The sequence below is a fragment of the Canis lupus genome, chromosome 17, assembly GCF_011100685.1.
Source record: "Canis lupus familiaris isolate Mischka breed German Shepherd chromosome 17, alternate assembly UU_Cfam_GSD_1.0, whole genome shotgun sequence".
NCBI lineage: Eukaryota > Metazoa > Chordata > Mammalia > Carnivora > Canidae > Canis > Canis lupus.
Genome location: NC_049238.1, coordinates 51,770,019 through 51,914,197, shown reverse-complemented (window position 1 = coordinate 51,914,197; position 144,179 = coordinate 51,770,019). Strand labels below are relative to the sequence as shown.

Below are 144,179 nucleotides of genomic sequence, written 5' to 3'. Positions count from 1 at the left end.
TCCTGAAGACATAAATTTGTAAAGCTTTTTGTTGACTAGATCAGTGCAATGTCAAAAACTACTCTAGAGAATAGTCACCTAACAGTGGTACTAGCTTTTGTTGTTTTTCCTGAAAATAGGAGCACGGTAGCTCAGGTGCAGCATAGTAGCTGGCTAAGCAATCCTTTCATAGCCTGGGTAACCCAAGAGGCATAAATTTAGTGGCTAAGCCTTATGGCTCTAACTATCTGACTATCCCATTGTACTTTCTAATTCTCTTCATTTAGTAAGGAAACTTACAGAATGTCAACACTGAGGCCTAAAATCCTACCCTTTGAGAAATCCGGAAAAATCCTACACTTCTGAAAATGTTTAGGCAGTCAGCCAGATCCCATAAGCTTGCTGGTATTAGAGTGTTGAGAGTCATCATTTGGAAGTTTAGTCTTTAGAGGAAGAGGACAACCAGCTCCACAGTACTACACATTATACAAATAGTAGCTTCAAAATTTGCTATGGTCAAAAAAGTAAATTTTTTTCCTGACACTTTTGCTTAATTTTGTCTATAATGTTACTGTTTACAAGATGAAGTAGGTCATTTGCTGTTGTCAAGTAGCATTTTGCAATTGTTGAGGAAAGCTCCTTTAGCCATAAAACTAGGCTAACCTCTCCAGGACATTGACTCCTCAATTCTGCGGACAGTACACAAGTTATCATGTAGCTTGCATGGCAGTGTGAGGTACACTTCTATTTTCGGCTCACCCTCTGGCTTGCTCTATAACCTTGGGAAAATCACCTCTAGGCCCTCTGCCACAGACCTGCCATCTGTAAATTAGGCCTGGTTAGTAACCTGCCTCTGGCTAAGTCAGTGAAAGTCATGAATTGTGGAGTTAGCCAATTAAGAACCTCAACATGCATACTGAGAGTCATTTACACCTTAGTTCTTTTGAACTTTTTGCACAGACCAGCGTTCTTGAATATTTGATCCTATTTTTACTCTAATAACACTTTAATGCAGAACACATAAAACAATGTTTCTATAATGGGACAGCCTAACTACCCCCCTTCAGGCCTTCCTTACTGCTAAAGAGAAAGGGTATACATTTTTCCATCTTACACATTCATTTCCATTCCCCTAGCCATTATCCAGGGTTTACTTGAACATGTAAAATTTACACATGTAAAAAATCTTCCCCCAGATTTTTGCCACAGTAGAGGCTTAGCCAGGATCCATTCATTCTGTTTTAGTCTGTGGATAAGGATCAATATTTTTAGAACAAATGAGAATTAAAAAAAAAAATCATACACTTAAGCCTGCTATAAACTTAAAACACCTGCATTTACTTCATGTTACTTTCGTATCCTTTATGTAAGGCAAATGTCAGCCAGAGCCTCCCTTCCCTTTGTAATCTCAAGGAGAATGCCCCAAACATCCAATCTGGGTGTTCAGAGTCCTTCCCAAGATTACTGACATCTTTCTCCCAGGGACTCATTTTCTTGTCTTCTCTCCCCTGAGTCCCTATATCCATGGCTGCTGTCTTTTCACTGTTCCAACTGTCCCATCTTCAGGCTCTTCTTCAGTTTCTACAAAACCCCATTCACACACAGCATTAGTGAGATTTTAAGATTTGAGAAAACAATTTAAAATGTATATATTAGACATTCCTGTCTTTAGGGTCCATTTTGCTACCCTATCACCAGAGATTTCCCACTAGCAAATGTAAATGTAAGTTCCTCTAGTGTTTACAGAGAGAGCAGCTTTTCTTGTGTTGCTGGGGCTTTCAACTACTCCCATGTTTTTGTTTTGTTTTGTTTTGTTTTGGGGTTTGTTTTTTTTTTTTTAGTTTTTTAAAGATTTTATTTATTTATTCATGAGAGACACAGAGAGAGGCAGAGGGAAAAGTGGTCTCCCTGCAGGGAGCCTGATGCAGGACTTGATCCCAGGACCCCGGGATGAGCTGAGCCAAAGGCAGACACTCAACCACTGAGCCACCCAGGTGTCCCCATGTCTTTTTTGGAGTATCACCTTATACCAGAAAGAGCTTATCAGGTTATTTTTCCAAATGAATACAGTTTCTTTCTAAGAGGAATACTGGTGCCATTTAATACTATATTTCCTCTTCATTATACTCAACAATGTACATTTATTTATGTACACTTATCAGCATTCCCAAACTCATTTGAATTCTATTTTCTGCATTATTCTGGATATACTTTCCCATTTATGAATGCAGCCCAGGCTTCCCACTTTGATAAACATCCTCCGAATTATCAGGTTCTTGAGGTATTTCCAGTTTAGTTTCACATTATAAAGAGTGGTGCTATAAACATTTAGTGAAAATTGGTTTTCTCACTTGGGTTGTTTTGGGGGAATATATTCCCAAATGTAGATTATGGCACAAACATGAATAACCTCATAGATTTTCTGCTTCTTTCATCAACAGTTGTCCCAGTAAGTAATTGTATCAATTTATGAGTTTAGCCATTTTGCTTAGCTCTGCCAACATTCTCCTTTGTGACTTTCAATTAACCTCGCAGCAAGGCTAATCATTTCCCCAAACTTTACTTCTCTGAGTTTTCCCATTACGGAATATTTGATCATATACTTTGGCCTCATGTCCAGTAAAGTCTGGGTATTGATTTTAACATCTTTATTGAGATATAATTCACATACCATACAACTGACACACTGAAAGTGTATAACTCAGTGAATGTTAGTATATTCACAGAGCTATGCAATCATCTCCACAATAAATTTTAGAACATTTCATTACCCTAAAAAGAATCCCCATACCCCTAGCCTTTACTTACCCTACATCTCACCCCGGACCTAGATAACCATGAATCTTTCTGTTTCTATAGATTTGCCTATTCTGGACATTTCATATAAATGGAATCATATAATATGTGGTCCTTAATGACTGGCTTCTTTCACTTGGCATAGTGTTTTCAACGTTCATCCATCCTGTAGCATGTATCATCCCTTCACTGCTTTTTATTGCCAAATAATGTTCCACCATAGAGCTATATCACATTTACTTATTCATCAATTGACGGGCATGTGCGTTGCCTCCACTTTTTGCCTTGTGAATAATTTTGCTACGAACATTCATGTACAGGTTTTTGTGTGGACATATGTTTTGGGGTATATATATGTAGGAGTGTAATTCCTGGGTCATACAGTCAGTAACTCTATATTTAACATTCCCACCAGTAGTGTATGAGGATTCTGATTTCTTCACATTCTTGCTGCATTAGCTTTGTAGGGCTGCCAAAACAAAATACCACAGGCTGGGTGTCTTAAACAATAGAAATTAATTTTCTTAGAGTTCTGGAGACCAGAAGTTCCAGATCAAGATGTCAACAGGTTTCCTTTCTCCTGAGGTTTCTCTCCTTGGCTGGCAGATAGTAACATTTATTGTTGTGTGCTCACATAGTCTTTTCTATGTGTGTCCTTGCATATCTCTGGTATCTCTTTCCTTTTTTTTTTTAAGCATACCTGGCATATTAGATTAGGGTCCCCCTTATGACCTCATTTCACTTTGATTACCTCTCTAAACACCTTATCTCCAAATACAGTCACATTGGAAGTTAGGGTCTCAATGTATGAATTTGGAGGGACAGTTTGGCTTGTAACACTTGCCAGATGCTACAGACTGAAATGTTTACATTTCCCCAAAATTCATATGTTGAAACCTAATCCCCAACATGATAGTATTTGGAGGTGGGACCTTTGGGAGACGATGAGGTCACAAAGGTGGAACCTTCATACATGGTATTAGTGCCCTCTAAAAGAGACCCCAGAGAGTTGCCTCACCCCTTCTGCCATATAGAATAAGACAGGCTTTTTATTTTTTCATCAGAGATTTCTTTTTTTTATTAGTTCAATTTGCCAATATATAGCATAACACCCAATGCTCATTCCGCCAAGTGACCCCTCAGTGCCCATCACCCAGTCATCCCAACCCCCCACCCACCTCTCCTTCCACCACCCCTTGTTCATTTCCCAGAGCTAGATGTCTCTCATGTTTAAGACACGCATTTTTGAACCAGGAAGCAAATCCCCACAAGACACAGAATCTGCCCAGTGCCTTAAGTTTGGACTTCTCAGTCTTCAGAACTGTGAGAAATCAATGTTCATTGTTTCAGCTATCCAGGCTATGATATTTTTGTTACAGTGACTCAAAGAGACTAAGCATCAACATTTATTATCTGTCTTTTTGATTTTAGCCATTCTGGTGAGTGTGAAGTGGTATCTCATTGTGGTGTTGATTTTCATTTTGTTGATGGCTACTGACAATATAAGCATCTTTTTATTGCTTATTTGCCATTTGGATACCTTCTTTGGAGAGTTATCTGATCATATCCTTTGCTCTGATTTATTTCCTTATCATAACATATATTTTTTTTATTGTGGATTATCTGCATTATGGATTAATCATATAGATATCAAACATACCAAAGGAAACATGGAAGAATCTTAATTTGGGGGTAGTGACAACCAATCTTAGAATCTTTCTAAGATTAAAAAACCTAGAAACATAAATAAAAATCAATTAGTGTGACTATATGAAAATAAAAAATAATTCATTGCAAAAAATACAAAAAACAAAACCAAAAGACAAGGTGGAGGAAAGAGAAGCAATTTATTCACAATGGACTGATTTTATTTATATAGAGAGGGATAGATAAATATAGATATCTATATCTCCAATAATAAAGAAAAAAAGATCAATAGTTGAATAGAAAAATGGGCAAAGGATATGAATAGCCAATCCACAGAATGGCAATTCAAAGAACTTAAGTTTGATAACACACTGTATGGAGAGCAGTGTGGCAACATTTACCAGAATTTTTAAAGCCCATACCCTGGGATCCAGCATTCAACACCTAGCTATTTGGCCTAGACAGACATTTGTTCACATGCCAAGTGGCTATAAATAGGAGTATAACTACTGACTGCAGCCCTGTTTGGAAAAGCAAAAGAATGGAAAAAAACTTGAAATGATAATTTGGTAAAATACTATGCAATCATCACAAACAATAAAAGTTGTCCAAAATACAGTGTTAAGTGAAGAAAACCAAGGTGGTAAAACTCCATAGAATACTAGGTGTGAGAGAGAGGGAGAGAGAGGGAGGGAGGGAGATTGAGGGAAGACTATATATATATATATATATATATATACACGGCATATAATATATATTTACTGCACAGAGTGTCTTTGAAAGGACATAAAACAAATTAGTTAACAGGAAAGAAAACTGAGGGAGTGGGAGGGAGCAATGGCTAATGGAAACTTTTTTTCATTGCACATCACTGTATTTTGATGCTACTGAAATTTTTAACTGTCGCGCATATTATCAGGTCACCATTAGGAAAAAAGAAAATGAAAAAGATGTGTGCACTGTCCTCCACTGTGAATCATGGCTACAAGTACTGCCGGGTAACCAGTCTTCCAGTTCTCTCCTGGGAGAACCCACCCCCCCACCTTCACATACCACCCCCCCACCCCACCCCCCCGCATTGCAAAACAGGACTTTTGATTTGGGAATGCACCTCCTGAGGTGCTCTCCTAGTCACCTGTTTCCTTATCTGCTCCCCCACCCGACTGACCGGGAGATCTTTCAAGTAGGGACTGTTTATGGTTCCCGCGCATCCCCAGACACTGTGGCTGGTGCCCGCGCATCCCCAGACACTGTGGCTGGTGCCCGCGCATCCCCAGACACTGTGGCTGGTGCTCGGTCATCAGCGGACCAAGAAGTCTGAAAAGAAAGGGGATCTCTGGGTGGCGCAGCGGTTTGGCGCCTGCCTTTGGCCCAGGGCGCGATCCTGGAGACCCGGGATCGAGTCCCACGTAATTTGCGGACTGTGCGTTCCTGCCCCCTCCACACTCACCCGACACACACGATTACAAGCAGGTGGGGGGCGGGGGAGTCCTCCGAAACTCTGCAGGCCCCGGGCGGGCGGCTCGGACCTCGGAGCGCACGGCGTCGTGGGCCTACCCGCCGCTCGCGCCCCGCCCCGGGCTTCCCGCGCTCCGCGCCCATTGGCCCTCCTCGGGAGTGGGCGGGGCCGCGCCGGGGTGCCCTGCGCCCTACGGCCCAAGAGGCGGCGTGCGCCCAGCGCTGGGGGCTGCGCGCGGGTGCCGTGGAGGCCGCCGGCGATGCCCCGGGAGCCGGTTCCTGCCCGGGCTACCCCCCGGGCCGCAGCCGGGGCCTCGGCGCCGAGTTTGGTCTCCGCGACCACCGCAGCTGGGCGGGCTTCGGACCATCTGAAGCGGTGAGCGCTGCCTTCGCCCCCGGGCGCCCGGCCCTGCTGCGTCCTCTGGGGCTCTCGGCAGTGGGTGGGATGGCGAAGGCGGGTGGGCGGGCCCTGGCCGTGCCAAGGCATCCTCGCGTCACGGGGTTCGGGTCCAGAGTCCGCTTCCCTCCTCGCCCCTCCTCGCCCTCCGCGTGACTGTCACTCCCCAGCAGGCCGGTCTTCAGCGCTGCGCAAGTTTGTGTGCGGAGGCGCCAGACGGCCAGCAAGCAGCCCTGGGACGCCTCGCCGGCCCCTGTCGCTTGGCTTCGCGGTCCCAGCGCTCTTCCCCGGGTCGGGACGGGCGCCGTGCGGGCGGTCTAGGGGGTCCGCGACGAAGTTAACGACCCTTTACACGGCAGCGACACGGCGCCGTGGGGACGAGGAGTCTTCGAATAGCGTGGTGCTCGCTTCTCAAGAGAAACATCCGACGAGCTCGAGCTCTTTTTAAAGATTGCTCTTTAAAAAAAAAAAAAAAAAGTACTTTGTGGAGTTGCCTAATACGCTGCATCTCATCCAAAAACAGTTTTTGATCTCACGGGAGTAGTCATTTGAATGCAACGCTGACCCTTTTGTTCCTTAAATAATAAGTTGGAGCTTTCTTATTTCAGAGCAATAGATTTCTTCATGAAAGGAGTTTCTCGTAGTACAGAAAGATAAAAGAAAGACCATGGATAGTGTTTTGAGTCATCTATCTCTGTATATTTTTTCTTTCTTTCTCTCTCTTTCTCTCTCTTCTTTCTTTCTTTTCTTTCTTCTTTCTTTCTTTCTTTCTTTCTTTCTTTTTTCTTTCTTTCTTTCTTTCTTCTTTCTTTCTTTCTTTCTTTCTTTCTTTCTTTCTTTCTTTCTTTCTTTTCTTTCTTTCTTTCTTTCTTTCTTCTTCTTTCTTTCTTTCTTCTTTTCTTTCTTTCTTTCTTTCTTTCTTTCTTTCTTTCTTTCTTTCTTTCTTTTCTTTCTTTCTTTCTTTCTTTTCTTTCTTTTCTTTCTTTTCTTTCTTCCTTTCTTTTCTTTCGCTTAGGTTTGCTTTCCCCCACAACCGCAAACTAGGTTCCAGACTTCGGAATACTGTGCAAACAGCGCGTGCGGCCCGACCCCCCAGCCCGCCCGACCGAGGCGGGGAATCCGCCCACCCGGGAGCCCCCCTCTGCCTGCGGACTCCAGGCTGTCCCCGCGCGGGGAGGCTGCCGCGCCGCTCCGGGAGGGCAAGAGGACGCCCGCCCGGCCCGGCTGTTGATGGCAGCGATTTGTACCTTCCAAGAGTCCCCAGAAAGGCGAGCTGCGCGTCTGTTAGGACACCGGTCACGTCCCAGCCGGGAGGGCGGGGTGGGGTGGCTCTCGGTAGCAGCATCAGCTCTTCTCCCCCGGTGGCCGGAGTCTGCGTCCGGTCGTCTTGCTGGACCGGGCTGAGCCCACGCTTGGCTTAGTTGCTCTGCCAACCCTGTACGCACTGCAAGGCCCTCTCCCAATCTCGGTGGCGTTTGTGCGCGTCGGTGGGAGTCGGGAGAGGAGAACCCTAGATATTTTGCAGAACGGAACGTCCAGTGTTCCGTTTTTAGATCTGAGTTCTCCGTGGCATTGTTTCAGCTTGCTTTGCTCTTTCCTGGGAGCCCGTTGGTTACTTTGAGTTGAGGAGTGTCTTTTTTATTATTCCGTAAGGATTCCCTTATTCCATCAGGGAAAGGAATTCCTGGCTTCAGAAAAAGGTGCCGGAATTTAGTCCGCTGCCTTCCAACTGTGGATGTCGCTGTGAATGGTCTTGTAAAATCAAAAAGCACCCTTAATTCATCTTTTCTGTATATCCTTTTTTTTTTTTTTTTTTCATATGCTTTAAAGGACTTGGGGAGTGTTTTGCTGTCCCTAGTCGTCAGGATTCGTAGTAACTTATTTGAACTTTAAGTATTTATCTTTTTTTTTTTTTTAACAAGGGTGCTTTTTAATTGCAATCAATCAAATTTTTTCCTTGAACTGTAAATGTATTTTAGAGAAGGGAGGTGAGTGAGCTATCACATGCAGTAATTCTTTACCTTTTGCCGCTGGGGACATTTTGTGGTGGTGAGGGAGACTTATTCAGTTTTCATCTATGAGAATAATCTGGTTTAAAGAATTTGTTGGGATCGCTCTTTTTAAAGAAAGTTACATTATGTTTCTTATGATTTCTAGAATTGTATAATAGGCTGTATATCATCCAAAAATGGTTTTTGATATCAGGGTAATCACTTTGAATGCAACACCCATAGTTTTGTTTCCTAAATAATAAGTTTGAGCTTTCTTAATTTATGTTTATGCACTTTTTTTATTAAGGAAATTTTGAAAAATGCAGAAAAATAAAAGAAAAACTCATGCATAGTGTTTTGAGTCATCAGTTTTGAAAGATTTTTTTTTTTCCCAGTTTACTTAAGGCCTGCTTTTACCTACAACTACATATTCAGGCTCCAAATTTTGAATGGTATTAAATTGCGGTGTTGAATATGCAACTTCAGAGAATGTTGGTCTTATTCATTGTATTAAAAGTTTTATTTTTCTTCATCGAAATGTCAGCACCAGCAAAATCTTTTTTGACATTTCTCCTTTAATATATGGCTGTGATGACAAAATACTTTAATAATTTTGAATATTATAATTACTAACAGGAAATACTTCTTCAAATGACATTAAACTAGAAGGCTTTTGAGAACTTGAGTCTGCTATTTTTCAGTGATGTATCACTGCCAAGAGATCTTTTTCCTCTTTCTCTGATGCTTCTACATTTCTTGCAACATTCATGTAAGAGGTATGGTTTTAACATCAAGGTTCATTACCCTCTTTTTTTGACTTTTTGACATGTTACATGTGGAACATTTTGCAGTTTGAGATTTGGGGATTCACTGTGGTACCTGAAGACTCACAGATCGACTCAGTAAAGCATCCTGTCATTTCCCTTAATTACCTTATGTTTAGGTTTCCATTAACAGTTAAGTAGGTTTTTGGAGAGCATTTTGTTCATAGTTGTTAAAATTCTTGTGCTCATTTCGGCAGCACATATACTAAAATTGGAACCGTAGTTGTTAAAATTCTTGAATTTTTAGATACATTTTTTTTTAAGATACATTTTGACCCAGCAATTCTACCTCTAAGGAAATATTAATGGAGATGTATATAGGGTTAGTTACTTGGTTGTTTGTTGTGATGTTGCCTATGATGGTGAAACTTTGAAAACACTCAATGTCCCAAAATACGGAAATAGTAAAATAATTTAAGCTAGAAAATATCTATACAATGTAGTAATATTACAGTATATTAATTAACAGTAATAAAATATAATATTAATATTATATTGATCAATATAATATATTGATTAATATGTTGCATTAATATATTAATATCACATAAACTAATGCAGCCATTACTAATCATGTTGTAGAAAAAATTGACAAAAAATCAAAAGATGGTCATAATATGATATCAGGGTAAAAAAAGAATACTAAAAAAGTATGAATATTTTTCTTTTTTTTTTTGAATATTTTTCTATTTTGGTTAAAAGAAGTGTAAGAAGATTCTGAAGTGTAGTAAAGATTATGCATGATTTAATATTTAGTCTTCTCACTTTGAGAGAAATTCTTCTGCATGGTAAAGTTTAAAAACCCTTGAGCTAGGTTTAAAGAAGTAAAAAAAAGCAAAGACTATATTTTCATATGTAGGCATTGAAACCATTCTGTCTTTGAAATAATCATCAAATCCCTAGAGATAAATGAGGATAATCCATATGTCTCTGCTTATCCCCAAGATTTACTCTATTTTATCTGAACCTTTGTAATTTTAATATGAGTTAATAGATTTATTTGTGTAATGATTAAAAGCCTGGTAATTAAGTTCTCAAGTTGGATGTAATTGTGCAAGATAAAGGGGTAGTACTTAAATTTTTTTAAATATATTTTTTGAGTAGGCAATGGTTTTATAGGGTTGAAGATCAAAACATAAAAAAAAAAAAGAAGTTATACAATGAAAAGTCTGCCTCTTTCCCAAGCTCCTCATCTCCTCAATTCCCATTTCTCCAATTCACTATCCTGGGTAAGCGTTATTATTCGTTTACTGCTTATCATTCCAGAGATATTTTATGTGTATCTAAGCCAAAACATATTGACATTTTTCCCTTCTCGGATATATATGCCATTTTTTCCTTTGCTTTTTCCATTCAACCGTGCGTCATGAAGATTTTTTCATAGTACATAGAGCATCCTCAAAGATTTTTTCAAAAAAAGTGGTTAGAACATAGAGTATGAAGAAAGGAGATGGATCTTAAAACAATTAGAGGAAGAATTTTCTTCATGGTTGGGGTGTTGAGTGCAAGTACTGTCTTGCTGAGTGAAGAGGAAACAATATATTGAGTGTACTTGAACGTGGCGTACGGAATTGTAAAAGCTTCCAGTTTAAATATCATTAAGTTATTTTTTAAAAGACATTATCTATTTGAGAGAGAGAGAGAGAGCACGCAAGTGAGGTGAAGGAGAGGGACAAGTACACCCCGCACTGAGCTTGGAGCCCAACTTGAGGTTCGGTCTCACCACCCTGATATCATGACCTGAGGGAAATGAAATCCAGAGTCTGTTGCTTAACCAACTGAGCTACCCAGATGCCTCCAATTTAAAAAAAAAATTACTTAAAAAAATATATTTATATAATTTAATATATAATATATTGATTATAATCAGGGTAATGAAGCAGCTCTTAAAAATTTGCCACAAAAATATGAGACACTTCATTCGTCTTCAGTCCTTATTTCTCTCCTCTGAGGCAACTACTTTCAACTCTTTATTTTTTTCTTTTTTTTTTTAGAGAGTTTATTTATTTATTCATGAGAGACCCACAGAGAGAGGCAGAGACACAGGCAGAGGGAGAAGTAGGCTCCCTGCAAAGAGCCCGATGTGGAACTCTATCCCAGATCCTGGGATCACACCCTGAGCCGAAGGCAGATGCTCAACCTGCTGAGCCACTTAGGCATCCCAAATTTTTTCTTCTAGTATTTACCTCCTAAGGTTTTAAAGTATACTGTAACTATTTCTTGACTTAAATGAGTTGGATATTATTTATTTTATTTTCTTTATAAATTGAGAATTGATACTTTATGGTGAGGATGTAACTCCTTTACTCTCTCTTCTACTTCTACTTCCACTTCCTCTATCCTCTCAGTTGACATTTATCTCAATATTTAGTTGAATTAATAGTTAGGTTTTATATGATTATGATTAAGTAAATATGACTAGCCTGTGAGCCAAAAGATAAAGATTGTTTTTTCATTTACCTAATTTTCTATCTATGAGCTTTTTCCAAGTATTCAAATGCTGTCAAATGCTCAATTACAAGAATCTATCAACTTAATTTTTTTCCTTAAGTCTTCTTCCTGTAGGTCTCATTCTTCACATACATCTGGTTTGTTTCTAGGTTTGCAACCACCCTAAAGATTAGTATCTTTAAGGAGTTAAGAAAAGAGATTGTACCCATGAAATAGGAATTGGATGCTATAGGAAGAAACAATCAGAGCACAAAGTCCTCTATGAAATTAAAAAAATGATAGCCAAAATGGAATTCTGAATAGGAGCAGAAGATAAATTTCTCTAGGTTTGGTGCATAACTATAGTCCTAATTCACCTCTCTCCTAGATCCTGATCTGGTTGACTCAGTCATTTTGCTCAAGCACTTAGTCCCATTACTGTCTAAGAAAAGATAAATTTTCAAAGTCCTTGTATGTCTTAAAATGTTTTTCTTCATGGCTGGGATATTGACTTGCAGTTTGAGTATGAAATTCTAGGTTTTTCCTCAAAATGATTAAGAGTTAATTTTGGAATGTCTGTTGTCAGTATTACTGTGAAGAAATCTGATATCATTAAGTTTTGTATGCCAGTATGGATTGTTTTTCCTTTCTGAAACTTTTGAGAATCTTCTCTTTGGTATCCTGAAATGTGATGATTTGGTGACCTTGATGTGATTCTTTTTTTCACTCATTGTGCTGTACACTTGGTGTGCTCTTTCAACCTGATGCCTCTCGTTTGTTTTTTGTAGTGTGGTGAAATTTGCCTTAATAATTTCTTCCTTTCCATTTTATGCTGTTCTCTTTTTTTCTTAGTTGGAATTTTGGACCTCCTGGATTGATCCTTCAGTTTTCTTATCTTTTCTCTATTGTTTTTCATCTGTTTCTCTCTTTTTTTACCCTCCAACTTCTCTGGGCAAGTTGTCAATACTATCTTCTAGCCATTTGATTCAGAATTTCATTTTATTACATTTTCAATTTCATATTGCTCTTTCTTGTTCTGATTGCTTCTTTTTTATAGCATTCTACTTTTTATAAATGCAGTATATTTTCTTACCTTTTTAAAGACATTAATTGTAGTTTTATTTGGAGACTTTCTTTTGCCTTTTGCAATGTTTCTGCCCTTTGCAGTCCTTTTTTCTCTTCGTTTTTCAGTTTCTTCAGAGAGAAGTCTCTAGTCCTCTGCAGTGTGGGATATAATCCTGGGTGTTGACATTCTGGGAGCAGGGGCCAATGAAAGGGACTGTGTCAAGAGTCCCCCAAATCATCTCCAGGTTCAGTGATTCACTAGGAAGATTCACAGGACTCAACATATGGTTATACTCACGGTTATGATTTATTTTCGAGAAAGGCTTCAAAGCAAAATCAGAAAAAAGAAAAGGAACGTGGAGTGAAGTCCAGAGGAAACAAGGCAGAGACTTCCCAGAATCCTCTTCTAGTGAAGTCACCAGGATGTGCTTAATTTTTTTGTAACTGAATTGTGACTGCATATGTGAAGTGTTGTCTAACATGGGAGCTCATTAGAGACTCCGCATCCAAGGTTTTTACTGGGGACTGTTCACCTAGGCACCCTCTGCCTAGCACTATCAAAATTCCAGACTCTCAGGGAAAGCAGGTGTTCAGCATAAACGACATTGTTTGTGCAAACTCTGATTAGGCATACTAAACAACTCTTATCAGTTAGGGAATGGTGGGATCCTTTCTGAAATCAAAGTTCCCAGATTCCAGCCAAGGGTTAACCTTGCAAGCAGGCCTTTCAAAGGATAGATATCTCAGGCATGCTAAGAGAATTCTTTTCTGCACAGGGACTGAGGGTCCCACACTTTACTCTGTAGGCTTTCACTTATCCTCCTTATCTTCTGCCTCCTGCTGTATCCTTGCCCTCTGGTGGTAACCTGGAGGCCAAAGCCTCTCACCTGCTCTGGGGCTGAGGAAGTCACCTGTCTGCCACAGGGCTGGAGAGTGGCCCCAGGGAAGGGAGTAGCTAACCATTTTGTATCAGTAAACCATTGCTGTTACTTATCCTACAGCTAGATCTGTGACCCTTTCCATAATAATATTGACTTGATATTTGCACTTTTCTTACGAATGTACAATGGAGTTTTCCAATAGATTAAATGCAGAAATATAAAGCAATGCCACTCTTCTCACTAGTTTATTTTTTGTTTTGGAAAATCTAGTTATTTTTCCGTAACATAATGGGTTTATTATTATTTCTAAATGGACTAAGAAAGATTTTTAAATTTCTATTTTTGTTAGATAATAATTAATGGTAGATATAATCTACATAAATAAAAGTTCTTTGGAGTCTCCATGGTTTTTATTTTTGCATTACTTAGTGTGTGTGATTGCAATTTTTTAATATTGAAATATAATTGACACAATATTATATTAGTTTCAGGTGTACAACATATTGATTCAACAATTCTATACAATACTCCTTGCTCATCATGATATATGGTCACCATCTATCACCATACAATATCTTACAATATTATTGACTATATTCCCTGTGATGTATTTTTCATCTCTGACTTATTTATTCTATTACTAGAATAATCAGTACCTCTTAATACCCTTTATCTGTTTCACCCATCCCCCAATGCAGCATTACTTACAATAGCCATGATATGAAAGCAACCCAAGTGTTCATTGATAGATGAATGGATAAAGAAGTGGTAGTAGAGTATTACTCAGCCATCAAAAAGAATAAGATCTTGTCAGTGCTTTTTAAGCATATAGGTCCTTTCGCCAAAAAGCTCGAGAAGCCTATATCTCCCATTTTTCTGAGTCTAGAAATTTGTCTTTCTGCTAGTATCAATACCTATATTGTCCGACATAGTAGCCACTAGCCACACGTACTTAAATATAAGTTAATTAAATTAAAATTAAAAATTCAATTCCTCAGTCACACTAGTGACATTTCAAGTGCTCAATACCATGTGTGGGTAGTAGTGGCTACTGTATTGAACAGCACAGATCTAGAACATTTCCATTATTACAAAACATTCTGTTGGGGATGCCTGAATGGCTCAGTGGTTGAGCGCCTGCCTTCGGCCCAGGGCGTGATCCTGGAGTCCCAGGATCGAGTCCCACATTGGGCTCCCTGCATGGAGCCTGCTTCTCCCTCTGCCTGTGTTTCTTCCTCTCTCTCTCTCTGTGTCTCTCATGAATAAATAAATAAAATCTTTAAAACAAAATAAAACATTCTGTTGGACAGTACTATCAAAGCTATTAACATTTAAAAGCCATTCTTCTATCTCTTTCCCTTATTTATTTCTACCCCCATGCTGTTTGCTTAATTATGACAGTTAAGCACATATACATGTATTATTCGTTCATAAAACATCTCATTTGTCACCAAGGCAAAGACAAGGGATAGGCTTTCTGCTAAGACACACAGCATGCACACAAATTGCTCTTACAGGGCAAGTGGCATTGCTATGTGGGCAGTGCAGACCTGTGCAAAGTGCTATACAGGGAAGCACCATTCATAGAAACTTGAGTGTGAATGGCATGTCTCTGGAGGTGTGAAGTGCAGTGGTCCTGAGTGCCTCAAAGAGCCAGGATCTGAGTCCAGGTTTGTGTAATTCTGATCTGTGCTTTTTCATTTTGGTTAAGATCACCCAACCAATCCCTCTTGTCCTGTATATATGGGCTGTTGAAGGACATTTTTAAGGAACAGATAAAATCATGATTCTCATACAAATATAAAATTTACAAATGTTAATTTTTTTATTTAACTCATTAATCAAATGAGTGCCCCAGTAAGATGGTACAGCCAGTTCAAAAGGAGAAGCCAGAGAACAGACATATTTATAGATCAGGAAAATGGAAATGAACATGCAAATGAAAGCAGAACTGGCCTCTTTCATTGGAGAGGGAAGTCACTTGAACCTCCACCAGATTTTACTTGCCTAGAGGCAAAAATTATTTTATATCATTCTAACTTTTCTTCAGTATGAAGAAAAGTATATTATAAAGTATAATAGTTAAACAGCAACGAAAGCCTGGAATCAGATAATCTGGAATGGTGTGATCTAAACAAAGATCACTTTCTATTGAAACACACATTTTCTCCTGTAAAACCCACCTAGCGATGTTTAGATTTTAATTTGCCTGCTCCTGTAAAGTTATCTGTATGAAAATTCTGGTCGACAGAGAAGTTAAATCTATCATTGAAATGAATAAATTTGTATTCTGGGCTTGTTTTGTTTTCTAGGTTACTTGCTTGTTTTAAGCAAGTCATCTAGGTGTATAAGGCAAATCAGTGATGACCTAAATAGATAATTTATAAGGCTTCTTACATTGGCCACAGACTGGTTTTCCTACCAGAAACTGACAGTGGCTGAAAAAAATTTTTTAATTCAACACTGAGCTTGAAGGGCATCAAAATAAGTAAGCCTCAGTTCTATATTCTCATTGCAGAGACAGCCTTGTACACAATGAACCATCATACAGGGTAATAAGTACTGCACCGGAGTTGAAAATAATGTGATGCAGAATCACAAAGGAGGAGGCAGTGAATTCTGGCTAGAAAGTTAACATGTCATCAGGGCCTTAAAGGAAAACTAGAATTTAACCAGCATGATTTTTCCAGGTTATACAGACACAAGAACTTCTGATTATATTTCCAAACAAAAAGCCAATCGCCTAGATGATTCCCAGACCTAGCCTCCTGGTGGTGATACTCTTATGTAGGTTCCTCCCACGTTGTATCAGGATTGGTCTGTATACCTATGTGTATGTGGTGGAAGTGGCAGTGTGTGGATTCCAAGGCTTACTTATAGAAGACATGGGGGCTTCCGCTGTAGTCTCTTGGATTCTCAGAGAAATCAACTGTCATGTCATGAGAACACTCAAGTAGCCTTATGAAGAAGCTCAAATGGGAAGAAACTGAGTTTACTCTGGGTCAGTAGCCACTTACCTACTGCCTGTTTCCTAGTTTCCTTAGCAGCTGGTTTATCTTTGTGATTAAGTTCTTGGGAGCAGAGGATGTGTGCAATTTTTGGTACTTGTCTTTAACATAGAGCTTCTCAACCTTTTTATTATTGTTATTATTATCCCTGCATGAGGAGCCTTTTTAGACTTTTTTTCCAAGTTCTTCCATAAAATTTTAATACCACAGATACATTGTATATCTGTTTATATACTTTATAAGAATATATCTACTGTATCTACAAAAAGACTAGTATTTTTTGCCCTTCTACCCCTTATGAACCAGCTTTTGCCCCCTTAAAAGTGATATTATCCTTGTTGAGAAAGCATATTTTCAAAGGATTGGGTTTGCTCTCTCCTCTTTCTTTCAGCATGTGGGCTGGAAGGCAGACTCCTGTGGTGTGCTAACTTCAACTCTGCAGACAAAGGGAGCTCAAGTGACAAGATGGAAGGAATCTGGGAGATTAACATCATAGAACAACCTAATAGCCTGTGTGTAGAAAGTTAATTGAGAGAGAAACATATTCTGATCTTATTTGAGCCATCTTGTTTTGGGGCCATTGTTATAGTAGCTTAGCCTTTATTCTAACAAATATGCATCTCATTTTTTTCAAAACTGCTTAGAAATTTCAAAAATTTCTTTAATTTCCATGTCACTCAAGTCTGTTTGCCAATGACTATATGAATGTTATTTACCCTTTGCCATCTGCAAACAATCTATGATTACCAGTACTACGAATTGTATAAATATTAACATTATTTGATCCAAAAGTTGGGCACCTCTAGGTGATATCTCATAATCATTGAATGAAGGTGTTACCATGCTTTATTTCATTGCATATATTGCTAGTTTGATGTTGTTTTGTTTTGTTGGGTTTTTAACCACTCATTTTACAGTAATAGAGTGTACTAACAGCACACACTCCTCTCAAGTCAGTTCCCTTGTTTGTAAAATTGGTCTAATAACACCTACCACACAGGATTTAAGGACTAAATGAGATAATGGTAGTAAATTATTGAGCATATTGCCTTATTTGTAAGAGACCACTGCAATTTTTTTTTCTCGAAAGGGAGAAAGAGAGAGAAAAGAGGGGCAGAGAGAGAGAGAATCTTAAACAGGCTCCACACCTAGCCCAGAGCCCGATGGAGGGGTTCCATCTCACAAACCTGAGATCATGACCAGAGCCAAAATCAAAAGTCAGGTGCTTAACCGCCTGAGCCACCCAGGTGCTTAGGATACTGATACTTTTTAATAGTCACGTTTTTGTTAATTTTTCCCCTCTTATGTTCTACATCTTAGCAATGTAATCTTTTATTAGCAATGTAATGTGTACAATCTTAGCAGTGCCCAAGAGTGTGTGTATAGCAATATATATTGCTATTCTTTTCTTCACACTCACATATATATATAGATAGATACAACAAACACATATGAGTTTTTCTCTTTTATAGTGATTCATCTATTCAAATTTTCTATTCTATTCTCAGAGTCAATTTTTATAATTTTTAATTTATACTTTGCTAAGAAGTCATTTTCTTTCTATCTTTAAATTTCTTGTCATGAGGTTGCATGTGATATTCTCTTGCAATTTTAAAGCTCTTTGATATTTCTTTTATTTCTGATCCATGCATTTTTATTCACCCCTTTTCATCCTTCTCCATTCTGCCAAAATTAGAGTTTTGTTTTCTTGTTCTTTAAGAGAACAAGCTTTTGTATTTATATATCCTACTATTACTTTTTAAGATTATTCTTAAGTTTATCTGTATTAATTCCTACTTCCTACTGCTTTTTCCTTTTTATCCTTTTTCCTTATTTTGAATAAATAATTCCTTTACATTTTTAAAAACCCTATGTAGTGAGAAAGGTATTTAAGGCTTTAAAATTTCCCCTAAGGACTGTTTTAGCTCCTAGAATGTTCATTCATTGGTCTAAAATTTTCTCCTTTTGACGGGATAAACACTGGGTGTTATACTATATGTTGGCATATCGAACTTCAATAAAATTTTCTCCTTTTCATCATCTTGTAAATGGTTTGTGATTTCACTTCTGATTTCTTTGGGGTTTTTTTCAAAATTTTATTTATTTATTCATGAGAGACACAGAGAGAGAGAGAGGCAGAGACACAGGCAGAGGGAGAAGCAGACTCCATGCAGGGAGCCTGATGGGGAACTTGATCCCGGGACTCCAGGATCACACCATGAGCTGAAGGCAGGTGCTAAACTGCTGAGCCACCCAGGGATCCCCATGATTTCTTTGATACAAAGATTATTTAGTAGTATATTAATTTCTAAGTATTTATGTTTTTTAAAAAATCTTTTTATTATTTGGAATTTTATTGAATGACTAGAGAATCTGACATATAAAATCTCTACTTCCTTAAAAATATTTCCATCCATTATTTATTTTAAATGACATAGTTGTGGGGTGCCTGTGCCTCAGTTGGTTAAGCATCTGACTCTTGATTCAGCTCATGTCAGGATCTCAGGGTTGTGGGATCAAGCCCCACATGGGGCTCCATGCTCAGTGGGGAACCTGCTGGAAATTCTCTCTCTCTCCCTCTGCCCCTCCGCTGCTCACACACATAAATTTCTCTCTGAATAAATAAAAATAAAATCTTTAAAAAAAATAAATGACATAGTTGCTTCAGCATTTTTATTCTATAGATTTTTTTTTTCACTTTTCATGGAGATAGATGGAATGGCTCTCAGGTAAAGAGAAGCAATATTTAAGATTTTTGACACGAACAGGCTGCAGAAACAGAACAAGAATTTCTCATCCCAGGAGTTTTCTTGTTTGTTTGTTTATCTCTATAGGCATAGTTTAGAAGAGCTAAACAGCTCTATTTTGAGCTCAGTTTTCTTAGGGGCAGTTTGAATAACAGAAAGTTAGGAGGAAAGGACATTAAAAAAGCAAAAATAAAAAACTTAGGCTTTTTAGATGCAGCTAGGAGTTCTGGGGAGTTAACCAACGTTTGGTAGAACACTGTGAAGGTCCAGCCAAGAGGGGAGGCCTTTTTGTGTGAAAACACTGCTGTTTGCTTTACTAGTTTTACAAAGAATATAGATTGATGTTGGTAGGACTTAAATCTCATGATGGGTTAGGGGAGGATGAATAGAAGGGAATGTCCCAAATTAATGGGCCATGGACATTTGTTGGACCCTCCTAGTGTTTTATATATGTTTTAATTAGTTGCCAACACTTTGAAATAAAGCAGCTTTATATAAACACGCAAACACACACAAATCTGCATTTCCAGCATTTAAAGACTTGGAAGCTCTGAGAACACTGAGGTTACATTAGCACATGGCTGCAAGAAGCTGGAGTTGGGGAGCACCTATCAGTTTCAGAGAGACATGTGCTCTCCACCTAGACCATCCCACTGCGCCCTCTTACTCGCAGTATCTAGGCCGAGTACCTGCAGTCATTTTTCTCTTTGTACTTGCACTGCTCTTTGTCCCCTGTAGCTTTAAGAAGGAAAGCCTGTACATTTCAGATCCATTTATCTTTCAAAAGTGGGGAGAGAAAAAGGCCTTTTTATTATTAAAAAAAAAAAAAAGGAAAGAGATTGTGTGTGTGAGGAATATTTCTGTGTTTTAATATGCACACCAAGTGTGTCTGTCAAAAGAATGCAAATTAAGATGCCATTTTAAAACCAACCCCACATAGCACCATAACTAGTGTTTGGAAAAGATTTAATAGGGTTTGCTTTTGGTGAGAAATAAATAAAGAAAGCCACTATGATATGTATTTGTTTATTTAGTAAGAAAAAAAAATCCTGGGATCCCTGGGTGGCGCAGCGGTTTATTTTTTTTTATTTTTATTTTTTTTAATTTTTTTGCAGCGGTTTAGCGCCTGCCTTTGGCCCAGGGCCTGATCCTGGAGTCCTGGGATCGAGTCCCGCGTCGGGCTCCCGGTGCATGGAGCCTGCTTCTCCCTCTGCCTGTGTCTCTGCCTCTCTCTCTCTCTCTCTCTCTCTCTGTGTCTATCATGAATAAATAAATCTTAAAAAAAAAATTATAAAAAAAAAAGAAAAAAATCCTGGGTATCAATATCTTATATGGATGGTAAGTTCCTAAAGCAATGCCTTTTGAGGAAAGCAGAAATCATGTACCTCAAACCTAAAGAAAAGTAAAGAAATGTAAATATTATTGGAAACACTATGTCATAGCATCTTGAAGATATGACTGAGAACTTAAAGGCAGATTACATTTCAAATTTAAATTATTTATGGCATTTTCAATTTGAGCTCATGGAAACACATATATATAGATAATATCATATATATGTGGTGGTGTCTGAAAATTTTAATGGGTCAAAGAACTTTTGGGTTTGTCACCCATGAAAAGGCCAATATCAAATGATTCATTTACGTGTGTTAGGAAAGTCTGTCAAAATTTTATGAAAATAAGTTAAAAATATATTAGCTTGATTATAGATAGTGCTCCTGGAATAATAAATAGTGCAGGTTAACACTGGACATTTTGATGATATGGTGAAAGAATAAGAAGACATGAATTTAATGATTTATTTATTGCAGATTGCACTAGGAATAATTTTAGGACAAAAAGATTTAAAAATGCAATGAATATGGTAATGCCACCATAAACTGGCTACCGATTCTTGAACTTTAGGTGTTTCAAGGCTTTGCAGGATTCATGGTTTGTACAACTCTAGTCTCCCATATACAGTTTAAGGCTGGAATGGTTTTTTCTAACTGTTCAGAGAAATCAATCTGTACTTGTCATCCAAGGGAAAATATTTGCCTCAGTTTACCAGTGAAGAATGCTCAAAGATTTGGCTTTTTTTTGGTTGAATTACAGCTCAAGTAAATACTGCAAATATTTCTTTACAGGGGAATTCACAGGGATTACCACATTTATATGATTCAGTTCTCCCATTTTAGTAAATACATGTTTTTTTGGCAAACATTTGGTAAAGAATAATCTGGATCATTTTTATATGCTGAAGTTAGTTTCCAGAAATGAAACTAACTTTTAGACCACATTTCATGTGGTCTTAACTGAATTCCCCAAATGATAGAATTTGAGACTGAATTCTAAGGCAGGCTCTTTGATTTTATGCTTTATGAAAATGAGCTAATATTTCTCAATTAATAGCAATAATGTGAATGGGTACTACAAATGGAAGTATAAAAACTAAATATTATAACATTGGAGCAACAGAAGTCCATGAATACCTTCTAATTACCCTATATTCAAAACTCACTATGCAAAAATTTCATTTTTGTTTGAAAATGCCTGTGTTTAAGAGGAGTTGTCTTCTTTTTATGAAACTCAATTTTAAAAAATACTGTTCTTAGTTTAAGGATTCAGGGATGAATGCCATATTACACATTGCATGCAACTCTAACTACATTAGCATCTTGGTCCAAGGGAAAGGGTGTCAAATTCTTGGTTTTAGGTCTAAGGTGTGAGATATAGGAAAACCTTAATAATTAAGTGTCCCTATTTTTTAATTTGTATTTTGACAGTTTCAAATTGATAATCTCTACTATCATAAACGCTTGTATTATGTTACATATGCCTAAATGATAGTTTATTAAAAACAATGTTTGATTCTATTTCTGGCATTTGAATTTTCTTTGATTTTTTTAAAAGATTTTATTTATTTACTCATGAGAGACACACAGAGAGAGAGACACATAAGCAGAGAGAGAAGCAGGTTCCCTGCAGGGAGCCTGATGTGAGGATCCTTCCCAGGACCCCAGGATCACACCCTGAGCCAAAGGCAGATGCTCAACCACTGAAGCCACCCAGGTGTCTCTGAATTTTCTTTGATTTTGAACACTTCAATTATTTATCATTATTCAATTATTACATATATTCAATTATTTTCTATTTGATATATTCAACTATTAATATGTATTATTCAATTATTGTAAGTTACTAGCTGGTTCTGAGTTTGTTACCCTTCCCATTGGTGGAAGGTAAAATCTTAGCTATATTCTTGGGGCAGATTCCTATGAAAATATGGTGATCATATCATACTAATTAATTTAACACTGTTAACCACTTTTCCATAACTTGGTCACTAAACGTATCATCATGGTGATTTGTTTCATGGTGGTAGCTTTAGGAAGTAAAACTGAAAAATTCCTGCCTATTTATTTCAGCATCATAAGTACAGGTTAGCCATTCCAGTATCATGTAATAAGATTTTTCCCTTCACCCTTCTTTCACCCCTACAGAGTATTCCATGAGAATTCCTTATCAAATCTTCAGGGCAAACTTTAAAAAAATAACACCCATGAGCTTTGATAGGATCAGAGGCTCCATCCAGATTCTGTTTAGGCAAGTAATTGTGTTCAGGTGAGGAATCAGAAGCTGTACTGTGTTTTATAATAACTCCTAAGTTTCTTTGTTGCCTTATTGAAATTCTTGAGTTGGGGACCAGATGACTGCTGTCTATGAGAAGCTGCCTGGTACTCTTCTCTCCCTGGCAGTGCTACCCTCATCCTGGCTCCGATGCAGCTACAGCTCTGCCCTCTCAATTGCTTGCTGTTTGTTGCCTTTTCATAGACTTATAGACCTTAAAGACTCCCTAGTAAAGCTTTTGATGACATATACACAATCTTTTTGTTAAAGTTCCCAAACCAGCTCAAGGAAAACAGAGAAAAAGAGGACAATGGAAAATGTTTTTCTAAATCTCAAATGATTGGTAGTACTGAACTGTCACCATGAATATATATTTTTCTTGTCCAGAAAGTTGTGTCCAGTTGGGTGTTTAAATTTTAATTTTGCTAAATGTTTAGAAGTAACATTTAAGAATGACAGTATCAGGGGGTCCAATGGCAACTTAACACCTTTCACATTTCTCCTGGCTCCCTTTGATCCTTCTTTGGGCTCAGATAGAATTATGCTTCTGAATACACTCTTCAGTGGTTCTCAAGTATGGCCCCTGTGCCAGGCAATGCTGGGAACTTGATGGAAATGTAAATTTTGGGGCCCCATCCTGACCTACAGTATGAGAAACTCTCGGAGAGTAGGATGGGCAGCAACCTGTGTTTTAACAAACCTTTCAGGTGATTCAGGTGAATGCTAAAGTTTGTGAGCCACTGCTTTATAGAACTTGAATTATACTTGTGTTAGATTTGGGAAAAAAAAAAAAAAACTTGTGTTAGATTTGGATGTGGAAACCTATAAAGGTTTTCAAACTCCTGTAGTGTCTTCCTGCTTTCCTTCCTCCTTGCTTTGGGAGTCTGGATGAAGTATATATATTGTGATGAACTGCAGACCTTTATCCCAGCTTTGTGGACTTTTGTGGTGGCTATAGTCAGCTAACTGCCTTGAATATTGTTCAGGTCATGGGTGAGACAGATCCTTGGGCACTTTCAGAAGAGGTCAGAGCAGGCATCCCAAGAACTATTGATCATAGGGAAAGCTAGTTTTGAAATCTGGCCAAGCAATTATTCCTATCTGGTTATTTAATGTAAGTAATTCACTGGAGGAAAATAAAATCATGGAGGAAATGACTTTGTATGTGAAATTGTGTGTTGTTTTTTGTTATAGTAGAATGTATGTAACGTGAAATTTTTCACTTTAAACATTTTTAAGTATGTAGAGTGTACAGTTCAGTGGCATTAAGCACATTCACATTATTATGCAACCACCACCACCATCCATCCTCAGAAATTTTTCATCATCCCCAACTGAAATTAAGTGCATATCAAGCAATAAGGACCCCTTCCTCACACTCCAAAGCCCCAAATAACCACTCTTCTGACCTTCTTTCTCTATGAATTGACTATTTTAGGTTCCTCATATAAGTGGAATCATACAATTTTTGTACTTTTGTGTCTAGCTTATTTCACTTAGCATAATATCTTCAATATTCATCTACATTGTAGCATATATCAGAATTTCATACTTTTTAAAGGCTGAATAAAATTCCATTGTATGTATATACCACATTTTGCTTATCCATTCGCCTGAGGGTAAGTGTTTGGGTTGTTTTTACCTTTTGGCTATTGTGAACAATGCCACTATGAACACTGATGTACAAATACCTATTCGAGTTCTGCTTTCTATTCTTGTGGGTATGTATCTAGAAGTGGAATTGCAAAATCAAATGGTAATTCTGTTTACTTTCTTGAAGGATTGCCATTTTATTTTCCACAGTGACTGCACCTTCCCACCAGCAATACACAAAGTTCCGAATTTTTCCATATCCTCACCAACACTTTATTTTCAGGGTTTTTTCAAATAATGCATATTCTACTGTATAAAAAGTGTATCTTACTTGGTTTGTGTTTCCATAATTTCATGTGCTTATTGGTCATCTGTATTCTTCTTTGAAGAAATGTCTAAGCTTTTAGCCCATTATTTTAATTGAGTGTTTTGGTTTTGAGTTGCAGGGCCTCTTTATATATCCTGAATATTAATATTTTATCAGATAGACAATTTGCAAATATTTTCTCCCCTTCTGTAGGTTACCTTTTTACTCTGTTAATAATGTCCTTTGATGCACAAAAGTTTTTGATTTTGATAAAGCCCAATCTAATGTTTTTTCTTTTTTTTTTTTTTGTTTTAAAGATTTTATTTATTTATTCATGAGAGGCAAAGAGAGAGAGGCAGAGACATAGGCAGAGGGAGAAGCAGGCTCTGATGTGGGACTCAATCCTGGGACTCCGGAATCATGCCCTGAGCCAAAGGCAGAAGCTCAACCACTAAGCCACCGAGGCGTCCCATGTTTTTTCTTTTGTTACCTGGGCACTGAATGTGTATATCACTTTGGGAATTATTGATATTTTATTTATTTATTTATTTAGAGAGCCCGGGTGGTGTGGGGTGAGAGAGTTATTGACATTTTAACAATTTTAACTCTTCTAATCTATTTAGTTGTTGAGTGTTTTTACCAGGAAAGGATGTTGAAATTTTTTTTAATTTTTATTTATTTATGATAGTCACAGAGAGAGAGAGAGAGAGAGAGAGAGGCAGAGACATAGGCAGAGGGAGAAGCAGGCTCCATGCACCGGGAGCCCGATGTGGGATTCGATCCCGGTTCTCCAGGATCGTGCCCTGGGCCAAAGGCAGGCGCCAAACCGCTGCACCACCCAGGGATCCCAAGGATGTTGAATTTTGTCAAGTATTTTTTGTGCATCAATTGAGATGATTATGTGTTTTAATTCCATCCAGTTCATTTTATGAAGCTAGTATTACTGTGACACCAAAACTAGACAAATAGAAAAAAGTACGGGGGATCCCCGGGGGGTTCAGCGGTTTGGAGCCTGCCTGTGGCCCAGGGTGTGATCCTGGAGTCCCCGGATCAAGTCCCACATTAGGCTCCCTGCATGGAGCCTGCTTTTCCCTCCGCCTGTGTCTCTGCCTCTCTCTCTCTCTGTCTCTCATGAATAAATAAATAAAATCTTTAAAAAGAAAAGAAAAAAAAGTACGGACTGATACCTCATGAATACAGATACAAAATCATTTTAAAATATTAAAAAATGGAATCAACCAAGATATATAAAAAATTATATGCCATAACCAAGTGGGGTTTATTCTAGGGATGTAAGGCTGGTTTAACATCTTAAAATTAATCACAAGAATTCACCATATTAACAAGGTAAAGAAGAAAAATCACATGGTCATATTAATCAACATGGAAAAGACATTTGACAGAATTTAACATCCATTCATGATTAAAAACTCTCTTGGGCAGCCTGGGTGGCTCAGCAGTTTAGTGCTACCTTCAGCCCAGAGCGTGATCCTGGAGACCCGGGATCGAGTCCCACATCATGCTCGCTGCATGGAGCCTGCTTCTCCCTCTGCCTGTGTCTCTGCCTCTCTCTCTCTCTCTCCCTCTGTGTCTCTCATAAATAAATAAAATCTTTAAAAACATAAAAATAAAAACTCTCAAAAAATGGGAAGAGAGGAGAACTTTCTCAATGTGGTAAAGAACATCTACAAAAGCCTACAGATAAAATCATATATAATGGTGAAAGACTGAATGCTTTCTCTTTAAGATTGGGAACAAGAAAAAAAAAAAAAAAGATTGGGAACAAGAACAGTGCTGGAAATTATTACAGAAAATAAAAGGCATACAGTTCAGTGAAGAAGAAATAAAACTGTCCCTGTGTGCATATGACATAATCATCTTTATAGAAAAGCCAAGGAATCAACAGGAAAACTAGAACTAATATATGTTTGGCAAGGTTGCAAAGTATAAGAAAAACATACAAAAATCAACTATATTTCTAAGTACTATCAGTGAACACATGGACACCAAAATTTAAAATACAATACCATTTACAGTTGCTCCAAAAATATGAAGGACTTATGTGTACTTCTAATGAAAAAAGGTACAAGATGTGTATACTAAAAACATACAATACTGACAAAAGAAATCAAGAATGATCTAAATGCTTCTTTGGAAAGAAATACTGTGGATTAGAAGATTCTACATAGTGAACATGTTGATTCTCCCTAAGTTGAAATATAGATTTAATGCAATTCCTATCAAAATCTCAGTAACATTTTTTATAGATATAAACAACATTATTCTAAAGTTTATATGGAAAAACAAAGTAACCAGAAGAGCTACAACAATTTTGAAGAAGAATACAATGGGGAAAGTCAGGCTATCTGATTTTATGAGTTACTATATATAGCCATAATAGTCAAGACTGGTGTTGGTAGAAGGATAGACACATAGATTAATGGCACAGAATAGAAAACCCAGATAGATACCTACACAAACATGCCCAACTGATTTTTTACAAAGATGCAAAAGCAATTCAATGGAGGAAAGATAACTGATTCAACAAACAGTGCTAGAGAAATTGCATACCCACTGGCAAAAATATGAGTTAAACAGTAGTTAACAAATAGTTAATAAAGGGAAACCAATCAAATTAGAAAATGAACAACAAAAAAGGGAAGCCTAAATGACTCAGCTGGTTAGCATCTGACTCTTGAATTCAGGTCATGATCTCAGAGTTGTGAGATTAAGCCCCACATTGGGCTCCACACTGAGTGTAGAGTCTGCTTAAGATTCTCTCTCTCCCTTTCCCTGTACCCCTCCCCCCCCAAAAAAAAAGAAAGAAAAGAAAGAAAACGGGCAAAAGACGCAGTAAGGCATTTCAACAAAGAAGATAATACAGATAGCAAGTAAGCACAGGAAATAAATGTTCAGCATCATTAGCCATTAAGGACATGCAATTAAAACCACAATGAATTATCACTATATAATTACCAGAATGGTTAAAATTGAAAAATAGTGAAAACCCCAAACACTGGCAAGGATGCTGAGAAGCTGGATAACTTATACTTTACTGGTAGGAATGTAAAATGACATAGTCATTCTAGAAAACAATTTGGCAGTTTCCTATAAAATTAACCATGCAATTACCATACAACCCCAAGAGCACTTGGGCATTATTTGTTCTAGAGAAATGAAAGCTTTTGTTCACAAAAAAACCTATACACCAATGTTCCAAGAAACTGTATTTGTAATAACCAAAGACTGGAATCAGCCTACATGTTCTTTAAAGGGTGAATATTGGGCAGCCCGGGTGGCTCAGTGGTTTAGCGCTGCCTTCCGCCCAGGGCCTATTCCTGGAGACCCGGGATCAAGTCCCACTTCAGGCTCCCTGCATGGAGCTTGCTTCTCCCTCTGCCTGTGTCCCTGCCTCTCTCTCTCTCTCTCTCTCTCTCTGTCTCTCATGAATAAATAAATAAAATCTAAAAAAAAAATAATAAAGGATGAATATTTAAATGGCAGTATGTGGGACACCTGGGTGGCTCAGCAGTTGAGCATCTGCCTTTGGCTCAGGGCATAATCCTAGGATCCAGGATTGAGTCTCACATCAGACTCCTTGCATGGAGCCTGCTTCTCCCTCTGCTTAGATCTCTGTCCCTCTTTTCTCTCTCTCTCTCTCTCTCTCTTTCTCTCTGTGTCTCTCATGAAAAAATAAATAAATAAAATATTTAAAATAAATAAATAAAACAAACTGTAGAATGTTCAGGGCCACCTGGCTGGCTCAGTTGGTAGAGCATAAGACTCTTAATCTCAGGGTCATGAATTCAAGTCCCATGTTGGATGTAGACTCCCTCCGTGGAGCCTGCTTCTCCTCCCTCTGCCTGTGTCTCTGCCTCTCTCTGTGTCTGTCATGAATAAATAAATAAAATCTTTAAAAAACAAAACAAAAAAACATGCTAAACTGTGATACATTCATACTATGGAACACTATTCAGCAATAAAAAAGTGAATTATTGGTACATGTAACAATCTAGATGGATCTCCAGACACATGCTAGATGAAAAAAGCCAATCCTAAAAGATAAAATACCATCTGATTCCATTTATATAACATTCTTGAACTGACAAAATATAGAAATGTTGAATAAATTAGTGGTTGCCCCAGGTTATGGAAGGAGGTGTGTACAAGACAGAAATGGATGTGGTTATAAAAGTATAATAGGAAAGGGGCACCTGGATGGCTCAGTAGGTTAAGTGTCTGCCTTTGGCTCACGTCATAATCTTGGGGTCCTGGATTCAAGCCCCATGTCAAGCTCCCTGCTCAGTGGGGAGTCAGCTTGTCCCTCTGCCCTTCCCTCTGCTCTCTCTCTCTCTCTCAAATAAATAAATAAAATCTTGGGGCACCTGGGTAGCTCAGTCGGTTGCGTGTCTGTCTTTGGCTCAGGTTACGATCCCAGGATCCTGGGATCAGGCCCTGCATTGGGCTCCCTGCTTCTCCCTCTCCCTCTACCTGCTGCTCTGCCTACTTGTGTTCCCTCTCTCTGTTAAATAAATAAATAAATAAATAAATAAATAAATAAATAAATAAAATCTTTACAAAAAAATCTTTTAAAAAAGTATAATAGGAGGGATCCCTGTAGTGATGGAAATGCTTTGTATCTAGGTTGTATCAATGTCAATATTCTGGTTGTAATATTGTACTAGTTTTATAAGATGTTACCATTAGGAAAACTTTCTTACAATTACATATGAATATACAATTATGAAAAGTTTAAGTTAAATTTTTTCTAGAGGTACCTGGGTGGTGCAGTCGGTTGAGTGTCCCACATTTCAGCTCAGGTCATGGTCTCATGGGTCATGGGATGGAACCCTTCATGGGGCTCCTGCTTCAGTGAGGAGTCTGCTTGAAAGATTCTCTACCTCTGCCCCTCCCCAGACTCATGCTCTCTCTCTCTCTCAAATAAATAATTAAAAAAAAATAAAAACAACAGATTTATTCTATAAATAAATTCAAGAAAGTAGAAGGACACAAGATCAACACACAAAAATCAACTGATTTATATATATAAACAACAAACGATCTGAAAAAGAAATTAAAAATAGTTCCACTTACAATTGCATCAAAACCAATAAAATACTTAGGAATTAACCAAGGAAGTGAAAGACTTGTATAATGAAAACTACAAAACATTACTGAAAGAAATTAAAGAAGACACAAATAAGTAAATATATTTTTCATATTCACAGATTAGAAGGCTTCATATTGTTAAAATGCCATGCTACCCAAAATGATCTACACATCAGTGCAAACCCTATGAAAATGCCAATGATATTTTTTGCAGAAATAGAAAAATTCATACTAAAATTCATATGAGGGCACCCAGGTGGCTCAGCAGTTTAACACCACCTTCAGCCCAGGGTGTGATCCTGGGGACCCAGGATCGAGTCCCGCGTTGCGTTCCCTGCATGAAGCCTGCTTCTCCCTCTGCCTGTGTCTCTGCCTCTCGCTCTATTGTGTTTCTCGTGAATAAATAAATTTAAAAAATAAAATAAAATAAAATAAAATTCATATGAAATCTTAAGCGATCCCAAAGAGCCAAAAGAATTTTAAAAAAAGAAGAAAAAGAAGCTGGAGGATTCACACTTCCTGATTTCAAAATTCACTGCAAAACTACAGTAATCAAAACAGTGTGGAATTGGATAAACACAAACATATAGACCAATGGAATATGATAGAGATCCTACAAATAAACCTTCACATATGTGGTCAAATGATCTTTGACAGGGTGCCAAGATCATTCAATGGGGCAAGGACAGTCTCTTCAACAAATGGATCCGGGAAAACTGGATATCCACAATGCAAAAGGATGAATTGGGCCCTTACCTAACACTATATACAAAAATTAATTCAAAATGGATCAAAGACCTAAATGTAAGACCTAAAGCAATAAGACTTCAAAAGAAAACATATATGACAAAGCTTTAAGACATCAGATTTGGCAGGGATTTCTAGGATATGGCACCAGAGGCACAGATAACAAGAGAAAAATAGACAAATCAGATTTCGTGAAGATTAAAAAATTTTGTGCATCCCTAGACATTTCTTGAAAGAAGCTATGTGGATGGCCAATAAATACATGAAAAGATACTCAACATCACTAATCAGGGAAATATAAGTCGAAATGCATTAAGAGGGACGCCTGGGTGGCTCAGCGGTTGAGCATCTGCCTTGGCTCAGGATGTGATCCCGGAGTTCCGGGATCGAGTCCCACATCGGGCTCCTTGCATGGAGCTTGCTTCTCTCTCTGCCTGTGTCTCTGCCTCTCTCTCCATCTCTCATAAATAATTAAAATATTTAAAACAAAACAAAACAAAACAAAAAACCCAAAATGCATTAAGACTCTACACCCATTAGAATGGCTACAATTAAAAAAATGAGAGACCAACAAATAATGATTAGAATATGGGGAAATTGGAACCCTTGTGTAAAGTTGGTGAGAATGTAAAATGGTATGGCAACTGTGGAAAACAGTATGGTCATTTTTTTAAATTTAAATTACCGTATGATTAAACAATTCTACTTCTGATATATGCCCAGTTGAATTGAAAGCAAGGTCTTGAAGAGTTATTTGTAAACCCACATTCATAGTATCATTGTTCACAGTAGCTAAAACATGGAAGCGACCCAAGTATTAATCAACAGATGAAGGGATGAGCAAAATATGATACATATGTACAATAGAATATTACTCCCCTACAAGCATACAAAACAAACCCCTGCAACAAGCATCATACTTAACAGTGAAAGATGAAAGATTTCCTTTTGAGATTGGGAATAAAACAGTAATGTCCACTATCACTTATGTGTTTAGCATTGTGCTTGTGATCCTAGCTTGTATTGTAAACAAGAAAAAAAAAGTTAAACTGTACTAAAGGATCGGGAAGGAAGAAATAAAACTGTTTTTTACCTATGGTAATGATTGTGTATATGATGTGTATATAGAAAATACTAAAGCATCTAGGGAATTACTAAGTAAGTTCAGCAAGGTTGCTGGATTCAAGGCCAGTATACAAAAATCAATTACTTTTATATTTTGCAACAACCAACAAATTTTTAAAAATATAGTATTTTCGGGACACCTGGATTGCTCAGGGGTTGAGCGTCTGCCTTTGGCTCAGGGTGTGATCCGAGGATCCAGGATCGAGTCCCATATCGGGCTCCCTGCGAGGGGAGCTTTTCCCTCTGCCTATGTCTCTGCCTCTCTCTCTCTCTCTCTGGGTCTCTCATGAATTAATAGATAAATCTTTATAAAAATATCTAGTATTTTCAAAACCATCAGGAATAGCAGGCATCCTCTCCTCTGCTGTCCTGCCTAATGCTCCATTGCAGTGTATTCAATAAACTTCTGTCTCCTTAAAAAAAGTATCAGAAACATTAAATACATCTAACATAATGTACATGTACCATATGAATGCAAAAAGCCATAAAATATTGTGAGAAATTAAAGAACTTTTTAAAAAAAGATTTTATTTATTTATTCATGAGACACACACAGAGAGAGAGAGAGAGAGAGAGAGAGAGAGAAACAGAGACACAGGCAGAGGGAGAAGCAGGCTCCATGCAGGGAGCCTGATGTGGGACTCAATCCCGGGTCTCCAGGATCATGCCCTGGGTGGAAGGTGGCACTAAACCGCTGGGCCACCGGGGTTGCCCAAGAAATTAAAGAGCTTTAAAAAAAAATTTAAGTAGGCTTCATGCTCAATGTGGGGCTTGAACTCAGAACCCTGAGATTAAGAGTTGCATTCTCTACCTACTGAGCCAGCCAGGCACCCTAAAATTAAATAACTTCTGATTAAGTGGAAGGATATACCATGTTTATGGATTGGAAGTCTCAGTATTATAAAGATTTCACTTCTTATCTAACTGATCTATTAAGTCAGTACAATCCCAACCCAAAGCTCAATAAGTTTTTTTTTTTTTTTGAGAACTTGACAAGCTGATTCTAAAATGTACATGGAGGGGTGCCTGGATGGCTCAGTTGGTTAAGTGGCCAGCAGTTGATTTCTGCTCAGGTCATGATCTCAGGGTCCAGGGATTGAGCCCCACATTGAGCTCTGCTGTCAGCAGAGAGTCAGTTTGAGGATTCCCTCTCTCTCTTCCTCTGTACCTCCTCCTGCTCTCTTTCATGCACGCACATCCTCTCTCTCTAAAATAAATAAATAAATAAATAAATAAATAAATAAATAAATAAGTAAGTAAATCTTAAAAAAATAAACACAAAAAAACAAAACAAGAAAATGTACATGGAAATGCAACGGGCAAAAAGTAGTCCAATCTTCAGTAGAGGAAGGACTAGCTGTGTTGGCTGTCAAGACTTACATAAAGCTGCAGTTATTATGAAAGTGAAATATTAATGGAAAGATAAGAAAAATTAATCAACAAAATTGGGTAGAGAGCCCAGAAGCAGAATCCTATATATCTGGACACTTGATACATGACAAAGTTGACTCTAAAGAGAAGAGGAAAAATGAATAATTTTTTCAGTAAATGGTTCTGAGACAATCAGATATCATTACTTTTTAAAGAAAGAGATAGGGGGATCCCTGGGTGGCTCAGCGGTTTAGCGCCTGCCTTTGGCCCAGGGCGCAATCCTGGAGTCCTGGGATCGAGTCCCGCCTCGGGCTCCCGGCATGGAGCCTGCTTCTCCCTCCTCCTGTGTCTCTGCCTCTCTCTCTCTCTATGTCTGTCATAAATAAATAAATAAATAAATAAATAAATAAATAAATAAATCTTAAAAAAAAAACTAAAAGGTGCTTAGTGTCTTTAGTAGAGAAATGCAAAGTAAACCTAGCTTTTTTCCTTCCTCCCTCCCTCCCTCTTTCCCAGACTTAGCCCTGCTGAGGAATTATTACAGAGCAACAATAAAAAGAGATTACTCCTCACTAGGAATACTGTGGTAGTATCTTCTTACTGGTATTCTCACCTCAACTATTCCAAATCTTCAAGCCTTTCTCTGCAGTGAATGATACCTGGCAATTATCAGCCAGAATGACCTTTCCAAAATATACCTTTCATTATGATACTGTTGGCGTAAATCCTTCCACAAAGACTGGTTAATTAAATTCTAAGTTATCTCCATAAAATAAAGTATTCTGCAGTCATTAAAAAGAATGAAGTAGAACTCTTTGTACGAATATAAAATAATCTTAAAGAATTATTAAGTCAAAAACAAGGTGCAAAACAGCATATTTAAAAATGGGTGGGGGGAGGGTGCCTGGGTGGCCCAGTCAGTTAGTGAAACGTTCAACTCTTGATTTCGGTTCAGCTCATGATCTCTTAAGATTAAGATTCTCTCCCTCTCTATCTACCCCCGCCCCCGCCCTGCACTCTCTAAAGAAAATAATAAAATAAAATAAATAAAAGTAAAAATGGGTAGAGGAATAAATACAGTGGGATTTCATCACATATTCACCTACTCAAAATCAATTAATGCATATAGATAAAAAGCAGAGAAATATGGATTTTTTAAACAGGCACAGGGAACTGCCATGGCCATTTTTCCCACTTTGTGAGCATACATAGACATATGTACTCCATCCTGTAACAGTCTGTGGAAATAGAGTCCAAATAATTTTAAGGGGTTTATTGACCATTTATAAAGAAAAATAATGCATAATATAGGAGGCCAGACCAGTGAACAGTAGTGGCCTTCTTAACTATTATGTAGGGGTATTTGTTTTAAGAGGATCTCATACACATTGCAGGATTTTTAATATATTTGGCCCTCAACCATGAAATGCCAGTAGTTCCTGAATTATTGGATCAAGCAAAGAACCAGACCTACAGATCTCCAAACAGAAGTGAGTGGGGCAGATGCTGACATCATGCTGTCTCAAGTTGGGAACATAAGAGGGAAAAAAGAAGAAATAATATAAGGTCATAAGAAAGCAGATTGAGGAATTAGATGTCTTTAGGTTGGTCATACAGAAGTGTGTATGCTGTATTTGATTAAAGAATTTAAGGACTTTTCAAAGATTAGTTTAACCATAAGCAAGGCAGAAAAGCAGGTAGGGTTGGGGCACTTAAGTTTCATTGGAGGTTTAAATTAGGCTCTCAGTTCCCAACACCAGAGAGCTGCAGGAAATGGCCATGTGCCTATGGGACTCATCAATCTTGTCCTGTGAGCCTCACCCTGAAGTGTTCCCCTGGCACTTGCTGTATTGCCTTGGTGCCAGCCTTTTCCTCCTCCCTTCCAGAAAAGGGGAAAGGGAAATATCCTTGAGGGAGTAGACCAGACCAGAGGAGGAAATAGTATACTGACTAATTTAAGAATTCTGATCTGATGCAGTGTGTTACTGGAGCAGACAAAGGAGACGCAGAATGAATTCAGCATGAAAAACTGTCTTGCGACTGTTATAACGGTAAAAAGTCACACAGACTACCCCCTCCAGCAGGGGCTTGCTGGGACAACTTTCCTCAGAAAGATTTTGAGCATAGCCAGCTTTGGTTTGGGGCTTCATAGATAGACTGAATTGTGCCCAGGTTGGTTACCATACTTTTAAAAAGATGTAGATAAATTTAGGATCCCACAGAGGGTGACCAAAATGATCAAAAGCAGGCAAAATATCCGCCCTAAGACTGGCATTGACATTTTTTCTGGAGCCCAGCTCTGAGGTGTTAGGTTTTCAGTAGCAATACTGCAAGAGACCACAAGATGGCAAAAGAGCTCTAAAATGCCCTTTTTTTCTTTTTTTTTTTTAAAGGTAGATTTAGGAGAGGCAGTTTTAGATCAGATGTCCCTTGATAAAAACAAGGACAAGAAAATTTAAGAATGTCTATATTTCAAAATTTATATGACCGAAATACTTTCTCTGGCAAGTTTTTGCAACATTTGCTTATAAGATAAGATCCGAGGATCTAATGTAAAACATGGTGACTAGAGTTGATAACACTGTATTATTGTATAATTAAAATTTTCTGAGAGTAGAACTTAAATGTTCTCATCAAAAAAATGTATATTTCAAAGAAAAGTGTGTATATGTGTGTGTATCTAGTGTGTATATATAATTAATTAATACAGCCATCACATATATATATATATAAAGCTACATATTAGTGTCAATATCACAGGAATATGGACTCCAGTAGTGACACTGTATAACTACTTGGGACAGAACCGATTTACCAAACTGCACTGGTCAAGCAGCATAAGCAAAAAATAAACCTCTGTTGTGTTAATCTAAAAAACAAAATACATATATAGTGACAGGTAACCAAATGGAAGAAATCCTTTCACAATTTATATGTATATCAAATCATCATGATGTATACATATCTTACAATTTTATTTGCAATAAAAATAAAACTCTAACTAAAATTTATTTTTTTAAAGATTTTATTTATTTATTAGACAGAGAGAGAGAGAGAGAGAGCACAAGTAAGGGGAGCAGCAGGCAGAGGGAGAGGGAGAAGCAGGCTCCCCACTGAGCAAGAAGCCAGATATGGGGGCTCCATTCCAGGACCCCGGGATCATGACCTGAACCCAAGGCAAATGCTTAACTGACTGAGCCACCCAGGGGACCCTCTAACTAGAATTTAAATAAAAATTTGAAAAGAAAAGAAGTTAAAAAAATAATAAAGCTGAAAAAAGAAAAAAAGAGCAATATTGGTAGGTGAGTTAAGGAGTTCTCAGTCGGTATGTCAGATATTTAACAGATATCAATATTGCCTTAGCTTTCTGCCTTCTTTGTTTTTTCTTTTTTCTGACCTCTGTCCTTCTGTCTGCTTCTACCAAGACATTATAATATGAGAAAAGCAAAATAATGTAGTGATTAAGGGTATGGGTTACAGAGCCCTACTGCTTGAGTTCATGTAGAGCCACCAGTTATTAACTATGTGACATTCAGCAAATTACTTAACTCTTAACTCTGGGCCTTAATTACTTTTTCCATGGATTGAGGAAAATAACATTGTCCACTTTATTGAATTATTCTCAGGATTAGATGAATTGATGTATATACAAGCTCTCAGAACAATGCCTAGCAGACAAAAATGTTAATTTTTTAATGTAATTAAAGTTTCAATTTTTTTCTATTAATTTACAGAATTACTTTGTTTTAATTTGTTAAGCACATGAGTAAACTGTTTGAGAATTTTCTCTTGTTAAAAAAAAGTGTACAAGGATGCCTGGGTGGTTCAGTGGTTGACCTTCTGCCTTCAGCTCAGGGCATGATCCCAAGGTTCTGGGATCAAGTCCTGCATCAGGCTCCTTGTGGGGAGGAGCTTCTCCCTCTGCCTGTGTCTCTGCCTCTCTTCTGTCTCTCATGAATAAATAAAATCTTAAAAAAAAAAAAAGGCCCTATGATTATAAACTTTTGCCTTCCTGACAGTCATGTCTGTGTCTTCATGTCTTATCATACTTGATTAAACAAATCTTGAGTATATTTTATTTTTTTGGGGGGGTATATTTTAATACAACTCTGTCTTCCTTTTTTGGTGAGTTTTATGCTTTTTACCCATTTTTATTTTTATTTATTTATTCATGAGAGACAGAGAGAGAGGCAGAGACACAGGCAGAGGGACAAGCAGGCTCCATGCAGGGAGCCCGATGTGGGACTCGATCCCGGGACTCCAAGATCATGCCCTCAGCCGAAGGCAGGCGCCAAACCGCTGAGCCACCCAGAGATCCTCACCTTTTACCCATTTTTATACTACACTATTCATTTTAAATCATTTATGTAATCTTTGTATATAAACATTTTTATTCCCTTTGCCACTTGTTATAAATACTGTATTCCGGTTTGTACTGGCCTTTTAATTATGATTACAGTGTTTTATTTTATTTTATTTTATTTTATTTTATTTTTTTTTTATTTTTTTTATTTTTTTTAAGATTTTATTTATTTATTCATGAGAGACACAGAGAGAGAGGCAGAGACATAGGCAGAGGGAGAAGCAGGCTCCATGCAGGGAGCTTGATGTGGAACTCAGTCCCAGGACCCTGGGAGCCACCCAGGCGTCCCTAAATAAAATCTTAAAAAAAAAAGAAGTCCAAATCAAATTTAGGTGCTAAATAAATAGTATTTATACTATTAAAATAAATAGCATATTTGTAAATAAATAAATAGTATTTATTAAAAATAAATAGTACTTCATAAACTTTTTTTCTGTCATATTTTCCCATTTCCCACCCTTAGATTAATCACTGAAAAGAAGAAGATGACAAGGATTCTGTGTATTTATATGGCAGATTTTTATTAAAGGATGTTGGGTTGTAATATTCCCAGAAAGTGAAACAAGAGGAAAAAGAAAAAAAAAAAAAAAAAAACCGATTCAAGCAGGATAGATTTTTTTTAGATATTTGCTCTCTGAATAGGAGAAAGACCTTTTCAATAATCCAGAAGCTTAAAAAAAATAAGAATAATCCAGAAGCTTTTTTTTTTTTTTAAAGAATGCCATGCTTTATTTAACCATTTCAGGGTCATATTAAAACTATCTATCTGCCAAGAAAATTTGACACTGGTACATGCACTCTTCAGAAAACAAAACTTTTTAGGTAAAATACTTCAAGTATCCGAAAGGTTTTGTATATGGTTTTTTTTTTTTTTTTTTTTTTTTTTTTAAGTAGTCTCCATGCTCAGTGTGAAGCTCAAAGTGGGGCTTGAACTCCAACCCTGAGATCATGACCTGAGCTGAGATCAAGAGTTGGACACCTAAGGACTAATCCACCTAGAACCTCCTATATTTGTATGATAAAATAATAAATATAAAATTAGTGACATATACTTATCACTCAGTCTAAAAAAATAGAAGATTCACAACGTTTTTGATGTTCATATACTCTTACTGATTCCATGCCTTCCCCAAATTTCCCCCATTATGACTTTTTCACTTCTTAATCTCTTAAATTAAAAATATTTTCTTATTTACGGACATATTCACAAACAATATATTGCTTCGATGTGTATGTTTGAAAACTTGGCATGAACAGAGTCACATTATAGATATTCTGCAACTTGCTTTTTTCAATCAACATTTTATTCTTGACATTCATCTGTGTCGATATGTTTAACCAGAGTTTATTCATTTTAACTGCTGTGTATTCTATTATGTGAATATACCATTTATTTTGCCTTTTTTCTGTTGATGGAAAATGGTATTAAAATCAAGAAGACATTTAATTTTGCTGTGAAAAAATCAGTGGTGCTATATTATGTGCCTACTTCCTGATACAAGGAAGTTGTTCAAGAGCTTTTCTAAGCTGTGTACCTATGAAGGTAGTGCTAGAAAGCTACACACAGTTTTCCAAGATGATTATTATTTATGTGCCTTCCTATCAGCAGTGTACAAGAGCTAATGCTACTCCATATCACCATCAACATTTAGCTTTTGAGGTTTTGCCTGGTGTGTACAAAATGATCTCTACTCCAGCAACTCTGGCTTCCTTAGTGTTACTCAGGACCTTTGCACAAAATCCTTAGACAGCTTAGCATGTTCTTTCCCTTGATATCTGCGTGGTTGGCTCTTTTACCTCCTTCAGGCCTTTTCTGAATTGTAAGGCCTTCCTAGCCCATTAGGAAGGCCTTATTTGTTTGTTTGTTTATAATTTTTTAAGTTATCTCTATATCCTTCATGGGATTCCAACTTAAAATCCTGAGATCAAGTCACATGCTCTACCAATTGAGCTAGCCAGGCACCCCCACTTCCATCCCTTTTAAAACTTGATATTCCTCTCTCCCACTCTTTATCCCCCTTCACTGTTTCATTTTTCTCCAGAGCATTTATTACCACTGCCTTTCCCCACAGGAAGGTAACTCCACAAGGACAGAGATTTTGTATGTATCATTCACTGTTGCATCCCTAGAGCTTAGAAGGTAACAAATGTGCTCTAGACTTGAATAAATATTCGTTGACTGAACAGAATGAATCTCAGTGAGATTTCATTTGCTTAATTATTAATAAATTGATCAGGTTTCTATTGGTTATTTATACTTCCCCATTTGTGAAATGCCTCACCATATCTTCTGCTCATTTTTCTATTGGGTCATTGAACATTTCTTTGATTTTCAGGAGCTCTTTATAAATCCTGATTGTAATCCCAATGCCTTTGTTAATTACTTGTACCATAAATATTCTTCCACTTTGTGATTTAATTTTTAACTTTTTAAAAAATATTGATATCTTTTCATAAAGTTTTAGTTATAAGTAATGAAGTTCATTAATATATCCCCCTATGGTTTGTATTGTTTGACTGTTGTATAAGGAATTCTTTCCTATCCTGAGTGCATTTACCTATTTTTTTTTGTAAACATCTTAAAGCTTTGCTTTTACTTTCAAGTATCTAATGTACTGGAACAGAGTTTGGGGTATGTTGTGAGGTAGGAGTCCATTTGTTTTTTCCGTTTGGAAAGTCATCCTTTCCCCTGCTGATGTGTGTGTGTGTGTGTGTGTGTATATATATATATATATATATATATATAATCTTTTCTATAGTAGTGGAATTGCTGTTTCAAATTACATTTTTGTTTTCACTAAATATATATATTACCTTGATATATATATATTTCTATTTATATTCCTAAAGTTTTTTTTTTTTTTTTTTTTTTTTATTCATGAGAGACACAGAGAGGCAGAGACATAGGCAGAGGGAGAAGCAGGTTCCCCCAGGGAGCCCTATGTGCGACTCGATCCCAAGACCCCAGGATCATGACCTAAGCCAAAGGCAGATTCTCAACCACTGAACCACCTAGGCCTCCCTTTGTCTATATTTCTATAGTTTCTATAAATGCTTAAGTCTTTTTCTGAGCTGTCTTTGTTCTATTAGTTTTTTGTTTATTTCTGCATAATGCCACACTTTTTTTTTTCTTTTACATATTATTAACTTTTAATGCCTTTTGATATCTGGTGGGGCAATTCTCCCCTTATTCTTCTTACATAGGATAATCTTAACTATTCTTGGCTCTTCATTCTTCCATATGGATTTTAGGATTAGCTTATCAGATTGCAAAGAATGTGCAATTGAGGTTTTGATTGAAATTCAGTTGAATTTATACATGTCTTTAGGGGAGAATTGCTATATATATGGTTTTGAATGTTGCTATCTATAAACGTAGTACATAGCTCACATTTTTTTAGGTGTTCTTTAATATCTTTCAAAGAAGTTTTATTATTGTGTCCACACGGAATCTTGCACATCATTTTGTTTTACTCTTAATACCTTAATTTTTATCACTACCATAAAGTTATTTTTAAAATCACATTTTCTGACTTTTTTGTTGATGTGTAGATATGCAATTGATTTTGTAATTTGAACTTATACTGTTAGTCTGTTAAACTATCTTATTTTTTTAATTAAGTAATTAAAACATGAGGCTCAAACTCACAACCCTGAGATCAAGAGTTACTTGCCCTACTGACTGAGCCAACCAGGCACCCCTGTTAAGTTTTTCATTTCTAGTTATTTATCTGCAGATTCCTTGGAGTTTTCTGTGTACATAGTCATATCATCTTCAAAGAGTGATGGTTCCATTTCTTTTTAATCTTTATACCATTTTTGTTGGTCTTAGCTCATTAGTTGGGACCTCCAGTGTAATGCCAAGAAAAAGCAGGAGTAATGAGTATAGCAGGTTGAGTAGTGTCCCTCAAAATTCATGTCCATTGGTAACCTTAGAATGTGACCTTATTTGGAAATTGGGTCTTTGTAGCCAAAACTAAGGAATGAGATGAGATTAGACTTGCATTAGGGTGGGCCCTAAATCGAATGAAGGTCTTCTGATAAGAGGCAGGAAAGGACACACACAGACACAAAAAGGCGGTGATGTGAAGGTAGAGGAGAAGACTGTAGTGATGCATCTACAAACCAAGAAATGCCAAGGATTGTCAGCAACCACCCGGGAGAGAGACATGTCATTTTCTCTCTCCAGGCTTTTAGAAGGAACCAACCCTGCTAACACCTTGCTTTTGGACTTCTAGCCTCCCAAAATGTGAGAAGAAATTTCTGTTGTTTTAAAGCCACCCAATTTGTGGTTTTTATCCCAGCCCTAGGAAACTAATGCCATGGGCATCTTTATCTTTTTCCTAACATTAACGCCTTATTTATTTATTTAATTTTTCTCTCTCTCTTCCTGTTAGCTTTTTTTTTTTTAATTTTTACTTGTTTATGATAGTCACACAGAGAGAGAGAGAGAGAGAGAGAGGCAGAGACATAGGCAGAGGGAGAAGCAGGCTCCATGCACCGGGAGCCCGATGTGGGATTCGATCCCGGGTCTCCAGGATGGCGCCCTGGGCCAAAGGCAGGCGCCAAACCGCTGCGCCACCCAGGGATCCCCCTGTTAGCTTTAAATTTGAGAGAACTTTCTTTTTTTTTTCCCCCAATTACATTCTTTTAAAAAAGTATTTTGAATAGGCAATGTATTCACATGGTTCCAATTTAAAAGGTAGAAGATATGTTCTAGCTACCCACTGTACAGCATTCTACCTCTTATTTGTTTTCACTAAATATAGCTCAGTGATCATCTCTGATCATTATACAGATTCCTTGCTCAGTTTTACAATTTGGTAGTATTTTTATTGGTTGGGTGTACCATAATTTATTTAATTCCTTCTTGGTGGATATTTAGGATGCTCCAATATTTTGTAATTACAAATAGTGTTCAGTGAATAATCTGGTATGTTTGTATAATTATGAGTACATCTGCAGGATAAATCCCCAGTAGTGGAATTGCTGTTTCAAAGAGCATGTGCTTTTGTAAATGTGACAGAAATTTTCCAAATTGCCTTCTATAGAGATCATAACAATTTACATTCCACATAGGAATATGCTGATCACCCACACTCTAACCTACATAGTCATACTTTTTGATCTATGCTAATCTGATAGAGGAGATATAGTATATCTGTGTAGTTTCAATTTACATTTTCTTATGAGTTAAGTTGAACATCACTGCATAGTTAATAGTACTTTGTACTTCTTTCTTTGTCATATCCTTTGCCTATCTTACTACTGAGTTCTTTTTCCTTATTAACTTATGGGGCCTAGATAGGGGAACTCATCCTTTGTAATATGTTATAAATATTTTCCTAGATACATTTACTTTAGTACTTTAAAAGTACTTTACAATTTCTTTTTTTTTTTTTAAGATTTTATTTATTTATTCATGAGACACACACACACAGAGAGAGAGAGAGAGAGAGAGAGAGAGAGAGGCAGAGACACAGGCAGAGGGAGAAGCAGGCTCCATGCAGGGAGCCTGACGTAGGACTCAATCCCGGGTCTCCAAGATCACACCCTGAGACGAAGGCGGTGCTAAACTGCTGAGCCACCAGGGCTGCCCTAAAATTTCTTTAATAATATTTTTGACACTTTCTGATTTTGTGATTTTATTTATTTATTTATTTATTTATTTATTTATTTATTTATTTATTGTAAATCATTTCTTGGTGCTAGTATATAGTTGTGATAGGTGCCAGGGATGCCAGGCCAGAAAAAAAATATAAATCCAGTATGCCCAAGGACTATACTTTCAAAGAATCCTGAAGTGCCTTTGGCAATCTTTACTTAAAACATGAGTGTTCTTTTTTTTTTTTTTTTAAAGATGCGCTTTTTTTTTTTTTAATTTTTATTTATTTATGATAGTCACAGAGAGAGAGAGGCAGAGACATAGACAGAGGGAGAAGCAGGCTCCATGCACCGGGAGCCCAACATGGGATTCGATCCCGGGTCTCCAGGATCGCGCCCTGGGCCAAAGTCAGGCACCAAACCACTGCGCCACCCAGGGATCCCAACATGAGTGTTCTTAATATCATGTTTGTGTAACCCTGACTTAATAAGAAACATTTTCACCTTTTTTTTTCCTAAGAATTGTCAACATCTTTTTTATAAGTGTGGGGGGAAAAATACCACTTTACAGAATGATCTATGGCTTTATAAAATGAAAGTATTTATAAGCAAAAGAAAAAAATCAATATACATCCTAAGTTTCAGGTAAAATTTTAAACCTGAGGACTATATCTTCATGTGCACATAACTTTTTATTTTATTTATTTTATTTTATTATTATTTTTTTAATGTTGGTTTATTTATTATTTATGATAGTCACAGAGAGAGGCAGAGACACAGGCAGAGGGAGAAGCAGGCTCCATGCACCGGGAGCCCGACGTGGGATTCGATCCTGGATCTCCAGAATCGCGCCTTGAGCCAAAGGCAGGCGCCAAACCGCTGCGCCACCCAGGGATCCCTGCACATAACTTTTTAAAAGTTTGCTTTGGCACAAGGAAAAAACTGTCATCATTGTATAAAAATAAAAGTAGAAATAAAAATGAGCAGGAAAAAAAACTCTCTCAATATGTCTCACTGTTAGTACCAGCCTCTTGATGGCATCTACTTTTGGATATGCGATTGCCTATATGTATATTTTTCTGTTTAAAAATGGGAACATATGAGAGATACTTTAAACTTTTTCAGTTAATATTTATTACAATATAAAAAACTAAATTGTTGAGTGATATTCTATTTATGGATACAAAGCGATTGTGTGGTTTGTCCTCAGTTATTTCTGCAAGCACATCCTTTTCTTCATTGTGATTGAATATTGCCTGTTCTCAACACTTGGCCTTGACCATCTTCTTGCTCAGTATTTTCTCCCCAGGTAATCTAATCAATGACTCATAGCTTCAATTATTAGATACCTGCCAATGACTTCTAAATTTACATCTCACAAGCCTCTTTTGAGACCTAGCATAGGTATTTCATTGTCTATTTAGCATTTCTACTTGTGTCAAAGACACTCCAAATTATGTATCCAAGCTAGACAGAACTCATGAATCCCCCTTATCCCCCAAACCTGGTAGTCTTCCAGCATTTCCTAGCTAAGGGAATGGCAAGATCATCTGTCCCGCTGAGTAAGTGATCAACTTAGCAAGCACTGTCGACACATCCCTCATCTCTCCTTCATATCTACTGTATTAACAAATTATATCAATTTCTCCTCCTAAACATGTTAAGTCTTTCCATTTCTTACTATCTTCATTGCCGACATCTTAGTCTGTGCTATAACTCTTGGCCAAACCAACTGGTTTCCTACACCCAACCAGACCCCCATCTTATAAATTCTCTATGCCAATGCTTCTCAAAGTATCTGCAGTGAAGGACCAATTTTTAAAACTTTTCAATTTGTCACAGACCAATATTTTGTGAAATATAATAAAAATAAGTTACTGGGGAGAAAAAGGAAATAAAAACCCAAAGATATACAGAATATAAGCCACATGTTGTTATTATATTTAAGACATAAAACTGCAGTGTTAAATTGGTATAAAATTTCTGTGGTGCCTAAATGGAGTATCATGGGGACCCCCAAATGTGGGGCGACAATCGAGCAAAAGCTGGTGGCATGGTCAGTGAATGGAATCTTCCCTTTATTGGGAACTGTGCCTGGTTGGTCAGTGAGGGCCTATGGATATTTTGAGGTGGGTCACCCCACCTCTTGGGCCTGTCTGCATCCAGTCAAGTGGTCCCTGTAGCCCTTTGTGTCCTTTTTGCATTACATCGCTCCAGCCTCTTTGCCTAAAAGTGGCCTCTACGGTTTCTGAACACTCTGCATTTTTGCCCTTAACTTGATGTGTGCTCTTGTATCCCCAGTGCTTAGCAGATGGTCAAGGCCAAGTGTTGAGAACAGGCCATATTTAATCACAATGAATGGCTGGCACTTACAAAAGACACTTAATAAATATTTGTGAAATGAAAGACATAACTTGGGCAATTTGGGGACATTCAAGTTGTTTTCAGTGGTTTTTTAGTATTTATTTTTTATTTATTTACTTGAGAGAGAGGGAGAAAGCATAGCGGGAGAGGGAAAAGCAGACTCCCACCAAGCAGAAAGCCCCATATGAGGCTCAATCGTGGGACTCCATCCCAGGACCTGGAAATCATGACCTGAGCCCAAGGCAGATGCTTAACTGACTGAGCCACCCAGGCGCCCTCAGTGGTGGCCATTTTAAATACCACATGACTATATCTGTAGTTGTCTTTATTTCTTTAGGATGGATACCTAGATAGAATTACTATATCCAGAGTAGAAACTTTTTTAATATATATTTTATTTATTTATTCATGAGAGACAGAGAGAGAGAGAGAGGCAGAGACTAGGCAGAGGGAGAAGCAGACTCCCTTCAAGGAGCCCATGCAGGACTTGATCCGGAATCCTGGAATCACACCCTGAGCAGAAGGCAGATAGATGCTCAACAGCTTAGCCACCCAGGCATCCCTAGAGTAGAAACATTTTTTTTTAAAAAAAGTTTCTATTAAGCTAAATCACCTTCCAGAAAGACTGTTCCCATCAATATTGAATGTGGATACTCATTTCTGTGCCTTCAGAATAGACCTATTTGTCTGTTAAGCTCCTTAATTCAATTTTAGCTGTTTCAGACTTGGTCTCTGTCTTGGGGCATTTCTGAGGTGGGGAGGTTCTGCTTATCTTCCCCTTGTCGCCAGTGTGCATTTCAGACTGGCTCATTATGATGAGCCAGGTGGTATTCACCTCTGTCCAACCTAAAATTGGTTGGGGTGAGGCAGGAGGAGGCAAGAGGGACATTGGCCCTCTGGCTGTCCCAATTCTTTGGGTCTTCCTGGATCCAGATCAGATCTCCCATTGTGTCTCCTTCTTTACATTAGCTTGAGGCAGAATTTTTAGCTTTGTAACCCACTAAGATTAGTAATTATTTGACCCACATCCGTTTTGAGATCACTGTCCGTGGGCAATAAAAATATCTCTTTGCAAGGTTCTAAGGCTAGGGTATTTTTTATTTGTTTTCAGATGCACCATTTTGACTGAAGCTTGTTCTTTCTTGCAAGAATTCAATGTCAGAAGTAGCCAGTTAGGGATCCCTGGGTGGCGCAGCGGTTTGGCGCCTGCCTTTGGCCCAGGGCGCGATCCTGGAGACCCGGGATCGAATCCCACATCGGGCTCCCGGTGCTTGGAGCCTGCTTCTCCCTCTGCCTGTGTCTCTGCCTCTCTCTCTCTCTCAGTGTGACTATCATGAATAAATAAATTTAAAAAGAAAAAAAAATTAAAAAAAAAAAAAAAAAGAAGTAGCCAGTTATATGGCTTAGGATAGTGTTTGACTCTAATACAAAAACACCGGCTCAAGCAAGTAAATTTGTTGTTATTTTACATAACCAAAAGTCCAGTGGTAGGGGTGCTAAGTGGTAAAGATCAGCAGTGGCTTGCTTATGTCAATAAAGACCCTCGTTTATTTCTCTCTTTATCCTGCTATTCTCAACATTGGCTCCATCCTTAAGACTGGATTCCTGTGGTGGCAAGGGAGCTGCCAATAAGTAGAAGATAGTTTCTTGATGATGTCTTGGAGTAGAAGCAGGGAGGGATTGTCCACTAAAATGAAATATATCTTTTTCCTTAATCTGATTGGGTCAATTTAGGTCATGTGCTCATACATAAAATATTTCAAAAGCCACTAAAGCGTTAGGTTTGATAGGCACAAAGTCAGTGTTCCAATTTACAGGAGTTTAACTAGCTCCTGGCTTTGGGTGTTATCAGATAAAAGGGCTCAAGTGACATCATCCACATCCTTCTTTTCTCTCTCTTTTTTTTTTTTTTTTTTAAGATTTTTAATTTATTTATTCATGAGAGACACAGAGACAGAGAGAGAGGCAGAGACACAGGCAGACGGAGAAGCAGGCTCCATGCAGGTAGCCTGATGTGGGACTCGATCCTGGGACTCATGGAGCCTGATGTGGGACTCGATCCTGGGACTCCAGGATCACAGCCTGGGCCGAAAGCAGGTGCTAAACCACTGAGCCACCCAGGGATCCCCCCTTCTTTTCTCTTTAACAGATTTTCTTCACTTGAGAGTCATGAGGGCCACCAGAAGCCTTAGAGTTACATCTGTCTTATCAGTTTAGCAACCTGAGCAGAAGGAGAGCATCTTCTCTGATAAGTCTGCAGAAAAACCCCAGAGAAGATTCTGACTGGCTGTAGTCTCGTTCCTGAATCAATTACCATGACCATGGGAAGAGAATACTCTAGGCAGGTCTGGGTCCTGTGCCTAGTTTGGTCAGGGGAGGCAGATCAGCCACACCTAAACTACTATGAAGTAGTTCCCCTTTGGAGAAGGGTTCCCTTACTGAAACAAAGGGAGGATAAATGCTGGGAAGGCAAAAATAGCAGCTGTTCAATGTAATCATATTTTAGCGATTCAAAGGAAGCCAATTTGGCTAGTGTAGTAGCTTTCAAATTGTGGCCCCCACACTTATTGAATCAGAAACCTTGAGGGGTGGAGCCAGCAATCTGTGTTTGAATAAACCCATTAGGTGATTCTGATGCAGGATGAAGTTTGAGAACCAGTGAAAATAGTGAGGTTTCCCTCAGGAGCTATGGAAGGGCAATAGAACAAGCAGTTAATTCTGGGTGTAGGGGAGGTTTCTTAGGGGAGGTGCCATCTAATTTGAGCCCCCAAAGGTGAGATGGACCTCACTTTGTGAAAAAATTTCCATGTCTTTCTCTTCATTTCCCTACTCCGCTTTTGCACTGAAGCCTGGCTGATGCCAATTTAACATATTCATTCTACCTCTTGAGTCACTGTGTCTCAGCTTTTCTTTTTCCTAGGACATTCTTTATTTTTCCTCTTCACTGATTCAAACCCTACCATCCTTGAAGGTTCAGCTCAAACTTTCATTTCTTCCAGGAAATAATTTCAATTTTTACACACTAATCAATTCCCTCTCTACCAGGTACTATGAGAAGTAAATTATAAATATGCTATCTGCTTTAAAGGATATACACATATTTTTAAAGATGCCATCAAAATGCCCTCTAAGATGGGGATCCCTGGGTGGCACAGTGGTTTAGCACCTGCCTTCGGCCCAGGGCATGATCTGAAGTCCCAGGATCAAATCCCGCATCGGGCTCCCTGCATGGAGCCTGCTTCTCCCTCTGCCTATGTCTCTGCCTCTGTGTGTGTGTGTCTCTCATGAATAAATAAATAAAATCTTAAAAAAAAAAAAAATCCAGACACCCTCTAACAAAGGCTCTACCATTTACATATTCACCAGCTGCTAAATTCCACACATCCTCACCCACTAGACATCAGTCTTTTTTGTTTTTGCCAATCTGATAAGTGAACAATTTCTTACTGTTTTTTTTTAAAGATTTTATTTTTATTTTATTTTTGTTAATTTAAAAATTTGTTTGTTTATTTGATTTGTTTTTTTTTTAAAGATTTTATTATTTATTCATAGAGACAGAGAGAGAGAGGCAGAGACACAGGCAGAGGGAGAAGCAGGCATCATACAGAGAGCCTGATGTGGGACTCGATCCAGGGTCTCCAGGATCATGCCCTGGGTTGCAGGCAGCGCTAAACCGCTGCGCCACTGGGGCTGCCCTCTGTTTGTTTATTTGAGAGAGAGAAAACGAGTGGTAAGGAGGGGCAAAAGGAGAGAGAGAGAGAAGCAGACTCCTTGCTGAGTGTGGTGCTGAACCAACTGAGCCATCCAGGTGCCCCAAGATTTTATTTATAAGTAATCTCCACACGCAACAGGCACTCCTCTTCTTACTGTTTTAGTTTGTATTCCTTTGATTACTAATAAGTTTGAGCTATTTGCACTTTTCTTCTATAACTTGCTTGTTGATATCTGTCTTAGTTTGGACTGCTATAAGAGAATATCATAGGGATGTCTGGGTAGCTCAGTTGGTTCAGCGTCAGACTCTTGTCCTCTGCTCCAGTCATGATTTCAGAGTGATGGGATCAAGCCCCACCTCTGGCTAGTTGTCTGCTAGGGATTCTCTCTCTCCCTGTCCCTCTGCCCCTCCTCCTGCCTCTCTCTCTCTCTCTCAAATAAATAAATAAATCTTTTTTAAAAAGAGAGAGAGAGAATATCATAAAATGAGTGGCTTATAAACAACAAACATTTATTTCTCATAGTTCTGGAACCTGGAAGTTCAAGATCAGGGTACCAGCATGACCAGGTCTGGTGAGATCCCTCTTCTGGGTTGCAGACTGCCATCTTCTTGCTGTGTCCTCACGTGACTGAAAGAGTGAGAGAGCACTCTGGAGTCTCCTTTATAAGAGTATGAATCCCATTTATGAGGGCTCAGACTCATGACCTAATCATCTCCCAGAAGCCCCACCTTCTAATACCATTGCATTAGGAGTTAGGATTTCAGATTATGAATGGGGATGGGGGGACACAAATGTTCACTCCATACAAATATCCTAAGCTTGTTAGTTTTTTTTTTTTTTAATTTTTTTTATTTATTTATGATAGTCACACAGAGAGAGAGAGAGAGGCAGAGACACAGGCAGAGGGAGAAGCAGGCTCCATGCTGGGAGCCCGACGTGGGATTCGATCCCGGGTCTCCAGGATCACGCCCTGGGCCAAAGGCAGGCGCCAAACCGCTGCGCCACCCAGGGATCCCAGCTTGTTAGTTTTTATTTTTTACTTTATCATACAGAAAATATTATTATTTTTCTTTTGGTGTACAGTTCTTTATATTTTAATTCATGTGTAGATTTGTATAACCACCACCATAATCAGAATAAAGAACAGTTTTATCATTCCCAAACACTCCCTTGTGTTAACCCTTTATAGTCACACTTTCCCTTCAATGATAACTCCTGACAACTGCTGATCTACTCACCATCACTACAGTTTTGTGGTTTTGAGAATGCTATATACATGGAATTACATAGAATGTAACCTCTTGAGACTAGATTCTTTCACCAGGATGTTTTGAGTTTCATCCAAGTTATAGTATGTTTCAGTAATGTGTTCCTTTTTTATTGCTGAGCAGTGTTCATTGTATGGATGTACCGAAATTTGTTTATCCATTTACCCTTTGAAGAACATTTGGTTGTTTCCAATTTGGGGTTATTACAAATAAACCTGCTATGAACATCTGTGTTTGGGTTTTTGTGCCAATATCAGTTTTTGTTACTCTAGGGTAGATTCTCAGAAGTGGGATTGTAGGGTTATATAGAAAATGCTTGTTTAGAAAAAAAGTGCCAAACCATTTTCTAGAATTGCTGTACCATTTTGGATTCCCACTAGCAATGTATCATATTGCTTTACTGCATTTGCCACAGCTATTAAATTAAGACTAAGTGCCTTAGCTATAAGGTACATTATATTAGCCAGACCTGTGACTTATGAATGGACTAGTATGAGAACTCTGCCAAAAAGGTGACAGGGGACCTAAACAAATCTGAATTTGAGATTCTCAGAAAGAAGAGAAGCAGAAGGGAATCCCTGGGTGGCGCAGCGGTTTGGCGCCTGCCTTTGGCCCAGGGCGCGATCCTGGAGACCTGGGATCGAATCCCACGTCAGGCTCCCGGTGCATGGAGCCTGCTTCTCCCTCTGCCTGTGTCTCTGCCTCTCTCTCTCTCTCTCTCTCTGTGACTATCCTAAATAAATAAATAAAATATTAAAAAAAAAAAAAAAAAGAAGAGAAGCAGAAGCCAAGATGAGCAGTGAAGCAGCATCCTAGAGGTACAGAGTCATCTGTATGATAGCTGTATGATAGACTTATTTAAGTAGGGGACAACAATAGCTTATTTCAGATGGAATAAGTCGATGGTAAAGTTAGCAGTGCTGCTTTTGGGTCATGAGTGATGAAAAGTTCATATTCTATTGCTCTTTGAGAGCTGGCTTCCCAGAAGCTGAGCTGGAGACTGCTATTCTTTTTTTTTTTTTTTATGTGTAGCTTTAAAATAAGCTCTCATAAGTTATGAAAGTAACCATTAATATAAAAGCTTTATTGAGATATAATTCACATAACATACAGTTCATCCATTGAAAGTGTACCATTTGGTGGCTTTTAGTATATTCATAGAATTCTACACAGCCATCACCATAATTAATATTAGAAACATTTTCAAAAAAAAAAAAAAAGAAGAAACATTTTCATCACTCTTAAGAGAAACCCCATACCCCTAGCCAAACAACCTTTTTAAAAATATTTTTTAAAGATTTTATTTATTTATTTGAGAGAGAAATAGTGACAGAGACCATGAGCAGGGGGAGAGGGAGAAGCAGGCTCACCACTGAGCAGGGAGCCCAATGTGGGGCTTGATCCCAGGACTCTTGGACTGTGACCTGGATGCCCAACCTGCTAAACAACCCAGGTGCCCCTAAACAAACTTTCTTATCATGGAGACCAAGTGCAGTTCCTGATTATTCCTAAGTAACAGGTTTCCATTCCCTGCAAGTCCCTGAAAGTATTCAGACAAGATAATCACAACTTACTGCAGGAGCCAGGTATCCACCCACCCTACTGAAATTACAAAGCCTACTTCCCATATGTCATTGTTCACTCTGTTTATGAGTATGACTCTCACAAGGCCCTCTGTGATGTGTGATGTCCTCTTCCCCCAGATTATAAGTATATGTGACAACAAAATGCTAGCAATCTCCTATCATTTGTGCTGGGTGTTGTGTGTTCACCCATGCCAATAATCCTAGAGTGAGAGTCCCACTCTCACTAGTGGGGTGATTAGGAAGAAACTAAAACAAGGTGTGTAATAGCAGATTTGAGCAAGGAGAAGAAAGAATCAACACACTTGAACATAGTTAATTGAGGGGCACCTGAGTGGCTCAGTCAGTTAAGTGTCTGCCTTTGGCTCACGTCATGAACCCAGGGTCCTGGGGTTGAGCCTCACTTTGGACTCCTTGCTCAGGAAGGAGCCTGTTTCTCCTTCTCCCTCTGCTGCTCCCCCTTCTTGTGCTCTCTGTTTCTCAAATAAATAAATTAAATATTTAAAAGAGAAAATAGTTAATGGAGATTATCCAGTCTGAGGAGCACAAAGAAAAAAGAATGAAGAAAAATGAACAAAGCCTAAAAGATATGTGGGACATCATCACACATACCAACATATGTATAATGGGAGTCCCAGAGGGAGAGGAGAGAGAATACAGGGAAGAAAGACTTTCCAAGGAAATAATATACAAAGACTTTCCAATTTGGTGAAATACATGAAACTACACATCCACAAAGTTCAGTGAACTCAAAGTTAAGCTTATCCAAGCAGGATAAATTCAAAGAGATCCACATGCAGCCACAATATAGTCAAATTATTATAGCAAGGAAGAAGGGACTTATCTTTTACAAGAGAGCCCCAGTAACAGTGACAACCAATTTCTCTCTGGAAATCATGTTAGCCAGAAGACAATGGAATGACATATTTAAAGTGCTACAGGAAAAAAAAAAAAGCATCAACCAAGAATTATATGTCTGGTAGAACTATCCTTCAAAAATGAAAGAGAACCCACCCCTTTGATCTCTGTTGTAGTCACAGCCCACTACCTTCCCAGAAGAGAGGAAGTGGGAGAGGACCTTATGTTGCTTGTTGCCCAAGTCTCCTTGCTGTGCTGCACCCAAAGAGTATAAGATGTTTATCTGTGCCAAGGGTTCCTGCATCCCTGCTCTGATGCAAACTGGATCCAGAATTGCATCCAGACCCATTGCCACATCAGTGTCATCTTGATAGAAGAGGGCTCTATAGTAATTAATGGGACACAGAATGGTGTGATTTAGCTAATCCAGTGGGAATTTCAGACCAGTGCAATCAGCAGAGACATTTATACTGCTACCAATCTTATTGGTGCAGGTGCTTCAACAACAGGAATGGTAGTTTCTGGTGCTGGTATTGAACTAGTCTTTGGCAGACTTCTCATTGGTTAGGCCAGAAATCCCTCACAGGATCATCAGCTGTTCTCATATGCTATCCTTGGACTTGCCTTGTCTGATGCTTTTGTTTGATGGTTGCTTTCTTAATTTTGTTTTCCATGTAACAGAAATTACTTCTTGAAATGTTGTCATTCATATTAATTATGAATGTAATTCTTTGATTTTACTGTGACTTCAAAACATATAGTGTTGGAGTCATGGGAATGTACAAGTTTCCTCCCATTATCTGAAAGTAGAACAGTCCTATGAAATATTTATTAAGCCAAAATGATATAAAGTGAAGCGTATCCCCCACTTTCTTAAGATTGCATTACAGCCCTTTGTTTTTATGAAAGACCCATATTAGTCCCTGTTTTAGCTGATTCTTTTTTCTGCCAGTTCAAATCAACTGTTGAATCCTTCTAATGAACTTGTCATTTCAGTTATTGTACTTTTTACTTCCATAATGTCCATGTGGTTCTTTGAAAAAATTATTCCTCTATTTTTATTGACATTCTCTATTTGTTGCAACATGTCATACATTTACTTATATCTTTTAGCATAGTTCCTTTTAGTTCTCCCAATATATTTCTAATAATTATTATAAAACATATTATTATGTTAAATCCAATATCTGGACCTTCTCACAGGCAGTTTCTGTTGTCTATCTTTTTTTTCTTGTGTATGAGTCACGCATTCTTATTTCTTTGTCTTGTATTTTTTTTGTTGTTGAAAACTGGACATTTTAGGTTGTATATTGTAGCAAATCTAGATCTTTTTTTTAAACTTTTATTTATTTATGATAGTCACACAGAGAGAGAGAGAGAGAGAGAGAGGCAGAGACACAGGCAGAGGGAGAAGCAGGCTCCATGCATCAGGAGCCAGGATCGCGCCCTGGGCCAAAGGCAGGCGCCAAACCGCTGCGCCACCCAGGGATCCCGCAAATCTAGATCTTGATTATCCCTTTCTTCTGGGACTTGTTTTTGTTGTTGTTTGCTTATTTATTTATTTAGTAATTTACCTGAATTATTTTAGTGAAGTGTATTGCCCCTTCATTGTGCAGCCTCTGTTCTTGCTCCTTAAAGACTGCAGTCTTGGATGCACACAAATTACTCTGGGATGGCAGTGTTTTATTTTTATTTTTATTTTTTTAAAATTTTTATTTATTTTTGATAGTCACAGAGAGAGAGAGAGGCAGAGACATAGGCAGAGGGAGAAGCAGGCTCCATGCACCAGGAGCCCAATATGGGATTCGATCCCGGGTCTCCAGGATCGCGCCCTGGGCCAAAGGCAGGCGCTAAACCGCTGCGCCACCCAGGGATTCCGGATGGCAGTGTTTTAGCAGGACTCTCTTTGACAGTCTCTTTTCCTGATCTCTCTGTTATGCTGTCTGCTTTGGTTAGTATTTAAAATTCTTTCCCTTTTGGGGTTATTAACAGGCTGGATGTTCTCATGAACCTTTTACTAGTGTAAGTAATCCAATAAAAGAAGAGAAAGTCAGGTAGAAGCTATCCTTGTTATCACTTAACCTTAGAAATCACACAGCATCCCTTCCACCACATTCTATTCATTAGAAACAATATGCTAAGTCCCACCTGCATTCAGTAAGTGTGGAATTAGGCTCTACCTTGTGAAGTGAATTACATCAAAGAATCTATGGACATATTTAGAAACCACCTTAACAAGAAGAGACAAACTGATTTCTAGTTACCATTGCACTAGCTTTGATAAAAACAGAAAAATAACTGCTTATTCTTTTGAGTTTTTCTGAACTCCTCTCTATATGATACATGGGTACAGCTTATAGTCTGGCACCAATGAGGCAAAATTCAAGGATCAATAAGAATCAAGTTTTGTTGATGTTCATGTTTATTAGCGGGTCATAATATGACTATGGGATTTCTCAAACTTTCATGATGGCCCTGTATCTATCCCAATCATCACATTTGGATTCTAAAGACATATGAAGGGCAATTATTACTCCCAGCTCCTATTTTCTACAACACTTGCACTTGAGATGAAATGGTAATGAGATTCCTTGTGTCATTGGGACAAAGCCCCATGTATATTCACAAATCACAGGAAAAGGTTTGTGATGAGTCTTCTTTTTTCTAATCCTTTCAGGCATTGAACTGTGCTGAGCAGGCAGGAGCTGAGCTGTGAACAGAGCTTCTCAGTACTTGTCTGGCCAATCAGAAAACAGAGTTGTTAAAAAATGGGGAGGAATTAAAGCATTGAGATGGAGTAAAAAAAAAAAAATGGGGAGGAGGATTGTGGACAAGAGTGATGGTCAGAAGAGTAGGCAGAGTAAGATGACTTTTATTTCCATCAAGAATATTGACATTTTTAGGTGGGAATGTGAATTTCTGCAAGTGGTCCAAGGTGGCTAAAAAATATAAAAATGTGGAGTAGTGTGGATATGGTAGATTCTAAAATAAAAAAAGTGGGGTTGGGACACCTGAATCAGCCTCAGATGGTTAAGGGTCTGTCTCAGCTCAGGTCATGATCTCAGGATCCTGGGATTGAGCCCCACATCAGTTCTCTACTCAGTGGGGAGTCTACTTCTCTCTCTGCCCCTCCCACCCCCCTCATGCTTTCTCTTGCTCTCTCTCAAATAAATAAATAAAAATCTTGAAAAAAAATTTTTTTTTCTTGGGAATGCCATAAATATTCATGAGCATCTTTCAGTTTATAGGAGATTTCCAGACTCACATTTTATGGGCAAGATAATCTAGTCCCTTCCTCGTCCCCCACCCTCATTTTATGAAAGATTTTATTTGTTCATTTCAGAGAGAGAGAGAGAGAGAGAGAGAGAGAGAGAATGAGGAGGGAGGTAGAAAGGCAGAGGAAGAGGAAGAAGCAGACTCCCTTCTGAGCCCCAATGTGGGGCTTGATGTGGGGATCAATCCCAGGACCCAGCGATCACGACCTGAGCTGAAGGCAGATGCTTAACCATCCGAGCCACCCCGGCACTCCTCCTCCCTCTTTTTACAATATGAGAACTGAAATCCAGTGAGGTCATTATCAGAACAGGAGCTAGAAAGGAAATTCTTGTGATTCCTAATCCAGTATGTATCTAATGTTCTGTAGAGCCACAAGTGGCTTATAAAGATTTGCATGATCTGATCCCTTGTACTTCTCTATCCTTATCTGTCCTTCCTCTATATCATTTCACCTCAACTGTGCTGGCTGCCTAATTATTTCTTAAACATACCCAATGTGCTCCAGTCCCAAGGCCTTTGTACTTGCTTGGTGTCCTCTGTTGGAAAGCTTTTCTTCCAGATATCAATGTGATATTCCCTCTCTCTTCCTTTATATCTATGCTCTACTGTCATCTTACCAGAGAAGACTTCCCTGACTATCTTCTGTAAGGCATTACCCAGCCCCTGCTTCATCATTTTTCCCTTACTCACTTTATTTCCCTTAATTTATTTTACCACATTTATATTCTTTTGTGTATTGTTTTTTCCACTAAAGTGTAAACTCTGTGAAAGCAGATTCTTGACTTTTGTTGACTACTCTATCCTCCAATATTTAGAATGTCAATTTATGTCACTCCTTTGTTCAAAATATTCCCATCTCATTCACAACACAACCCAAAAGGCTTTAAAGTGGGGATCCCTGGGTGGCGCAGCGGTTTGGCGCCTGCCTTTGGCCCAGGGCGCGATCCTGGAGATCCGGGATTGAATCCCACGTCGGGCTCTCGGTGCATGGAGCCTGCTTCTCCCTCTGCCTATGTCTCTGCCTCTCTCTCTCTCTCTCTCTGTGACTATCATAAAAAAAAAAAAAAAAAAAAAAAAAGGCTTTAAAGTGGTCTTTGTGGGCAGCCCTGGTGGCTCAGCGGTTTAGCACTGCCTTCAGCCCAGGGTGTGATCCTGGAGACCTGGAATGAGTCCCATGTCATGCTCCCTGCATGGAGCCTGCTTCTCCCTCTGCCCATGTCTCTGCCTCTCTGTGTGTCTCTCATGAATAAATAAATAAATAAAATATTTAAAAAATAAAAAATAAAATGGTCTTTGTTACGGACTGAATTGTTCCTCCCAAATTCATATGTTGAAGTCTTCACCGCCAGTATGCCTCAGAGTAGGACTATATTTGGAGGTAGGACCTTAAAGGGTGATTACAGTTAAGTGGAGTCATGTGGGTGAGCCCTAATCCAATATGACAGGTGTCCTTATAAGAAGAGTTTAGAGACAATAGGGATGCGTGTGCATAGGGAAAAGCCCATGTGTGGACACAGAAAGAAGGTGGCCAATTGCAAACCAAGGAGAGAAGCCTGAGGAGAAACCAAACATATCTATACCCCAATCTAGACTTCTAGACTCCCCAATCAGTTTCTAGACTTGAAACTGTGAGAGAATAAATCCCTGTTGTTTAGGCCACCCATCCAGTGATATTTTGCTAATGGCAACCATAGCAGACTAATATAGCCCACTTCTCTACCACCTCATCTGCTGTGTCCCTTCTTACTCATGCTGTTACAGCTTCTTTGGCATTTTTGCAGTTTCTCAAGTATGACAAGCTGGCTTTCACCTTGGAATTTTTGTATTTTATGTTCCGCTCTTCCTGGAATACTCTTCCTCCTAGATTTCTCTGCGGTTTATTCATCCAGGTTTCTGCTGACATGCTGCCTTCATAGATAGTCATGCCTTTATTTTTTTTAAAGAAGTTTATCTATTTATTTATTTTTAAAGTAATCTCTGCACCAACATGGGGCTTGAATCCATGACCCTGAGGTCAATAGTTGGATGTTCTACTGAGTGAATCAGCTAGACATCCCTTAGTTATACCTTTTTTGAATACCATCCTGTTTAAACTGCAAACTCTGTTACCTCTTTATTCCCTCTCCTGATCTTGCTTGTTTTTTCCCATAGCACTTACCATTTGACATACTATATATTTACTTGTGTATTGTCTTCCATGAGGCATGAGTTATTGGTGCCTTTGGTTTGCCACTGACTCTTTGGTGCCAGATGAGTTCCTGCAACAAAGTAGGCCCTCAAGTACTTAGTGGGTCAGTTAATGAATTAATAAATGTTACTGGCCTATAGGTAGACAAATGTATAAGTAACACAGACTAGAAGGTCCATAAATCCATTTTATGTATGGGGACTTATTTCTTTGTTGTTTGTTTTTTAAAGGGAAGGGCTATTTCAATGAAGGAGGGGAAAGCATGTTTTTTCTAACACATGGAAACTTCATGATTGATTTAATATATTTGGAAGAAAACAGAGTTAGATCTTTGCTTCATATCACAAAAAGAATAAATTTTATTTTATTTAAGTTTATTTACTTATTATTCAATTAAGTAATCTCTACACCCAGTGTGGGGCTTGAACTTATAACCTCTAGATTAAGAGTTCCATGCTCTTCCAACTGAGCCAGCCAGGTGCCCTAAAAATAAATTTTAGATTAAATATGTCTAACTGTAAAAAATAAAAATTTGAAATTATAAACAAAAATTTAGCAAGTTTAGGAGAATTTTTGTATAATTCCTAGGTGTGTATGCTTCTTGGGGGTGGGGTGAGACTTCTTAGACAAAAAGAATACTCAAGTCACAAGGGAAAAGATTGACAAATTTGATTACATTTAAAATTTATAATGGCAAAAGAAAATATGAATGGGACAAAACCAAATGCAAGATTTTGACAAAGGGTTAATATTCCTTACACTGAGAATTATCTTCTAATAAGAAAGAGACAATCTGCTTATTAGAAATATAAGCAAAGAATATTAAAAGGATTTTTGAAGGAGGAAATGCACATGGCCAGTAGATATGAAATGAGGCTCAACAATTTCATACACACACACACAGACACACACATGCACGAACATATACTTTTTTACCCATCAGGGTCATTCATTTTTTTGGATAAAATATACGCTGATTGGGATCCCTGGGTGGCTCAGCGGTTTAGCCCCTGCCCTCAGCCCAGGGCGTGATCCTGGAGTCCCGGGCTGGAGTCCCACGTCGGGCTCCCTGCATGGAGCTTGCTTCTCCCTCTGCCTGAGTCTCTGTCCCCCTCCCCCCCTCTGTGTCTCTCATGAATGAATAAATAAAATCTTTAAAAAAATAATTAAAAAATATACACTGATTTTCCTACTATGTGCCAAGTATCATCCTAAGTATTGGAGATAAAGCAGTGAAGAAAAGAGGCAAAATCCCTAATATCATGGAGCTTATGTTCTAGTGGAGAGAGATAGATAAGAAACAATAAGAAATAAATTATATGGTATGTTAGAAGGTGATAAGTGCTGTAGAAATAAATCAAACCATATAAGGGACAGCATAAAAGTAAAAAGAATTTATGAGGTTAGTTTGCCCAATTCTCGGGAAATGAGTTTGAAAACCCAGATGAGTGGCACTTGAGTGGTGCAGTCAGTTGAGCATCCAACTCTTGGTTTCAGCTCAGGTTGTGATATCGAGGTTGTGATCTCAGGGTAATGGGATTGAGCCCCATGGGGGGCTCCATGCTCAGTGTGGAGTCGGGTTGGATCTCTCTCTCCCTTTTCTGCTAATCTTTCTCTCCATGTGAGCACTCTCTCTATCTCAAATAAATAAATAAATAAATAAATAAATAAATAAACAAACCCAGATGAAATGGTTGTTTTTCTTTTTTTTTCTTTTAAAGATTTTATTTATTTATTCATGAGAGACAGAGAGAGAGAGAGAGGCAGAAACACAGGCAGAGGGAGAAGGAGGCTCCCTGTGGGAAGCCTGATGTGGGACTTGATCTTAGGACCCGGGGATCACGACCTGAGCCAAAAGCAGACATTCAACCATTGAGCCACCCAGGTGCCCCAAAATGGTGGTTTTTCTAGGAGAATTATTATTTTTTTTTAAAGATTTTATTTATTCATCCATGAGAATGCACAGAGGGGAGAGAGAGAGAGAGGCAGAGAGAGAAGCAGGCTCCATGCACCGGGAGCCCGACGTGGGATTCGATCCCGGGTCTCCAGGATCGTGCCCTGGGCCAAAGGCAGGCGCCAAACCGCTGCGCCACCCAGGGATCCCTTTCTAGGAGAATTAAGTTACAAAAATGATTGCAGGGGGGAGAGAAAAATTCTAATCCAATTATATATCATAAAAACATTTAAAGAAAGTTGTTCAAGAGCCATTCCCAGAAAAAGCATCAGGTGAGATATTTCAAAGGTTAATTATACCAATTCAAAAGTTTTTTTTTTAATTAAATAAACTCTACGCCCAATGTGAGGCTCAAACTAATGACCTCAAGATCAAGAGTCAGATTCTGTACTGACTGAGCCAGCCACGTGCCTCTGATTATGCCACCTTTTAAATTACAGACATGTCCAATGATATTTAAGTCGTTTCAGAGTTTAGAAAAAGAAGTGAGGTTGGGAAGAAATGGTCATTCTCCTATGCATTTAGTGCAAGTGGGAATCTGGATAAGCTTTTCAAAAAGGATTCTGACAATATGTAGCAGAATTAAATCTATCTATCCATCTAATCTATCTATATATACATCTTTAATGTAGAATAACTATTGGGATTCTAGCCTTTAGAAATAAAAATATCAGTTGGTAAGGCTGTTTATATATGAGCTATGTTTATAGTATCAAAAAAGACTGAAAACAACATCAGGGTCAAGAATAGGTTAAATAACTGATGGAACCATGCTATGAAATATTGCACAACTATTTAAGAAAGCAGATCTATATGGTTTACTGGGAGAAATATCAGTAATCTTAAAGGGAAATAGGCTAATGTGTAAGTTTTTGACAAAAAAGAAAAAAAGAAAATTTCCCATTGCATGCAAATAACACGTTTATGTATGTTTGTATGACTATATAGAAATATATGGGAGTAAAAAAAAAAAGAAATGTATGGGGGTGCCTGGGAGGCTCAGGTCATGATCCCGGGTCAAGCCCTATGTGGGGGACTCCCTGCTCAATGGGGAGCCTGCTTCTCCCTCTCCCTCTGCCTGCCACTCCCCCTGCTTGTGCTCTCTTTCTGTCAAATAAATAAATAAAATCTTTAAAGAACAAAGAAACAAACAAACAAACAAACAAAAAACCCAAAACAAGGAAAAAAAAAAGGAAATGTATGGAAGGAAACACTTCAAGCTTTAACATTGGTTATGTGGAGTTGGCTTGTTGGCTTTTTCTTTGTTGTTTTTGGCTTGTTGCCTCTGCAGGATTTTTAGTTTGAAATGAAAATCTGGTAAGATACATTTTATAAGAAGACTTTTCTTTCAGCTTTTTCTGTTTAACATGACTAAAAGAAATACATCTCTGGAAAAGAAGGAAAAAGAAAGGAAGAAAGAAAAGAGAAAGACACATTTGCTTGGGTGCTAGGTAAAAGTGGTGCATGAGACTTCAGGCAGGCGGTGTGTGATTTGTGTGGCATCCACAGGCAAGACTTGGGAGTTTCACCCGATTTTGCCCAATGATTGAGCTTTTATGTTGGTGTAGTAGAGTAACCTTAAGTACTCAAGTTCTCTCAACCCCAAATTTTCCATCAATAAAGTGAAGGTGTCAAGTATCCACCACACAGGTGGGTATTTTGATTGTGAAATGACACATGAGAAGATTTTTATTTATTTTTTAAAGATTTATTTATTTATTCAGAGAGAGAGAGAGGCAGAGACACAGGCAGAGGGAGAAGCAGGCTCCACGCAGGGAGCCCGACGTGGGACCCAGATTCCGGGTCCCCAGGATCACGCCCCGGGCTGCAGGCGGCGCTAAACCGCTGCGCCCCGGGGCTGCCCAGATTTTTAGCTTAATAAACAATAAACTCCAACTGAATTCTAATTTCCTGACATAGTCAGGGGCTGTGATACACATCACGTCACTGCTCAGAGGGATGCAAAAATAGGTAAAAGGCGAGAGCCTCATGGCAGGCAAAATCCTAACCATACAGAGCGTTATGATACCCAGTGCGCGGTGTTACCGAAGGCAGAAACGGTCGGGGGGGGCTTCGCGGAGGCGAGACAACACAAGTCTTCCAGGTTGCGCAAGATTTGGACGGGCCCGGAGCAGAGCAGGCAGAGGCGCCGACGCGGCGGCGGCCAGCACAGGGCGCTCCCGAGCCGCCCCGCGCGCGAGCGCTCCCTTTCGGGCCCAGGCTCCTGCGGCTCCTTCCTGGCGCCTCGGGGCGAGCGCGGGGCCGGCGGTACGCAGGCGCCGGGAGCCGATGAGGGCTCGCAAAGGCTCGACAGGCGCGCATGCGTGCAGCTCTCTGGAGGCGGTAGCTCCTTCGGCGTCGGGACCGGAGGCTGAGTGCTAAACTGTGTGGGGCGCAAATGGGATCCGGCTGTTAGTCGGGTAGGCATAGGTAGGACCGCTGCCTTGGGGGGCGTAGGGGCTGCAAGGCGGGAGCCCGTAGCGTGGGGCTCCCGAGCCTCTCCTGTGCGCTCCGGGCCGACTATTGTATCTGTGTCGCAGCGGCTGCGCACAAGATGGCGGCGGGCAGGCGGCGGGGGCGGGAGGAGGCTGGGGGACCCCCGGGATGGGAAGGGAAGCTCGGCTGCCCCGCTGCCGCGTCGGTTCACTTGGCTGCCCTGGAGGGCCGCGTCGGGCGCCCGTGCTGGGACCGTGCTTCCGGAAGAGCCGCCTGACGCCGTTGCACGGGCGGAGGAGCGAGAACGGCCCTCGGGCAGCGCCGCGGCGGCCCCTTCCCCATCGGGGCAGGGCCTGCCGAGGCCGAGCCAGGCCTGACAGCCGGAGGAAGCGGCGGTGCGGGAGCGCCGGGGAGGGAGGAACCGTTCCCGTCAGGCCTTGAAGCGAGGCGGCGGAGCTCGAGCTGAGCCCTCTGGCGCGCGGCGCGGCGCGGTGCCGCGAGCGTGGAGAGAAGAGCAGAGCATGTTTGTGTCTGGGGCTGGGGAAGGGGGGGGGGTGTTAGATCCTGCGGCGTCTGCTCGCCCCTGTCCCCTATGCCTGCTGTTTGCGGGCTGGAAAGCAAAGAAAATGTCACCTCTGTGCGGGATACGGAAGGCTCCGAAACCGTTCCGGTACAAATTTCTCAGAGGAATCGCGAATACGGGTCGTTAGTGGTTTGTGTGCGATTTCTAGGCTGAGCCCCGTCCTGTTGGGGGCGGGGGGGGGGGCGTATACCAAACTGTTCCATCCTTGGGGACGTTTGAAACCGATCTTTTGTTGAGATAATTGCGAATGGGGGCAACTTCTGTTAGTACAAAATCTTCACTCGAACTAGACAATGACGGCTGCCTCGAGCTAATTTTTCTTAATCTTAAAATTTACTCTAAGGAGGAATTTATTTATTTTTTTATTTTTTTATTTTTTTGGGAGGGGGGACCCTTTTTATTCTGAACACTTTTTGAAGAAAAGCTTGTTACCAGGATCCGGCAACTGAAAGTTGACTTAAATTCTTTACCTAACCGGCTTTGGAATTGTGCACAAAAAAATTCCTTCGTTTTTAATTCTCCCTCGTCTGTTGTAAAGGGTTGACTTATTTGTTGGGGATATTTGCTGATTCAGATTTGTGATTAATATTGATAAATTGGAAAAAATCAATTTCCAAAAAAATGCTTAATGAGGTCTATACAGAAAAATGTATAGTTCACAGTATTTCAACATAGCTTAATTTTATTAGACATCCTAGACTTAGTTTATGTCCTTTTTTTTTTAATTTGACAGTACTTCGTATGCATTTTATTTCCCCATACTCTGTAAATACTTTCAAATTATTATGTAGAATCCAACATGTTAATACAGTGAAATATAGTGGGCCATTCTCTGCTTGATTGTTGCCATCTAGTAAGGGGAAAGCTAAAGCATGGAAGAAGTCACAAAACCTCATTGGTTTCTATTAACTAGTTTTCAGAATATTCTTGTCATATATTTATTACCTTGAATATTGGTTATATTTTAGTCTTGTAATCTTTTTTTGTCTTGGAGGGTGTATATAACATACTCTTGTTTAAAAAACACATTACGATCAGAGGTCACTTTGTTATTCATGGATGTCCTAAAGATTTTTTTCTTAGATGCTCTAAAGAAGGTGATCTCTGGAAATTTTTTTTTTTTTTTTTTATGTAATAGTGAAAGAAAATGCGAGACAAATAGTTTAGTGAATAGGCTTTGGGATCAGAAGATCTGGATTCAAATCTATTTTTTTCTTACTGTATGTCTAAGATTTTGGGCAAGTTCCTTTAGTCTTACTGAACTTTTGTTTTCTTATGTGTAAAATGGTGCTAATACCTACTTCCTATTTGGGATTGTTGTGAGAATTGGGAGACAATGAATGGAAAGCCCCTATCCATTGGCACATAATAGGTGCTTTAACGTTAGCTATTACTTTTATTACAAATGTTTAAGTTTTAGGCAGCATCTTTTGATAGGAGATCGTCTCTTGTGAATATTCCCTTTTAGTTAAAAAGAGGCTTAAAAGAATTCAGATTAAATTGATAGAATTTGGAGCTGAAAAATCATTTAATATTTCATTGAAATATTTGGTGTATTTATAAATTTTATATGTTCCTCACTTGTAGCACTTACCAAAATAAAATGTAACTTATTTATATGATTGTTATGTTCATCTTTGTATCTGTCCCGTTGCCTGGTATGTATTCCAGGTTCATGTGTTGAGTAAATGAACTCAGCTGGTAGTTGCCAGAGCCTGGGTAGGAACCCCAGCCCTTGGAGTCCAAATTGTGCTCTTCCTACTGTGACTTAATGTATACTGGACAAAGTTTGGTTAAATCTGTCCAAATTCTTCATAAGATGCTTTATATACTAATCAGATAAGATGCTTTATATACTGGAATCAGTGCTTCCGTATGGGTACCCAGTAACATTGACCTAATTTGCAAGGAAAGAAGAGCTACTGAATGTTGGTATGTGGTGGTTTAGACCGCCTCCAAATTTTGAAAGTAGTTCTATTTGTAGCTAAACCCAATAAGCCCCATTTGTATTCAACTTTACTTACTCTGTTATTCAACTTTATTTACTGTAGTCTGAAATTTGTGGCTTAGAATCAAAGTGAAAAGAGGTATATGGAAGATAAGAGAGTAATGGAAAGGAAGAAAATGAGATGCAGAAATAAAACAGCTATAATAATGATCAGTGAGGGTCAAGAGCAAGGATTTTGTCCGGAGAAAAGAGTTCAGGGAATACAAGAGAGTTTTAGTTTCAAGGCACACATATTTTGATATTTTCTTCGTGGTTACGTTGGGCACATAGATATTTTGGATTATTTTCAACTCTTGAATCCCTTTAAATACCGAAATAATTATTGTTCCGGTCTTTTAAGGTTTTACACTTTTTTCCTTACCTTATTTCCACAATTTTAATTTGTTAAACTTTCAACTAATTTTTGTTGTTCTACTGTTGAGTGAATGTTGTCAACTTGATTTTCTTTTGAATGTGTTCATTTCTTTAGAAAACTTTTTATTATGGAAAATTTTAAGAATATACAAGGGCAGAGAGAATTATGCGATGATTCATCTGTGTACCTGTCACCCAGTTTCAATAATTGCAAGCTAATGGTCAGTCATGTCTCTGCCTTCCACCCTATTATTTTTAAGCAAATCCCATATTACTCATCAGTGTATAGTTCAGATTTTTTTCTCTACAATATTTAGAGAAAACGTGTATCACTCCTAAAATAATAATTCCTTATGCCAGTATCCAAATTTCCCCAATTGTGTCTCATATACCACACTTACAGTGTGTTTATGTAATACATGTATTAATTTCAACTACTATATTGAAATTCTCAGAAATCACCTAAATCTTAATAAAAGAAATAAGTATCTATCTACGTCTTAAAGCATTTTGTTTACTATCTTAGTGCCTTTTGAGCAGCTGCTGTGAATCAGGAGGTATAATTTTTTTTTTTAAGATTTATTTATTTTGGGGTGGGGAGGGGCAGAGGGAGAGGGAAAGAATCTCAGGTGGACTCGGTGCTGAGTGCAGAGCCTGATGTGGCCTCGATCCCAGGACCCTGAGATCATGACCTGGGTCAAAATCAGGAGCCAGCCAAGAGCTGGCCGCTTAACTAAGTCACCCAGGCACTATGGGAGGTATAATTTTAATGGTCACCACACCATTCTGAAGTGGGTATTGTTTTTATTCCTGTTTTTCACATGATGAAACTGAGGCTTGGGTTAACCAGCCTGTTGAAGGTCACATTTTTAGCACTCAGCAGGACCAGAATTAATACACTAAATCTAAGAACTAAGTTCTTAAAAAACACTATGCTACATTAGTGTTAAATTTTACTTATGGGAGTTAACCAATTTTGAATGAAGTAATTCACTGGCACCCCTCCTAGCAGGGTGGATATCTTCAGATTAGTTGAAATGTCCCCAAAGATGAGATTATTATGAATTGCATAATGGGCTAACAGTCAATAGGGAGTGAGCATGATGCTCACTTTTTTTTTTGCTTGCTTTTTGAAAAACAAAAATGTGTGTAGAGCTGATGCTCTTTTGTCGTGTTGCATGTTTTCTGCATGTGGCCATACTTAAAACCTTTTCTTTTTTTTTTACTTAGTATATAATTAAGGAGTTAATCTCGTACTTAAAAGGTTGGATTATTAATTTTTGAGTGAATTAAATCTCTGACAGGAATACCCTCTCCCTTCCTCCCCTCTTCTATTCTTGTATGCATATACACGTGATTTATCCCCCCCCCCAACTGTTTGAGAGTAAGTTGCATATATTGTACTCCTTTACCTTAGTTTATTTCCTTAAAAACAGGGTATTTTCTTTTGTAGTTATAGTAAAATAACTACATAGTAATTAGTTAAGTAAATTTAACAGTGATACAATTCTTTAATCTGCCATTTTCTGGTTTGTCAATTGACCCATTAGTGTTCTTTATAGCAGTTGTTGTTTTTCCACAACAGGATCAGTCTAGGGTCAGGTAATTGCATATAATTGTCATGTCCTTTAGTTTTTTTTACTCTGGGGCATTTCCTATAGCCTTTCTTTATCTTTAGTGAAGTTGACATTTCTGAAAAATATGGCCTGCTTTCCTTCTCTGTTCTTTTTACCTTTTTTTTTTTTTTTTTGTAATAGAACATTTCTCATTTGGATTTCTGTGATGTTTCCTCTTGATTAGATTCAGATTATGTGTCCCTGGTCAGAAAAATCACGTAAGCGATCCTTTGTCCCCATTGTATCAAATCTGGAGGTATATGATATCCATCTGTCTGCCACGGATGATATGTTTGATGCCCCCTCACCCCCCATCTCCGAACTAATTGATTTAAGAAGAGACATTCTAAGACTATGCAGATGTCCTACTTATCAAAATTTCCCTCTAGATTTAATACGCACAGAAGATTCTTTGTCTGAACCAGTTTTTACTATTACAGTTACAAAATGATGATTTTCAAGTCAGCAGTTCCTCTACATTTGCAATGATTGATTGGAGTTACAGACTCTTGATTTTTTTCAGTGGTTTATAATTTATTGTCCAGTTTTTTCTTTTTTTCATTTCATATTTGTATATCTTGTATTGGACATTGAAAGCCTTGGTTCCCAGCACTATCAAAACATTTACTTGTTTGCTTAATCCTGTAACATATCTAAAGTAATTTAAGAATTCATCCATATCATTACAGAACTCCCCAAAACAAACTACTAAAAAGAATTTATTTGTAATTCTCCCCCTTTTTCCTAGCTTCTCTAAAACTGAGGATATATATATATCAAATAGTGGGTTCATAAATTACTTGAATTAATTTTTTAAATGGGTTATAGTATGCATTTGCAAAATGATTGAATTTGCTTTCAGTTTTAGATTTTTCTTACCTTCTTCCATCCTTGTTTTAATTTAAAAAAATGAAAAAATAATAAAAATAAAAAAATGTTGGTTAGTATGCTTCTAAAAGTCAAAGCTATATAATAGGATATACTCCATGTATATTTCATATACTCCATGAAATATTCCCAATTTTTTTCAGTCCCTTTTTATTATCTCATATAGGTAATCATCTTGTTTTCTGTGTTATCCTACCTGTGGTTTTTGTAACTGTAAGCAGATACATGTGTTTTTTTATTTTCATTTTTTTATACAAAAGGTAACCATGTTAGGGCACCTGAGTGGCATAGTCTGTTAAGCATTTGCCTTTTGCTGAGGTTGTGACCCTTGGGGTCGTGATCCTGGCATCTAGGGATCAAGGGCCCCATGTTGGTTCTCTGCTCAGTGGGGAGCCTGCTTCTCCCTCTCCTGAGGGTTCTGCTTTTGCATATACGTGCACTCTCTCTCTCTCTCTGTAAAATAAAACCTTAAAAAAAAGGTAACATGCTATATATGCTTTTTTGTTACTTGGTAAAGACTTTAAGGAATTTGGCATTTTAAGGCATTTGACCAAATAGTTTAGGTATGCTTAATCAAAGATTTTGGAAACCCATTTTAGGCAGAGACAAGACATATTTTGGCCTGTATGCTTCATGGAAGTAACAACCTAATGGCAGGGAGGTCAAGAATGCAGTTATGCCTCAGAACAATTGCATCTAAGCAGTGAATGTCTTCAGTACTGTTTTTACTTCTTGGTCCTGAGGTCTTCTGTTACTTTGGCTTTATTTTGTTTCCATGCTTGTGCTTTCTTACTAAGGCAGTAAATATGCTATCAGCATTTGAGTTTTATCAACATACACCACTTTTTTAATTTCTAGTTTTAAAAACAATCTCAGGACAGATTTCTTTATTCCAGCTCTGATCAGGTGGGTTCTCTTTGACTAATTACATTTATTGAGGGTAGCAAGACAAGCAGGCCCACCAAAGCACTTCTCAGTGAGGCATCATTTACTATAAATTCAGTGTGATCTCTCAAAACCCATTTATGTATGCAGTGCTTTTAAAAAAAAAGTACATATAAAAATACGTACAATTATATGCATCCTGTTTATCAAAAAGTTGTTTTTCTGGAAATTGTAGCTTAAATCATTGCTATATGAAGTTGTTAATGCATGGTTCTCATGGTAATCTGTCCTTGGAATTGTGTGTTGTTAGCAAGTTGAGCTTCCATATTTTTTTCATGTATGGAATCATGATGTTTAGCAATCCTTTCAAGTGGCAGGGAAATTTGTGACACCCTCTGTGATATCAAATAATGTTTCTAATTGCCTTTTTATTCTTTCTGGTTATTTAACAGTTACCTTGAGGTACCACATTTTGGCATTTTAATTTCTAGTAATACTGCCCAGCTACACTTGTGGTACCTTCAGAATTAGGACCTACATATTTTCTGAGATGTGAAGAGACAAAACTAATGGTAGAAAAGAGTTGGCCAAGTGGATCCATCTGTATACTAGAAGAGATTAGTAGATTGACATTTAAACTGAGGAAAGCATAGAATGACATGTACTCCCTCTTATATTAAGTTACCAGTGTAGTCCCTGTATTCTTAGATACTAAAGTGGATTTCTATATTGTCAGTCACTCTAACAAAATAATACCAAATGAAATATGTGGGTATATATGTAGAAAAATAATGGTAGTTTTCCCTTTATGTTAAGATTATAGAAAACAACTCTTCTGTGTGTCATGAAGGTGATTTTTCTTTATTGGGGGGGGTGATAATGAATATTTGTTACTTTTTCTAATTAAAAAAACTAAAGCTATGACATTTACATTTTATATCTAGAATATTGCATGAAAAAATAGAGAGGAGTTAAAGATTTTAGTTATGATCTTGCAACTTAGTTCTGAGGCTTCACTTAATCTGTAAAAACTGGGATTCCCCTTCTCATAGGATTATTGTGAGGTTCCAGTGAGATAATATAAAGTGCTTTGTAAACTGAATACTATAAAATTCATGTTTGGGGGTTGATAGAGATTTTTTCATTATGAATCTAGTGGAGCCATTATGATCCGGCTAATTTTTAATGATGCTTTTAGATTTTTAGATTTCTGATTTCTTTACCAGTATCTATAAAGAAAATAAAGGATTCCCTTATGAAAGATTACATTAGAATAACAGGCAATTTTTGATTGTGTGTGGTAGTGAACATCTCAGAAAGAACTCATGGGATCTAATGTCAGTATCTTTTTAATAGATCGAGCCATTTTTGCATGCCTGATTCAAGAAGTCAGTTTCTATTAAGTGTTTTTAAAAGAATTTTTATGTTTGACATTTTATTGAATATTTGTTTCAGAGTGGCATGCTTTGGTTCTTAAAAGGTTACAGAAAAGAATTAAGTGCTACTTGTCACAACAATAGAATTTCTTTCAGAAGTTCAGAAAGTATCGTGACCAATAAATAGCCTGTTTTTGGAAAATATTAAATAAAGGAAAATAAAATGTTAACTGAAAATAGTGTATTTCTAATTTCATATAGTAAAGTTTGGTGTACTTCTCTCTCTCATCCATGTACGTATTCACATACACAAACCTGAAAGAAATTATATCAGAATACTAGTTCATTCTAGGATTATGGTTTTAATGGTAAGGATTTAATTTACTACCTTTTACTTTCTGTAAAAAGCATATGTTACTTATCAGGGATAAAATTTATTTTAAGGTATTAATATTTAATTGCAGTTTTTCAAACAGTCTTTCAATTTTTGAAAATTGTTTTCAAAGGAGTGTTAATAATTAACTCAGATCTTAACTCGGGTTTTTCGAAGTTAATTTTGAAGTCAATTTAGTGATTTCATAAATTAGGTGAACCAGCCTCTTAATGGCTAGTGCTCAGTTCTCCAGAAAGTGTCATATTCTTTAATAGTCATGGTTAATAAAGTTTGTACTTAACTGTGTTAGGCATTTGTTCTGAATTTTTGGCTATCACTTATTACTTTCTATAAATTCTTTGATATTACTAAAATTTACAAATTACTATCAAATCAGTGAATGCCATTGTTGGTGAAACCCCTTGGGTTTCTTTTTTTTTTTTTTAATTTTTATTTATTTATGATAGTTACAGAGAGAGAGAGAGAGAGGCAGAGACACAGGCAGAGGGAGAAGCAGGCTCCATGCACCGGGAGCCCGATGTGGGATTCGATCCCGGGTCTCCAGGATCGCGCCCGGGGCCAAAGGCAGGCGCCAAACCGCTGCGCCACCCAGGGATCCCACCCCTTGGGTTTCTCTACTTGTAATAGCAGATTTGGAGAGCAAGGATTCACTTATTTTTGGTTTAGAAACCAGCTTGACTTTAGACATATGTGATGGTGGTACTACATATTTATATATATAAAAATAATATATGGGTATTTTATCTTTAATCAGCATTTTATGTTTTGTCCATATGCCAATTAAAAAAAAAGTGAAAACAACTTTTGGAATTTTTTTTTTTTTTTTTTAATGTAGTAGTTCTTACCTGTAGGGTATATCCTCCTAAAGGTTTTTTTTTTTTTTTTTTTTTTTTTTTTTTTTTATGATAGTCACACAGAGAGAGAGAGAGAGAGGCAGAGACATAGGCAGAGGGAGAAGCAGGTTCCATGCACGGGAGCCCGACGTGGGACTCAGTCCCGGGTCTCCAGGATCGCGCCCTGGGCCAAAGGCAGGCGCCAAACCGCTGCGCCACCCAGGGATCCCCCTCTTAAGGTTTTTTGATATCATTCCTTTTTTACCCCTGCAAATTATGAATATACCATAATTTATTCAACCAGTCTTCAGTCTCTGCAAACCCTCTTAATTGCAGAAGTGTGAAAAGGGAAACATCCAGATTTTTAACTATATTTTATCATTTTGGTTTCTCTAAGACACTAACTCCATCTTTTAAAAACTGGAGTGTTTAGGTTTATGAAGGAAGGGATCTGTTCTAGCTTAATAGCCTTGCTATTTCCCCTTGTAAACCAGCACTGTTAAAAGTATTTAAGTGGGTTTGAAATTATTCTGACATATTTAGTGCTAAGAAGACAGTTTCTCTAAGTTTTTTAGGAGTACCTGGCATTGTTTTTTTAGATATCTTGAAAGATCTAATAGTTGAATATGGAATTTTATTCTTCCGAATCTATTGAGAAGGTAATAAATTCCTGTGCTTCATTTAGTGGTTATCATTTGCATTGAGTAATTGTACTCTGAGGCATCATTGGTAGGACTGAAGTTTAAACAAAGGGGAAAAGTTAAGCAACAAAGAAGAGGATGCTGATTGGTGGGACTTGCCTTAGAGTTGAAGAAATAAGGCTTGAAAATTATATAATTGCAAAAGGGAAGTTTATAATACTTTGTAAATAGAAAGCTTGAACTGTAAATACAAGCATCTTTTTAGTCAGAACATTTTGTTTGCAGTAATGTGAATGATAGTTTTAGGAGAGAAGATTAAATGATAACTTTCCTAAATGATGCTTATAAAAAGGTTATGCAAAAAAAAAAAGGGTTATGCAAATGAAATAGGACTGTACTCCTTAAATTTCATTTACAAAGAAAACACAAGGTTACTTAACATTTCCTTAACCATTGAAGATCTGTTATTTGGCATATGGATTGTAGGCAGACTTTTTATTATATTTTTAAAATGGTCCATGTAAGTTCTTACCAATGCTCAACATTGTGTTTCATGCTTCTGATTTAACATTCACATCATTATAGTGGGAATAGATAGAACTGGAGACAGCTGAACTACATGTATAGTAATTTATCATAATTCCTTTTTTAAGGATGTTGTTTTGATTAACTACTTGTGAGAAACTTCTACCAGGATTATATCTAATAGCATAAGAAGGTGTTTGATGGTTTTACGTTAGTGGATCAGTATCTGAAAGTGTTACTAAATGCAATGTAAAGTTAAAATACACTATAGACTAGGTTTGAAATTCAGAATGAGTCTTGGGATAAAAATTAGAAATAACTGGTTTAAAAGTTCAAGAGGATTAAACTTGTTCTTAGAAAGGAATTTAGTTGAAGAGACCTATTGAAAGAGTGACATTTGCTTATAATGATGTATTTTCCAGGATATGTGTATCAGGAGAGAAACTTTCTTACCTCTAGCTAGCAGCAGGTCCTGGAATTAGAATGCTTAATAAATAACTATGACTAAACAAGCCCCTAACTTGTCTTACCAAGAGAGAAGGGAGAACAATCTCTTTGGGAAAGCGAGGGCCGCTGTTAACTTATTACTGTGTCCTCATTATATTAGGTTTCACATTGGGACTAACCATATAGGACATTGTGTGTGTGTATGTGTGTGTAAGGATCCTAAAAAAAAGGCAAACAAGCCAAACTTCTATTTAATGAGAACTGAAATTTAAATTCGGGAAAAGGCCTTTTGATTCTTGTCATTTATATTGCACACTGTTTTGTGAATATTGAATCTTTCAGGAGTGATACTCATAACTACAACACTGATACAGATATGGCAGTTGTTGAAACATGAAAATAATTCTGCGGTGATTAGTAAGTAGCTTTCTCTCCAAGGGTGGAACTCCACTTCCCCTGCTCTTTAGTCCCTCCCTGAGGACTGCACCCCTATCCCTCACCCACCACCTTGTGCTACAGCAACTATAAGCTTAAGGGGAATAGAGAAAGGAGGGGTTCAGGACCCTGGTTGTACACTGTAAGTCACAAGTTAACTGTTCTCATTGTTCATTGTTTGTGCTTTACCAATAACTAAATATTCCAATCGTCTCTAGATATATGTATGAAGACAACTCAAGTTTATTTTACTTATTTATTTTTTATTTATTTTTTTACAACTCAAGTTTAGGAAGCACAAAATGAAACAAAACCTTTTGATAACAGGGCATCACAGCCTTTTTTTTATTTTTATTTTTATTTTTATTTTTATTTTTTTTAGAGCTTTTAATATACAGTAGGCATCATTCATGTCTTTCTGAAAAGGGTAGCTAGTGCATGCATTTCAAACTTTCTTGACCAGGGAACTTGTTTATGGAAGACCTAAAATTTCACAGGGTACTAATTTCTGCAGGATACAGTTTGTGAAGGGCTGCTCTCTTAAATTCTGATTCGTACATCACTGTAAGGCTGTGCTGGACACATTGGGAAATACATAGATAAGTTTTTGGCCTTTAAAGAACTTAAGACATAGATGCTTCTAAATGATACTTACTCACAATTCCAAGCAGTAGTTAGATGACTGACTGAAATCTCTTCCTTTGTGATTTCCTTATGGAGGAGAAACAGTATTTGAGATAGTTTGTGTTCTTAAAGTTGTGGGAACAGTCTTCACCAGTTAAGGAAAATGGTGCTGAAAGAGTTTGAATTACTAGATGCCAAACTGCTTAGGTAAGACAAAGCTGTTCTTGGAAATATTTTTATTTTGTACAAAACAGACACATTTTCATATGACTGCATCATTTCATTGTTTACTAAACTTGTGGTGTCTGCAGCTTGTATCTGTTGAATTAGAAGCTTAAGATTTTTGTAGTACTATTGTGTTTCATTCTGATTTGACAATTAATCTATAGTGACTTTGGATCCTTCAGATAGGTTAACAAATATTTGATGGTGTTTTAGGTAGGAGTAAAATTTATGCTTGGAGATAAGACAGCAATAAACACATGCTCTTAATTGACCGTTTTTTTTTTTTTGTTTTTTTTTTTAATAAAACACAGATAGGAACACAAAAGCATAATGAAAGGTATGAGTCCCAAGTGATACAAGCAACAAATAAGAAAGTTTGCTGAAAGACTCACTGGGTCTTGGTGGATGAGAAATGTTTAGTGGAGGCTGACCGTTGAGTAAAAATCAAGTAAGTCAGGTCTGCGACAAAATTATTTTGTTTGTTTTGACTGGAAGAGATGGTTGGAAGGGAGTATGTTAACTAGATAAAGTCCATTTCTCAGCCAAATTAACATTTTATTAACGTATACATTAAAGAAGGATTTAGTGGAGCTATGAAGTTGTAGCTTGACCCAGAAAGTGATAATCATCAAGTATGATCTATAGTGTGGGTTTTCATAGTTGGTGTAGGTGCCTCAAGACCTTGTATTTCCCATCTTGCATTTCTATCAGGTATAAAAGTAGGGACCTTGTGAACAACGGACACAGGGGTTTTTGTTGTTTTTTTAAAACTGGGAGAGGGAAGTCAAGTTTTCATGGTTGCTGACCTTGGTGCTGAAGTACTATTTTTCTGAGACTTAGGTTGGAATGAGTTGTGCTGTGTTCTCATGGCTGGACAGCAACCACTTTAATAACAGTGTCTGGGAATTGCAAGATATTCTTGCTCACATCAATTAGTGGTTAAGAGCATGCATTCTGGTGCTAAATTACCTTGAGTGCAAATCTTGGCCCAGTCGTTTATTGTCTGTGCGAGTTCTCTGAGCCTTAGTGTTCTTGTCCTACAACTTACATATTTCAAGGGGTTGTTGTGAGAATTAAATGAATTAATCCATGCAAAGCGCTTGGAAGAGTCACTGGCAGATGAACAGTATAAATAAACTTAGTTATTATTATTATCGATGTATGTTTGCCTATAGTCACACTGTGGAGAAAATCTAAGAGAAAGGCGACTGGTGGTTGTACTGTGTATTATGTTGTATATTATAATCAATTCCATGCTACTGCACACTCTCTTTTGTCAGACTAGTCAAGTTGTTTGTAAATTTCATCATAAAAGAAATGTTTATTTAGCAACAGAAACTTAAGCGTAGTCTAATTGCTATATGGAATTTGTGAGTGGCGATTCCAAGGAAGACTTGTGTTGGGAGAGATGGGTCTTGTAAAATTTTAGGCTTACAGTTTTTGTTTTCATGATTTGTACATAACATACATATTAAGTGTATGTGTATTTCTAAGTATTTTAATGCCTTCATCTTTTTTCCAGTAACAAAGCGTGAAATATGAAATAAATCCCCAATGTTTTTCAAGATTATTTTAAAGGAGTTGTAATTACCGCTCAGCACCTAGGACAGCACCCAGTGCAACACTATGTTACATGAACTCTGGCTTGAGGTTTGGGGTTTGTGTTCTGGATTCGGGGAAGAAAAGAAGAGAACATTTTTTGGGAAAGTTAACAATTCTTGTAAACACTCTAAAAGTATATGAATGGAGGATGATTTCATGGCTTTATTTCAAAATGTTTTACACTGGCTGTAGAACCCACTTCATAAAGTAGTTTGAGTTAAAATGATCTAATATTTGTGTTTTAACTTTCAGCTTTGTGTTATTCTTGGAAAATTTCGCACCACTTGTGAATTCCTTGAACCTGGGCATTGCAAACCCACTTCTGTTGGGCCCATCTCCTTTGCACTTTGCTCAGATTAAGACTCAGTTGGCGCTTCAGCAGCTGAATGCCGTTGCCTCACATAGTTCAACACCACCTTATGCTTTATTAAATCAGGCTTTCTTGAAAATAGCCATGTCGAGACCCAGGTTTAATCCACGAGGAAACTTTCCACTTCAGAGGCCACGAGCACCTAACCCTTCTGGGATGCGGCCTCCAGGACCATTTATGAGGCCTGGATCCATGGGTCTTCCAAGATTTTACCCAGCAGGGAGAGCCCGTGGAATTCCACACAGATTTGCTGGCCATGAATCTTACCAGAATATGGGACCACAGAGAATGAATGTTCAGGTAACTCAACACCGAACTGATCCAAGATTGACCAAAGAAAAATTGGATTTTCATGAAGCACAACAAAAGAAGGGGAAGCCTCATGGTAGCCGGTGGGATGATGAGCCTCATATATCTGCATCAGTGGGAGTGAAACAGAGTTCTATAACACAGGTTACAGAGCAAAGTCCTCAAGTGCAGAGCCGCTATACAAAAGAGAGTGCCTCAAGTATCTTAGCAAGTTTTGGATTATCTAATGAAGACTTAGAAGAACTTAGTCGCTATCCTGATGAACAGCTAACTCCTGAAAATATGCCATTAATTTTGAGGGATATAAGAATGCGAAAAATGGGGCGCCGATTACCTAATTTACCTTCACAGAGCAGAAATAAAGAAACACTTGGTAATGAGGCAGTTTCCAGTAATGTGATTGATTATGGGCATGCAAGCAAATATGGCTACACAGAAGATCCACTTGAAGTACGTATTTATGATCCTGAAATTCCAACAGATGAGGTCAAGAATGAATTTCGGTCACAGCAGAATATTTCTGCATCTGTTCCCACTCCAAATGTGATATGTAATTCTATGTTTCCTGTTGAAGATGTGTTTCGACAGATGGACTTCCCCAGTGAGTCCTCTAATAATCAGTCCTTTTTCCCAGTTGAGAGTGGAACTAAGATGTCAGGCTTACACATTTCAGGAGGACAGTCAGTCCTTGAACCTGTAAAATCTGTCAGTCAATCCATTAGCCAAACAGTTAACCAGACAATGAGTCAATCTCTTATTCCTCCGTCTATGAACCAGCAACCTTTTTCATCAGAATTAATTTCAGCTGTAAGCCAGCAAGAACGGATCCCACATGAACCCGTGATTAACTCATCCAGTGTACATGGATCAGGAGGAAGTAAAAAGAATTACCAGTCAGAGGCTGATATTCCCATTCAGTCACCCTTTGGAATTGTGAAAGCATCTTGGTTACCAAAGTTTTCACATGCTGATGCCCAGAAGATGAAGAGACTTCCAACTCCCTCTATGATGAATGATTATTATGCAGCATCTCCAAGAATATTTCCACATTTGTGTTCTCTGTGTAACGTAGAATGTAGTCATTTGAAGGTGAGTGTTTTTAAAGATCACTGTATAATGATAATCAGCGCCCAAATTTCCTCTAAATTTTCATATTGTGCTGATGTTAACTAGGTCTTGAGGAAATGGCAGAAATTATTTGTGATTGCAACATCACCACTTAGTTATAATCGAAGTAGCCCTGGCCTAAATACTGAATTGTTAGGCTTTCTGTATTCCTGTGACTGGGCACACCACATAGTTTGTCCATGTACTTTGAACTTTCAATTAGTTCTTGCAGAAAATTCATGCAACATAAAACTTACATAACATAAACTGTGGACTTAATAAAACAATATCACGAGTCAACTTTATCTAAATAGAATCTGTTATAAAAATATAAAAAGTTGGAATAAAATATTTGTACAGCACGCTTCTAAGAAATAATATGTTGTAGCCTTGCATGTTTCTACCCGTCTTGGGCTAAAAGACAGTTAATGTTGATTCAAATACGTTCTGACTCTAGCTAGACTAGGATTTTTAGTGTTTCATGAGAAGGAGCAGCCTAAATAACTTAATCCATAGCAAAATTGAGTCAAGAGTTATTATTTTGGGCCTAGCTGTTGGCTCACAGTATAACATGGTAGAAATTTAGAGAAAAAATTTAAAAAGGCCTTAGGTACCTCTATGGTCAGTATAATTAGAAGAAAGTTATTTTATTTTATTTTATTTTTTATCTTTTTTAAGAAAGTATTTTATAGAGGTGCTGAAGAGCAATGTAGAATATACTCTGATAGTACAGTTGACTCTTGAACAGGTTGGGGTTTGGGGGTGCCAGCTCCTGCACAGCTGAAAATCCAAGTTGACTCCCTAAAAACTACTAATAGCCTGTTGACTGGAAGCCTTAGCGACAACATTAATTAGTTGGTTAATATGTTTTGTATGTTAATATTGTGTACTGTATTTTTACAATAAAGTAATTTAGAGAAAAGATGTTAAGAAAATGATGAGAAAATACGTTTATGTGTACTGTAAAAATCTGTGTATAAATGGACCCGTGCACTTCAAACCTGTATTGTTCAAGGGTCAACTGTAACTGTTGGTGGATTTGTGTAGGAATTTCCCAGTATGTTTTATTTACTTACATATGTTTGGAAACCAGTGTTTCTTCTGTTCACTAATGTGATTTGTAGATTTATGTTATAAATAATCAGGAAGGAATGTATTTCCCATGGAAATAAGCTTCAATTCAAGGCCCTGTCATTGGTTGTATACTTTGAATAGGCTTAAAAACCTATAGGTGTTAATTTTCTTTTTTCTCCTTCCAGTGCTGCCCTTTTATTGTCTATGTATTACCCACTCTCCAGATTTCAGCTGATGCTTTTATTAACTCCAGCAAAGGAAAGCAGCATTCTTTTTCATTTTAGCCAGATTTGCTGAGTTCTAATAAAATAATAGTTGCCTTCGCTATCAGGGGAGATAGCCAAGTCTTGAAAAATCTCAGAATAATTCATTGCACTTAGTTAAATAGTCTTTAAGTAGCGCTGGCCTAAATTCTGAATTGAGTAATAGGCTCTCTGTATTCCATTTGAACTTTTAATTAGTCATGATAAATCCAAGAAAGGTATTTTTTAAAAAAATATTTATTTATTCATGAGAGACAGACAGAGAGAGAGAGAGAGGCAGAGACACAGGCAGAGGGAGGAGCAGGCTCCATGCAGGGAGCCTGATGTGGGGATCACACCCTGGACCAAAGGTGGCGCTAAACCGCTGAGCCACCAGCGCTGCCCGATAGGTATCTTAAAGAACTTAAGGTTTTTATTTTGTGGAATGAAAAACATGTATGTTTATTCAATGAGTATTTACTGATTACCAGTTTCATACTTGGCTCAATTAGATGCTGGGCAGAAATGAGAGCTATATTAAAATGAAGACATTGGTCTTAAGCAGTTTAAATAGTCTCATTGAAGAGAAAAATTACACACCTAAGGAATCTACAGAATTAGAGGGCATCAAATGGTGTGGTGATTGCACTTGTTTGGCTGTGCTGTAGGGGAGAGAAATTTAATATTTCTATCTTCAGGCTTATATCCATTCAGACCAGCATTATCAATTTATCAATACCTGTTACGTATTTAGCAGCATGTAATTCAAAAGAAGTATAAATAATACTTACTTTGGCAGCACTTACACTAAAATTGAATGGTACAGAAGAAATTAGCATGGCCCATGTGCAAAGATGACATGAGAATTCATGATATGTTCCATATTTTTTATAATAAGTGTAGTTAACATCCATCATCTCATATATAGATACTATAAAAGGAGAAAGCAAAATTAAAAAAAAAAAAGTATAAATGTACTTTCTGACCTTAAAAGGCACTAGTTGATAAGATTGAGTGACAGTGACTAACTGCATTGATTTTGAACTGGAAGGATCTGGGAGGGAAAACTTCATGGAGAAGGTTAAATATGGGTCTTGAATAATAAGTAGGCTTCAGATATACGTATGGGAGGGATGACATTTCAGGTGTCAGCAATAACAATAAGTACCAAGGGCCTTTGAAAGCTTAGCTTAGAGTTTAGACTTGAGGTGAGATGCATTAGGAAGCTAATTAAAGTTCTTGATATATGAAGTGGCATGTTCAAAGTGTATTTTAGGGGGATAAATCTGGCAGATGTGAGCAAGGTGAATAGGAATGAGAAGTGATAACAGTAGACACCAAATACGAGGCTTCCCTAGTTACCTCAGGTGTAAGATGATGAAAGTCTAGGTTAATATGGTAAAAGTAAAACTTACAAAATCATTAGTGATTCATTAGAGTTCACAGAGATTGCCATTTAAAACAAAAAACACCTTTTTTTTTTTTTTAAACAGAACAGCATGATGGATCTGACTAATAAATTTTTCACTACTAGATGACCACATGATAGAGATTTGTGAACATGGACTTAGATGTTACAAACTACCTCTCATTTCTGTGTGATACATTTTGCTGCCTTGTAAATGTGCATATATATGATCTTGTAAATACTGTAGCCAATAAATGTAAATTACTGATTGCAGAGTTTTTTCTTACTAAGTGACATTTGACGCATATGTTCCCCACTGCTGAATCTTTAAAACTATAGTCTGAAAAAGGCAACAGTAGAATGTGAAATGGATTTCTTTTCTAAATTGAGATTTAGACGTCATACGAGGAGCTGTGCTTGGTTTAGAAGTTAGGTCTTTTTCTCTGTTCACTATTTATTTATTTTTAAAGATTTTATTTATTTATTCATGATAGACACACAAAGAGGCAGAGACACAGGCAGAGGGAGAAGCAGGCTCCCCGCAGGGAACCCTGTGTGGGACTCCATCCCAGGACCCCGGGATCATGACCTGAGCCAAAGGGAGATACTCAACCACTGAGCCACCCAGGCATCCCTGTTCTCAGTTTAGAAGCTATCTTTCTCACTGAAATAATTCAGTTTGAGAAAATACTAATTAACGTAAAAGATTTTTGAGGTAGTTAGAGGATAGAGTGTACTCTTACGTGGGTAGGTATTTTCACAGTTTGATTCTGGGCTCAAGTCTACAGTCCTTGAAGCTTCCTGCCTAGTAATTATCACTTTTTCTCTCAGGAGAGGCAGTACTACTTTTGGACCCTTATTACCTCATCTGGATACTGTTATTAGAGAGTCTAGAAATTGGGGTGGCAAAGGTTTATTTACTGAGCTTAAGCAAGTGATATCAGTCGTGAAGTGGGCCTGTTAAACAGCACAGGATGTGTGTGTGTATGTGTATGAATGTATGTGTAGGACTGGAGAGTATGCCTTAAATAGGGCAGCTATCAACATCAGTTGAAAGTTGCTATACAGAATATATGTCCAGTATTATTTCTTCAAGAAAAACTGGAAGTCTGGATTTGGGGGTAAAATCACTGGATTTTTAAATGATGGCAACTTATTCACATGAAACACTTTATGATCTAAATAAATCATGCCCAACCCACTACTTGGCAGTGTGTCTCTTTGATGTAAACAATGTCCAGTTAATGTCAAAGGCATGGGTTCAGCAGTACTAGAGACTCTTAACTTCCAAACTCTGCTAGCACTCTATTTGTAGCATTGAGCGGGATATGCAGACATTTCATTTTTGCAATCCACAATCAGCTCCACGACTTAATGAAATAGTTCAGGGTTTTTCATAACCTGTTGCTGAGTATTGCAAATAGCATGCATTTGTCTTTGGATAGTTCTTGACAAGGCAGATTCCAAGATCAGTGTCAGCTGTGGTTTTTAACTGGAGACTTCTAGTTTGTAGCAATGACATACTAAAATGTTTTTGAAATGGAGATGAATAATATTTTCCTCAAGGAACATTTTAAAACAGAACTGTTGAGTAATTTCTTTTCCTATCCAAATGCTGAAAAACAATAAAACATTGAGTAATAAAAATACACATTGCTTTTAACTGTTTCACTTGGGGGATTGAATCTTTGAAAACTGTGTTGTCTTTTTTAAAACTTCTAATCAGATAATATCTTCCAGGAGCTATTTATGGGTACAGAATGTAATTTTAGGGCAGATTTGTAAGTGAAGAAATGTATTAAAAAGGCATTCTGTTCACTGTAAAGCTCTACATGTAAGGGATATTGTCCTTGAAGTGGTGTTACTTTCCCTTAAGTCCTGAAAGTAAATTAGATTTAATCAGCAGTTTTTCATATTTTTACTAATCTTATCCTTTATTAATATAGTGGGTACCTTGTTTGGAATGGTACTGGCCTAAGAGGTAGGATTTTTTGTTGTTGATGTTATTAGCTTGAATTTAGAGATATAAATCATACTATATTTTGAAGATGCCATTTCAGATACTGTTTATAATTATTTATAGAGTTTTTGGTGTTCTGGAGTATTTTTATATGTAAGATGAATTATTTTTGGTCAGTGCTTTTATTTTTTCCAAGTTTAAATATATATTTGATTTCGAAATGAGTATCCATGGGTATGATTTTTAAAATGTGTTTTATACTAAAATATTTCAAAATGGCATCAATGTGGTCTGCTATTAAGTGGCTTTGTTTGGAGGCATTTTATTTTTGTGAAATATCATTGAGTAGTCAAATGTTATTTATAACTAGATTTGTTAATTTTTGAAAAAAGTATCCTGTGTCATTTTTAAAAGCCTAATTTCATTAGTCAGTATGAGGAATATTCTAATTTCATCACTTTTGTCCTTTCACAATAGGATTGGATTCAGCATCAAAATACATCTACTCATATTGAGAGCTGCCGCCAGTTACGTCAACAGTAAGAACAAGTTTTTCTTTTTTATAGGTAGCAAATTTACAAAATAGTTAATGTTCAGATATGACTGTTTAATACCTTTACTGTGGTACTGTAGAGAAAAATATTTTTAGAAAGCTATTGCCTATTTGAAGTATTTTATAAAGTATATTTAATCTTTTTCCAAAAGGAGAGAATTAAGTATGATCTTTTCTTCTGATGCTCTCCTAATTTAATCCCAGTAGGTAGACTTTTAATATCATAGGTTCATTTCTTGCTGGCTTGCCTTCTTTGCAGTGTTTTATTTTATAGTAGATATAATTTCCTTCTTCTATATGCCCCACTTGCCTAAAGGATAAATAACGAAAAGCCACCCCAAACCAAACACCAAATTAAATTTCAGGTCTAAATCTCCTGGTTTAGAGCCTATTTTAAGAATAAACCTTAGGGGCATCTGGATGGTTCATTCAGTTAAACATCTGGCCCTTGGTTTTGGCTCAGGTTGTGAGATTGAGCCTTGCCAGCCGGCTCAGGGTGGAGTCTGCTTGGGATCCTTCCCCCACCTGACCCCTCCAACCTCCTTTCCCTGCTTGCTCGCTCACACATGCACATTCTCTATAGTAAATAAATCTTGAAAAAAAAAAAAAAAAGAATAAACCTTAAGTGGGAGATAAACAAGCTAGATATGTTGGTTTCCTCAGTATTGGCTCTTCAGTTCTTCAGACTTTTGTTTTTTTAAGACAGACAGCTATGAAGATAAAAAGTGTGACTTTAATAGGAATCTCATATATCCCTTGGAATAATGAAACTAAATTGTAGTGCCCCTTCTATCATTAAATATGATACAGTTATGTGTCAAGTTACTGGTCACTAGACTGATAGTAACATGTTTTGGGGCAAATGATTTTGTGACAGCTGTTTTGGATTTTGGTTTTGTTCTTTATGAAAACCTCACAAAAAGTTTTTGAGATTATTCAGGATTCTTCTAGTCATAAGTGATAAACTTACCTCAGATTAATTTTTATTTTTAATTTTTATTTTATCTTTAGTTTTTAAAGAATTTATTCATTTATTCATTCATTTTTTTGTTATTTTAATAAGTTAATTTTTTTAAAGATTATTTATTTATTTATTTATTTATTTTTATTTATGATAGTCACACACACAGAGAGAGAGAGAGAGAGAGAGGCAGAGACACAGGCAGAGGGAGAAGCAGGCTCCATGCACTGGGAGCCCGATGTGGGACTCGATCCCGGGTCTCCAGGATCGCGCCCTGGGCCAAAGGCAGGCGCTAAACTGCTGCGCCACTCAGGGATCCCAGATTTTTTATTTATTTATTAGAGACGGAGAGACAGAGAGGGAGAGAGGGCGAAGTAGCTCCATGCAGGGAGCCCGACGTAGGTCTCCATCCCGGGTCTCCAGGATCACGCCCTGGGCGGAAGACAGCGCTAAACTGCTAAGCCACCAGGGCTGCCCGATTCATTCATTCATTTTAGAGCCAGCAGGGCTGAGTGGGACCATGAGCAGAGGAAGAGGGAAAAGGAGAGGAAAGAATCTTAACCAGACTCTACACTGAGCATGGAGCTCAATGAGGGTCTCCGTCTCATGACCCTGAGCTCACAACCTGAGCCAAAACCAAGTCTCACACTTAACTGACTTTACCACCCAGCTGCCCCAAAGTAGTTTTTAAAGTAAGGGAATTTATTAGTTTATTGAAGGAGGAAGCTTAAGAAGTGATACTAGTTTCAGGAACAGCTGAATTGATGCTGTAACAAAAATCAAAGTAGTCAGAAATATTTTTGTTTCTTGGCTGTTCTGATCTCTTCTACTTTGGCCTCATGAGATCCCCGGTATACTGCCTTCACAAAGCAAAATAGCCCCCATAGTTCAGGACTTAAATGAACTGTGTAGTTAATAATTCTAGGAGTTAAAAACAAAACAAACATGACAAAAAACCCACTTTCCTAACAACTCCTGTTTAAGTCCAAGGTTTGACTCTTTTGGTCCACTTTGAGTTAGTTGTCCATCTTGAAATCAGTTATAATAGTTGTGGGAACTAGTTGGGTATCCTACCTGTGTTGGTGTCATATGCTTGCTCCTACTGTTGAATGTGAAAATAAGCCCTACCTGAATCATAAAGACTATGAATAGAGTTGCTTCTCTATATAAACATTGTGTAGACAAGCATAGGTTATTATATGGAGATAATTTGTTATTTGAATTAGATAGGCCTAGCTGCCACTAGGAAATGGAAAATCTCTCCTAAGCCACAAATTTTCTCAGATACCCAGTGGGATGTCTGATTTTTATGAAGGTGAAGGATTTAAGTGGTAGTGAGTCATTTGCTGTAGGTAGGCATTAGCGTTAATAAGATTCTAGCTATATACACTGCCATTAATTTACTAGAGCAAATGGCACATATACCTGTTAAAGCCTTCTGTGTAGATAGCCTATTTTTTTTTCATGCATTTAGGCCCTGATTTTAAAATGCTTTCTGTGCCTGCCACTGTATTATCTAGCCTACATTATTACCTTTTTCAGGTTGTATGCTCTTGAATAATTCTTTCTTGTGTTTCTCTGCACTGCAAAAAAAAAATAATGATAAGAAATAGATTTGATTAGGTGCTTGGAATCATTCCATGGGAAAATCTCTGCTATTCCATTCTTTGTTTTTTACATATGTTCCTTTTGTTTTTATACCTTAATCTATTTAGTTATTCACCTGCTGATGTATATTTAGCTTCTTACTCCTTTTCGTAAGGCTGATTAACTCTTCCCTCTCTTTGTCTTTGTTGGATCTTTCTGGATATGATACACAAGTAGTTGGATAACCTGAGAAAAGATACAGTGCATCATAATTTTAGTAATAAATAAGAATATATTTTTCTTGTATGCTGGGCATAATTTAAGTCCTTCGCATAATTTAATTTTCAGAGCAACTTTGTGAGATGTATGTATAATGACTATTTGTAATTTTACCAGTGAGGAAACTGAGGCATAGAGAATCAACTTCTCTGCTATCTTACAGCAAATAATTGGCATAACTAGTCTCTCTTAGCCCATGGATCTTTACTCCTTTCCCCTCTTTTCTGCTCAATAGATTATTCTGAAAAGATTCTAAGCTGAAAAAAAAAACAAAAACAAAAACAAAAAAGATTCTAAGCTGTAAAAGTTGAAGGAATAGTAAACATGCATATGTTCATTTTTGTTCACCAATTATTATCATTTGCCACATCTATTTTGTATTTTCATTAAACTATTTTGAACTATTTGTTTTTTAAATTTATTTTTAAAGATTTTATTTATTAGAGAGAGAATGAGTGAGAGAACAAGAGCAGAGGGAGCAGCAGAGGGAGAAGACTCCCTGCCAAACAAGGAACCTGTCATGGGGCTTGATCTCAGGAACCTGAGATCTGTTATAACCACATTGAATCCCTGCTTACCCCTCAACTACACTCCCAAACCAGAATTCAACCAAGATTCATTTATTGCAGTCTCTTAAGCTAGAACAGCCCATCTGCCTGTTTCTTCTTTTCTTACTTTACCTTTTCTTTCTTTTCTTCCTTTCTTTCATTTATTCATTCATTTTGAGAAGGATACTTTCATGTTGACTTCTTTTGAAATATCCAGGAAGGAGTTGTCTTGTAGAATGTCCCAAAAGTACATTTTGTACTTTTCTGTTTGTTTCCTTATCAATAAATACACGTTGAACATTTTTGTCACAGAAACTATAGGTGATGTGTATAGTTAGCACATTGGGTCAGAGATACTGTCACTTAGGTCCTTGTTCTTAGCCATTATGCTATACTGCCTCTGTGAGGAGTGTCATGCTTCTGAAGCACATTTTAAACTAGTTAGGCAATGTACAGGCAGTTAAAACTCTACCTGCAGAATAGTATACATGCTTTATCTTTCTGCCCTGGGCAACAGAGACAAAAACATGTATTTTAGCAGTCAACCTAATGAGGATCCAAAACATTATCACCGACTCTTGAGTCAATGTCCTCAAGCTCTTGTGAAACCATAAACTGGAGAGCTCCAGAAATTTAATAACCTCTAAGTGTTGACAGCATATTTCTAGCATTGTGCATATGAGAAAGTTATGGCTTATTCACATTAAGTAACTGGCTTTCAGATCTATGGCCATTAAGTGTTAGCATCTACACTTAGACCTAACATTGCTTGATTCTAGAGGTCTTGGATTTAAACACTATACAATAGGACTAGAAATTTACCTTCTTAGATAGTAACAGAGTAAGGAAGGATTTTAGAAGCCTAAGTGTAAATGAAATAAAATTATCCATGTTTTGACAATCGTTGATGCCAGATAGTAGATACACTGGATTAAAGTTAACCTTTCTTTTTTGGTCTTCATAGTTTGTCACCTTATAGTTAGAAGATACTTCAGGCATCATGTGTGTTCTCAAAGAAGGAAGAAGAGGGCAAGAAGCAGGAAGAATTTTCCACCGGTTTTGCACCTATGTCTCATTGTTTTGAACCTGTCATTGGCTATGTTCTAAGGAGGTTAGGAAAACAGATATTTAGCCTTTTTAGCCTTTGTAGTAGAGGCAGAAAAGGGAAAAGGAAGTTGAGAATTGTTGAGTTAACCTGCTATAACAGTGTCTTAGACAAACAGCAACAAATAAAAACCACTTTACCATTACTATGGTTTTGACCTGACTTTATTTTCCTGCCACATGACTTGCTGAAAGAGTTGGCTGCCTCCATTTCCTTACTTGGGTCTCCTCTTGGTTATTAAAATTGTTTTTGAGGGGCAGCTAGGTGGCTCAGTGGTTGAGCATCTGCCTTTGGCTCAGGTGGTAATCCCAGGGTCCTGGGATGGAGTCCCGCATTGCGTTCCTCGGAGGGTACCTGCTTCTCCCTCTGCCTGTGTCTCTGCCTCTCTCTGTGTGTGTCTCTCATGTTTTAAAAAATTGTTTTTGGATATCAGTTGACATAATGATTTAATTTCCAATTTTAAAATGTTTCCAAAATTTCCAATTAACCTTTATTTTTTTTATTTTTAAATTTTTTTTTAGAGGATGCACGTAAGCCAGGAATTGGGGGGAAGGGCAGAGGGAAAGGGAGAATCACCTCAGGGCTTAATCTCAGGACCCTGAGATCATGACCTAGCTGAAATCGAATTGAACTTAACCAACTGAGCCATCCAGGCGTCCTCCAATTAACCTTTTAAGTTTAGATTCTCTAGAAAAGTTGAGGATGAAGATGTCTTTTTCTTAGGCTTCTGTGATGTTACTGTTCTGTGTACTTTTTTCTTCCTGCGATTACTACTTAATCCCTTTTATTGGTTTGTCTTTGCTTTACTCTTTAGTGTTGGTGTGCATATTCTGTCTGCAGCCCTTTTTTTCCTATAAAGTATTCTGTTAATCTCACAGTCTTTGTACTATGTTTGTGGCTTCTGCATGCCTGATTTTTAAATATCTCACTCAATCTTCATCTTTCCCCATAATTCCAGATATTTATTTCTAATTGACTTGAAAATATTCTTGTGTTCTTTTCACTTCAGAAATGTTTATTGGTTCCCTGTTGCCTTTTACTTATGTGCAACCTTCTTACCTGATTTCAAGGACCTTCACAATTTATGACTCTGAGCTACCTTTCCAGGTTTCCCCCTCATAATTCCTTTTCATCATTTCCATGCTACAGCCAGACCAGTTCCTGGAATAGAACACTTGTTTTGCCTCTGAATTCTTTTATGTATCACCACTGCATGAAACCTAGCCTAATTCATGCCTACAGTAGACCATTTTAAGTGCTACCTGAAAAGCAGCCTTTTTCTGCAAATTCTCCCCTGATTTCTTCCACCAGATATGTCTCTTCAAGGACCGCATGGTATAGTGTAAAGGGCACCACACACGTTACATTCTGGAATTCTGCAAAGTGCATGAACTGTCTTTGTCTTTTAACCCCTGTTTACGCTTGTGTGTCATGTCCCTGTTCTGTGCCTCTTAACACTTGTATGTATATTGCCTATTTTACTTAAATAAACTTTGAAGTCTTTATAAAATACTGGGAATGTGTTTCTTTTCCTTGAATTGCCTACTAGAATAATGCTTTATTTATTGAATTAGACACTCAAAAACCATACTTTCAAGAAAATTTTCATATTTTAATATACTAATAAATTACTATGTCAACTTTGGTTTTGAACAGTCCTCCTGATGCATTGCAGGAAAGATTGAGAATTGTAATCTCATTTTAACTGTTCGTTAACACGATTTATTCTCAAAATAGGTATCCCGATTGGAATCCTGAGATCCTTCCATCAAGAAGGTAATTCTTTTGAATAGTGATTGTTGAGACCTGATTTTCTTTTAAGAGTAAACAGGTACCTTTTTTTTTTTTGAAAGATAAATTGTTTTTAATTGAGTTCCTATTTTGATCATTTTTACATTTATTTATTTGTTTATTTTTGAAAGATTTTATTCATTAGAGAGACAGAGAGAGGCAGAGACACAGGCAGAGGGAGAAGCAGGCTCCCTGCAGGGAGCCCGATGTGGGACTTATCCCAATCCCAGGACTCCAGGATCACGCCCTGAGCCAAAGGCAGACGCTCAACTGCTGAGCCACTCTGGTGTCCCTGATAATTTTTACTTTTAAACAGCAAATAAATGCAACAATCTTTATGAATCTTTCTTTAACTATCCCAGCTTAAATGTGATAGCTTGTCTCTAAACTTCTATATTTTTTTTGTTTAGTCTTTTCTGAAGATAATTGATGTTTTTGTTATTGTTTTATGTTTGTGGTCTTACGTTATAAATGCCTTGAAGGCTGGGAATGGTTTTGTTAAGGTTTGTATTCCCTAGGAGGTCCCTGTTTAACGTGTGTATATGCAAGTACAGCAGTCAAAGAAGTATTTGTAGATGGCATAATCTCTCAGGAAAAAATTGTTGAAAAGCATTTGTTTATGTAAATGTTTCTTAAATTTTTTATATAACTTAATACTTTATTTTAAGATTTTATTTATTTATTCATGAGAGACACAGAGAGAGAGGCAGAGACCTAGGCAGGGGGAGAAGCAGGCTCTCTCTGAGGAGCGTGATGCGGAACTCGATCCCAGGATCATGCCCTGAGCCAAAGGCAGACACGCTCAACCACTGAGCCACTCAGGTGTCCCTAACTTAATACTTTTCAATATATAGTTGGCTACATAGTGGTACAGGAGAAGCCCAGGAGATTGATGGGGAACATATTCTTCTGTATATAGCAAAACAGGGATCCAGGCAACTAGAGGGCTGAGCATCTGTTCTGATTGTTTCTTATTCATCTATAAGGGTGAATTGCATCATAACAAACAGGTTTTTGTTTTAAATACACGGTATCAGAGTTTGGTAGTGTTTATAGTCTGTTATTAAGAAGGAACTTCTGTCATTTAACATAAGTTAAATTTACGTTAAATTGCTGAATCTTGTGATTCCTCCCTTTCTTTATAGAAATGAAGGCAATAGAAAAGAAAATGAAACTCCAAGAAGACGGTCTCATTCCCCCAGTCCTAGACGTTCTAGGAGATCAAGCTCAAGTCACAGATTCCGTCGATCTCGAAGCCCAATACGTTATATATATAGACCAAGAAGTCGAAGTCCAAGAATTTGCCATCGTTTCATTTCTCGATACAGATCCAGATCTCGTTCACCATATCGAATGAGAAATCCATTTAGAGGTAGTCCAAAATGTTATCGATCAGTTAGCCCTGAAAAGACATCACGAAGATCAGTTAGATCATCAGGTACACTTATGGTCATGAATATTAATAGACAATATAGCTAATAATAAATCTACTTATTTTGACTAAGTTTTTTAGGTTTTGTTTGAATTTCTTTATTTCTATATCTTTAATAAGTTTGAAATCATGACTTATATGCTATTGTCAAGATTTAACAAAAGTTGACATTTTGAGCTATTTTTCCTAGCTCTTTTAATAAGATAGAGATGAAATATTCTATTTATTATATTTTAGAATTTCTTTTATATATATATATATATTTTTTTTAGAATTTCTATATGAAATTGACCCACATCCCAACCTCTGGTCCATTCTCCTTCCTTTTATTAAGTGTCAAAAGAAGTGTGGGTATCTGTCTACCCAAAATCAAATTTAAAAACAATGGATATGTCAGCATCTTAGTTTGCCCATGAATTAAAGTTTTTTGAAATTTCTCATGTTTTCAACCTGTGTCTTAATACTGGTTCAGTGACATTTCTAGAAATAGCTCATTTATGTGTCCTCAGATCTATTTAGAGGTCTTCAAGGTCTTTCCTTTTCCAACTATCTGTGAAGCTGGATTTTCTTTGTACATTTCAGTGAAACAATGTATCCATCAGATTGGATGCCAAAGCAGAGATGAGAATTCAGGGGTTTTTTGTTTTGTTTTGTTTTAAGATTTTATTTATTCATGAGAGAGAGAGAGAGGCAGGATCTATGCAGGGAGCCCGATATGGGACTCGATCCTGGGCCCCCAGGATTTATTCATGAGAGAGAGAGAGAGGCAGAGACACAGGCAGAGGGAGAAGCAGGATCTATGCAGGGAGCCCGATATGGGACTCGATCCTGGGCCCCCAGGACTACTCCCTGAGCCAAAGGCAGCCCCCCTCAACCACTGAGCCACCCAGGCCGCCCGAGAATTCAGGTTTTAAGCCCAACATGAAAGTGTGTGGGAAAGTGTTGTGGTGCCACTCATCTAATTTCTTGTTTCTTTTGGGAATTAAAATGGTTTTTCATAAAAATGTTATTTTATGCTAACACATGAATTTATTATTATTAAATGAATTAAGTATTTTTAAAATTCTATTTCAATTTCTTATATAGTAGATACTGATAAATTTAACACAAAAACTCTTTGGAGCCCTCAGGAAAAAAAAGAAATATGAATTCTTTTTTAAGATTTTTTTTTTTTAAGATTTATTTATTCATGAGAGACCCAGCGAGAGAGAGAGAGAGAGAGAGAGAGAGAGAGAGAGAGAGAGGGGCAGAGACCCAGGCAGAGGGAGAAGCAGTTTTCCTGCAAGGAGCCCGATATGGGACTCGATCCCGGATCCCGGGATCACGCCCTGAGCCGAAGGCAGACGCTCAACCACTGAGCCACCAAGGTGTCCCTGGAATCCTTAATTTTTAAAAGTGAGGAGGGATATTGAAATCAAAAGTTTGAGGACTACTGGTGTAAGATTAGCTCATGAGTGAAGAATTGAAGATTAAGAATTGTTTTATGTTTATTTGCTTCCTGTCTGGTCTGACAGCAGCTCTGTGTGATAAATACTTGGGCAGTTGAGTTTTTTGTTTTTTGTTTGTTTTTTTAAATAATGTGATGTGATGGTGGTGTTCATCATACATTCTTTTCAGTTGAAGTTGTTTTTATGTCCTTTTTACTAGATAGAAAAAAAGCATTCGAAGATGTAGTACAACGATCTGGGCATGTTTCAGAATTCAATAAACAGAAACATCTTGAAATAGTTGATAAAGGACACTCACCAGCACAGAAGCCTAAAACTAGCAGTGGATTGAAGCCATCAGTTAAATCTACAAACTCTATAAAGAGTGATTCAAGTTTAGTGGGACATTGTACTCGTTACAAAGCCAAGAATATTGAAGATGACACCTTACCAGAATGTAAACCAGTGTCTGAAAAAGCAGTTTCTCTCCAGCGTAAGGTTAGTAGTCTTTTAATTTGTTAGTGCATGTAGATACTTGTGTCATTTTGATACAGAAAAGTTGTTTGGATTTTTTATTTTCATATTTCTTTTTTTTCATATTTCAAAAGTTTAAAATCATGACTTACTAAACCATGTTGATACAGAATATTTTATTGGTTGCTCCTATGAATTTAGTAAAAGCCCATTAATTCCAAATCTTGTAGCTTACAAATCCTAGAGGTTTGGCATTTGATGTATCAAAAGTGAGAACATTTTGATGGTTGGGTATTTTAAGCTAACCACACAAGAGGTGGTTGTGATGAATTTTGATATCTGGTAGGGGAAGTGAGTATAATCACATTAATGAGCTTTTGTAATCTTTTGTCAGTAAGCTGTATAAGTCTCTACCGAGAATTGATCATTTTTAGCCTATTTTTTTACTTTTTTGCAGTACAGTTCAGAAGTCAAAAACTCTGTTGCCCAGTGTAGAATAGCCTATTTTCTGGTACTGATTTATTGGTGTATTTTGACTGTAACCTGCTAGTTAAAAAAGTGGTGTAGTATTGTATATATTAATTACATTACTGATACAGTAAATAGTATATGAAGCATCCGGAGAACAAATGTTAGAGTAATTGCCAGTGTTAAGCCAGATTGTCAGATGGTTATGTGATATTAACAAGTCTTCAGGTATTTGGGTATACATTACTCGTAACATTGTCTAAATATTTTCAACAATTCTAATTCCTTGCCTTTAAAGAGGTTATATTTAGAAGGATGCACTTAAAATAATCAACCTGTAATTACACCATTTTGAAGAGTGTTAGGAAGAATTTTTAGTACAGGGAAAAATTTGAAGAGGCTAAATTTATCTATAGTGTTCTTTTCATTTTGTTTCAAGACTTCTAGATGGTGACAGTGGAACTTTTTAAGTTTTGTTTTGTTTTTTTTAATTTTTTATTTATTTATGATAGTCACACAGAGAGAGAGAGAGAGGCAGAGACACAGGCAGAGGGAGAAGCAGGCTCCATGCACTGGGAGCCCGACGTGGGATTCGATCCTGGGTCTCCAGGATCGCGCCCTGGGCCAAAGGCAGGCGCCAAACCGCTGCGCCACCCAGGGATCCCCCTTTTTAAGTTTTTTTAAAGTCAGTTTTAAATATAGGTGATAAATTTGATATTCAGATTTTATACATATTATATATGAATCTTTTAAAAATGCTAAACCTATCTAGATACCGTTTCAGCTATTAAAACACAAAGTGAACAAAACTATAGTTTCATCCTCCTTAATGATTGGCCATGTAGATTCATGTAGAAAAATATTCTACAGCAGTTTTGGAACATTCCATAGGTCTTGTTTGTTACAAAATGCTTCTAAACAGAAAAGAGCATCTGTGATTGAGTAACCTATAAGCTTTTAGGTGGTAATATATAAAACATATTTTTTACTACCTTGACATTTAAATTTTTCTTTTAAATTGTGCTAAAATATTTAGAAAAGTCTTTAAAGGACTTAGGTTAATGGTAGAAGAAATTATATTGGGATTTATTGTTGTACTTGATGGCTTAATTTGGTTTAAATTTTCTTTCATTCAAAAATAGATTCGGAAAGACCAGTCTTTACATTATGGTTCAGTTCTTCTTGTATCTGAATTACCAGAGGATGGCTGTACTGAAGAAGATATTAGAAAAATATTTCAACCATTTGGAAAAGTTAATGATGTCCTCATTGTTCCATATAGAAAAGAAGTGAGTCATTCACTCTGTTCCAAAAATACATACAAAGTTACTACATTATAAAGTCTGGTTATTACTTTATAAAGATCTTTTAGCAGCTTTTACTACATATATAATTGTTAATTGAGAGTTAATGTTGTAAGTGCTTAGATTCCAGTGAACAGGGTTCCCAAATACCATTTTATATTCTTTAGAACAGGAATTGGCATACTTTTTCTGTAAAGGGCCAGATAGTAAATATTTTAGGCTTTGTATGCCATAGGATTGCAGCAGCTATTCAATTCTGCCATTGTAGCACAAAGGCAGCCATAAATAATATACAAATGAATGGGTAGGACTGTGTTCAAAAAACTTTGCTAAAACAGATGGCAGGTTATAGCTTGCTTTCCATTGCTTTAGTACACTGGTAAAATTATACTAAAAAAATGATGTTGTTATACAGTATTTTTCACCTGTGGGTTATAGTCCTATAACTCACACAATAAAGTTCATCACAATTATGAACAACTCCAGACTAAGCAGAACATAAAATTGTGAGACAAAACAGGGGAATATAGTTAGTAGTATTTTTTATTGCAAGAAGCCTTAAAAACATCAGACTTACAGCAGTTAGACCAGATCTCCATTTATTCCGGGAGCCCTGCCTTCCTATATCTCATTGTTCCATGAGCTGCCATGGACCTATCTTTCTCTTCTTACGTTGGCAATGGTATAGAAATTCTATAAGGTTAAATATCCATTTCATGTGTAAAAACACCTTAGAGATTAAATGACACTTTAGCTGAACAAAATGAGAAGTAAAAGCAACCAGGATTGGAGGTATTTCATAGTTTCATGTTTGACAAAAAGTACTAAGTCATGCAGAGAATTTTGAGTTAGATTTTTTACTAAAAATTGAATACATTTTATTTAGGCTTACTTGGAAATGGAATTTAGAGAGGCAGTTACTGCAGTCATGAAGTACATTGAAACAACACCTCTTCAGATAAAAGGAAAAAGTGTGAAAGTATGTGTTCCAGGAAAGAAAAAATCACAGGTAAACTGGGTTTTAGATCATACATGTTTCATTGCTTTTGGTTGGTTTGACTTTTTAAAGTGATACATACAGAAGAATGCATAGAACATAAATGTTCACTCAACAGATTGAAATATATTGAAATTAATGACTTTATATTTACAGAAATAGCACTATAAATAGTGTTAAATGGCAAGCAATAGACTAGGAGAAAATACTTAATAAAATTAGAAACATCTGTGAAACCTGTACCTAGTTCACAAGCTAATAGCATTGATAACATCCTGGAAAGCCCCTTGTATACCTCTTCTGAATCCTTACACTCTTCCTTCTGCCCAAAAGTAACCCCCGTTTGATTTCTGATATCATAATTGAGTTTTGCCTGTTTTGAACTTTAAAGAAATAGGATTATAGAGCGTATATATTCTTTTGGGCCCTTGCTTCCTTAAAGATATTACTGTTTATAAATTTAGTCTTTCTAGATCATTTCTTACACTTTAGTTTATATATCCATTGATAATGTCTATAGACGTTTTGCTTTTTTTAAGAAGTACTTGCAGTTTTGCTTTGGGTATGAGTGTTCTTTTCATGTAATTATTATATTTGCTGAAGAATATCTACTTTATAGGGGCTTTGTACTTTTCAGTCAGCAATTTGATTTGGAGATCTAAATGTTAGTACATATAGATTTTCCTCATTCCTCTTAATTTCTGTGTGGTATCACTTTGTATAAATATACCACAGTTATTTTAACAGTTCCTTGTGGATTTTATATTTAGGTTATTTCTAATTTTTCACTAATAGAACAGGACTTTAGTTAACTTCCTTGCATATGGCTTTTACAGGCCTTTCTTATACATTTATGGTACTGTTTTTAAGGTGATATCTAGTGGAATTGCTGGGTGATAGGTTATATAGGAATAAGTAATATCAGGTCTCCCATTAAGTAGCTATAATAATTTTGTCTGATAATAATGAGAATACTAGTGTTTCTGTGTTACCCACGTCTTAATATTTGCAGTTTTAAAATGCAATGTGTAAAATATGGTATTGACCTTTAATTTGTGTTTTCCTGATTATTATTAAACTTCATACTTAATTATTAGTTACTACTGTTTTAATGAGTTGTGTATATCTTTCCCCATCTTTCTATTGGGTTGTCTTTTTAAGAAATTTCATTTGAAGGTGCTCATGATTTTGATACTAATTTTGTATTATCTCTGAGAAGTATTTTCTTCCAGTATATCATTTATATAAATTTTTTTTATATAAAATTTTTAATTTCAATGTACTCAAGTTGATTTTCCCCCCTCTTAATGGCTTCTGCTTTTTGTGTTTTGTCTTGTTTTAGAATTTCCCTTTATACCAGTGCCAGAAAAGATGTGATTTCATTATTACTTTAATCTATAAGTTGTGGTTAAGGTGTTATTGGGATTAATACTATTTCCAAAATGGATAGCAAACTAGCCCAACACCATTTATACCTAATTGGTTCTTCCTCACTGATTTCAAAAACCATCGTTATGTGTATAAATTACCCTGCACACGTAGATCTTTTCATACTGTTGTTAGATCAATCCGTTTATTTCTGTTTCAATACTGTGTGATATCAGTTATTATATATTACTGTAACTTTACATAATTGCCTATCTTTCTGATAGAATCCTTTTTCTTTGTTCTTTACTTAAAATTAATTTGGAAAAATAAAATTTATTTGGGGTGCCTATTTGTGACTCAGTTGGTTAAGCATCCAACTCTTGGTTTCTGGCTCAGGCCCTGATCTCAGGGACCTGAGATCAAGACCCATGTTCAGCTCTGTACTCAGCACAGAGTCTGCTTGTAATGTTTTCCCCATCCCTCTCCCTCCGCATCTGCTTCTCACCCTGCTCATTCTCACGTATGCACGCACATTCTTTCTCTCTCTCTTAAAATAAATAAATATGAAATCTTTTTAACAACAAAAAAAATATTTTGGTTAATCTTGAACATTTACTCCTGATACTGTATTGCATTTGTATGGATGATTTACAATACTTATTCTTTCTCTTCAGAAGCATGGCTTGTCTCTATGTAGACTTCATATAGTGTCTTTTCATAATGGTTTTTAGTAATGTTTCCATGAGTACATTTTGGAGGGGATGTTAAGTTTATTTATTCTATTTATTTGTATATATCATAAATATTACTTAAATTGCTAGTCCATAAAGGATCTATATGTTTTATTTTGTTTATGTTTTCTGATTAGTTACTGCTAGAGTAACCCATGATCCTAGTTTACATCTGTTACATACCATATATTTATTTTCATTGTCCTGATTTGAAAAATGAATTTTATGGTAATCCATAAAATTTATTTTCCAAGCAGAAAAAAAGGAATAAAAACCAAAAGCAAAAAGAAGGTTTCTTTAGGTTTTATTTGTTTTGAATTTTTTCTTTTTTTTTTAATGGAAGAATGAGCAACTTTTACTGACATATGATTTACCAGAACAGTGACACGTTACTCCTCTAGTTGCAGAGAAGGTTAGGGAGAAGCAAGAATTGAATTGAATTATATATTTAAGAATGTAAAGTTTATCCTGTAGACCGTTCAGTGTTATTCAATGTTTTGAACAGAGCTGTGACGGAAAGTGGATGGATTAGATAAATTCATTTGGGAGTGATCTGTATAATAAATTAGGCAAATGATTGAAGAAGAGGAGGAAAGCTTAGCAGAGTGATTAAAGGGGAAAAGAGGAAAAAACTACTGAAGTTTGTTTAGAAGATTCATCTAGCCAACCAGCCTCTTATAATAATAGTAATGGTTTCAGGTAGATTAGTAAACTTGAGAATAGGAAGGAGAAATAGCTTAAACGAGTTAACTCTCAAGCAAGACCTGGCTGATCATTAAATTTTGAGAACAGAGGAGAAAGTCTTCTTTAATATTAAAAAGTTTAATCTGGGAAAACAGGTAGATTAAGGATACATCTAGGTTATTAGAATATTTCAGTAAGATTAAAATAATTCTCTTTGATAACATTTTGATAAGGTTGGTATGGTTGTAACAAGTCCAAGAAGAGCCCACCTATATTTACTATTCTGATTTTCATAGTAACAAATAGGGGAAGCTATCAGCACTATAAATTAGAAAACATGCCATCTTTGTGTCAAAAATATTGGTATTCTTCAACTAAATATAGTTTGAATGAGGCTAACTCATGACTCTGTTGTAATTGAGCAGCCTTCCTAGGGACTGACTGGAGGAGATCCCATAGAGAACTCCAGCTATGGATGTTTCAGATTGGAAATGTATAGATAACCTTCTTAGCCTGTTATTACAGGGGAAGACATCAACTCTTTTCCAAGAGCAAACTAAAACAGACTTGGAGCCCAAACCAGGAAGAAGGGCATTGCTACAGCTTTCTTGGTCCAGATCTTAATTTTGACACGAATAGTCAGACCAAGAAAAAAGTTTTCGTCCACATTTGATATTTTGTGTTAGGACTGCCTTTGACTCTGGCTGTGATTCAAAGAATATCTGCTCCATTTTGCTACTTCTTCGATTCAATGAAGAAATGTTACAGAAAAGATGAAAATTGCCTACATCCCTGTATTTAAAACTGGATTAAGGAATCCGTGGGTGGCTCAGCGTTTGGAGCCTGCCTTTGGCCCAGGGCGTGATCCTGGAGTCCCAGGATCAATCCCCACATCGGGCTCCCTGCATGGAGCCTGCTTCTCCCTCTGCCTGTGTCTCTGCCTCTCTCTTTCTCTCTCTGTGTCTCTCATGAATGAATAAATAAAATCTTTAAAAATAAAAAATAAATAAATAAAACTGGATTAAAATATGAATTGGCACAACTTTAACAAATTCAATTACCTTGTCTTTAATTATAAGCCAATGTAGACCTCAGTTCTTAGTACTGATTCTTAACCATTTTTGGGCTACCACTACCAAGAATCTGATGAAAGCAGGCATTTTTTTTTTTTTTTTTCGCAGAAATGGACAGTGGTCCATACTCCTAGAATTTTCTTTAATGGAACAGGAGTACTTTCTCTAGAAAAAAGTATCAGATTTTTCATTGCAGCTCTGAAGTAGTGCTGTAGCCTAACTCTGCAAAAACTAAATGAAAACAATACTTTGAAATTTTTAGTTTGGTTTGTTTATTTATTTTTAAAGATTTTATTTATTTATGAGAGACACTCAGACACAGAGACACAGGCAGAGGGAGAAGCAGGCTCCATGCGGGAGCCTGACGTGGGACTCGCTCCTAGGTCTCCAGGATGAGGCCCCAGGCTGAAGGCAGCGCTAAACCGCTGAGCCCCTGCGGGCTGCCCTAGTTTAGTATTTTTAGAAAGATTCATAGTAATATTACATCTAAAACCCAGAGTAAGCAGTTAGCTAATATCCAAGAAGATTGCATAGAAATGAAAAACAATGCTGAGAAACCGTTATTAGGGTTTGAGCATTATAGAAAAAGTAACAAGGCAATAAAACCAAAGATAAAATCAAAATTCAGACGACAGTTTAATTTCATTTTTTTAAAGATTTTATTTATTTATTCATGAGAGACAGAGAGAAAGAGGCAGAGAGAGAGAGAGGCACAGAGAGAGAGAAAAGAGGCAGAGACAGAGGCAGAGGGAGAAGCAGGCTCCATGCAGGGAGCCTGACGTGGGACTCGATCTCAGGTTTCCAGGATCACACCCTGGACTGAAGGTGGTGCTAAACCGCCAAGCCACCCGGGCTTCCCTAATTTCATTTTAATTGAAAAACTGTTTCTTAAAAATCTGTTATAAGGCATTGTGATATCTGCAGAAGATAGAGTGATGAACAGACAGATGTGCTCTCACTCTTCTTGGAACTTAATAGTTTTCTCGTGATGAAGAGGAAAGACATGGTGGGTATATTCAGGAGACCCAGTCTGCAAATCACTGAAATTCGAGAAAGAGGACACCACTTTAATACTGTTGAAGACTTTAAATTTTATAGTTATACAGGGGCAACCTCTAATAATTCAGGCACAAACGGTGTAAGTATAAAAAGGAGTAGTCTAGTCTTAGTGTAATGGAAGAGAGATAAATTCTTTGTAATTCATTAATTCTCTTTTACCATTGATCTACATTTTCTTACCACTCTCTTACAAAAACATTTCAAATAATGCAGTGACACTTCAGTATCTAATTGCTGTCATCCTGGTCCAGTCCACCACTGTCTTTTGTTTTGGCTATTACTGTAGCCTTATAACAGTCTCTACCTCTGTCCTTACCTTTTCACCCACTCAGACTCTGTTCTTAACATAGAAGCAGATTGATTTTGCCGTTCATAGTTTCAGCTTTTCATCACACTCCGAGGAAAAGCCAGTACTCAACAGTGGCTTATAAGAGTTCACACCACACATTCCACCCACAGTCTGCCCCTAAACCACCATGTACCTCTTTCCATCTCTACTTCCAACCCCAAGCATCCTTTATTCTTCTTTCTTTTTTTTTCATTTCAAGTTTTTACATCCTTTATACTTCATAAACCATCTAATAGGCTTGGATCTCAAAAGTCTTACAGTTCCTGTTCCTTCTGTCTGGAGTGCTGTCAACGCAGGGAATGGCTTGCTCTCTTCTTTCCTGTAGGTGTTTGCTCATATGTTATCTTTTCAGTAGACTTGTGTAACAAACTTTTTGAAAGTTGCATAGCTCCTCATTCCCAAACAGGAACAGTTGTTTCCCTTCTCTGTTACTTTTCTCCACAGCTCTTGTTGCTAACCCATATGATATGTATATATTTTTAATTTCCTTGTGGTCTTTCTTTCCTTAACCCTTGAAGGTAAACTCATTAAGAATTTTGTTTTATTTACTACTCTCCAGTGCCTAAAATTCTGCTTGACAATTAGTGAACATTCAGTAGATATTTGTTAAATTGATCTGAATATCATAATATCTATGTTTTTTGTTGTATATCTTTTTGCTTGTGTGTATTTTCTAAATTGCCTTGGATAATTGGGGAAGAAACTTAAGTTTTTCTTTTTCAAAATCTTTTTCTTTCACAGAACAAAGAGATGAAGAAAAAGACATCAGATTCAAAGAAAATATCTGCATCTGCTTTAAAGTGAGTAACGCATGATTTCATATCTGAGAATGAATGTGCATGTGAATTCAAATTTTAAAACTTTTGTGCAACTGCATTTTTAATATATTTTATTACCCTGACTCCAGTTTATTTTTTTCTTTTTTTTTTCTGACTCCAGTTTAAATGAGACATTGTTCAAATTGAATTGCCTTAACTTTATTTTTAAAATTTTTAATTTAAGTAAGCTCTATGCCCAACATGGGGCTTGAACTCATGACCCTGAGATGAGGAGTCACATGCCCTACCTGCTGAACCAGTTAGGCGCCTCTAAACTTTTTTAGATTAAGCTTTTCATCTTCAGAAGTTTTAGAACTTAGACTTTCAATCTTTGCTAAATTTTTTCTTCTTTTAAATAGAAAAGATATAGACGCTTCCAAAGGTGTTGAAACTGTGACTTCAGCTTCTGCCCGTAAGTTGTTACTTTTAATACTCCTCCAAAGAAGTATATTTTGTCAGTTTACTAGAAACTTCTTACAAGATGATGGTAGGAAAACTATTTATTGTGTATTTGTAGAAGGAACCCAGATTGGTCCCTATATTAAGCTAGTGGTTAGTAGCTAATATATAAAGGTTCAAAGAGATAGTGTCTATAAAATACCTATCATAGTTCCATAGGTAATAGCTGTTTAGGTTAATTTTGTAGTATCTCCTTTCAGCCCCTACCAATAAGATACAACACAAAGATATGTTAAGATTGCTTGTTTGGTCTCCTTTGATTTTGGAAGTTTGCTGAGAGCCAAAAGGTAAACTAAAAAGACCAAACAGAAGGCAGTGTTACTACACTCAAGTGTTAAAGTTGTTTCTTTATACTCAGGAAAACATTGCAGGTCTTTATTATGAATTAGCTAAGTGAATTTTGCATACAGTTTTAATAAACTGAGTTTTCTCCATCTGTTTGGGGTTGGAAAGAAGTCACTGCCACAACAAACCCTCTTTTGAGTTTAGTAAGAATAAGTTGCTTGATAATGAAGGATGAGACAGAAAAGCTAAAATAAAGTAGATATAAACTAGAAAGTTTATAAAATTTAGAAAGTTAAATTGTTTTGTATGTTTTCTTTTAGAAAGGTATATAGTGTGTTCTGAATTTCTTTCTTTCTTTCTTTCTTTCTTTCTTTCTTTCTTTCTTTCTTTCTTTCTTTCTCTCTCTCTCTCTCTCTCTCTCTTCTTTCTTTCTTTCTTTCTTTCTTTCTTTCTTTCTTTCAGATGTATTTATTTATTCATGATAGACATAGAGAGAGAGAGGCAGAGACACAGGCAGAGGGAGAAGCAGGCTCCATGCAGGGAGTCCGACTGGGACTTGATCCCAGGTCTCCAGGATCACGCCCTGGGCTGTAGGCGGTGCTAAACCTCTGAGCCACCAGGCCTACCCGATGCAGTGATTTCTTTGAGAAAAACCTTGAACTCTGATTTCAACATTGCTAAATTTCATGTATCATAGACTTACCTGTTGGAGATATCCTTTAGGTCAGCCAATCACCTGGTGTTGAAAGAAGTGGGATACTTTGGAAATTTTTTAAGTTTAAGGTCTAAATTTTGGGACTGGTCCTAACATAATAAAAGCAATGAGTAGGGATCCCTGGGTGGCGCAGCGGTTTAGCGCCTGCCTTTGGCCCAGGGCGCGATCCTGGAGACCCAGGATCAAATCCCACGTCAGGCTCCCGGTGCATGGAGCCTGCTTCTCCCTCTGCCTGTGTCTCTGCCTCTCTCTCTCTCTCACTGTGTGCCTATCATAAATAAATAAAAATTAAAAAAAAATTAAAAAAAAAAAAAAACAATGAGTAGAGGGAGAAATGCTTCAAGTCAAGTATACTCTCCCTTCTAATAGAAATGTAGAAAGACAGGAGCCTGTAAATAGGATTGAGAAAGTCTCATGAGGGTGCATGATAAGTTAATTAGGGCAGTTTTTATTCATTTATTTATTTTAGAGAGGGAGAGACTGAGCAAGAACACGGAAGGGCAGAGGGCAAGGGAGTCTGAAATGGATTCCACACTGAGAGTGCGGAGCCCGACACGGGGCTCCATCCCATGACCCTGAGATCACGACCTGAACTGAAACCAAGAGTCAAACAGTCAATCACTGAGGTGCCCAGGCATCCCTGATTAGATAATTTTAAAGAGAACTTTAATTGTAAGCACAAATCAGAAAGGATGAAGAGAAATACATGAAGGAAGCAAAAGTATAATTTGATCAGAATGGAAAACTTTAGAACCATTACCCATCACTAATTTAAAAAAAAAACAAAACTGAGCATCTACTATATGCTCATAATTGGGGATACTTTTTAACGTGTTAGGATATATCAGTGAGGCAGCCCCGGTGGCCCAGCGGTTTAGGGCCCCCTCAGCCTGGGGTGTGATCCTGGAGACCCGGGATCGAGTCCCATGTCAGGATCCCTGCATGGAGCCTGCTTCTCCCTTCGCCTCTCTCTCTCTGTCTGTCATGAATAAATAAATAAAATATTTTTTTTAAAAAAAAAGGATATATCAGTGAACCAGTAGCCACTGTCTCTATTTCCGTGTAGCTTATATACTAACTTGAGGTAATAGATGATATATACTAAATACTATGTTTTATAAAGTGAAAAATGTTGTGACAGGGTGAAGGAGATCCAGGGTTAGTTTGGAGTTTGAACTTACTGTTTAGAATAAAATAATGATTTGTTAAATAGAAGAAGAGTCTACTAACGGGTATAATCTATGCCAGAAGACAAAAAACAAGGGAAAGAAACTTGCCATTGGTTGCGCTAATTAATACGAGGCAATTTATGTTACCTTCCTTAATCTTTCAAATTGCCTTCTCATTTTATAGATGAGAAAACAGATTCAGAGATTAATAATTTACTCAAAGTTAAGTGACTTATTTGGGGTCACATGGAAGAGTTAGGATTCAGATCTAAAACTGTATGATTTCAAAGCATTTCATCTATTAAACTACGAAAACTTGTTCTAAATCTCCTTTGATTGCTCTTTTATCTCCCTATAATGGTTTCCCTAAATGTCTGTTCCTCTTATGTCATACTTTTCTTCCTAATTTTTTTCTTTGTACAGCTTTAAGGACCAGTGACATCTCGTGTATATACATAAACCTCTACCCCCTTGAGTTTGTTCCTCTCATTTTTTTATGTCATTTGACAGTCACCATTCATCATCCAATGTAGAATTATGAGTAATCGTCTCCCTGTCTCTTCTCTTCTACACCACCTAGTTCAAGCTTAAATAACATCTTTCCTCTTTTCATCCAACCAGTGGCTGATTCAAACTAGTTCTCTCTTGAGTCTGGCTCAAGCTATGTCTTTTGACTTTGCTTCATCACACTTGTAACTATTTTAATTGATTCATATTTGAATTTTGAAGATGGCCTCTTGACCATATTTTTATTCCACTCTGCTTCATTATTCATACCATTGCCCTGAGATCTCTTTAAAGCAGGTCTGATCATTCCACTTCTAGTGACTCGCAGGAGAAAGTCCAGATTATTTAACATTGAATAAATGACCCTTTACCCTTTGTCCCAGGTTACTTTTTACTTCCTTGTCACCTTTATTTATGCTGTCCATTTGTTTGGGATTCTCTGAATTCCAGTTACTTTAGTAAGCACTTACTGTGTACCTACTTAGTAGGTACCAGGCCTTGTACAAGGTACTGTGGATAGGAAGCCATTTAAGACTACTTTTTTGGGGTGGAGTTGGAGCAAATTCTGGATTATTTTTTAAGGCCCACCTCAGATAGAACTTCTCCGTGATACCTTCCCTGACTTACCTGGGCATTAGAAGCCTCCAGTTCCCTTCTAGTAATACTGAATACATTGAGTCATTTGGTATTAGTTGTTTGTTTGTTTATTTTAAAGATTTTATTTATTCATGAGAGACACAAAGAAAGAGGCAGAGACATGGGCAAAGGGAGAAGCAGACTTCCTGCAGGGAGCCTAAAGTAAGACTCGATCCCAGGACCCCAAAAACATGACCTGAGCCAAAGGCAGATGCTCAACCACTGAGCCACCCAGGTGCCCTGATATTAGTAATTTAATAATTCTATCTCTTTTATTTGGCTCGGTAAGGGAATATTTGTCGTTTTATTTTCCCATTCCTTAATATGTAATATAGTATAAGGGTTAATGAATAAATATTTGTAGGAGTTAAAATACAGGGGACACTCAAACTGTATTGTTGTAACTGAACCCATGGGGAAACAGCCAAAATTTTCTGATTTGTCATCCTTAATTTAATGATTTTTTTCTTAACATTTTATTGGTTCTCTTTTCTCTTCCCTCCCCTCCCCTCCCCTCCCCTCCCCTCCCCTCCCTCTCCTCTCTCTTCTCTTTTCTTTTCTCTTTCTTTTAAGTAAATGTATCTTGGGGGATGCCTGGGTGGCTCAGTGGTTGAGCGTCTGTCTTCGGCGCAGGGCATGATCCCGGGATCTGATACTGAGTTCCACATGGGGCTCCTTGCGGGGAGCCTGCTTCTCCCTCTGCCTGTGTCTCTGCTTCTCTCTCTCTGTGTTTCATGAGTAAATAAATAAAATCTTTAAAAGATAATTTAAAAAAATAAAGTAAATGTATCTTATTTTTTATATTTTTCAGTTTCCAGATAAAAATAACTTTCTTTTAGGGAACAAAACAGATGAACAAACAAAGAGACAAACCAAAACACAGACTTTTAATGCTAAGTCCTTTATTTCCCCAAGTAAAGCATTCTGCCCAGTTTCCACATTTGAGTTCCATCAAATCTTTAAATAAATCTAGTTCTATTTTAGCTATTTCATGGTATTCAGAGGAAAGGAAAATTTTCTTTAAAAATGGGGATGGAGAGAAGGGAAACAGGAAGAAGCAGGTTAATATGGACATCAAATGCTGACAGACACTATGCCTGTCAGAGGATAAACCAAGAAAATAGTAACACCAAAAGCTATTGAAGATGTGGAGAAACTTGTACATTGATGTTAGGAATTTAAAATGGTGCAGAAAATAATATTGCAGGGTGGTTTTTTGTTGTTGTTGTTGTTGTTTTAGTTTACTTAGGTAATCTGTACACTCATCGTGGGGCTCAGACTCACAACTCCAACCAGGGTCAAGAATTGCATGCTCTACTGACTGAGCCAGCCAGTGCCCTAAGTATTACAGTTTTTACAAAACTAAGCATGTGCTTTACCATAGGACCCAGCAATTATGCTCTTTGGGCATTTATCCTAGATGGATGAATTACTTTTGCACAAAACCTGTCCAGACAAAAACCTGTGCATGAATGTTGTTAGCATCTTTATTTGTAATAACCAAAAACTAGGAGCAAGGCAAATGTCCTTCAGTGGGTGAATGGTTAAACTGTGTGATATATTTGTAGTATGGAATACAACTTGGCAGTAAAAAGGAACAAATTATTGATAGATGTAATACTCGGATGGATTGCAGAGGAATTACACTGAATGAAAAAAATCAATCTCAAAAAATTATATATTAGAGCTTTTATTTATACAGCACTATTGAAATGATAAAGTTCAAGAGAGAGAGAATAGATTAGTGGTTGTTGGGTTGAAGAGGAGGGGAGGTAGGTGGCTATTGCTGTAAGTGGGTAGTAGGAAGGATCCTTGTGAGGGAACTGGCTGTATTGTGATCCATGATCACAGTAATCTACACATTATGGTACAATTTCATGGCACTAAACACACATTAATGAGTGTGTGTAGAACTAGGGAAATGTTAGTAGATTGTATTAATGTCAGTTTTCTGTTTGTAATTTAGTACATAATTATGCAAAATATTACCATTGGGGGATATCGGGTGAAGGGATGGGATTTCTCCCTATTATTTCTTACAACTCCTTGTGAATTTACAGTTATCTCAAAATAAAAAGATAAATGTTTTGAAATGCTGATAAAGTTGTCATAATAAAACTATGGAGCAGTTTCACGTAACAAAAATTATGTTAATTCTGTGAAATAACATAAATATTGTCCTAAAACTAATAACCACCAGTCGGTGCAAGTCAGGAGCATAAAAATTGGAAAGTATGATTCATTATTATTTGCAAATGTGTGTGTATGATGGAACACCCAAGAGAGTCTAGTGAAGTGCTTGCTAATTAGCCACCTTAATTTTCTAAATTAATATAGGGTTTCAGTTGCTTTTTTATGTAGAAAGAATAACCATACATGTAATCTAATAAAATATTCCATTTACAGTAATAAAAAGGGTAAAAGCTATGAAAAAAAATTTAAATATTACTGAAAGACATAAAATGCTATGTGAGAAAACAGCTCACTCTTTGATAGAAAGCTCACCATTATGTGTCTCCTTTTTAAAAAAGATTTATTTATTTATTTGTTTGTTTGTTTATGAAAGCAAGTTTGCATAAGCCGAGGGGAGAGGCAGGCTCCCCTGCTTAACTGCCCCAGTATGCCTTTTTTTTTCTTATATTAGATAAATGTTACGAATCCAATAAAAATCCCAGTAAGATGTTTTAAATTCATAGTAAGTTGACAAAAATAATAAGATTTTTAAACTAAATAAGTTGATTATAAAGCTTAAACATACAAAATTAACATAGGAAAATTCTGCAAAGGAAGACTAATTAGGACTAACAGTAACAGATACTAAAATTACATAGGTAAAGATTCCCAATAGTTTTATGTATTTGCACAAATAGACAAAAAGATTAGTAGAGCAGAGAGATTCCAGAGGTAGTTCCTAGAACAATGCAACATCAATAAATCATGGTAATATTTTAAATTAGCAAGGAAAAGATCAATTATTCATTGAATTGACTAGTCCCTTTGTAAAAGGAAAAAAGTACTTTAATGGCAAAGTAAATCACAGATGGATCGTGATACATAAGGTGGTAAATAAAAGTACTGAAAGAAAATGTGGCGAGTTTTTTTGTTTTCAATTTCAGAGTGAAGACATCCTATCAGGAGGATATTTGATTTCATAAATATTTTTACATGCATATTTTGCATAACTGTTTTTAAAAAATTGTTACCTATGTGATACAGATGAGTTTTCTTAATATATAAAGTCCTCAAATAAGAAAAACCTCAACAACTGAAAAGATAATAAATTGACAAATATTAAGAAAACAGATGTCGAAGATAGTGTGTAATTAAGCATGTGAAAATCAAAAAAAAAGAAAAAAAGAAAATCAATGCAACTTTACTCCTAATTAAAGAAATAACTCATACCAGTTTCCATTTCAGATTAGAGTGATTAATAACTTGACTTATCTACTATGTGTGGAAATGGGAAGCCCCACTCTCCTGTCTATTGATGGGAATATCAATTGATAGAGTTTTCATGCAGGACAATTTAATATTGTTAAATTTCAAATATTTTCTTTTGTCTCAGCAACTACATGTCTCAGAATTTACTTAGGCAGTTCCATAACCATACAAAGACAAGTATAAGGATGTTTTTTTTCAGTCATTGCTGGGTTAGCTCTTTCCTAATGATATGTTTGTAATGTGTCATTAATGTATTTTTCTTTTTAGCCAAAACTGGACAAGCCAAGACATCCGGAGCCAAACTCAGTAAGTCTTCAGGTATGCTTTTTTATTGGAATTCTAGACATACTAGTTAACTTTAAATTACTTAAAAAGTATTAAGCAGGAATCTTGGATTTCATGTGACAAAATATGTGCTGAGTGTACACGAAATGTTTTAAATTTATAGCCATTTAGAAGTTCGGAGAAAGGAGATTTAGTAAACAATGCTCTTTCTTTGTAGTTACTATCAAAATAAGATAATTAAGTGGGAAACAATTTCTCATGATGTATATCAGAGATAATTCCCCTCTTCTTTATTCAGGTCTCTGTTTACTTTCTTTTATAAAATAGTTCAGATAACACATAGCAAAACTATATTTTCAGTTGTTACAGACTTTAGCGGGGGTTATTTTATGTGTGGTTTTTTTGTTTAAGTAGTTTTCATGTCAAGCGTGGGCCAAGTGTCAGGCTTGAACTCACAACCTCTGAGATCAAGACCTGAGCTGAGATCAAGAGTCAGATGCCTAACCAGCTGAGCCACCCAGGCACCCCTCATGGGTTTCAAAGTAGTGATTTTTTTTCTCTTTCCTCTAGCATTATTTTTTCTACTTCTCATTTATGCTAAATGCTAGTTAGTTTAGGGTCATCTTTTTTTTTTTTTTTTTTTTAAGATTTTATTTATTTATTCATGAGAGACACACAGAGAGAGAGGCAGAGACAGGCAGAGGGAGAAGCAGGCTCCTTGCAGGGAGCCTGATGCAGGACTCGATCCCAAGTCTCCAGGATCAGGCCCTGGGCTGAAGGCAGCGCTAAACTGCTGAGCCACCCGGTCTGCCCAGGGTCATCTTTTTGAGTGGCTAGAGATCAGTGTATTAAATTACATTCTCTATAATGGTAGAAAGAGAACAGCTTTGCGTTGGTAAATAACCATTGTTAGTGGCAAATCCAGAACTTTTGTATAGTGGTTTCTTCAAAGCAGTAAACCTGAGAGGGTCAGGGAAAGCTAGGAATCTTGTTTTGAGGATGTATTTATTTAGTCAGCAGTATTTAATACTTACTTTTATAGTACATTTATGGGAATTCTGGTGGAGATTTGCTGATAATGGCTGTTAAAGCTGCTTAGCCACCCCTTACCTGTTGGATATTATTTCTATGTATTATTTCCTAAAGTTCTTATACACAGCTAGAAGTAGTAACGTGAATTGACTTGTAATAAGGGATAGTGAAAGAAATGCTTAAGGGCTCTTTGAGGCTCAGTGTGACACAAGCAGTATGAAAATTTAGGATTGACTAAGAAATAGCTGGTTAGGTGATACTCTGTAAGGATTGGTATTAATCTTTTTGAGCAGAGGTTAGGGTCTATCTTTGGATATAAAGGGTGGATTTATAAATATTTCAGTTGATTTTTGTGCATGTCACTAGTTTTGTGTGATAATTTTTCAAAAGCACAATCATGTTCTTACAAGGGTCCTCTTAAATAATTATAGCAATTGCCACCCTTGTTTACAAATGGGCAAATGTGCACAGAAACTTACTCATGCCACAAAACTTCACAATTTAATTTGGAATTCAGTTGCTCTACTGACTTCTGATTCTGGGCTTTTTCCTCATAATGCAGCTTTACTAGTTGTTAATGAATCCTAATTTTCAGAGCTAAACCTTATGTTGCTCTCTGAATAGAAAGGGATTTTGCTCTCTGGTGATCTCAGTGACACTTGGATGGTCACGGTCTTTATACATTATCTTTGAATATAAGTAAGAGTAACAAATGTGTATGTACAAAGAAGAGTCAAAGCAATTTAAATAGTTCTGTTCACATAGAGCCCACTAGGAATCAGTCAAAGCAGGCTTTATGTGGCCTAACCATAATGAAAGTGTTCTTGAAGGCTATCCAATCAACTGGGAGCAAAGGAATCTTGGGCTGGGGAACCCTAATTTTAAAAGCATTATTGGACTGTTCTTATATCCTTGCAGTTAGTAATTTTGCTTCTTGGTTGATTCACTCATTCAGAGATTTAACTAGCCTGAATGCTATTTTTAAGTACCCCACTGGGGAGGTGAATTCTTACTTTACTGATACTTTTTATCCTGAGGAAATTGTCATCATTGCTAGATTTAGAGAATGACCTGTGCCCAAGGATGATAGCATTTTGTTTTGATAAAATGTAGTCTGTCACTCATTCTCTATGAGGTTCCTTGGGGGGGATTGTTGATACTAGCTAAATAAGCCAATTTTGACTACAGCTTTTGTGATTTAGGGAAATCAGCGGGTTCTGTAAAATCTGTGGTAACAGTAGCTGCTAAAGGTAAAGCTTCAGTCAAAACAGGTAAGACTTTGGGAAGGAAAGGATTTATTAAGTTTGTACTTAATACTGCCTTGAAGAATATAATAGCCATAATAATTGAAAACAAGTTTTAAATTCATAAAATTTGTAGTATCTAATAACTACAAGTAAGAAGTAGATATTTCTTTGATTTTTAAAACCTGACACTTAATGGGACTTCTATATTTTAGTACATTGGTCTTTGACAGTGTGTGCCATTGCAGATACATTTTGATGGAGGAGACCTTATTGACAGCTGTATAATTACAGACTGCTCTGTTGCTTCCCCCTACAAATACTTACTTTCCTCCATTTTTAGAACTGTCACTCCTTGCTACCTTCCCCAGCTTGTAAATTTTTATTTGTTACTCCAAAAAATGTTTTTTTCCGTGTTAAAACAGTGTTTCCTCCTTAAAGAAAGAAATGTAACATGTTGAAACTAACATCTGTTTATATATAGGCTAATTTTAAAGAGCCGTTGTAGGAATTATAAAATGTTTTTTGAGTAATTATAATATGCTTCTGCTATGTGGAGAATAAACCTGTGGCCCGTTAATGGTCATCAACAATAATTGTGTCTCATTTTAAATTTACTTACTTACTTAACTTTATTAATTAATTAATTAATTTATTTATTTATTTATTTATGATAGAGTGTGTGTGCGCATGAGCAGGAGGCAGAGGGAGAAATAGGCTCCCTGCATAGCAGGGAGCCCTATGAGGGGCTTGATCCTCAGGGTCCTGGGATCATGATCTGGGCCAAAGGCATATAACCTGACTGAGCCACCCAGAGGCCCTTTAAATTTACTTTTAATCTTACTGGTAAATAGATATAAGTGGAAATGATAAATATATGGAAAAGAACTGGGGCATCTCCCGGGCGACGGCCCCGCAACAAGATGGCGGACGATAAAGGGAAGGCACAGAGTTAGTGGTAGCAGAATTTCACAAAAAAATCAAAGATGCTTTTGAAGTGTTTGACCATGAGGCGAATAATACAGTGGATGTGAGAGAGATCAGAACAATTATCAGGTCACTAGGGTGCTGCCCAAGCGAAGGAGAGCTGCATGACCTGATCGTAGAGATAGAGGAGGAAGAACCCACTGGATACATTCGATTTGAAAAATTTCTTCCAGTGATGACCAAAGTACTACTAGAAAAAAGGTACAGACCAATTCCAGAAGATATCCTTCTTCGATCATTTGAGGTGTTAGATCCATCCAAACGTGGATTTCTAACTAAGGAAGAATTGATCAAGTATATGACCGAAGAAGGTGAGCCTTTTTCTCAGGAAGAAATGGAAGAAATGTTGTCCGCTGCAATTGACCCAGAATCGAATTCCATTCGTTACAAGGACTACATAGCCATGATGGTGGTAGATGACGGCTAGGTGTCCTGAAGACTTAATTTCTCATTGAAAGGATGACTGTAAAGATGGCCTGTCTTTGTTAATTTTACATCTTATAATTCCTACACATGCTAATTAATACCTGGTGACAACTATTTCAAGATACTTTGTTTTTTTAAAGATGAACACAAATTTATTTGGTATGTCTAGACTTATAGAATGACAAATGACTAATTATTTTAAAGCCAATTCTTTAAAACATTTTAACATAAAAAAAAAGAACTGCTTTTATAATAAAGTTGGACTATATTACTTATATATATTAGTATGAGACACACTAAATGATTGAACAGATCCCTAGAATAATCATTCACTTCTACTTTTAAAAGCAAAATCTAGTGGAAAGAAGTCTCTAGAAGTCAAAAAGGCTGGCATTGTCAAAAACAAAGACACCAGTAAACCGGTGATTGTACCAGGTAAGCTTTAAATGCTTTCGTTAAGCGCTTTCTTTAGATCTTCTTGGTGTACATTTTAAGGTTTATTTGGAAATTGTTGCTTTAAAATCTTCAAAGGGATTGTTTTGTTGATTTTCAAAGCAACTCCTATGTTTTTTTTTTTTTCAAAGCAACTCTTATATTAGCTTTGACTTAATTCAGGTCAGTCTAGGGAGACTTATAGTGACAAAATAAACTAATTTAAGTTCCTGTTTAGAGTCATTAGTTTAATTATATTAGTGTGTTCTTCTAGACTATTAAAGCAGACTATTTCATGCAGAAAACTCTGAAATAAAGACCAGTATGGAAATCAAAGCCACTGAAAATAATGTTAAAGAAACTGTTTCAGGTAGGTCAAAATTTTTTTATTTTGTTTCATCTTTAAAGATAGAAAATTAAATTTTAAGAAAATAAGGTATTTAATTTTGTATCATATATACATATTTTTTAAAATATCAGGCTCATACCTAAGTGAAATTTAAAATATTATGATTCAGATCTTCACTCTGTCTCTTGATTATTCTGAAATTTAGCTCTTAGAAGGAATAAAATGAAGCATTATTTAAAAGCCAGTGTTACTTCTGTAGCTATTTCATTCTTAAATTTCTAGTATTTTGTCAGTTGTGTACATTTTCATGCAGCTACTATTTAATCCATTGTGGGAAAAGTGGGATCTTGATAAATCAAATACATCTGCATGAATTCTTACCTTATTTTGTATCTTAAGAAGCTGCTGTGGAGGCTACAGAAAATGAACCAGTTAACAAGGTCAGTTTTTACATTTTACTTATTTAAAAGCTTAGGAAATTTTGACACAATATATTTTTATTGTAAACCTACTAAAAATTGTACAGGATTTGGCATGGTGAAAAGTCTGTCATTTGTAACTTTATTTTTTAAGTGTTATTACTTCACCTTAAGGTTTTTTGTTTTTTTTTAATTTTTATTTATTTATGATAGTCACACACATAGAGAGAGAGAGAGAGAGAGAGAGGCAGGCAGAGACACAGGCAGAGGGAGAAGCAGGCTCCATGCACCGGGAGCCCGATGTGGGATTCGATCCAGGGTCTCCAGGATCATGCCCTGAGCCAAAAGGCAGGCGCTAAACCGCTGCGCCACCCAGGGATCCCGGTTTTTTGTTTTTTAAATGGGCTATGGGGGCTGAGGGAAAGTAAGCAGGCTCCAAGGTGGATCTCAGGACCCTGAGATCATCCTGAGCCTAAATCTGGAGTCAGAAGCTTAACCAATCAAGCTATCCAGGCACCCTTGTCATATATGACTTTTTAGATAGGATTTGAGTTGCAGAGTAAGTCATAAATGTTTAAGTGCAGATTATCAATAAATGTACATGTTTTTGAGGTTTACCTTTTACAGAGAAAGAAGTTTAGGCCAAATGGGTTTTGACTAGAAAGACAGGTTGTCAAATTAGAACCAGTAGAATTTTGTGAAATCTGCTTTACTTTTTTCTTAGAGGCAAATGGGAGATAAGTTAATATTTAGAATACCAGTTGTTCTGTGGGTTTTTAGAATAGGAAGTGGAATTTTAAGTTCAATTTGAAGGGCATGAAGCTCACATTGTTTTCCTGTGGTTTCCTCTGGTCATTATGAATGTATTAGCATCTTGTTAATTTAGATTTTACTGGTTAAGATCTTGAGATCATTCACATGCTAAACAGTTTTTGACTGGTAGATTCATTCTTCAAGAGTAACTAGTATGTCTTAACTATTTTGTTTTAGGAAGAATATTTTAAAGCACAAATAGATTGCCTTAAAGGACTTCAAAAGTAACCATTTATTGGGATCCCTGGGTGGCGCAGCGGTTTGGTGCCTGCCTTTGGCCCAGGGCGCGATCCTGGAGACCCGGGATCAAATCCCACGTTGGGCTCCTGGTGCATGGAGCCTGGTTCTCCCTCTGCCTGTGTCTCTGCCTCTCTCTCTGTGTGACTATCATAAATAAATTAAAAAAAAAAAAAGTAACTATTTATGAACACAATTGACATGCTAGTTAAAAATCATTCTCAACTGATTTATGAGAATTATAACTTCCTTCTCCTCCGCCCCAGCCTTTTTTTCCAAAAGAAAAGTGACAAGTCCAGTTTAGTATACCTTTGGGGATTTTCTCAAAATCCAGTAAAGGAAAAATTGGCATTGATGGAATCATCCTAAAGAATTGATCTGAGAGAAGGCAGAAATGAAAGTATTTACTTTATAATGGGGATTAGGTTGTAGGGAAAGGTTCCTAAGGGAAACTTTAATTTTGCTTGAAAGATTATTTCATTCAGCAAGATAAAAGGATATGCTTTGTTTTGGAGCTTGGGGATGTTAGCATCACACGACACAGAAATGGCAGCCAGTACATGAAGGAGTTGTTGTCAGAGACAAACTGGTGTTTTTAAACTTGTATTTTTGTTTACTTTTATTATCTTATTATTTTACTTTCTCTTAAGATTTTATTTAAGTAATCTCTGTACCCAGTTGTGGGGCTTGAACTCACACCCCAAGATCAAAACTCACATGCTCCCTGACTGAATCAGCCAGGTGCCCCTTAAACTTGTATTTTTAAGCAGTGGTTGAAAAAGAGAACTAAAAACTCTAAGTGACAGATGGTATGACTGAAATTATGCTATGTACTCAGAGAGAGGAAATTTGCATTTTGTTTTGTTTTTGAGGTTCAGACCAGCCTTCTTAATTGGTAAGATTTAGTATTAAATGCAGTTTAAATACTATTATACCATGATCTGCAGCATAAATTTAAATAAGTATAAAGTAAGCAGTTAAAGAAATTTGAATGTCAACTCTTAAATTTGTTTTGAAGGAAACAGAGGAAATGTGTGTGGTACTTATTTCTAATTTGCCTAATAAAGGATATTCTATAGAAGAAGTTTACAACCTAGTAAAACCATTTGGTGGTTTAAAGGATATTTTGATTTTATCATCTCATAAAAAGGTAAGCGTTGATAATAGCTGTTCATATGTCTGAAGCACATTTTGAAATACATTAAGTTCACAAAACTAAAAAGAAAGGGTTTAAAAGAAGCACCTCAAAAAATTAAGCCATTCATGCTAAGGGATTTTTTTAAATATAAAATAGATATCCCGTATTTAGTGTTATCCTAAATGATTTGACATAGTTTTAATCATGGGGAGGATGGCGCACTAAATGTGTCAAAATTTTGCTCAAAATTTTAGTCTAAAGGAAATGTTTTATATCTTTACTATGTTAATGATACAAAGTTTTATAACAACTTATATTTATAGCACTTTTTTACTAATATTCCTGCTGTTTCACCGATTGCACACAAATGGGAAATAACCATTCTCAAACAAAGATGTCATCAGTAGTACTTAGAATAACCTAGGTTATCTATGTGTTTAAAATTTTCAGTAATAAGTACATACTACTTGTCATTTTAAAACAAAATGTATAATTCATAATAAACAACCTGTGAAAGATACAGGGAGTGAGATTTCAGGAAAGTGTAAATAATGGAAATGCCACTCAGGTGGCTTAGTAGTAGTGTTCTTATATTAGGAGTTGGTCACTAGAGAAGAGATCTTTGAGAGTAGGATATATGTGTTTGATGGCAGTCAGAGCCGGTGTGCTTAAGAAAACAGTAGAAGAGAGTGAACACAAGTGAGTTATATGTAGTTTCACATAATATTAAAAGTAAATTATTTGAGTGGTTGTACAACTTTATAAATTACTAAAAACCAATGAATTCTACACCTTTATAGGTGAACTTTATGATATGTAAATTATATTTCATTAAAGCTGTTTCTATTTAGAGACAAGAATAAAAGGAATGAGTTTTTTAATAGAATAATTTTTTTATGTGACAGTACATTGAAATACAGGGAAATTGTGGGAATCTGTAAATGAATAATTCAGATTCATACTTTGTATCATATACCAAAGTATAAGAAGATACATTAAATATAAAATCCAAATTGAGAAAGTGTATTGTATTATCTGCCCAGTTTTGATTAGAGTAGAATTATTAACTATTTGGAGACTTAATAGTTTTTAAGATATTAAGTAGAAAAACACCAGATTCAGTCATATAAAGGTTTGTGAATTAAAATGAACATAAGCAAGATATAAATTAAAAATTTAAATTATATTTGTAAAAGAAAGATTCATTATGCTGTAAAATATTAAAAGTTCAATAAATAAATTGGCAAATGACACAAATAGATAATTCCTTTAAAAAAGAATTACAACTATGAAGAAATATATATGAAAGATATATACCTCAATATCAGACATAGAGAAGAATGTTCAACCTATTTATTTACTCAGGGATGAAAACTAAAACTGAAATGCATGGAACTATAATTTTATAATTAGGAAAACAAAATTAAAAATAACTTGGTAATCATTACACATTTCTTTGGTTCTTTCAATTTTCTTATTTTTCATATTTTACTAATCATTAAATTTAGTTACTTAAATATTTATTAAATGTCTACTGTATGTTAAATACTGCTCTAGGTACTAAGGATATAGGGATGAATAAGATAAATACAATTTTTCCTTAATGTCATTTACTGGAATGTCCCGTCTTGTTTCTCTCTTTAGTATTGCCTAATGAGTTCATTCATTATTTCTTCCTTATGGTTGTAATACTCTGAGTCTGTTGGCCTCACTTCGGAGGAATGCATTTTTTTATCTTAATATTTACTAAGTTACTCAATTTACTTGTCTCTTAAGAATTAAATCTTTTCAAGAAAAAGTAACTTAAACTTAAGACATTTATTTTTCTTGTCTTATAATTTCTATTTTCAAAGGTATTTATGGAAATTAATAGAAAATCTGCAGAATCTATGGTAAAATTTTATACCTGCTTCCCAATATCAATGGATGGAAATCAACTCTCAATAAGTATGGTTCCCGAAAACATGAATATAAAAGATGAGGTAACTAATAGACTTGGTATCATTTTTACTAGAAAATTATAAAATTTTTAAATCGGATTTATTGTGGTCACTTATGCTTTCTAGGTTGTGTCTTCAGGTTACATGTTTTCTCTGAGACGTTGAGGAAGTTTCTTCCTGTCCCTTCACAGTCTCCCATCCCAGTGTTTGAGATTTACTTCCTTATTGAAGGAATCTAACCTCTCATGTATGTCAGAGTGGGAAAAAAGTTGAAAACTGCTGTCTGTAAATAACTCTATTCTTATTTTACTCCTGTTATCTGTCCTTCAAACTAGAACTCCAGATGTTACTTTAATTTTTCTCTAATTTCTCACAACCAATCACTAGGTCTTGTATTTTTAAATCATAAATATTTCTGTAATTCATTCCCTCTGTATCCCGTCCATCATTGCTTCGTTTCTTGAAACTCCAACTAAAGTAGTTCTTTATGTCTCTTGCCTTTAGTTTTGTCTCCCTTAAAACCTTTCTCCATGGGATCCCTGGGTGGCGCAGCGGTTTGGCACCTGCCTTTGGCTCAGGGCGCGATCCTGGAGACCCGGGATCGAATCCCACGTTGGGCTCCCGGTGCATGGAGCCTGCTTCTCCCTCTGCCTGTGTCTCTGCCTCTTTCTCTCTCTCTCTCTCTCTCTCTCTCTCTCTGTGACTATCATAAATAAATAAAAATTAAAAAAAAAAACAAACACCTTTCTCCATGAAGTAATGAGACTGACATAAAATTTAAATCTGTTCAAAGTCAGTCGACTTAGGAACCCTTCATTGTTTCTTTGTGGCATACAAACATTTATTATCAACTGCTAAGAAGTATGAAGCGGAATTATTAGACTCTTCTAGAGGAAGGTGGAAATGCATGTTATTTGAGAAAGCCTTCCATGGAGAATCACTCTGATGTAATTGGTGGAATTGTTTTATGTATGTCATTGTTGAAAAGAAAAAAAACTTAAGAACCAGACTCTCCTAAGATAAAGTTCCTTTCCTATACAGGTAAACCATCCATTAGCTAGCCTTTCCCAGGCTTTGACATTTTTATCTCATGTCACTCTTAGCCTTCTTTATAATCAACAGCACTAAATAACTGTACATTAAATATTCTGTACTGTTGTGTTTTTTTTTTTTTTTACTAGCTGACATTTCTGTTCTTCCTCATTCTCTGTTTTGCTCAGCTAACTTTTTGTTTTATAGTTTGAATCCTCTTATTGTCTGCCAAATTAAATCTCTTATTCCCTGTATGTGAATTTGAATGTCTTCCCCTGACACCACTTTATTAAACTTGAATTCGCTTAGGGGAATAGGAAGAATTAATGGGACTTGAAGGGTGCCTGGGTAGCTCAGTCAGTTAAATGTCTGTCTTCAACTCAGGTCATGATCTCAGGGTCCTGGGATCAAGCCCTGTGTTGGGCTCTCTGCTCAGTGGGGAGTCTGCTTCTCCATCACCCTCTACCTCTTCCCCCCTGCTCATGCTCTGTCTCTCTCTCAAATAAATAATGCTTATTCATATAGGTTATTTTATTATAAATCTTGACTAAGCATATGAATGAGGAAGACTTAATCTTCACTTTCCCTCTATTTTGCCTTTGTAGGAAGCTATATTTACAACCTTGATTAAAGAAAATGATCCAGAGGTAAGTTTTGCATTTGATAAGTTAAATGCCTTTGTACACTTGTTTAAATGATGGAAACATTGGTTATTCACCTGTTACAAGTCTACTGATTTTAAAATATTTAGGTAATGATGAGGGCATGTGATTGAATGAGCACTGGGTATTATAGACACCTTATCAATCACTGAACTCTACCTCTGAAACTAATGTTGTAATTAACACTATATGTTAATTAGAATTTAAATTTAAAAAATACTGAGGTGATGAAAGTATCAGATGGATCTCCTCTTGGTAAAAATAAGAAATAAAGGGTCACGGTACTCCTTACTATGAAATATTTTCTAGATACTGGAGCCATATTAAGTAGCTTAAGTACATATTAAATGTTTTGTGTAAATATTATGTTGATAGAAGAAAGATTAAACCTCTTGTTTTTAGTATATTGTTCCATCGATTACTCAAATCTAAAACTAAAATCTCACTGTCTTCACTCACATTTTCTTATTCCTGGGAGAGGATATCATCTGATCTCTGAGAAATTAAATTATTATTAATGTATGTTTTGTAGTTTGATACTTCAGCTGTTTCTCTTTTTCTATGCCGTCTCTTTAAAAAAAAAAAAAACCTACAGGTGAATATAGATAAAATTTACAATCGATTTGTACATCTTGATAACTTACCAGAAGATGGACTTCAGTGTGTGCTTTGTGTTGGACTTCAGTTTGGAAAAGTGGATCACCATGTATTCATGAGTAATAAAAACAAGGTAATGGGTCCTTCCTATTTTAGCTGTGTTCTGTAGAGAATATATGACTGAGGGTTTGTAACTTTTAATCCATCTTGAAAACTGAAGCACCCATCAACATCATTCCTTAACTATGATAGATTGGCATATTTTCTCCTGGGCTGTAATAAGGAAGAGATTATGACTTTCTCCTCAGAACTCCTAGTATTTTGTTTTTGTTTTAAGATGTATTTATTTTTAGAGAGAGAGTAAGCAAGAGCAGTGAGAGGAGCAGAGGGAGAGGGAGAATCTCAAGCAGACTCCCTGCCAAGTGGGAATCCTGACATAAAGCTTGATCCCATGACCCTGAGATCATGATCTGAGCCAAAATCAAGTCAGACACTCAACCAGCTGAGCCACACAGGCACCCTAAAAGTCCTAGTTTTAACAGGAAATTAAACTTGCATGGAGAGAGACTCTAGCTCATCTAGCCTTAACTACCTTTGTGACTTTGGCTGAGTTGGCTTATACTTTTAGTTAGTTCTTACTTGTAAAATGAAAAAAGGTGTTATCAGGTATTTTTCTGAAGTCCCTTCCAGCCATAAAGCACATAGAGAGTTAGGTTTTTTTGTTTAGTTATGCAGAAGTATAAAATGATGATCCCTCACTTCATGGTTTGGCGGCTTCCTTCCTTAAAAGAAATTGTTAACTTCTTTACATTTGCCCTTTGTTTGTTTGTTTGTTTGTTTATTTATTTATTTATGATTTTATTATTTTATTGATTATTCGTAAGAGACACACACACAGAGAGGCAGAGACACAGGTAGAGGGAGAAGCAGGCTCCGTGCCGGGAGCCTGATGTGGGACTTGATCCTGGGACTCACGCCCTGGGCCAGAGGCAGGCTCTCAACCTCTGAGCCACCCAGGCATCCCTGTGTTTAATATTTAATTCAGATACTTACCTATTAAAAATCAATTTTGAGCAAACATATTACTTAGAAAGGTAGCATTTCATATCAAAGTTAATAGTGTTTGCTTCAGAAAAAGTACCGAATTCACTAAAGTAGATAGTAATTTCTTTTACATGCTTGTAACTGATTCTTAGAACATGTTTGAGCATGTTTGATACACACACACAGAAATAGTGTGACATAGGAGGGAAGGGAGATGACAGGTGGCCTAAGGAATTTTGAACTTTTATTTAGATATATTTAATCCTCTAATAGGTATTTTTTAAGTTTATTAAAAATATCTATCATACTTTTCCATTTTGCCTAGACTTTGCAGCATTTTGAGGATTATTTTCTCTTGCTTCCTTTGAAATTAAGATTAACCTTACCTTTGTAATCACATTTGAGGTCTGGAAGAAAAATCTATCTCTTCTTTAGAAAAATTTAAAATGTTTTTATTGTGCTAAAATATATGTAGCTAAACTTGCTGTTTTAACCATGTTTAAGTATCCATTTAGTGGCATTAAGTATATTCATGTTGTAATACAACCATCACTTGTCCATCTCCAGAACTTTATCTTTCCATTAAACAGTAATTCCTCAGGCAGCCTGGGTGGCTCAGCAGTTTAGTGCCGCCTTCAGCCCAAGGCGTGATCCTGGAGAATCCGGGATTGAGTCCCATGTCGGGCTCCCTGCATGGAGCCTGCTTCTCCCTCTGCCAGTGTCTCTGTCTCTCTCTCTCTCTGTGTCTCTCATGAATAAATAAATAAAAATTTTAAAAACTATATAAAAAAAGTAAACAGTAATTCCTCTGTGTCTCCTTCCTAGCCCTTGACAACCACCTTTCACTACTCTGTCTCATATGAATGGAATCATATAATATTTGATCTTTTGTGATTTGGCTTACTGCACTTAGCTTAATGTCTTCCAGCGTGTATTGGGACATATATTAGAATTAACTTCCTTTTTAAAGCTGAATAATAATCCATTGTTGGCATATACCAGATTTTGTTTACTCATCCACTGATAGATACTTAGGTTGCTTCTACCATGCTGGTATGAACATGGGTGTACAAATGTCTGTTTATTTCCTGTTTACAGTTCTTTGGGGTATATAACACAAAGTGAAATTCCTGGAGCATATGGTAATTCTACTTCAGTTTTTTAAGGAACTACTTAATATTTAATTTTTGGGGGGCAGCCCAGGTGGCTCAGCGGTTTAGTGCCTGCCGTCTTCAGCCCAAGGTGTGATCCTGGAGACCCGGGATCGAGTCCCACATCAGGCTCCTTGCACGGAGCCTGCTTCTCTCTCTGCCTGTGTCTATTCCTCTCTCTCTCTCTCTCTTTCTGTCTTTCATGAATAAATAAAATCTTTTTAAAAATTTAATATTCTTTAAAAAATTAATATTTAATTTTTCTTTATCTTCTCCAAAGGCAATTCTTCAGTTAGATAGTCCTGAATCTGCTCAGTCAATGTATAGCTTTCTGAAACAAAATCCCCAGAACATAGGCGACCATGTATTGATGTGCACATTATCTCCAAAAATGGACTCATCAGAGGTAAGATTATTTTCTATCAACTTTTGTGCCTTTAGAAAAATGAAGAAAGTGTAAAGGTCATCCTTCCAAAACTAGATGATGTACTCTGAAGGAAATTTCAGGAATCATTCTTGGAGAGTAGCCAAACTAGTACTGAGTTTAGATATTCTTTCTTTTTAAAGATTTGTGTTGCAATCATGACTCCAATTTTCATGGTTTATGGAGCAATGTAAATTTGTCTAAATTACAATAAATTGAGTAGTTTTGAAAAATGTAGCATATTCATTCTGATACTTGTTATTGACATATGTGTAGAATGATTTCTATATACCTAACATCATAATTCTCTCAAGAGTACAGAATTTACTTCGAGTCCAATTTTGCCTACTCTTGATAGAAGTTTATTTATTCCTTTCTTTAATTTATTATAAACTCTTGTGTAAGACATAAGAGTTTACAGATTATTGACTTACATAGTTATATATGCATGAAAACTAATCCACCTTTGAAAGAATTAGATTCAAACTCAGATGTTTTCTTTTTCTAATAGTTTCTTTGTATCTCCATAACAGGAGGTAAATAATGGGGCCTATATTTGGTGTCTGCTGTTTTCTGTTAATTAATATGCCAAAAATCTTGTGCTAGCTCAAGAAAAAGAAGATTCCATTATCCAAAACCAAATTAAATAGAGTATCTTATAAGTAAAGGCATTGTGATATGTATTGATTTTTTTTTTTAAAGATTTATTTATTTATTTTAGAGAATGGAGTAGGGTGTGGGTGGGAGGGACTGAGAGAGGAGAAGAGAGAAAATCCTCAGATTCCCCATTATCCGTCTCATGACCCTGCGATCATGACCAGAGGTGAAATCAAAGAGGGCAGCCCTGGAGGTGCAGCGGTTTAGCACCGCCTGCAGCCTATGGCGTGACCCTGAAGACCTGGGATCGAGTCCCATGTCGAGTCCCACGTCGGGCTTCCTGCATGGAGCCTGCTTCTCCCTCTGCCTGTGTCTCTGCCCAGCCCCCCCGCCTCTGAATAAATAAATCTCAAAAAAAAAAAAAAAAAAGAGTCAAATACCTAACTGACTCAGCCCCCCAGGTACTCAATGAATAGGTACTCATTTCAGCACAAATTTGAGTGGCTTGTTTAACCTGATAATTTCAGAAAAAAATTTGAATGTTTTTAGCACTTTTTTTTCTCAACAGAACATTGTATTCTTAAAAATTTGTGTTTTTGATATTTTGAAGTTATTACTTTGTTCAGAATTATTGTAAACACTGACAATACAGGATTTTTCTCCTAAAAGTGTAGTCCTAGATTTTTGACTTAAAGGAAATGAAACAAATGAAAATCTAGAAAACATCTGCCTGAATGATACTTTACTTCCCAAGTTTTAACTCAGAACCTTATTCTTATGGCTTATTAAATTGAAAAACACATTGTTTTACTGTAGACTTAGCCTCATACCTAATAAGATAACCTCATAATCTTGAGAATGTCATATAGTGTCTATTACATTCATTCAACAAGTGATAAATTGTTGGTTGAAACAGGTAAACCAATTTCAAGGTATTATAATGGTCTGTCTATATGAGAAGTAATTAAAGACTAAGCTAGACTAGGAAATGGAAATAAATTCTGTCCCCAAATTTCTTTATTTTATTTTATTTTATTTTATTTTATTTTATTTTATTTTATTTTATTATTTTATTTTATTTTATTTTATTTTTTAATTTTTTATTTATTCATGATAATCACAGAGAGAGAGACAGAGGCAGAGACACAGGCAGAGGGAGAAGCAGGCTCCATGCACCAGGAGCCCGACGTGGGATTCGATCCCGGGTCTCCAGGATCGCGCCCTGGGCCAAAGGCAGGCGCCAAACCGCTGTGCCACCCAGGGATCCCTGTCCCCAAATTTCTTAAATTACAGTTTTTAATTTACTACCTTTATAATGAGCTAATTAACACCCTCTATTAGTCTTTGACACCCCCCCTTCATTTTTTACTTATGTAGGTGTACATTGCAACTTTTAGTTATATAACTATAATTACTCTTCATATGAAGCATGAAGGCTTAATTTTCAGTACTGAAAATCAATATGTTTTTGTTTTTTAAAGATTTTATTTATTTATTAATGAGAGACACAGAGAGACAGAGAGAGACACAGGCAGAGGGAAGAGAAGCAAGCTCCCTACAAGGAGCCCCATGTGGGACTCAATCCCAGGAAATCTGGGATCAGGCCCTGAGCCAAAGGCAGACACTCAACTGCTGAGCCACCCAGGCATCCCAATATCTGTATTTTTATATCTTGATTAAGAAGATACTACAGAATTCAGTAGTTTGAGAGTGGGTCTGTAAAGAAGGAAATAGAATATCTGTCCATAACTTGTGCATTTGGAGGTCACTTTCTTACATTCCCATTCAGTTTTCAAAATGATGCTGTTTTTGTTTTCCTCAGTGTTTGGATTATGGCTTTCCTCTACATTTGTGGTGGTGCAGATTTGGGAGGTGGTTGTTGAGAGAAAAAGGAAAGGCTGTTTTCATGTTAATCAGGTTGTTAATTACTATTTGTTAATAGAATCTACTCTCTTGTTAAAGTTCCCTGTTCTAGGGGGATCCCTGGGTGGCCTAGCGGTTTAGCACCACCTTTGGCCCAGGGTGTGATCCTGGAGACTCGGGATTGGAGTCCGCGTCGGGCTCCCTGCGTGGAGCCTGCTTCTCCCTCTGCCTGTGTCTCTGCATCTCTCTCTCTCTGTGTCTCTCACGCATAGATCAGTAAAATCTTTAAAAAAACAAAACAAAAAAAACTCCCTGTTCTAAATTTATGGCCATTTGAAGATTTTATTTATTTATTTATGAGAGAGACACAGAGAGGCAGAGACATAGGAAGAGGGAGGGGAAGCAGGCTCCGTGCAGAGAGCCTACTGCAGGATTCGATCCTCAGACCCGGGATCACACCTAAGCCAAAGGCACACGCTCAATCGCTGAGCCACCCAGGCGTCCCTGCTCTTACATATTTCATTGATAATTTATCTTGATGGAGAATTCTGTGCTCAGATTGTTTTTCCTTTCATTGTTTTTAACCTGTATTTTTTTTTTAAGATTTTATTTTTAAGTAATCTCTATACCCATCATGGGGCTCAAACTGACAACCCCGAGATTAAGAGTTGCATGCTCTGCCTACTGAGTCACCTAGGCACCCCTTAACCTATATTGTTAAGGAGGAGGCTGATTTTAATCATACCATTATGTATTCTATTTTTTTTTCCTTTGGAAGCTTTTAGCATTTATTCATTGGTTCATTAAACAAATAGCTGTCTAATTCCTCTTCTATGCTAACATTGTCTTAGACATTGGACTGCATTGATAAACAGAAGAGTTGCTGTCCCAGTCCTCGAGGAGCTTATATTTTAGTGGTGAAGACAGACTATAAAAGATTATACATACACACACACACATGCAATGTCAGGTGGTAAAAAAATGTTATGAAGTGTTACGGAGACTAATCAAGATAAAAGGGTAGATAGAGAGTAATGGATGGGAGGAAATTTATATTTTAGAGTGGCAGAGATAGCGCCTCTGAGGAATAGTTATTTGAGACCTGAGTGAAGTAGGAGAGCAGGCACTACCATAACAAGGAGAGGAGGTTTTTAAACAGAAGAACAAGTGCTAAGCCCTTCCAAGTCCTTAAGGACATGGATTTGATGATTTAGGAACTCTAAGGAGGATCAGTGTGGCTAGCCCAGTGAGCAAGGTTTGCCTTGGTTTGGGACTTACTTCATATATCCTGCTTTAAGAGCACTCAGTGGATTCATAAAGATGAGTGTGTTCCTTTACCTTCTTCTTCCTCTTATTATTTCTTTGATTATTTCTTCTCTGTAAATTTTAATGTTCTTTCAGGAGGTAACATCTATACTGGTTTTGTGGAGTATTTCAGTTGTCTGAACTATCTTCAGTCCATTTTGTATGCTTATCTTGCTCTCTGTTGTGCATTTATTTTTCTCTTTCATTATCAATAAAGAGCCAAGTTGGCCAATACAGGTATCTGGTATAGATTTTCTCTGCTGTCACACTCACACAAGTCCCCATAAAGGTTTTCCCATGAATGGGAAGACTGCTTTTAAATACTATGGATGGGGCTTATCAACTGCCATCTTTAATTTTGGTTGTGTATCATTACAGTGTAGACTGAATACCCAACAAAATGCCCCAGTAAAGAAAGCCTTTACTCTGGGACTCCTATAACCACACCAGAAACCCTTTCTAGGCACATTATTCAATTTCTTTTTTTTTCTTTTAAAGATTTTATTTATTCATTCATGAGAGACACACAGAGAGAGGCAGACACATAAGCAGAGGGAGAAGTAGGCGCCCGTGAGGAGGCCCCAGGATCACACCCTGAGCCAAAGGCAGACACTCAACTGCTGAGCCACCCAGGCATCCCTCAATTTCTTTCAAGTATAGTTTTCAGATTTTAATATATCTAGAGAAAGATACTTCTGAACTCAGAGCACACGTGATTCCCAGAGAAAAAGTCTACAGCTAGTGTGTGTGTGTGTGTGTGTGTATGTGTGTGTATGTATGTATGTGTGTGTGTATATATATATATATATAATATATATATAAAATGCTTGGACCAATGCTTGGTACATAGGCATTAAATTTTAATTTCTCCTTCTATTTTGGGCCCTAGGACATTGCATTTTTGGTGGTTCAATATATTTTTTAGAGGATTATTGTTAGAGGTGTCTGGGTGGCTCATTCAGTTAAGCATCTGACTCGTGATCTCAGGTCAGGTCTTGATCTCAGGGTTGTGAGTTTGAGCTCCTGGTAGCCCATCATGGAGCCTTTAAAAAAAAAAAAAAGATTGTTAAATTTTGTTCAGCACTTCTAGGTGTTTGGAGTAGAAAGCTTTTTAAGTCACCTCATCTCCCTTTTTAAATAACAATTGCACGATGAAGCTGTTGATATTTCAGGTTGACTTTTTATTCTTGGGGGAAAAAAACAGTATTACCAAGGTTTTAAAGTTAAAAAAAATTTTTTTTTAAGTTTTTATCTATTTATTTTAGAGATAGAATGGGAGGAGGGCCAGAGGGAGAGGGGGAGAGAATCTCAAGCAGATCCCTCACTGAGCACAGAGCCTTACTTAGGGCTTTATCTCAGGACCTCTGAGATCATGACCTGAGCCGAAACCAAGAGCCAGATGTTCAACAACTGTACTACCCAGGCGTCCAAAAAAGTTTCTTTCTTATATCAACATTAAGGTGACGTTTTTCTCATTAATTGCTCTGTATCAGCCTCTATCACCTTACTTAGGGCTCTTTATCTAATGAGTAAATAATTCTAGAACCTGATAGTTACGTGGATACTGAAAACTGTTTGATATATTTTTAAGACGTTGTCTTGTTTTTTTAGCTTAGATTTTAAGAACTAAGAACACTGCATTGAATAGTTAAATATTTAAATTCCAGTAGAATAGCCTCTAATGAAATGTGGAATTGTGTTACAGGCTCAAGCTGACAAAGACCCAGAACTAGGAAAAGAAAGGTATGTTGCTTAAGTTTGCTAACATTTTTGCATAGCATTTAATTATTGAACTTTGTTTCTGTATTTTATGGTAATTGCTTACTTGTAGCAAAAATGTTTGTATCTTTCATGTCCATTTTGTGTGTGTGTGTGTGTGTGTGTGTATGAACATTAGGGTAGGGGGTGTGTGTGTGTGGTGTTTTTTTGACTATTGACCTAGCGTTGTTTTGTTTTTTAGTCTCTTTCAGGTATTTACTGATTATTTTTTATTTACTGATTTTTTAAGAAAAACTGAATTCGTAAACAGTTTGAATTAAATCATAAATATGACTTCTTTATGAAATGTTTTCGTAGACTCTTGAACAACTCGACTCTTAACAGTATTATGTTGTTAGATTTTTCTATTCCAAAATAGCTAAACATAGTAGTAAAATTTTAACTATTTTGTATGATCTTTTAAAATTTCACTGACTTCAAACCAAAAAGATAATCAGTATGTATCTTGATACTTTTTGAAAACAGCTAGAATGGGGGAACAGAATATTTATAAAGCAAAATAAAGTATGAAAGCTTGGACAAAAGATGAAAGCTGTTCTTCGGTGTATACACAAACTAATGACTAACATTCTTGTCCTGACCACATGTAGTACACCCACTTTTTAGTAACTTTCTCATTCTGATGAATACCACCTTTATCACCACCTTTGCGCACCAGTTAATAACCTTTTTACTACTCTTCATTGGAAATAACTGATTTAGAATTCTTTCCCCTTTTTAATACTTGTTCTTGTTTAGAGTCAATGTAGTAAGAGCTTATAAGTTTGAAAGAGCATTTTGAAAGTGTTTAAGTATGGAATGTTTGTTTTATTTGTTGTACTGATTCTAAGATACCTGAAAAGCAGGATGTCTTACGGATTTTTCTTAGTAATTCTTAAATGAGGCTTTTAAGTGATAAAGATGATTAAGAGTGCTTTAAAATATGGTGGTAACTTTAAGCAATTAGGTTTGCTGTATATGCCAGCACGGAGTTTTTTTTTTTTTAAGTCATACATCCTTATACCAATTATGTTCACATGTCTAAGAAGTAATACTAACAGTACTGTTTGATGTAAGAGCCCACAAAGGGCAATAAGTGATAATAGATAGACCTATGTCTGAAACCTAGACATAGTTTCAGATCTGCAAGAGCAGCTATTGTCTGTGTTCTGGTCACTTTTTTCCTCTTTACCTTGACTTACCAAAGATTCTTAATGAGTTTACACAGTCGTCTATTATGGTAATCTTATAAAATTAATTTAAAAAATTCTAGTACTAATAATTTCTATTTTGCAGTCAGTTTTTTCTGACTTACATGACATTAGATAAAAAGATGTGGATGGTGCCTGAATAGTTCACATTTCTTTATTGAAGTATACTGATCCTGGGAAAATACTGGTGCTTGTGTTGTTTTTGTTTTCGAAGCGCTTGCAGGTGCAAATTCATCATGAATATGATCTTTCTGTTTATAATTAGTGTAAAGTACTTAAATGTGTTTCCTATTTAAAAGAAACCTCCTAAAAAATAATAAAATAAAAAATAAAAGAAACCTCCTAAAAATTTAAAAAAAATAAAAGAAACCTCCTATGGATATATTAATAATATTCTACATTTTGTCTGTTCTCATCCCCTCCCATGTAAATCTTATTTACTTATCATGTGATTAAGGCTCTGAATAAGGATGCAAGATGCAGTTTTCTCATTCCTTCCCATGTAAACCTTATTTACTTTATTATGTGATTAAGGTTCCAAATAAGGATGCAAGCCCAGTGGCCCTCTTAAATAAATACTAATCTTCAGTATTGTTAAATTGCAGTCTAAAGTTTCTCAGAAAGTATAGGGTATGGTATTAACCTTTGTTCTTATACCCAGCTTTTTTTGAGTTTTGAAAGCCTGGTATTATTGGAGGATGAAAGTGGGTCACGGGTTTGGAAATTGGATACCTATATCCCAAGTGCCTTCCCTCTTTCTTTTTTGTGCCTTTCCCAAAATACGACTGTGTTTTCCTTTATTTCTAAAAGACTGTTGTTGGTTTTTTTTGGTTTTTTTTTGTTTGTTTGTTTGTTTGTTTGTTTATTCATGAGAGGCAGAGGCAGAGGGAGAAGCAGGCTCCAAGCAGGGAGCTGATGTGGTTCAGGATCACGCCCTGGGTCGAAGGCAGATGCTAAACCGCTGAGCCACCCAGGGATCCCCAAGACTGTGGTTTTTTTTTTTTTTACTCTGGTGTTTAATAATTTCATTTATTTGACATCTCAAACTGACTTTCCAGGCTAACCTGATGACTGCAGAAAGCTTTTTCCCATATTAGAAAACTAGATACTAACTTTCGGTAAATGAATTTTGTGAAGAAAGCACTTTAATTTTAAAAGACAAACTCAAAAAAAAAAAAAAAGACAAACTCACACAAACGTCACATTAAGCCATTTTTTCAAGTAGGTCCATGCTCTGATTGAAGTATGAAACTTCACAGTGATTTATTTTGTATAAAAGAATAGCTTTTTTTATTGACAAACTGTAAATATGGTAAAGGGGAAGGACTTGCTGTATTCTAGAGCCAGGAATGAAAACCTTCATTGTTATCCTTCTAGCTGCGTAGTTTGGTGCTTTTGTAACCCTAATTTATAAAGCCTTTAGGGTTATTGGTGCAGTTCTGTAATGAGGCAGGAATTTGAATTTAATCTTCATTATTGGAAATGAGTCTTATAATTAAAAAAATGAAAACTTACATTTGAGAAATATTACATAACTGCTGTAATTGAATGTCAGAACTTTTTGTTTGTCATATTTGTGCTTGGCCACAAGTTTGACTTTGACTAGTTCTAAGAATTTGGAACATTTAAAATCAGCCATTGGTATTTTTGAATATAAGGGATGTAAATAATGTCAAATAAAAAGTTTTAAACCCTTTCAGTATACAAAGGAAGCTTATACAAAGGAGTAGACTACATACTGATTAAGGTGTATGCTTACCAACTGTTGAACTTAATTAATTTCCTCAAACTCTGCCTCTATGACTTTTCGTCAAGAGGTGTTTCTCTGATCTCTTAGATCTCCTTAACCATCTTCTACGGGGAAGGACCAGTTTATTGGTTCAAATGATTGGACCCTTATATGGTAGCATTTACTTTTTCCAAAATTTTGAAATATTAACATCTTAGGACACAGATACACATCATCTTGCACAACTAAAGGATATTATGGCCACTCTTTGAGAAGCATGTTAAAAGGATATCTCATCCTCTCCTTCCTTGAAAACTAGGAGGAAACAAAAACAATATTCTTTATTATGAAGTGTTGATAGGGCATCACTTTCTGATGTCTTCCCCTAACCTGCTGCTTCTAGCGTAATAAGGGAATGTATTTGTTAAATTGGATGATTTGTGTTGATAGCATGCTGGACATTGTTTTGGAAGATAAGATTTTCCTTGTCACTCTTCAAGATAACTTATGATCTATGGAACATTATAAAAATTTATTCTGTCTCAAAGAAGTTTGAATTATAGAATCACACACTTTTGTTTACTTTGGATTTGGGAGGACAACAGTGAAATAAGATCAATTGCATATACTTGCCATGTATTTTCTTCATTTCTTCTGAATAATTTTACTTAAAACTTTAAATTACATATTGGAATTCTAAATTATTCTCTGTAACTGGGAAGATTTCTTTGAATATATACCTTCTCAAGTAGCCAAAGGCACCTACTTTATGTTAAGGTGATTCTATCAGTTTTGCCTCTGACTTTAAATCCAGTAACTTGCAAAGAAAGTTTTCTTTTAGGTCTTATAAATACAGTTCTTGGGAAAACCAAATCTGTCTCACATATTTAAAAGAAAAAAAAAAAAGTTGACACAGCTAAGAGTATAGCCCTTTCTCCCTATGTGTTTCTGTTCATTTTAGGTAAGATTCACTTTAAGTTTTAAATTTCAATACATGGGCTATTAGTTTCATTGTAGAACTGTACATGTATTTATTGTTTCAATAACCACTGTTGGGAAGATCTTAATACTTTAATCTTAATACTTTAATCTTAATACTTTGAGATGTCTCCGATTCACATTCAGCTCATGTTTAGTACAAACGTGACACAGAAGGAAAAAATCGATTATAAGGATTATATCAATGGTCATAAATTTGCCATTATTTCCTTTGAACTAAAAAAGAAATCTTCAATGCAGTGGAGGGTCTCTTACAATTTTATATTGTTTACATATTTATGTCAAAACATCTAAACCATTTTAATGCCGATTGGCTGGATTTCCCAGTGCTTATTACTAATGCATCAGGAAGTCTTAACAATTGGCATCAACAGGATTATTTATAATGGTTGAATTCTCATCATAGTTTGATTTTTGTTTGTGTTTTGTTTGTGTTCTTTTTGTTTGTTTTTAAATACTTTTAGCCCTGACTTGAAAAACTGTCCAGTTGATGAAAGTGAGGTGCAAACAACAGCTGATAGTCTCTCTGTTAAACCTAGTGAGATTGAAGAAGAAACTGTTCCCAACATTGAAACAGAAACTTCTGGACAGCAGGAAGAACTTTGTGAGGAAGAACCTGAAAAAGCACTATGTGACTCTGACTTTGCTATTGAAACATTGGAAGTTGAAACTCAAGAAGAGGTCAAAGTGGAAATTCCTCTTGTGGCATCCACTCCAATCAGTATTGAATTATTCACTGAAAATATAGAGGAGTGTGTTTTAAATCAGCAGGTGTATACCAATGACTTTGAGAAGGAAGAGGCAGAAATTATTAACCCTGAAGCAGAATTATCAACATCTGACAGTGCAATTATAGAAGAAAGGAACATCAAAGGAATTCTAGAAGAACCTCCATCTGAAGCAGATTTCTTTTCTGGGATTACACAGTCTATGATAGAAGCTGTAGCTGAAGCGGACAAACACGAAACTGTTTCAGAAATAGTACCAACTACTTGTGTTGTGGCCTTAGCATCAGGAATTTCCACTGGGGATGAGAAGGCAGTGAGCAAAAAGGGAATTTCTGAGAAAAGTAACATGGATGAAAAGGAGGAAAATGAATTTAATAGTAAGGAATCCAGAATGGATCTGCAAATAGGAGCAGAGAAAGCTGAAAAGAATGATGCTAGGATGGTTGCAGAGAAGTTGGAAAAGATTGTGGCAGCAATGAAAGAAAAGCCTGCAGAAAATGCTGTGACCAAGGCATATCCAAATAAAGGAATGGGTCAGACCAATAAGCCTGATGAAACTAGTAAAACCAGTATGTTGGCTGTATCAAATACATCTAGCACTAAATCAAGCATCAAAGCTGGTATGGTCTCTTCTCCAAAGGCAAAAGCTACAGCTTCAAAATCTGAAAACCAGAAAAGTTTTCTAAAGTCTGTACTCAGAGATCAAATAAATGCTGAAAAGAAACTTTCAGCCAAGGAATTGGGTCTCCTTAAACCAAGTGCCAGGTCAGGCTTGGCTGAAAGCAGCAATAAGTTGAAACCCACTCAGAGTGGTGTTACCAGAGGTGGCAGTGGAAGGATCTCAGCCCTGCAAGGCAAGGATTCTGAACTGGATTACAGGGATATTACAAAACAATCTCAGGAAACAGAGGCTAGACCTTCCGCCATGAAACGGCATGACAGCAGCAATAAGGTGAGGAGGGTAGGAAGAATGGTTCAGTGTACCTTTGAAAATGAGTAGCTCTGCTGTTGTAGCTTTGGAGTAGGAGATGTAATCTTGTTTTGTATTTTCATCTCCTCACTCCACCCCTAACCTCCTATTTCTCTTAATGATTTCACTGATTTAAGCCAATAGACATTTAAAATAATGTCAGGTTTGTAATTAACAGGTTTGAAAAGCATTATTTGAATAAAATGTGGTCAGAAATACAAGTGTTGTTTTTTTAAAAAAAAAAAAGTCTGCATTGACTCATGAAGTGATTTACCACTCTGATTCTGAATGGGAAACTGTTTTCTCTTTTAAATTGAAGCTTCCTTTATCAGCTTACTGATTGCCCAACTTAGATCTGTGGGTATACAGAAGAAAAGATCAGTAAAACCAAATTTACCTACAACTTACAGAGATGATGCCTATGTTAAAATGATTGTTGACTTAGTGTGGTATCTGTTAACTATTTGCATAATTAAATGTGTTTGGATATTGTTTGGTGTCTGTAATCTTTTTAAAAAAGAACATTAATAACACAGTTGTAAATTCTATTTCTCTGTATTTTTTACTTAATATTTCAGACTTTGGCTGGGCAGAACACTAAGAATCCTAAAAGCACCACTGGTAGAAGTTCAAAATCTAAAGAGGTAAGAAACAATTCACTAACACTAATAAGCTTTCTATTCTATCCTTCTACAGAAGAGTTCATCTGTTTTATAACTAGTGTCTCTCCTATAATAATCAATTTGATACATACAGAGCAAGAGACAGGCACGAGATATTTTATTTAAGGCTCTACCACTAATTTGTTTTTTTATCTTGAGCTAGGCTAAATGGTTTGTGTTGATGGTGCAGGGCAAAAAGTTACACAGGTGCAGGAAGGGGGGGAATTAGAGTAGGAAAATCCCTCCAATCTCCTATTGACAGCAATAGGTGATAAACACAATAGAATTATATATGTTAAAGGAGACTAGTGGTTGACCAGAGTCCTTGCCATTTTGTGGAACTTCCAAACAGGTGGTCCTTTTGAGATGGCTCAAGTTAACCTAACTGATTGGGTTCTGAGATTTACTTTCCTGGTGCTAAGTTCTCCTGCCAAATAAACATGGTATTTTTGTTGTTGTTGGATATTTTAGATTCCTACCATTCATAGAATATTTTTTTAGTTATCGGGGCATGGAGATGTGTTAGTAGTTTAAGAAGTAAAAGAAGTGGGATCCCTGGGTGGCGCAGCGGTTTGGCGCCTGCCTTTGGCCCAGGGCGCGATCCTGGAGACCCGGGATCGAATCCCACGTCGGGCTGCCGGTGCATGGAGCCTGCTTCTCCCTCTGCCTATGTCTCTGCCTCTCTCTCTCTCTCTCTGTGACTATCATAAATAAATAAAAATTAAAAAAAAAGAAGTAAAAGAAGTAAGGATAATGTTTCTGTTGGTTTAATAAGTTGATAGTATAAATGTTTATGTCCCCCCCCCCCCAAAGTTACTGGATATATGTTCTAATGTCATTATAAATGCTAGTAATTAATCATTGATAGCACTCTAAATTTGTAGGAGGCCTGCTAGGAATTTTTTTTCTTTAGTATTGGCACCATTTTTCAAATTACAGAGACTTTTTTTTCAAGTATAGTTATATTTGGCAGTAAGTCATATTTAGTACGAAATTTTCCAAACAACTTTGTCCAGCTAGAAATTTTATGTTAATGTTATATATCTTAATTGGTTAGTGGTGTAATCTAGTTAGCAATTTACTTTCTAGCTACATTTGAGGTGTTTTTTAAAATATCCATTAAGTTTTCTAGAACACTTGTTAAATATTTAACAAAACAGTAATTTTTTTATATTATAGTTTGATAAATTCTTTACTTTATTTGATAAATGCTTTAAATGTTTATGCTTCATATATCAAAACTTGTACATTATTTAGGAAATGTAATTTTAATTGAAATTAAGTATAGGTGGAATTAGGTTGGCATTCTTAGGATTTTACCTTTGGTATTGTTTACTTTGTGAATTGGAGCTAATTCATTTGTGGGGCTTTACAAAATAACTTTAGGAATAGGAAACTTCTTTGTACTAGAATTCTCACAGATGATATTTCATGCACATTTGCTGGGACTGTTTGGAACATAACAAGTTCTGTTCTGAATTGGTTCTGTTCACAGTTTTTAATCTTTTCCACAGGAACCATTATTTCCATTTAATTTGGATGAATTTGTCACTGTGGATGAGGTTATAGAAGAAGTAAATCCTTTTCAAGCCAAGCAGAACCCACTAAAGGGAAAAAGAAGAGAGGCTCTCAAAAGTACCCCTTCCTCTGAACTTAACTTAAAGAAGAAGAAGGCAAAAACTTCTGCCCCTCGTGTTGTTGAGGGGGAATTATCTTTTGTAACATTGGATGAGATTGGGGAAGAGGAAGATGGAGCTGCACATCTAGCACAAGCTCTAGTCACTGTGGATGAAGTAATTGATGAAGAAGAAATAAATATGGAAGAAATGGTAAAAAATTCAAATTCACTTCTTACATTAGATGAGTTAATTGATCAAGATGATTGCATTGCCCACAGTGAACCTAAAGATGTTACTGTACTGTCAGTGGCTGAAGAGCACGATCTCCTCAAACAGGAACGATTGGTAACTGTGGATGAAATTGGAGAAGTTGAAGAGCTACCCCTAAATGAGTCAGCAGACTTAAGTTTTGACACTTTAAATATGAAAGGAGATGAGGGAAGTACTGGAAGGGATCCCATTGGGTTCATTTCTTCTCAGATGCCTGAAGACCCTTCTACTTTAGTTACTGTAGATGAAATACAGGATGACAGCAGTGATCTGCATTTAGTGACTTTGGATGAAGTAACTGAAGAGGATGAAGACTCTCTGGCAGATTTTAACAACCTTAAAGAAGAGCTTAATTTTGTTACTGTTGATGAAGTTGGAGAGGAGGAAGATGGAGACGGTGATTTAAAAGTTGAGTTAGCACAAAGCAAAAATGACCATCCCACAGATAAAAGAGGGGATAGAAAAAAGAAAGCTGTGGACACAAGGAAGATGAAACTTGAAGCCTTGTCCCAAGTTGGTTCACTAAGTGAGAATGTTATGGAAGAAGACCTAAAAACCATGATTGAAAGACACTTAGCAGGTAGATACTTAGGGGAGGTAATTTTTCTGCTTTATGTGGGGATTATATTTAAAATTAAAAAAATAATATTACAACATGAGTCATAATTTTCCATGTATTGATATAAGAAGTCAACAAATAGTGATGCATTGCCAGTGATATTTTCCAAAGAAATGTGTGCAAGTTTACAAGATATCTTTTAGTTACAGAGCAGACTTTGTCCCAACTTAACATACTTCAAAAAAAAGAGGACAAAGCTGGAAAGCAAACTACAGTGCCCAAATTGGAATGAAAGTGATTTATTTGTGTTACTGGAAAACAGCTTTTGGTTAGTAGAAGGATGTTATACCAGACTGCCTCCCAAGTTTTTCTCAGATTTAGGATTTATTTTTTTTATTTTTTATTATTTTTTATTATTTTTTCTTTTTTTTTTAAATTTTTATTTATTTATGATAGTCACAGAGAGATAGAGGCAGAGACACAGGCAGAGGGAGAAGCAGGCTCCATGCACCGGGAGCCCGACATGGGATTCGATCCCAGGTCTCCAGGATCGCGCCCTGGGCCAAAGGCAGGCGCCAAACCGCTGCGCCACCCAGGGATCCCTCAGATTTAGGATTTAGAAAAATTTATGAAGATGCCATTTCACTTTTTAAGTAATATTTTGATTGCACAGAGTAATAGGTTTAGCTCACTTTAGGGTGATCAAAATAATTTCTGAACTAAGAATGGCATGCAATTACTACAGCAATAAATTAGACTTTCTTTTTTAAAGCTAAAACGCCAACCAAGAGAGTTAGAATTGGGAAAATACCACCATCGGAAAAAGCTGTTGCAACAGAACCAGTGAAAGGTGAAGAGGCCTTCCAAATTAGTGAAGGTAAAGCAGGATTGATGGAAGCGGGGAGGAGTATAGAGAATAACACAACAAGGGTAGTGGTTGAAGTTCCAAAGGTCTACCATCTAAGAAGAAAAGGAGAAAAATGGCGAAATAGAGTGGGGTGGGGATTAGGGGAGGCACCCTTATCTGGGTAAAGATTTTTGTCTTTGTAATTTAGAGATAATGGAACATAATGGAATGGGAAAACAGAATAATAGATGATCCCTTTTGTGGTAGAATGTGACAGTAGAACACAACAAATTTGTGGAACTGATATATGTGAAAGGTCATCCTGACCATGTTGCAGCATCAAGTAGAAATCACTGGTTAACCAGCTCTTATTTGTGGACCCAGATCCCTAGCTTTGTGGAGGCTGCCATGCAGGCAGCCAGTGAATTAAACAAAAATGTCTTAGCATTAATAAAATTTATGTTGAAACAAGTATGGACCAGTGTCTAGTAAGAGAGAATAATACTCTAGTCCTTCAACAAATATTTGTCATTGTGTCCATTATATTCATAGCACAGTTACAAAAAGGGTAGGAAAAAAGCGCAGAGTTCCATATCTCACGTTGCCTGATTCAGAGAGTTAAAGCAAAAAATCTGCTACTAGGATGACTGAAACAGCACTGCAAGGTATCCTTTGTACATTCTCTGATGCACCCTCCTTGCCCTCTTGCTTTTCTATCCCTTCTTCTCTAAGGAAAAGCTACCAGCTGTGATTCAGTCCCAAGTTCATTGAATCTGATCTCAACTGGGCTTTCAGTGCTGATCCAGTCTATTATGGGCCTCCTTTCTTTCCCATTTCCTAACCAGACGTAATAAAAGTCTTTCCCCCCTCTGTATCACATACTGCATTACCCAGTTCATTCTTCCCAGCTCATAACCTTACTTTTATTTCCATTTACCAGAGCAAATACGGGATCTCCACTGTCTGCCAGCTTGTGTTTTATCTTCCTTGGCACCTCAACATACAAAATATGATCAAGTCTTTCCCATTTAAAAAAAAAAAAAAAAAGGTGTTGTTAAAAAAAAATGTGCCCTTAACCTTGAAATCCTTCTGGCTCCCACCTTTTCTCTTTGTTTTCAGGGCAAAGTATCTGGACAGAATCACCTGTTTTCACTTCTTCATCTCAATGAACTGAATGTATTTTGGCTTCTTTCTGAACCACCTTCCTGAAATTTATGTTGATTAAACTCCCATTGGATGGTTTTCCAACTTGATTTATAAAGTTTTTTCCCTTAATTCAGTTTTGACTTCTCTGCGTTATGTGTTACTTGATCATGTCTTCTTTGTTGAAGCTGTCTCCCATGACCAAGTGGGTCCTTTCCTTTGTCTGTTATTCTCCAGAACCTCTCCTTGATACCAAGCCATAGTTAGTGATTTGGTGATGTGACAGATAGCTCCTAGTATGATTTCATGAGAGTATGTGTCGACCTGTCCCTTCTCCCTCCCCCATCGCCCAGGTTTTGTTTGCAGCTCCTAGTTTGCTCAGAATTGTCTCATTGCAGATGAAGAATAGAGAAAAGTGACTTACTGCTTATAAAATAATTTATTTCTCTTAATGGACAGTATGTTTGACAAAAAGAATCTAGCTGAAGAAAAAGTAATTTTCTAAACAATTTTAAACCTAAAATATTTTTCTAATCTATGTAAAAAATTATTCTGTGATTATAGTATATATATTACAAGGTGAATATCCCTTTGGAGTGGCAGGAACAAATAATAATTAAAAGTTTATTAATTACTCTGATGAGGGAATAAACTTTTGTAGGAAGAGACTAGAGGCTATTTTAATCAAGGCAGGAAAAGAGCTTTTTTTTTTTTTTAGCTACTCCTGAGGACCTGATGACCACTGAAATAAAAGGAATAGGAGAGGAGTAAATGATTTCATGGTTCCTGCCCATCCCCTCAGATTTGTTGAAGACTCGCCCAGTTGCATGTAGAGAGCACTGAACTGGAAGTCACAAGCTTTGGTTCTAGCCTCTGTCACTTAAACTCCTTACAACCTTGGGCATACCAGTTCTTAAGTCTTGGTTTTGCTTTATCCATCTATGAGGAAATAAAGATAATGATGATTTGACCTGTCTATCTCACACGAGATACAAGCTAAATGAAAGGTTATATGTGAAAGAGACTTGTTAGCTTCCATGTAACAGTAAGGTGTTAAAGCTGCTGAGGGTAATTAGGATTGCTTGGAAGCAGTTTCCGTTTTTGTCTTCCCTAAGATTATATTATGTGGAGTCAGCTAACATTGAATGTTTCTCACATATTACTTACTTTGCTGGGCTTGAATATTTGTGATGTCATTTGTGATTTTATTGGACAGTGGTCTCAGTCTTTGGGTTTTAGGCTGTTTTTCTTGATTCAGAGGGCCTCAATATCAGACATGAGAATGATTTTCTGCCCATGTCTTGTCCTCCTCAGTCTATGCTCTTTCCCAGTCCAGCCCTTTACATACACTAGTTAACTCTTGACAGTAATTACAGAACTTGAACTTCTTCCATTACTCTTTAAATTCTTTTGAGAACAATATATAATAGAATATGCTATTAGCTTTAGTCCATTTATTTCTAATATTGAAGAATCTTTGAAGAGTGGCCAAATGGGACTAGCCAGGGAAGGTTTACTTAGATGAGCCATAATCTTTGAAGCAGAGATTACCTGATGTTAGCTTTACAGGCTGTAAATCTATTTTGAATAACTTATTTTCCTTGAAAATTTTGATGATTTTAGTGGATGAGGAATCTGGATTAAAAGATTCAGAACCAGAACGAAAACGTAAGAAGATTGAGGACTCTTCTTTAGGGAAGTCAGGGGTACCTGATGTCCCTGAAGGTAAAGTAAACATGACATTTTTCCTTATCCATATGAAATAAAAATTCAGTACCATAGCAAGTGTTGCATTGTTTAGATGACTATTGGCATTTCTGAAAACAGTTCACTAGGCCTATGTTTTTTACCAAACCAGGATAGGAGATAGATATAGATATTTTTCCCCTATTCTTAGAAAGTCTGGGAGAAGTCTTTTCTTTTATTTCTGGTACTTTATTAGCTGATGTGGTAATAACTGAGTTATACTTGCCCAGGCAAAAGTTTCAGTAAACAGGCTAAAAAGCTTAGCTAGCAAACTGGTTGTGGCCTGCTAAAATGAAGTAAAGGAGCACCATATCTGTTTACCCAGCATATTCCTCAAGTGAACAGTTGCCCATCATTCTGCCTTTTTTTTTTTTAATGGAATTCCAGAAAGGTTTATTTAAAAGACACTGATAGATTCTTTTTCAGTGAATTGCTATTCTGAAGGAATTTTGTGGTATCCTGGAGGCTACAGAATATTAGAGAATTTGTCCAAAAATAAAGTCCTCAGTTTTGTTATTAAAGGCATAATTGCTCTTGATCACTAGATACATAGCAGTATATATTATGTTTGTATATAAGTATATACAATGATTAGCATGTTTGTCATGTTTAGATAAATTGAGTAACAGCTATAGATAATAATTTTCCTCCTTTCTCTTCACCCCCCCCTTTTTTCTTTCCTCTAGATTTAGACTTTCTTGTACCGAAAGCTGGATTCTTCTGTCCAATTTGTTCCCTCTTCTACTCAGGTGAAAAAGCAATGACAAATCACTGCAAGAGTACACGTCATAAGCAAAATACAGAGGTAAATTTTTTTTCTTAACCCCTCAAAATTCTTCAGGTGGTATTATAATCAAACTACTTAAGCGTTCACCCAAAATGTACATTCCTTTCCTTGGGGAGAACTTTTGAAGATGTGTACCTTTATTCCTCTACAGCTCAAAAATACAGTCTTCACTGTACCTTGCCAGGAACATCTGACAGCATTCCCCAGGGTAGATTCTACAGATCACTAGTCCCATGTGACACTCTTTTAGTGGGAAACTCTGTATTCTGATGGCCTCTTGCAGAGTCATGGACACATAGCATATTAAAATTTGTGAATTGTCTACTCAGAATCTGCTTACCTGTATTTAACCCATTCCCTAAACTGATTTGATTACAACCGCTCACCCCTTTTTAAGTCCTACTCATTTTTAGGAGTAGGAAGTGGTACTTTAGAGAATCATCATTAGCCATAGTTGAATCAGTGGTTCTGATTCCTCCTGAACATTTGAGAGTTACTTTATATATCCTAGAAATTGAATTTGTGGCACTGACACTCAACAACTAACATTTATTGAGGTGTTATTTGCTGGAAGCTTATCTAATCCCCTTCCCCCATCAATATGAAATAGATGCTATCATTCTAATTGTATTTTTTATCATTCCAGTTTTAAAGGTGAAGAAAACAGGCTTAGAGTCTAGAAACTGAAGTATCTAATCACAAGGTCACATAGCTAGTTAGTGGCAGACCTAGGATTTGAACCTTAGCTCTGTTTTTTCTAGCCTCAAACCCTTAACCATTATGCTATACTATCTGTGCTCCTGACTTTATCATGTCATTTTCCTATTTAAAATTTCCATTGGCTTTGTATTACACTTGGAATGATATCCAAACTTCTTGTAGATCTATAAAGCCCTACATGATTGATTCCTTTCCGGTTCTCTTGGCTTTTTGTTTCACATGTGAAAGTCCCCTTTGCTGCTTTTGCACATATATATTGCTGTTCCTTTGCCCTCTCCCAGTGCTGCTTGTATAGCTGCCTCTTCCCCACTTTTAGCTAAGTCTAGATGCAAATACTTCCTAGAAAGGCCTTTGCTTAAGAAAGACTTAGGTAAAAGCACAAAACTCCTTCCTAGCCCCCGAAAGGGTCAACCTTAGTCACTTATTGTATTTCTTTCCTTTATAGTGCTTACCAGCACCAAAAATGGTCTTGTTTATTTATTCTTTTATTGTTTCTCTTCCCCCACTAGAATGTAAGCTCCATGAGGTAAAGGGCCTTACCTATCTTGTTGACCACTGAATCCCCAAGCACCAAGCATAATGCCTGGTATATCATAAATATCAGATGACTGGTGAATGGAAGGAAAGAATGTTAATGTAAGGCACTGTGTTTCTAATCTTTATTTTGTAGGATCAGGCTCTTTTAAATTGTAAATTGAGTGAAATATTAGATATGTTTGCACACACAACAGAGCAACATCTAATAAATATTTTATATTGTAAATTGCTTTTAACAGAAGTTCATGGCCAAGCAGAGAAAGGAAAAGGAGCAGAATGAGACTGAAGAAAGAAGTTCTAGGTGATTGGGGGAAAGGGGGAAAGACTTCATTAGAAATTCGTTTAGGGTCCAGTTGATTTGTGTATTTTTGTTATCACTTAATTTGTAATTTTTGTTTCAGAAGCAAATATTCATGTTGTACAAATTTCTGATTGCCCTTGATGTGGAAAGACTGATGGGGAACGTATGATGGGTTTGATTTTTATATCAAATCATCAGGCATGGAGAAATATCTTTTAGAAGTGTTAAAATAAATGTTCCTACTGTATATTTAAAATACCATCTTGTGTTTGTGGTTGATTTATTAAAGACTTGCTTACCTCTTATTGCAGACAGGAGACCCCTGTGACTTGGGATGTTTAGGGATTCCTCCTATATTACCAGAAGTCCTAGCATAGCAGGGTTTTCACTTCACTTCAGCCATATACAGGCCAAAGATTTCTTAAAACTCCTATTTTTTCCGGATAAAATTAAATTACAGCATAACTGACCCAGGTAGGTTTGAGTAAAACTGTTTGGTGTTTTCGAATGTGTTAAGAAGGTCTTTTTTCTGCTTGTGGTAACATCTATTTCTGCCAAGACCCATTTAAGGTAGCTTCTAGCAAGTCATTTAGTAGTAGCTTGAAAAGCTATGAAAATAGAGCAACCTTTACTTCTTGTGGACCCCTACAGTTGCTTTTTAAACCATTTAATTTATTATTTAATATGTTGTAAACACAAAGTGGTAAAGGTTTAAAAAAAATAATAATTCAGTGGCTTGTTAGGTGTGGAACACAGCCCTGTACCATAAAGTTTTAGATTAAGCATGTTTCAGACTTAG

The 144,179-nt window shown here is 36.8% G+C and overlaps 3 protein-coding genes, 1 non-coding gene and 1 pseudogene across 12 annotated transcripts in view; 4 read left to right on the top strand and 1 right to left on the bottom strand.

Annotated features, from left to right (window-relative positions):
- The window catches only part of LOC119877174, a 17,270-nt gene extending 2,746 nt beyond the window's left edge, over positions 1-14,524 (bottom strand). The window contains exon 1 of one of the 2 annotated variants that reach the window (XR_005372591.1): positions 14,177-14,524. Coding sequence is in view for 1 of the 2 variants with exons in the window: in XM_038561789.1 (XP_038417717.1) it covers positions 5,873-6,367 (495 nt within the window). In the remaining variant the exon portion in view is untranslated. Of the gene's footprint in view, positions 1-5,872; positions 7,034-14,176 lie in introns of those variants that run through there. The other variant, XM_038561789.1, reaches the window with a different exon arrangement.
- Positions 14,525-53,112: 38,588 nt separating this feature from the next.
- On the top strand, positions 53,113-53,515 carry LOC100686379 (annotated as a pseudogene).
- A 9,007-nt stretch (positions 53,516-62,522) lies between these two features.
- ZNF638 (zinc finger protein 638) lies at positions 62,523-143,639 on the top strand. Of its 8 annotated transcripts, none has more exons than XM_038561783.1 (28): positions 62,523-62,675; positions 76,380-77,895; positions 83,075-83,136; positions 89,368-89,406; positions 90,567-90,859; positions 92,501-92,778; positions 94,365-94,511; positions 95,413-95,535; positions 101,529-101,587; positions 101,965-102,017; positions 109,085-109,135; positions 111,337-111,405; positions 113,140-113,226; positions 113,525-113,593; positions 113,972-114,012; positions 116,060-116,191; positions 118,033-118,161; positions 119,757-119,798; positions 120,409-120,543; positions 122,886-123,011; positions 128,500-128,537; positions 132,956-134,171; positions 134,768-134,833; positions 136,366-137,320; positions 138,072-138,176; positions 140,913-141,014; positions 141,722-141,840; positions 143,319-143,384. In XM_038561783.1, exons 2-28 carry the CDS (start codon positions 76,582-76,584, stop codon positions 143,382-143,384), a joined length of 5,916 nt encoding a protein of 1,971 aa, XP_038417711.1. In that variant the 5' UTR covers positions 62,523-62,675; positions 76,380-76,581. The 8 variants fall into 8 exon arrangements, with proteins under 8 accessions (XP_038417711.1, XP_038417713.1, XP_038417712.1 ...); XM_038561785.1 differs by having other exon boundaries at positions 62,532-62,685; positions 109,085-109,123; positions 143,319-143,639; XM_038561784.1 differs by having other exon boundaries at positions 62,532-62,685; positions 113,975-114,012; positions 143,319-143,639.
- On the top strand, positions 80,017-80,118 carry LOC119864069. The gene has a single exon (XR_005372855.1). It is a non-coding gene; the product is annotated as a U6 spliceosomal RNA (small nuclear RNA).
- Positions 111,930-113,020, top strand: LOC102151151 (dynein regulatory complex protein 8-like). Its single transcript, XM_038560636.1, has 2 exons — positions 111,930-111,949; positions 112,318-113,020. Exons 1-2 carry the CDS (start codon positions 111,930-111,932, stop codon positions 112,790-112,792), a joined length of 495 nt encoding a protein of 164 aa, XP_038416564.1. The 3' UTR covers positions 112,793-113,020.
- Positions 143,640-144,179: the final 540 nt, after the last annotated feature.

Excerpts from the sequence above, each read along its gene's own strand:
- ZNF638 (XM_038561781.1), top strand. The coding sequence starts at position 76,582 with ATGTCGAGACCCAGGTTTAATCCACGAGGAAACTTTCCACTTCAGAGG. Across the intron at positions 90,860-92,500 it reads AAGATCAGTTAGATCATCAG|ATAGAAAAAAAGCATTCGAA; the intron begins GTACACTTATGG and ends CCTTTTTACTAG. Across the intron at positions 113,594-113,971 it reads TGTTAAAGAAACTGTTTCAG|AAGCTGCTGTGGAGGCTACA; the intron begins GTAGGTCAAAAT and ends TTGTATCTTAAG.
- LOC102151151 (XM_038560636.1), top strand. The coding sequence starts at position 111,930 with ATGTGGAGAATAAACCTGTG. Across the intron at positions 111,950-112,317 it reads ATGTGGAGAATAAACCTGTG|GGAAGGCACAGAGTTAGTGG; the intron begins GCCCGTTAATGG and ends CGGACGATAAAG.